This window comes from Ursus arctos, unplaced genomic scaffold (assembly GCF_023065955.2).
Source record: "Ursus arctos isolate Adak ecotype North America unplaced genomic scaffold, UrsArc2.0 scaffold_33, whole genome shotgun sequence".
Taxonomy (NCBI): domain Eukaryota; kingdom Metazoa; phylum Chordata; class Mammalia; order Carnivora; family Ursidae; genus Ursus; species Ursus arctos.
Window position 1 is genome coordinate 1,022,787 of NW_026623019.1, and position 140,665 is coordinate 1,163,451.

The 140,665-nt window shown below is 52.8% G+C and overlaps 2 protein-coding genes across 3 annotated transcripts in view; both read left to right on the top strand.

Moving 5' to 3' along the window:
• Positions 1 to 2,198: 2,198 nt before the first annotated feature.
• FAM120A (family with sequence similarity 120A) lies at positions 2,199 to 96,595 on the top strand. Of its 2 annotated transcripts, none has more exons than XM_048218331.2 (18): positions 2,199 to 2,698; positions 18,543 to 18,789; positions 21,780 to 21,862; positions 37,317 to 37,445; positions 38,116 to 38,212; positions 49,745 to 49,842; positions 50,082 to 50,362; positions 58,738 to 58,825; positions 60,989 to 61,216; positions 63,554 to 63,728; positions 72,855 to 73,104; positions 77,977 to 78,091; positions 83,020 to 83,229; positions 84,663 to 84,846; positions 85,365 to 85,499; positions 87,503 to 87,644; positions 88,272 to 88,368; positions 94,694 to 96,595. In XM_048218331.2, the coding sequence occupies exons 1-18, from the start codon at positions 2,225 to 2,227 to the stop codon at positions 95,003 to 95,005; spliced, it is 3,345 nt and encodes a 1,114-aa protein (XP_048074288.1). In that variant the 5' UTR covers positions 2,199 to 2,224; the 3' UTR covers positions 95,006 to 96,595. The 2 variants fall into 2 exon arrangements, with proteins under 2 accessions (XP_048074288.1, XP_044247171.2); XM_044391236.3 differs by having other exon boundaries at positions 2,200 to 2,698; positions 85,365 to 85,502.
• An 8,642-nt stretch (positions 96,596 to 105,237) lies between these two features.
• PHF2 (PHD finger protein 2) overlaps positions 105,238 to 140,665 on the top strand; it is a 69,927-nt gene continuing 34,499 nt past the window's right edge. Inside the window, 2 exon segments of the mRNA XM_048218362.2 lie at positions 105,238 to 105,384; positions 136,758 to 136,843. Of these exon segments, the coding sequence (XP_048074319.2) occupies positions 105,287 to 105,384; positions 136,758 to 136,843 (184 nt within the window). The 5' untranslated portion in view covers positions 105,238 to 105,286.

Consider the following 140,665-nt stretch of genomic DNA (forward strand, 5'->3'; position numbering starts at 1 on the left):
AGCACACAAATTATCTCATTTAATCCTATAACAATCTGGGAGGTAAGTACTATTAACGTCCTCATTGTACAAATGATAAAACCCACGGTTTGAAAAGACAGTAATTTTCACAAGGGCACAGAGCTGGGAGGAGACAGATTTGGCAGTCTGACTCCAGACCCTGAGTACTCCACATTGTCTTAGGGTGAAAATTTACTCCCTGAATCCCAGATACTGGCACTAGGGCATTTACAAAATTAAAAACAAGCATGTTTAGAATAAAAACAGCACATGGTGAACATAAATATATGGAACGCGATGCTATAAATCACAATACAATGAGCGTTGTTCTTCTTAACCTTGTAAGCCTGCAGTGGGTTCCAGAGGAAATGTGGATGTTTCTGGGGTGTCAGCATCTAATGCGGCGTTAAGTGGCTGATTGCACTTCTGAGTAACACATAATCCTGGCTTCACTCCTAATTTTGTGCATGGGTAAGTGGCTTAACTCGCTACAGTCTGTTTTTTAAAAAATTAAACACACTTATCAAAATACCAAGAACATTTTACTTATGTATCACACTGGCTTGTATTTGAGGTGACGATACAAGAAAAGACATGAAAAAAATCCAACTTGCCTTTTCAGGGACAGAGAGTATGGGGGCTTCTTGGAGCCGGCACGGGCGCGGGCTCCATCTGCTCCGCACCTGCTGTCTGGGCCGCTCCTCTACGGAGCTTTCTTGAGAAAAAGAACAGATGGGAGGGCTGGAGGTAAGTAAAAATGCCACTTGCAAACTCTTAAGAGTTCTGGGTTTCTAAATGCTTCGTTCCGCAAGACATTAATCCGTGTTTTTTAAACGTCTTATTGAAGCGTAATGTACGTATGGCGTTAACGTCCTTTTAAAAGCAACTGCCGCAAGGTCCCCGACGCAGCGAGGGCTGAAGCCGCTGTCCTTGGGGCGGCCGCCCGCCCGGGAGAGCGGACAGGGCGGCTCGCGGTCGGAGCCGACTAGAAAGGAGGCATTTCGGGCGCTGCAAGGAGCGCACGGTCCCTCCCGTGGTGCCGGGAGCCCGACAGGCCGGCCGGTGCGGCGGCGCGTGGGGGTCGCAGGCCTGTCTGTGCCAGCAGGCCCCGCTTCGGGGGCAGCCCGCCGGCCCACGCCGCTCTCCGCCGGCCCGGGGCCGGGGCCGCCCCCCTCAGCTGCCCACAGCGGGGACCCCGGCCCTGGCACGGCCGCGGTCTGGGGGGGCTGTGTCCCCAGCGAACCAACGTGCCATCACCACTCCGAGAGCACGTGCTCGTCTCGGAACCGGGTACCTACCCGAGGACGCGCGGCAGTGCGGACCGGTGCCGTCGGCTGCCCCTCCTTCCCAGACGCACCCCGACTTCCGAGCTCCTGACCAGCCTGCCCCCCTTTCCCTCTGCGGCCTGACCCGTCCGGGCGGTGGGACCCCAGGGACGGGGTCTCCTCGGGGTGACGGGACTGCGGACGGGGACGGGTCTCCTCGGGGTGGCGGGACCCGCGGACGGGGACGGGGTCTCCTCGGGGTGGCGGGACCCGCGGACGGGGACGGGGTCTCCTCGGGGTGACGGGACCCGCGGACGGGGACGAGCACGGATTTCCTCAGCCTGACCGGCTCCCGGGGACAGGTCTCCTCGGGGTGACGGGACCCACGGACGGGGACGAGCACGGATTCTCCTCAGCCCGACCGGCTTCCGGAGACCGGGTCTCCTCAGGATGACGGGACGCGGGGACGGGTCTCCTCAGGATGACGGGACGCGGGAACGAGGACGAGGTCTCCCTGAGCTGACGGGACCCGCGGCCGCCCCCGCCGCGCCCCCCACCCCCCGGCACCCCCTCCCTCGGGCGGGCCGCGCTGCCTCTCCCGGCGGGTGGCCCTCCCCGCCTCGGCCGGGATCCTGGCTGGGAGCGGGCCCCGCAGGCCGCGGCGCCGCCTCTTCCGCCTTCCGCCGGCCCGCGTGCGTCAGCCTGCGCCGCCCCGCCCCGCCGCCGCCGCCGCCCGCGCGAGGCCGCCTCAGCCTGGCCCGGGCCTCGAGCGGCGCACGGCGCAGGTCCCTCCCGCCATGGCCCTGGGAGGCGGCAGCACATGGCGGCCGCAGCGGCCATGAGCGCGCCCGCGGCCCGCCCCGGCCCCCCCTAGAGCCCGCCGCCGCCCCGGCCGCGCCACGGCCCCGCCGCCCCCGGCCCCGCCGCCCCGCCGCCCCGCGCCCGCCGCCGCCGCCGCCATGGGCGTGCAGGGCTTCCAGGACTACATCGAGAAGCACTGCCCGAGCGCCGTGGTGCCGGTGGAGCTGCAGAAGCTGGCCCGGGGCAGCCTGGTGGGCGGCGGGCGGCAGCGGCCCCCGCACACGCCGCTGCGCCTGCTGGTGGACGCCGACAACTGCCTGCACCGCCTCTACGGCGGCTTCTACACCGACTGGGTGAGCGGCGGCCAGTGGAACCACATGCTCGGCTACCTGGCCGCGCTGGCCAAGGCCTGCTTCGGCGGCAACATCGAGCTCTTCGTCTTCTTCAACGGCGCGCTCGAGAAGGCGCGGCTGCACGAGTGGGTCAAGCGGCAGGGCAACGAGCGCCAGACGGCGCAGCAGATCGTCAGCCATGTCCAGAACAAGGGCACCCCGCCGCCCAAGGTCTGGTTCCTGCCGCCCGTCTGCATGGCGCACTGCATCCGCCTGGCGCTCATCCGCTTCCACGTCAAGGTGCGGCCGGCGGGGGCCGGGGCCGGGGTTGCGGTGGGCGCGGGCTGGGGCCGGGGGTCAGAGGGCGCGGGGCCCGGGGGCGCCGGGGCGGGGGCCGCAAGATGGACGCGCGGCCTGGAGCCCCGGCCGGCCTGGAGCCCCGGGCGCGCACCGGGCCGGCCCCGGGCGTGCAGAGCGCGGCGCCCCCGCCCCGGCATCGCGGGGGTGCCCTGCTTCTCCGAGGCGGGCAGGTCGTCGGCCTGAACTTGCACCGGATACTCCTTGCCCGTGTGGCAGTGCTCGCACAGCAACAGGTTTCCGTGCGAGCGAGTGGGCTGCATGGCGACGGGAAGGGGTCCCGAGCGGGGATGATGGAAACTGCGTGCCGCTGTCACCGCGTCCCCGCCGGGGGACGAGCTGCCCAAGGCCTGCCCGGCTGGCCCCCTTTTGAGAACACAGAGCTGTTCCAGGTTCCGTTTAAGATGACAGTGTTTAGAGGCATTGTCGGATTTTTGTGTGCGTTAGAATTCACAGAATTGCAAGATTTGACATGATGGAATTTTGTTGGTTCTGGGACTTGCGGTCTTGGGTTTTGTGTGTCTGCTGTGAAAGGTGTAGCTCGGAGTCAGGGCCAAGGGAATGTGAATCCGAGTTTCCAGGATTGATGTCTCTGCACAGGGAGGACTGGGCCACTTTGGGTCGTGCACCCAGGTAATCAGAGCTCCTGCTGCCGGCCGCTCTGCTGTCCCTTTGGCAGAGGGCTCCTCGCTGAACCGGGGCCAAGGACAGCTTCAGGACCCAGCAGCCACTGCAGAGATAACATACAAATCAATGACCCTCGACTTGAGTTTTGATTGCTTCCTTTTTCATTGCTTTTTGTTAAAAATTTAGGGGGCTGGTTTGGTTTTCTGGCTCTTGTCACTGTGTCTTCCAACTTGTTTGCCCTTCCTTTATTTCTGCTTGAAAGTGCTTGAGCCCAAAGTTTGTGAAATTCACTCTTCCTGCCTGCCTGAGCTGAGATGGTGGTGGGTAAGCCTAAAGTGATAGCGGAAGTCCCACCCCAATCCTGTTGCAATTGGTGACAGGGCTTCTAAGTCTGCGGGTCGTGGCGGCTGGGAGAGCGGGGATTGGTCTGTGGGCCTGGCACAGACACAGTAAGCGTCCCCTGGGAGTTTGGGTGAGAGCCTGGGGCTGATGGCATTTTCTGCCCTGGAGCCCGGGCTCTCAGGGAAGTAGCGGTGTCGATTCCCAGTGTCTATCCACCTCCAGAATGTTTTGAAAAGGTATTCAGAGATGGAAACTAGAACTGAAAAGACAGGATGAGCTTTCTAGTCAAACGACTTTCAAAGGAGCACTAAATATTATGAAGGTTTAGGTTCAGTGTGTACACAGGCTCTGTATCTTTTGAAAGAACTGCTGAATTCTTTTCTAACTATAAAGAAGTGTCTTTATGTTTATCTCTGCGCCTTTGTGAATGTGTGGTTTACCTACTAGGGGCTCAGAATTTTGACCAATGTGTGAGTGTTTGGAAACTAGATTTAAGATGATTTCTCCCGGGGGCGCCTGGGTGGCACAGTGGTTAAGCGTCTGCCGCCGGCTCAGGGCGTGATCCTGGCGTTGTGGGATCGAGCCCCACGTCAGGCTCCTCCGCTGTGAGCCTGCTTCTTCCTCTCCCACTCCCCCTGCCTGTGTTCCCTCTCTTGCTGGCTGTCTCTATCTCTGTCGAATAAATGGATAAAATCTTAAAAAAAAAAAAAAAAAAAGATGATTTCTCCCACTTAGGTTTCCAGACACAAAGTGATTTTCTTTCTATGACTATTTTGCTTTAAGTAAGCTTTTACCTCCTGGTATAGAAGCATAGCAGAGTGCTGGTTGCACCGATTAATACAGTAATGGCTCAGTTACCTAGTGTTCACTTAACCTGGCTGCCTCACCTTTTTGGAAGACGTCTAAGAACTGTAGCTACTAGAAATTTCTCAGCAGTCAAATGAGAGGTCAGAAGTTTTGGTACAGTGACCCAAAAAGAAAAAACAAAAGCTTTCTTTTTCCTCACTGGAGAATCAGATCCTCTCCTTCTTAGATTTGGTTCTGAGAAGCTTGGTAATGCATTTCTAAACTCAGTGTGAGAAAGGGGTGCAGAAGAAAGTCGGCCAGAGGCAGGAGTGCCATTAATAGCAAGAAGTGACACTTTGTAAGGGAGAAGATTAAAAAAAAAAAAAAAAAGCTGTAAAACCAGACATAATTCTGGGGCCTATGAGGAAGAATCAGGAAGACAATCCTATGTGCTAGAGTAGCCCCGAAGGGTGGCACAGTGTTTATTCTATAAGGATGATTTTGAGTCAGAAGAATTTATGTTCAGTGTTCCCTAAGGGAAAGAGGCAGTGTGTACTATTTTTAAAAGATGTCCATTAAAACGGTTAAGTAAGTTAAAACCATGATAATATATCACCGTATGCTGGTTAGAATGGCTAAAGCAAGGACTCCAGCAATACCAAGTGCTGGCAAGACTGCTGAGCAGTTGGAAGCGTGTCACGTGGCTGGTGGACATGCAGGCTGGCCACAGCGTTTGCTATGCATTTACCATGTGCTCTGGCCGTGCTGCTCCTGGGATAATTACCTAATGAAACTTTTGTTCACACAGAGACCGTACTTGAGTGTTCATAGCAGTTGTATTCGTAACAGCCAGAACTGGAAACAGCCAAAGTATCCTTCAGTAGGTGACTAAACACACAGGTCTGTCCATACTGTGCTGTCCTACTCCTCAGGAACGGGGAGGAAGTATTGGTACAGGCAGCGAGTGCGATGAATCTCTAAGGCTTCATGTTGAGCGAAAGAAACCAGGCTCAGAGGTGTGATTCTCTTTCTGTGAGATTCTTGTGACCAGGTCAGTGGTTGCAGGGGTCAGGGAAGGGCACAGGGATGGAGCTTTTGGGGTGATGGAGCTTTTGGGGTGATGGAACAGTTGTGTACTCTGTGGGGTGGTGGTGGGAATGCTTTTTTAAAACCTTAGAACTACACACACATCGGAAGTAAATAAAAGTTAAATTTACTGTGTGATAATCAGTAGTTTTTTTCCTACAGTATTATGTAAAATTGACAAAGGAATTGACAGAATTAACGTGAAATGTCACTGTATGTCAGGTTGGGTCCATGAGGCATGTGTCGTAAAAATCTGCCATCTTGTTGGCTTTCTTTAGGCTTCTGTTAACTGGCAGAAAGGCTTACTTTCCTGTTAGCTTTGCTTAGAGAAATCTTTTTTGACTTAGAAGAGTATGCCTTTGGTAGAGTAATAATTGTAATTTTTTTTGGTACAGTAATAATTATATTTCTTTAACTATTAGAAGTTGGCCTGTGAATCGGCTAATTTTGTTCAGGTCACTGAACTGCTTGGCCTGAGCTTGGCCTTTGCCAGTTACTGGGAGTGTTTCCTCTTGTGTGCTTTGAGTCATCACAACCTTTGAAACTTCAGGGAGGGACTGATATTTATTTAAAAATCTTCGTGGCATTAAATCTCTGGAGCTTTCCTAAATATTCCTGCCACAAGACTTGAGTCGGTGTGTGTGTGTATAATGAAGACCTTCAGATCTCACCTGAGTCAGTGCTCTGGCATATTTACTTAGGTCTGACAAAATAAAGCCGTGCTCCTGCTTTACGTCAGTGGAAGTCTGTGAGATTTGCCTGTGGCTTGAGATTTTGGGATGATGATTTGTACCTGATGGTGCAGGGACTGACTTGTCGGGTGCCTGTCCTTGCTGGGCCCTTTCACGGTATTGTCTCATTTGGCCGGCACCGGGTTTTGTTACCCATTTTGTATGGGATGAGACAGGATTGCTGAGTAGGCAACATCTGGGGACAAGTAACCAGTAACCTTCTCAAGAGGGAAGTACTGAGCTGAGGGCAAAGTTCAGTTGCTTTGTGTAAGAATGCCTCAGGGGTGTGCGTACCTGCACTTCACTCCCAGGTCGGATCCGATAGCACAGGGCCTCTGCTGTGTTTTCCAGTTGCAGTGGGAGGGGCTCGGTTTCTATCGGGGAGAGGCCGAAAACTAGTAGTTACACCTTGTTCTCTAAGACCTTGAATTGACCAGGGAATACTTAGGTTCGAAATTGACCACATTATAACCAAAACCAGCCATCCATTTAAAATAGTTATTTTAAAATATTTATTTTCTTGCAGTGTACCAATTTTGGACTGGCTTATCTCAGCCTAATGTCTTCAGGGTTCATCCACGTTGTCACATTGTGTCAGTTTCCCTCCTTTTTTAAGGCTGCATAATACTCCACGAACCACATTTGGTTTATCTATCCATCTGTCCATGGATGCTTGCATTGCTTCCCCCTTTGTCTGTTGTGACTAATGAATCATGCTGCTATGAACTTGGGTGTGGTCTCTTTGAGCCCCAGCTATAGTTCTTTTGGCGGTGCCCAGAAGTGAAATTGGTGGATCATATGGTAATTCCATGTTTAATTTCTTGAGGAATTGCCATACTGTTTTCTGTAGCTGCTGCCTACATATGTTTTGTATTATACATTACACAGTATATTATATACGATCACAATATGGTTTTAATTTTTAACATTAATGTGATCACACAATACATTATTTGGCAATTTGCTTTTTTAAATAAGGATATTAAAAAATCTTTTTATGTTTATAGAATTCTAATTCTTTTTAAGGCCTGCATAGTGTTCCGTAGTGTACCCCACCTCCTGCTAATGGTGCACACACAAACTTGGTAGATCCAAGAGTGTGCATGCTTTAAAAACCTTACAGGACTGTAGAGCCAGCATTACCAGACTTCATGGTTTTCAAGAAAGCCAGAAATCCAGATTTTTATTTGAAATTATCCCATTTAAAAAATACTCTTTAAGCCAAACCAAATCGGCTGTGGGTTGGATTCTGCTCTTGAGCCCCCAATTTGTGATTTCAGCACTGATTTCTATAACACTCATCACCTTGTCTAAATCTCCTCTCTTTTCTTGAAGTTGGACTGATCAAAGCCAGCCTTTCTCCTTTGTCTGCCTTGTTGAACCCTTTTCCATGATCAGAGCGCTTCTGTTTCCTGGAGCTACTGAAATAAGACTTCCCATAATTGCCACTGTTCTCCACTACGTGTTCTTCCTTCTCGTGATCCCAGCATCACCTCTTTGAGGTTACTGCTGTCCACGTGTGCACACAGCCTCTGACCAGTTCCACAGCCTGCCCGCAGAGACTGGACGGGCTGCTGGTGTTGTGTGTTTGACACCGTGTCTGCTGACCCCCCATTTAGCACACAGCTGACCACTCAGCAACCCCCTCCCGCCTCCTGTCCCTCACACTGAGTGACCATTGTGTTTGTGCTTTAGCCACCCTAGAGCGGGACCCTGTAATTAGTGGGAAACTTCACCGTTAAGACTTCAAATGCTGTCTTCCCTCTATAGCCCAACCCCTTTTGAGCTCATCTTCATTCTCTGTTTCCATTCCATCCTCTGAGCACTTGGGCTCCTCTGATTTTGCTTGTAACCCTCACTAGTTTGAGCCTCATCGTCCACTTCAAGGTTACACTCGCTGGCCCCCCTAGAGTTGTCATGTTGCCACCCCCTACCCCCTTTCATGACCCAGCCTGCTGGTCCCTCTGCAAGCCTGGTAGTCTCTCAGGTGCCCTTCCTCACTCCAGTATACCATGTGAACTCACCAAGAGGAGCCAGTAGGCCTAACAAGTGATTGTGCAAACCTGTTGGTGGTTGTGAAACCAAATTGGGTATTTACCAGCATTTAGAAAAAATGATATAGAATAATCAAATAGAGCAAAAAGTACACTGCTAGGCTTACAGCAAGGGTACCATTTGATTCACCGGTGTCTGAGTGTGGGCAGCTGTCAGAGTTGGATCTGCATCTGGCCGGCCCCACACCTGCTGCCTCACTGGTGGACATCATCCTGCACAGCTTGTCGGCGCAGCCTGCGGGCTCCTCAGGTTAGTCATTCCTGCCAACAGCTTGAACAAAACCGTTAATCCAGACTCTGTGCTGGGGCGCTGGGGCTCAGACCCTCCTGATCTGAGCTCCTTCCACCTGCCCACATGGCTCATGGTTCCTCTGCTGTACTTTGTCAGTGCTTCAGCCGTTCTACTCCCTGCTTCCACAGGAAACGTCCAGCTTCCCCACTCTGTTTGTGTTGCTCCTTCTTGTCTAACTACCCACTTCTGCTGGTCAGAATTTTGCTCATACTTTAAAGTCCTTCTCAGGTGCCACCTTCCTTTCCTTCATGGAGCCTCTTTTATTTATTTATTTATTTATTTAAGATATTATTGATTTATTTGAGAGAGAGAGAGAACACTAGCAGGGAGAGGGGCAGGGGAAGAAGGAGAAGCAGGCTCCCCACTGAGCAGGGAGCCCAACGTGGGGCTCCATCCCAGGACCCTGAGATCATGACCTGAGCCAAAGGCAGACATTTAACTGACTGAGCCACTCTGGCGCCCCACATGGAGCCTCTTCTCATAATCCCACAATGGACCAGGGATACACACAGTGCTCCCGTGCGTCAGTGCTTCCTGTGTTCCACTCTGCTACAGTCACCTGTGTGTGCAGCCCCAGCTAACTGGGAGCTGCTTGAGGCTGAGGACTCAGTTTACTCCTCTTGCATATGTGTAGTATAGGTGCTGAACTTTTTATTTATTTTATTTATTTATTTATTTATTTTTAAAGATTTTATTTATTTGACAGAGAGAGAGGCAATGAGAGAGGGAACACAAGCAGGGGGAGTGGGAGAGGGAGAAGCAGGCTTCCTGCTGAGCAGGGAGCCCGATGTGGGGCTGGATCCCAGGACCCTGGGATCATGACCTGAGCCGAAGGCAGATGCTTAACGACTGAGCCACCCAGGTGCCCCGGTGCTGAACTTTTTAATCAGGTATTTGCTTTGTTCTATTTATATAGACAGACACATTTAATTATTTTCTTGCAACACCTGGATTAATGGCCATTATGTAAGATTTATTTTCTCACCTTAAATTCCTGATACTCTCTTTTCTGACTGGTTCCCAGTGATGATTCATCCTCCCTTTAGCAAAAATTGAGTGCCTGTTATTGGCCAGGCATGGAGGAGTAAATGTAACAGGAAAGAACGGAATCCTCCAAGGAACTCAGTCTAGTGAAGGCAGGGGGCTTGTTCACTGAAGACGTGGCAAGTGTTGCCATCTTGAAATAAATTAGATCAATCTGAGATTCAACCCTGTAAATTCTGAAACTTAAATTTTGATGTATTGTGTGTTGGAATTAGATTTTTTTTTTTATTAAAGATTTTATTTATTTATTTGACAGAGATAGAGACAGCCAGCGAGAGAGGGAACACAAGCAGGGGGAGTGGGAGAGGAAGAAGCAGGCTCATAGCGGAGGAGCCTGATGTGGGGCTCGATCCCATAACGCCGGGATCACGCCCTGAGCCGAAGGCAGACGCTTAACTGCTGTGCCACCCAGGCGCCCCTGGAATTAGATTTCTAACAAGGACAGGATTGGTCGGAATTAGCTAAAGTATGAGGAGATTAATATAGTAGGCTAACTAGACACTGAGGACAAATAATACGGTTTTTCCTTCTCTCCTTTTGTCACTTTTTAATTTCTAAAGTTTAATTTGCATTTTTGTTATGATATCCACTCATTTATTTTTTATTTTTAAAGATTTATGTATTTATTTTATAGAGAGACCATGGATGTGGGGAGGGGCAGAGGGAGAAGGAGAGAATCTCGTGCAGACTCCCCGATGAGCGTGGAGCCCATCACAGGGCTCGATCCCATGACCCTGACATCATGGCCTGAGCTGAAACCAAGAGTTGGACACTCAAATGACTGTACCACTCAGGCGCCCCTTTCATTTATTTTTTGAGTGGAGAAAGAAAATGGTTTTATTATTGAATAAACAATGGCGTTAAGGCAATCTGTTAAAGAGATTGCAAAGAAAAAGAAGTCTCAGCTGTTGTATAAGCGGGCAGCCACAGTCCGTGCTAGTGATGCACGCTAACGTCGTCGTCCGAAAGAAAAGGAAAACCTCTGTCTTTTCACAAGTAGGAAGTTACCTCTTGGAGCCAAGTGCTTAGGCTTCCTAAGAAGACAGGGAGATGGGACACAATGCTCTTTTTATTCTTATGTATTCTTAATTTTGTTTTTTAAATTGTGGTGAACTATATATAACAAAAACTTTACTGTTTTAACCATTGGTAAGTGTACAGTACAGTGGCATTAAGTACATTCACGCTGTTGTGCAACCATCCCCACTGTCTGTTTCCAGGACTTTCACATCTTCCCAGACTGCAACTCTGTCCCCACTAAACACTAACCCGTCCTGCCCCTGGCACCCACTACCTACTCTGTTGCAGAATTTCACTGCTGTAGGGACCTCATGTAAGTGGAGTCATGCAGTATTCGTCCTTTTGTGACCAGCTTGTTTCACTTAGTATAGTGTTCAAGGTTCATCCATGTTGTGTAGCAGGTGTCAGGATTTTATTCTTTTTCAAGGCCGAGTAATATTCTATGGTGTCTGTACACCACATTTTTTTTTTATCCATTCATCTTTTGATGGTTTCTTCTACCTTTAGGCTGTTGTGAATAATATTTACTGTGAAAATGGGTGTAGAAATACCTGTTTGATTTTCTGCTTTCAGTTCTTTTGGTATATACCTGGAAGTAGAATTGCTGGATCATAGAGTAGTTCTCTGGGTAATTTTTTGAGGAATGGTCATACTGTTTTCCACAGCAGCTGCGCCCTTTTAAATTCCCACCAGCAATGTATGAGGCTCCCAGTTTCTTCACATCCTCGCCAACACCTGTTCATATATGTTTTTTAAATTTTTTTGATAGTAGCCATTCTTATGGGTATTGAATGGTATCTCATTGTGGTTTTAATTTGCATTTCCTTTATGATTAATGAAGTCGAGAATCTTTCCATGTTCCACTCCCTTATTTTAAAAGAAATTATTTTTCCTTGCTTTTACGACCACTGTAACCAGCTCTTACAGAATAGGCAAGAGATGTGTAAGGTAAGAAGCTATTTAGCTCTGATTCCAGATTTCCTGAAGGGGGGAGAGACTTAGTTTTTAGAGATGTCGCTAAAATATGTCATAACTTTAAATTGCCCTTTTAAAGTCAAGAACAACAATAAAAATCTTCCACCAAATTGGAGTTGACATTTAGGTCCTCATTCCTCTGTTGGACTTGAGCAGGAGTGAGTAGCCTGAGTAGTCTCACCCACCCAGGACGGGGCAACTAGAGTTCAAGATCAAGGCGTCATTTTTTAGAAAACAAAAGAATTTAGGTCGACTCCTATCCTCTTATGTTCAGGTTAACTTACATCTTTTAAATCTCATAGGTGGCTGGAGGGTGTGTCACATTATTCCCTGAGCTGGTGTAAAACCGTTCTAAAGAAAAACCTCGCACAGTACTTTTTTTCCCTGATGTTGGAAAATCTATTTATGACAACTCATAGTGTTTCAGGTCCCATATGTTTGAAAAGTATGAAGAAGCAGATCCTTTCTCATGCAGCTTTCTTAAAGACAAATGGTAGCCGACTTTTATCAGCATTTATTATTGCTGAAGGACTGAACTGTTCACGTGCAGTAGCTTGTTGACCGTCACATTTGCCCTGTGAGGTAGGGATGGCGTCATTTTTGCGGATGAGGAAGTGGAAGAGCAGAAAGTGTTAAAGTGGGCAGTGGGGTTCACCCACCTGGCGCCAGAAACAGAAATCTTCCTGTGCTAGTGCCTTGTCCCTAGAGATGAGGAGTAACAGTTGACCTTGTCATCTGACAGGACTGTCCCCATAGCATTTGTCAGCATTGAGCTTGGGGAATTTTTGGTCACTATTCCTTGTGAAAATACTGCTTTTTCAGTGACACAAATGTGTGAAATGAGATTCAGCGGGGGTCCAGAGGCCGGTACGCAGTAGCATACAGTCACCAAATCTCCGTACAGTGTCCCAGCTGCCGAGGCTCTTCCACCCCGATGCTCCGTGTTTCTGGGACCCGGTGGGTGTGGAGGCAGGCGAGGTGCTTCGTGCTTCCTGGTCTGGTCGCTGCTCCTGCAGCCAGGAGCCAGAGGCAGTGCTTGAGCTGTGTGTGTGGGGGCTCTCGGGCGCACCCCTGCAAGTGCTGAGTAGTGGCAGCCACAGCAAGTCTGCGAAGGCCCTGCGCCTTTATGCTGGCTGTGGTCTTAGGGTACCAGTCTGGGGTTTTCCTTACTGGGGCAGTGCAGAATTCCAGGGTTGGCTCACTCTGGGGGAGGGAGGCTTTACCCCTCCACCACTGCTTGTAGGAAGGTAGGTCTCAGGGCTTCATGTTTTTAGCTTGAAATAATCATGCCAATATCATATGTCATAGTTTTTCCTCACTTCTAAAATTAGAATTAACCAGGTGTACCAATTTCGTTGTATTGCACCCAGTTTGCACCCGGAGCTGAGGCCAGGGAATCAGAGAAGCAGGGTGCTGTCCTTGGGCAGGTTAGGTGGGAGGTGGGCCCTGGAGCAGACGGCTCAGAGAGAAGATGCTCAAAAGAGGAGGACAGCCAGTGCCTGTCAGATCCTGCTTCCCTGAAGCTTAACTCTGACATTTAATTTTTATCATTAATTAAATAATTGCCTTTCAAGCCCTATTTTGAAGTAGCCGAGACCCTTTTCCTGTCCCTAGCTGGACCTTGCACTGACCCAGGCCCAGCACGGGCTCCGTGGTGCTCATCTTGAGGCGTTGCCCCGGGCCCTCTGGCCAGCGGACTTGGTTCATTTGTTTGCAGGTCTTTAGTGACCCAGTCTCACCTGTGGTGGGCTCTCCTATTTCCCGAAGCCCCACAATCTGCAGAGAGATGTGTTTTCACATAACAGGATCTTAGACTGTGCTGTTCATGCCTGTTAATGCTGTGTTCACCTGGTGAAGTAGCTTAAAATAGTCTTCCAGCTGGTGTCTTGTAGACTGTTGACTTTTTTCTTTTTAAAATAAACTTCTTACTGTGGAATAATTTTAGGTGTATAGGAAAGTTGCCAAGATGGTACAGAGGGTTCCCAAATATCTTTCACTCTGCTTCTGTGCATGGTAACAGCTTGTGAGCGAGCACAGTTATCAACACTAAGCAGCTCGCGTTGGTGCGGTACCGTGAGCCTCACTGTGTTCTTCATTCAGGTCTCATCCCTCCTTCCACCGGGGTTCTTTTAGGCTCCGGGCCCCGGTCTGGGTTGCCCTGTGGCCTTCAGGTGTCTCATCTCCCCAGGCGCCTCTGGACCAGGACATCTCCTCAGCCTCTGCTGCTTTGGTGACCTTGGCACTTTGGATTACTGAGCAGGTATTTTGTAGGGGATCCTCCAATTTGGACTGCCTGATGTTTTCTCGTGTTTCTGGGGAGAATGCCCCCGAGGTGCAGTGCCTTTTGTCACACCCTACCATGGTGGAGTCTGCTGGCATCTGCTCTATCCCGTTGCTGGTTTGCTTCTTCGGATGTGGTCCTTTAGGCTAGCCCCCGTTAGGGGGGACGGTGAGGGTGAGCATCAGCTTCTGGGAGGGATTTCACATTATTGTTGGAATTCTTATGTAGGGCAAACTATGTTTATGTAATCATTTGTTGGGACTAATATGGGCTCGTGTATTTTATACTTTGGGTGATAAACTAATATGATGTTCTTTATTTTGTTGCATAAATTGTTCCAGCTTTGCCCATTGGGAGTTTTGGGTGGGTTCCTGTGTCCTGACACACAGCTCTTTCATTTTGTGATCACCTCCTTCCTTTCTGGCACTATGCTCCAGGACTGTCTTGGATTTTCCTGCGCTGGCATCACCCATTTTTCTCAAGGGCCCTGGTTCCATTTTATGGAGAACAGAATTTAGAAACCACATTGGGGTGTGGGTGTTCTCACTACTGGGGTGTCGCTGCTTTTCAGCTATCTGTTGACAGTGGGGAGGTACACTTCACCTCTAGTGATTTCTGTGTCTGTCTGTGTTGTCACCTATACATCAGTTCATAGGACATCTCCATGGCTAAGCCGGCACCGTAGGGTTGTGCCAGCCTTCTCCCTTTGCCCATGTGTAACCCCATTCTCTGATGGTGACACTCCTGGTGCGTCCACCTGGCGTTCATGATGTGGTCTCACACTGTCAGCTGCACCCCTGCACCCTTGAGATACACGTTACCAGGAGAGGTCAGCGTCTGTGCGGTGCCTGTCCTCAGGAGTCCGAGCGTCCACTCAAAACATTGTTCTCAGCAGTTACCTAGGGCAGCAGCCCCACCCCGCTCAGAGAGGTCATGTCAGACTTTTCTAGTACAATTCTGTACCTTAGCCAATCTGCATTCATTCCTGGCCCCTCAGATGTCCTGGCTGATTTGTTTTTAATTTGCATACATTGAAGTTTGTTCTCCGTGTGAGACGTGCAGTTGTATGAGTTTGGACAGTGCATAGAGTCATGTGTGTCCACCACCTAGACCCTGAGCTCTGAACTCTGGCCTCAGGGTTTTGTGGTACTGCCCCAGCACACTTCCATTACCTGCCCGCCCAGGGAGGATCATGTCTCTGTTACCTTGTGGTTTTAAAGCCATGTTGTTGCCTTTCCTCAGGTAAAGGTGAGAGAGACTACCAGAAATTTGGAAGTTGAAGGAAACTTAAAGACCCATGAATTTTACATTCCTGGCTGGGCAGGGGGGCGTCGAGCCAGAACTGGGACCTAGGTGTTCTGGTTCTGTCCCCGTTGCTGGCACTCAGGGTGCCTGAGGTGGGAAAGATGAGCAAGAAGGGGGGGGGGCGAGTCAGCCCACCTTGCCTCTAGGCTTGAAGTCCGTGCTTAAGGGCTTGGTTCCTCCATCTTTTGTTTTAGGGTGTTAATTCTAGTGGGCAGCTATTTGTTTAACGCTGGGTGTGCTTTGAGGGAGGATTAAGGTATTAATCGTTTGCAAATTAGTGTTGGAGTGAATTAGGAAGAGCTCATTCACTTTGCTTTTTAATGCCAACTGAAACCAGATGTTGTGAAAGAACAGGGAACTGTGTTTGGGATGGCGGAAGGAGGTGATGGTGGAGAGCCCCAAGTCCGTCCTCTGGGAGGCCCTCTGTCTACTGACTTCTGCTGGATAGAGTAGATCATATCTGTCTGTGCAGGTAGCTTAAAGACTCCTGGGGCCCCGTAATGGGGCCCCCAGCGTTTTTCTTTCTTTTGGCATTTACCGTGTGCCAGATGCCAGACTAGACCCTTGGTTGGCAGATGAGTAAGTGCGTGCCTTGTCATCCTTGGGGAAGGAAGAGCATCTGTCCCCAATGTGGTGACACTGAGGTGGCCAGTGTGGGTGTGGGTGTGGCTTATCCTAGTGCTGCTTCAGCTTTTTTTTTTTTTTTTTAAGATTTTATTTATTTATTTGACAGAGAGAGACAGCCAGCGAGAGAGGGAACACAGCAGAGGGAGTGGGAGAGGAAGAAGCAGGCTCCCAGCGGAGGAGCCTGATATGGGGCTTGATCCCAGGACCCTGGGATCACGCCCTGAGCCGAAGGCAGACGCTTAATGATTGTGCCACCCAGGTGCCCCTGCTTCAGCTTTTTTATTAATTTTTTTTCTCTTAAGGGAATTTTCGTTAAGCATAATTGCACCGTCCTGACCCAGCTGTTGGTGTTTGCTTCGTCCCTTCCAGTGTTTTCCGCAGACGCGGCTTTGTGTGGCTGTGTGTACAGGGGATTGATTCTGAACAGTTTGCTTCATGTTCTGTTGAAAGCTTTCCCCGTGTTTCTGCAGAACACTGCGGGCTGCTGTGTTTACCCAGCTCCTGGGTGTTAGCTTACGTTCCCCCCCCTGGAGTCTGCTCTGACCCTTCTGGTGCTCCCAGCACTGTTACCTGTGTCCTGGTTTCTTAGGCTCCATTTCCTGGAGTGAGATCACTGGGTCAAAGAGCACGAACGCCTTACAGTTCTGGAAGTATAGGACACTGAAGCCTTCCTTGAGAACAGCCAAATGAGACCCCATCCCTGCTTCCTCTGAGTTTACCACCACCACCTCCGTGCTGTGCTCCTCTTGGGCCAGGGCACCTGCTCTTCCTCATGGGTGATTGTGCAGGGCTGGCCCCGGTCCCCTTCCCGGGTGACTGGCGTGGGGGTGCTCAGGGAGGATGACGACCCCGGCCTCAGCATCCTGGGAGAGTGGTTTAATAAACTCTCTCACAAAATCTACATATTGAGTGTACAGTGTGCAGCTCCTGCACTTAATTCTGCCCCATTTCCACAGGATGCCTGGCTCTGGAGCATGTGGCCACGCTTCCTTTTCTGGGACTCCTTGGAGGGGTGGGGGGTGAGGGCTGGTCCCTCACAATCTCTCATTTTAGGGCTTCTGGGGAGATTGTGCAGATTTATGATTAAGGATGTCTGGACGACAGCCAGGGGTTGCTGGTGATTTAGAAATGCTTTAAGACATGGCTGTCATTCTAAAGTCTGCGTCCTGAAGTGGTGAGAGGCGGGGGGCTTGGGCTGGGAGAGATGGAACTAGCCTCATTTCAGAATTATTTTAAGCTATACTTTTCTATTTTAGTGAAGGTACAGTGTTTTTAGATTAAGGGATGGGAGTGCATTCTTCTGTTCTAAAAAATAGAAATAAATTGACTAAATGTTTATGTTTTTCTTATGAAGTAAAATGTTTTTATAAAAATATCCAGAGAATGTAGAAAGTTACTTTTCCTTTAAATATGCGTCTTTAAAAGGTTTGCCTTGCATCTAAGTGAGATTTCATTATAACTAACTTTCCAACAAAATATGGTGACCACTTGTCCTGTGAAATCAGTGAGAAATGGGAGCAACTCCTCAGTGTGCCCAGGAGGTGACCCCTGAACACTTGTACTAACTGTTTGGATGTGATTTAGTTTTGATTTTAATTCAACATAGCCACACATTGGGCAGTATAGTTCTAGATGCTTATGTTTAAGGGCATATGTTTTTCAGCTTTAGGGCTCTTTGGGGAGTTAACTGTCCATGTTAGCTGAGTCACCTGATTTAGTTTAAAATCCTGTTTTCTCAAATACGTTATCTGTTGTAGAAACAAAAAATCTGCCAGATTTCAGTTGGTTGAATGAGTTTGGGAAACAGCAGGAGAATAATTGATTGTCTTTGACTTTATATGTTTTAGGAAAGTGTTTTTCAAACACCTCTTGGTATGTTTCTGGGAGTAGAGAGATTCCCAGAGCCTTTTACTTTTCTACGGGTTGTCGGCTGCCCTTCCTCAGGATGCTACGGTCCCTGGGGATACCTGCGGCGGACCACTCACCGGGGGAGAGCCGGGATGAGGAAAGAAACTGCGGCTTGTAGTCTTCATCACTAAGCGGGCAATGAGTTTCGGCCTGGTTCCCATGGTGGTCCTGAGCCTCACCCTTACTACTGTCCCCGTATGCTAAGTGCTTTAGCTTGTGTAATAGCTAGTAGTAGGTCTGTGGTGAATGCTAACGCTTGGCTTTTGTGTGAAAAAAAATCCTTTTGATTATTTTACCTATTTGACATATCTCTACTTTGAAGAAATTATTTGGTTTTACCGGGGTAGCTGGCTTCTGTGTCCTGCTTTGACACTTGTTTATTTTCCTCTTCTGTCCCTGTTTCCTCTCCTTCTTTTCCCTCAGAGTACTGTTACGGGGATCAGCTGGCATTGTGTATTTTTAAGCAGGGTGATCTTTGAATTTGACAAGAAATGGGCAGTTAATTTGCAGTCTAGATGGGATTATAGTCACTGACCAGGAGATGGCTCCCTCACAGCTTGCTGGGTGTGTGCCACACCCTTTTTATGGTTCTTTGATTCTTTGGCTCTTTTGGGTGTCCTGTGTCTAGGGTTTGCAGATTCTGCACAGACGAGTCTGCTGGGCACTGTGGCGGGCTGGCTCTGACCACATGCTCCTCTCGCTTGCACAGGTGGCGCAGAGCATCGAGGACCATCATCAGGAAGTGATCGGTTTCTGCAGAGAAAACGGCTTCCACGGCTTGGTTGCCTACGACTCTGACTACGCGCTGTGCAACATCCCTTACTACTTCAGTGCCCACGCCCTCAAACTGAGCCGGAACGGGAAAAGTCTCACCACGAGCCAGTATCTGATGCACGAGGTCGCCAAGCAGCTGGACCTGAACCCAAACCGCTTCCCTATCTTTGCCGCTCTGCTAGGTAGGTGGGCAGTGTGAGAACTGCTTCGCTTGATAGGGTTCTGTGCTGGGAACACACTGGTATTTTTAAATGTCAGTGCTGGAGTGTTGTGCAGTGTCTCTGTCCTCAGTGATGGTCCTTACTCAGTATTGTTTTTTGATGTCGCTGATAATGTACTTCTTTTGTTCATAAGTATTCATTTATGTGTTGTTCTGTCTGGGGCGGAAAACTAATTTTTGAATAACTTCACTAATATTTTGGGGAAAATGATATTTTAAAATCACGAATGTTAAGCACATCCTCACTATGAAAATTAGGCATTGAACCCTTTGTCATAAATCATGTTCATTAGAGAAGAGAATGTGTTTTGAACTCAGCTGTGTCTTGGGTTCTTGCGTGTTGGGGACACTCGCTGCTTTGAAAGAAAAACAACAAATGTAAGCTACCTTAGCTCACCTCCAATACCTACATTTTAGATCTCTTTAGAAACTCCCCTGGAGGAATTCCTCATGCTGGATACCTAGAAAAGATGAAATCTTGTTTTGATTGAAGTTTTACATATTAATTCGTTTCATGTAAAAATGACTTTCCAATAGTTACATATTCATCTATCACTTTTGTTTGCGTTTTGCAGTTTCTTCTTTCTTTTCTGTCCGTTCCTGGTCTTGTGCTTGTAACATGTACCTTTAAAGCTGCTTGGACACGCAGCTGTAGTGGCTGGTTTTGTAAGAACTGTGCCCACAGCATGAATGGGCATTCTCCACGCCGGGCCCTCCTGGGATTGCAGCCCAGGGGCTGCAGTGGAGGGTGCGTGGCTGTTAGGGACACGCAGGCCCTGTTTGAACGCTCCGTGGTCTCTAGATAAGTGAGATCTTATTTTCTTCTCCATTTGTCTTCTCTCAAGTGTGTAGGACGGCAGTCATATTATGGGCCGTGTTTAGAAATTTCTACTTACCAGATTTTATAAACATTCCAAAAAGTTTTACACAGTTAGAAATTACACTGAGGAAGCCACAATATATTGTGTTGTATTTGGTGATAGCATTTCACACTGTGTAACCACCAATCAATAAACAGTTCTGATTTTGCAAATTATCCTTGTTTGACTCTCATCTCAACTATGTATGTATGATTCGGCACGTGGCTGTTTTCTGTCCATTTTCTCAGGGAACTCTTATGACTTGGGACCAATTTTCTAAATATACTTTTATATTTTCAAATATTAACATATAAAAGGTATTTTCTCTGATGTTAAAAGTGATTATGTAAATGGGGATATTAGGAAAAGTTTTACTATTTACTTAAATGTTACACAAAATAACTTTGGCATATTAATTAACCTTAAATGAACTGGAAATTTATATGCTTGCAGAATATTGGGATTCCCTAGCTAATTTGAGATACGGAGGATATTTGTTCATTATATTTGAGAAACGTTGAATATATTTCTTAGGAGATAGTGCAAACTCTGTACTCTTCTAGCTAAATTATCTTGTGAAGTTTTGAAATGAATGAAAAACAATAGTAACATTTTGAATAGTAATGAATTTAGGGCTTGAAATTTCTTTTAAAAATTTAGACAAGTTACAGGTAAAGTCTTAATTGGGTGAGCATTTTTATTTTAGATTTTGTACAAAGTTTCAGTGTCTTCAAATGAGAAAGATTATTTTCCTTTTCCTTTTTGTAATGGGTAGTGTAGCTATATGAGTTATTTTGTTTTAGAGAGGTTGGGTAGAATATTCAATTAAGTATGTGACCCACATTTTAACAGACTATTACTGATGTTGGAATTGGCTTCATATTTTTTCAGATAGAAGCTTCCAAAAACATCTAAGATGCATCATACTTCACAGTAAAGTTCTTTGCAGTCTGTGAACCCAGCAAGGCAGTGCAAAGCTCAGTAAGACAGTGAGGACGTAACTTTGCTCCTCCGGACATCATGGCAGTTCAGCGCTCATGTGTCGAGTACTTGCATGTTTAGAGTATTAAGATTAATTAATTAGTTACTAAGAACTCACTTTTTTTAAAAGATTTTATTTATTTGAGAGAGGGCACACACAAGCAGGGAGTGGGACAGAGGGAGAGGCAGAAGCAGACTCCCCACTGAGCAAGGAGCCCGATGTGGGGCTCGATCCCAGGACCCCGAGATCATGACCTGAGCCGAAGCAGATGCTTAACTGACTGAGCCACCCAGGCGCCCAGAACTCACCTTGTTTTGCTTTCTCTTAGTAGCTAATTAATGAATCTGCCTTTTCAGTGTGGAGGGGACTAAACCATGATACAAAAATCACAGAATTATTCAGAAAGTTGACACTTTTAAATTGCATCAAGAGAACTAACACACTAATGATTTTGTTATGTTGGCATCTAAGCGCTACAGTGAAGGGAGAGTGTCCAAAATATAGTTTCTCACCTGAATGCAGTTCTTATTTTTGATGCAGCCCTGGTGATAGGGTGTCCAGCTGAGTGGCATTCCTGGTGCTGGTGTGGTCTGTGCTTTGTCATCTGTGAGTGATGGTGGAAGTGACGGGAGGAGGTGTGACTCATGTCACAAGTCACGTAACCTTGCTTAGATTCTGGAAGTGCTTGGTCTGCCTCTGCTGTGAAACCTGGTTGACTGCAGTTTGAAGCCTAGGGTCTCTTGAGCAAATGAGAGCTTGTATCCCGATATCCCAGCATTGTCAGACTGACCTTAACACTGCCCAGCGAAGTCACTACAGTTTTACGCAGTTTGTTTGGTTGGAATGCTGTTGGAGCTGTCCTGGAAATTCGGGTTGTACTGAGGCAGCTGCAAGAGGTCTGCCAGCTGTATGTGGCTTTATATGAAAAGATGAAGAAGTATTTTCAGTTTTTTGTGGAAGTTTTATGTGGTATGTAAAGGAGGCGTTCCTTAGTTACTGCAAAGTCTAAAACGAGGCCCCTAGGTAACCTGCGGATGATGACGTGCAGTGTCATCTGCTCCCCCGTGTCACTGACGCGATGTTTCTCACCGTGCCGTGTCTGTGTTGCAGGGAATCACATTCTGCCTGACGAAGACCTGGCTTCCTTCCACTGGAGCTTACTTGGGCCAGAGCATCCACTAGCCTCGCTGAAGGTACAAGTTTATTTCATCTCCAGCGTCGGTGACCATCAACTGTTGAATTTGCTGTTTCTTTAATAATGTGAACGGTGTTCCATTATTGTAGAAGGAAATAGCTGCAGAGTTAGTGATACCACGCTTCCCCTAGCTTCAGGATCAGCACTGCTTTGAAAAACCTGCAAACCTGCCTTATCTTGTTCCCAGCACTTAGGCTTTAGGGAGATACGGGAATGTCCTTAAAAGTTTCCTTAGAGGAATTCATGCTGTGTTCCTAGGTAGGTGGAAATCTTTTAGCTGAAGGTTTTTTATATTGTTTTACAAATATTAATATTTTCAGTAGGTAATATAGTCAGCTGTTACTTGGTTCATATCTTAGCATAGTTTGATAAATTTCATGTCCTATAATTTTCTAAAATTTTAAAAGTCTAATTAATAATTAAGATTTTAGTGTTTGGGTGATGGAGGGGACCCAACTAAGTTCATTAGAGAAATGTTCCCTTTGTATTGTTTTCTTAACACTTTATATTTTTTATCTTTCTTGCCTTTCCGTTGTGAAAGTGAGGAGCGTCGGAAACACGCAGTTTTCTAAAGTGGGAGGGCTGTGGGGACGCCTGGTGTATACTGGCCAGCAGCCTCCTGGGACTCTGAGTCCCCTTTGCTGTGACCGTAGTCACTCTTGGGGAGCAGTTGGAAGTCTGTTGGGCAGTGTGGGGCTCAGTTCCTGTAGCAAAGGGGCTGCTCAGGACGGTCCCCAGAGGCACTTCTGTGAAATTCGGTCTCCTGTCAGATTGACCCTCCCGCTGTAAACCGTCTTCTGTGGTGGTTAGTTTCAAAGTGGATTTTGTGTGTAACTTGGGGTGGACTTTGGAGAAACTGGATCATTCAAATGCATCTCTTTCCTGCCTCTTTCCTCTGGCTCCTTGCCCCCTGGATCCCTCCTTTCTGGTATGCTGGCCTTCGGGATGCTTTCCTGGTCGTTCTGACAGTTCTCAAGCCTTCTCCTCTTGTTAGAAACTACTTGTTTTCTTTGCGTTTTTTGCCCTTGGAGGAGAGAAGCCGTCTTCCTGCTGTTGGCCGTAGCGTCATTCCCGTGTCCTCATGGATGAAGTGCTGCAGTCGTGGTCCCGGTGGTCCTGCTGCTGACGTGCAGCCTGAGGGCAGGTGTGCGTGGGTTAGCTGCGGTGCTCATCACATTTGCCTGGCCGTGAGCTTTTGTAGGTGGAGATGAAGGGAAGGCTTACAAGGTTCAGGCAGTTTGGGTAGCAGAGGAGAGGCTCCCGGGACCCCAGACCACACGTGCATTTCAGCCGAGCTGGCCTTGGTCACCCATCAGATGTTAGACAGCAGTGCTGTTGGTGGCGTTAGTGGGGAACCAGCTCAATCTCCTGGCAGGTCACTAACATCATTAGCATGTGCTTTTCCTAACTTTGTTTTAAGAAAGATATTAAGTATGTGAAAAGTTGAAATAGACAGTGTCCATCCGTGTATCTACTTGGTTCTACAGTTAACATTTTGCCATAAAGCATATTTATATCTGTCTTTGTTTTTTAACTCCGCTATTTGGAAGTAAATTGCAGACATCCTAACACTTCACCTGTGAAAACTTCAGTGTATATCACAACCCCCTAAAAATAAGGCTAATCTCTTTCTTGCTCATATTACTATTAGCATACCAACTGTGTCAGCAGTAGTCCCTAACATCCTGTAAAGTCAAGTTCATATTCACATTTTTCTCTTGTTCCTGCAAGTCATTTATGGTGTGTGTGTGTGTTTTTTTTTTTTTTTTTAATCAGGATCCAGTTGGGTTTTTTGTATTGTCATCATGCGTATTGTAAATATCAGCTGGGGGTTTTTTTGGTACGATGGAGAAGCAATCTGCAATAATTTTTCAATGACTTGGTAAGTTCTAGGTGTTTCAAAGTCATGTTCTAAAATGAAAGTGCATCTGACTTTGAGCTCAGATATTGCACAGTGTTTATGTTTTGGCCTTTTATGCACATGTCCTGTGCGCATAGCATCATTTCAGCATTGTGGCAGATGTGGGGAAGTTGGACGTGATGGTGTCCTTTCTCATGAACATCCCTGCTGTGTTGCATTGTTCCTATTCTGTCTGCTTCACCCTGCTCATAAAAGTAACCACATATCTTGAAAATTTGGTTTGTTGTTGTATGCGAGACTTTCTTGTGATTTTTAACAGTTTGTGGTATACACAGCTTTCACAGGCATCTGATTCATGTTTCCAAGTTCAGGTGTTCCTGGCCCTTTCTTGTCCTACTGTGTTGCGTTTTGCCAAAGTCACTCCCACTGGATTGCTGTTTCCAGAAGGTGGGTGTTCTGTGAACTCCTTACTTGAGGAGCCCAGAGCACCCCTTATCATGGAGCACCATTGTCTCCACCCTTTCTGCGTGGACCTTCTTGCTCCAGGTGTTCTAGGAGAGCGTGTCTGGACAGGGCCGGTGGGTGCAGAGCAGCACAGACAGCCAGATCAAGGTTGATACCTGCGGACAGCGGGCCGGGAGGGGCAGACTCCATGTGCCACGCCGTTAATCAGGGTTGTGCTCGCTGGGGTGGGAGGGCGGTGCTGGACACACTTAGAGCCTAGAATCTCGCAAGGGTGGCAGGGAAGAGGAGGCAAGGCAGCCAGGCAGGGGTTGAGCTTTGTAGTTCTTCAGTTTGTGTGTGAGGCAGGGGTTGAGCTTTCTAGTTCTTCAGTTTGTGTGTGAGGCAGGGGTTGAGCTTTCTAGTTCTTCAGTTTGTGTGTGAAGAAGTGCTGGTAAGGTGGCATCAAATGTCTTCGGTTTGATTTGGAAGGAAAGAATATTTCATTTGTGTTCAGGACAGCAGGCAGCCATGTTATGTGACGGAAAATTCTAGAACTAGGAGCGGGGCCTTTGGGGCTTAGAATGGTCAGTCCTGGTGGAAGCACCTCCTGGCCATAAGCACATGCTCAGTGAGCTCCTTTTTTTTAATGCGCTTTTTGGGTTTTTATTGTTCTGTGACTTTGAGTCCTAGTAAGTGGTGGAATTTTTTATTTTGGTAAGTGTTAAGTTTTAATTTTAAAAATGTTTTTAAGTTGGACCATTAGTTACAAGTCTTTGTATTCATCTTAATGGTTTTTGTGTTCCAAACTTGATGTTCAGTTTCACGCATTTGGAGTTTTTATCCCCATCAGTTGTTCTGAGCACCAAATGTCTCCTGCCACGGGGCGCCTTGTCCACCTCTTGCTTGGGCATGCCCCCTAGCCCATCTGTGCCGGCCTTTCCTGTCCGCAGACCTCCCGCACACGCTAGTCTCCCACATGGTTGGTGGGTTTCTGTTCTGTGCTCCATACTGCGCCCCTGTTATGAGCAGAGTGCCAGAGCCCCCGAGCCCCACTCCCTGGGTGGCTGTTGGAACACCCCCAAAGCACCCTGGCTTCTGCCTGTTCTCAGATCTCCTTCCAGGCTAGCCGGTGCACACCTCCCTTTCTGATTCAAATTTCCTTGTGTTTGTAACCCCACCTACCTTTAACCAGTAGTACCTTTCACTGAGGTGGCTGGACACCAGGACGATCTGTCAGTTCACATCAGGAAGACCTGGTTTTAAATTTTACCTAGAATTTTCCTCAAAGTTATCTCTAACTTTATATTTTTTGTGTGTTATTGTCTGCCACCAAAAGTCACTGAGTAATCCTTTGTACTAGGGTCTTTAGGGACAGGGTGCTGCAGTCGGTCAACCCCAGGGAGGAGGGAGTCTGGTTCTGGAAGATGGCCTGGCAGGGTCTCCAGGATCATAGGGTGGACAGAAGGGCCGTCTGTGTCTCACCATGCAGCACACACGAATGCAGCACTCCTGAGGCTGGGGCACAGCTGGGCTCTTGGCAGGCCCCCGGGATGAAGTGTGGTTCGGCAGTTCTCCCCATCCTGGCTTCCTTGATGAAGCGCCGTGAGGCCAGGTGTCTGGCCAGCCCGAGCCTTCTCGGTGTGGCGCCTGGCCCCGTGTGGGTTTCACGCCGTGCGTGGAGCAGCAGCATTTCAGGTCTAGTGAGGTTTTATGGTGCAGCTGACATACTGTGCAACCTTATTGGAACAAGGTTGGTGATCAGGTCCTTTCTGAAATCAGTTTTGAAAGTTGCGTATAAATTGTACATAAACAGAAGGATGGGCTCGTTTACTCTGAATTACACCTTGAGAGGCATTGCTGGGGTTGGCAGTTGGGCGTGGTGGGCCTTTGAGAGAAGGAGTGCCTGCTTGTATCTTCGCAGTTATTGAAGTTAACTCACCAAGAAGTCATCCTAGGGTTTTGTAAGCGCCGAGAGGCACTTCGTTGGTTCTGGAGAAATCACATCAGACGCCTAAAAGTTGAAAGCATCAACCATTGTGCGGTGTGGAGGTAGGAGCTGCTTGCAGCCCCGTTCCAGGGGGATGGCCACTCTTGGCAGCCTGATACTAGGTCTTCCAGGATTTACAAGCATATTCCTGCTCACGTCATGGTCGTCTGCACGGGCACCACACACACGTGACCGCCGTGTGTGCACACACCCTGCACACACCCCCCGCAACCCACGCGTGCACACACACCCTGCACACATACCCTGTGACCTCCATGTGCACACAGCGCACACCCTGTGCCCCCCAGTGACCTCTGCACAGTAAGCACTACGAGGCGGCTCAACCAGAGACATCTCCCTTCTTAGACCAGCCAAGTGTGGGACCAAAAAAGTATATGATAAAGCTGGGATTTGCTGGGCAGTTAATCCAAAAGTGCCACTTGCTTAGAAAGCTTGTGTTTCTTTTTGTAACAGCTTTATTGAGTTATAATTCACATGTCGTAAAATCCATCTTTTCAAGGTATACAGTTCAGTGATTTTTAGCTTTCACAGAGTTGTGCAGCCATCACCAACCGCTGTCTAATTCTGGAATATTTTCATCACCCCAAAAGAAACCCAGTGCTGTTGGCAGTCACTCCCCGCTTTTCTGCCTCCCTGCCTGTGGCAGCCACTGGTCCACGTCTGTCTCTGGACGTGCCTCTTCTGGACACTTGATACAAGGAGGCTTCCATGTCCTTATGTGTCTGGCTTCTCTCACCGAGCGTGATTGCACGGTTCATCCACGCGGGAGCAGCTGCCAGTGCTCACTCCTGTTTCTGGCGGGAGGACACTGTTTGCCCGGGGGTGGACTCATCAGCTGGCGGACATTCAGGTTATGCCTACTGTTTGGCTGCCATGGGCATCGTGCCCACGTCTGTGTGGACACACTTTCCTTTCTCAGGTGTGTGCCTGGGGCCAGAGTTGCTGGTCCTGCTCGCCTTCTTGAGGAGCGACCAGGAGGCTTCCCGTGGCGGCTGCTCTGTTCACACTCCCAGCAGCAAGTGTGTGAGGGTTCCGATTTCCCACATCCTCGCCAACACTTGCCGTTGTCTGTTGTATTTTCAGCCGTCCCAGTGGGTGTGAGGTGGTTGTGATTTGCATCTCTCTGGTGAGTAATGGTGTTGAGCACCTTTCCCTGCGCTTGCTGACCATTCGTTTACCTTCTTTGGAGAAATGTCTGTTCAAGTCCTTTGTCCATTTTTAAATGGGGGGGTTTGTCTTTTTATTATTGAGTCGTAAGGGCTTCTTTTGGTTTTTGTGTTTTTGTTTGTTTCGTGTTCTGGATTCTGTCTCTTAGCAGACATGTGGTCTGCAAATACTCTCCCCCATTCTGTGGGCTGTGCTTTTCCTTTTCTGATCTGGCTCTTTGGTAACTCTTTGAAGATTCAGGCCATCTAAATACCACCTCTCACTGCTCCTAGTGGCTGTACTCAGTCACTTTTTGTCACTTGGGAAAGCCTTGGGGACCTTGCCAGTATTCCCTTTTACCTTCCAGAGCCCACGTGAGCTCAGCGCACTGGGGCTGCCAGACGGCTTGGCTGCACGTCCTACACCTCCTGTCAGGTCTGTGGTCGGCCCTGCTGGACCACGGCCTCCTGGGCCCAGAGGCCTGCCCTGGATCTCCTCCCAGAAGAGCTCCATCTCCCTCGTAAACTTCACTACCCCTCACCCTCTGTCACCACCACCTTCTGCCGGTGCTAGTTCTTAGTGTGGACACTTGCTGCTGGGCCTCCTGCGGCTCTCTGCTCACCTCCTCTCGGTGTCTCCCTTCCAGGGCGCCCTCTCAAGCTGGTTATGTCAGTGCCACCTGCTTCGGGCTCCATGTCCACCCCCTGCCCAGCAACCCTCCTCCCTCGATGGTGCTGTACCGTCTCTTCTTGAGCACTGCCCTCCTGAGCAGACGGTGAATTTAGAGTTGTGGTTGAAGAAGGACCTAAATAAATGGAAAGAAGCACTGTGTTCATGGATTAAAAGACTTGCTTAGATTTTATTACCTCTGTCAGAACCCTAGCAAACTTTTCTTTTTTGGAAGTAATTGAAAACTGATTTTAAAATTCATGTGGAACTGCAAAGGACCTAGAATAACAACAAAAATGTTGAGAAGGAAGACAACAGAGTTGGAAGGCTTCATGTCTCACTGTGAAGCTGTGAGAATCTGCTGAGTGCAGTCCTGATGCAGGGTGGTTGTCTAGGTCCGTGGAGGGCAGCGGAGGGCAGCGAGGCCCAGCACACGTGGCCAGGTACTCGTGTCAGAGGCCCCAAGGTAACGAAATGGGGAAGGGACAGTTTACAGTAATTGGATATCCATGTGCAAAAATGAAAAGAATATAAAAAATCAAGTCTGAAAGAAACATAAGGAATCTTTACGACCTTGATTGAGGCAAAGATTTCTTTGTGAAAAGAAGGAAAAGCAAGCAGCCGAGGGAGAGGGTCAGAGTATGTCTCTGATAACAGACCCGTGTCCAGAATTTGTAAAGGACAGTTGTATCTTACTAGATACAACCCAGCAATAAAGGATGGGGGACAGTTTGAACAGGCACTTTCCGGAATGTTCAGTAGGCACGCAGAGGCCCTCCGCATCATTAGGGAATGCCAGTCACAGTTGGGGGAGGTGGCGGGACAGCACAGGCGGCCGTTCTTCAGGTGGCTGCCAGGGGAGCACGGCTGAGTGGCCACCTGGACAGCAGCCCGGCAGCTTCTTACAACGTTGAACACACACCTCCCTTGTGACCCGCACTCCCACCCGGCGGCAGTCTCCACAAGTGAAGCTGGGTGTTCACGCACACTTAAGCCTGAGCATCCGCGTGGCTTTACGTGGGGCCTCAGAACGACCCCTTTGCCGGTCAGTGAATGATGGGTGGAATAGAGTCACACGGGGAGGCCCTGGGAGTGGGGAAGGAGACCGCCTCTGTGTAGACCCCAGAAAAGGTAGAACTTGAGAGAGGGCGCCTCGTGCACCTGCTGCCTGGGGCTGGCTGGGAAGGGGCGCAGGGGACCGGGGGGCGTCTTGGGCTGTATTCCCCGTGGTGGTGCTGGCTCCGCTAACGTGTGCCTTCCTCAGAATTCAGTGGACTGTGGGCCTGAGGTTGACAGGTTTTACTGGAGATAAAATGCCTCTGTAAAGCAGATTTAAACATTAGGGTCCCCATCATGAACTGCGCTGCCCATGTCTACAGGTAAAATCCCCCCTCCTGAACGTGTCGTGAACATTCATCGCTGTCTTCCAGGTTCTCCTGTTCGCACACTCCTCCCACTTACAGACCCTTCATCCTAGTGCTAGGGCTGCTGCTGCGCCCGTGGCCCCCTCCAGGCTGCATGTTCTCCCCGGCCAGGCCCATTGCCACTGCCTTTTTCCGGTCTGAGACTGGTCTGTGCTGTGTTCTTGAGCTGAACTGTTGTCACCGGACATATCTGGGGCCCTGCACACCCAGTCCCATTGCCCCTGTGCTCTCATGGCTCTCAGTTTGTAAATGTGCTCCAGTCTTTCCCACGTTATCCCAGCCCCTCAGCTCCCCTACAAATCTCTGGGGGGTGGCCTCTAGTAATGTGCCCAGCAGCTTAACCCTTCAGTGAATTTGGGCTGCCACAGTGGGCCTTTGTCCAAGGCCGCTGAGGACTTGGTTGATGTCTGTGATGTGATGAATGGTTTTCATCTCCCTGGAGTGTGAAACACTCAATGCTCAGCCACCCTGTTCTCCTCACCTCTGCAAACCCCTGCTTTGCTTCCTGGACCGCAGCCTGGTTCTGTGTTCCTCATGTGCTGGATCCTCTCCCTGACTCCTCTGTGTGAGCGGGTTTCCTCTGCGTGTGTGTGTGTGTGTGTGTGTGTGTGTGTGTGTGTATGTGTGTGTGTTCCCTATGGTCCATCTGCATCTTGCTGTGGCCTCAAGCTTTCTGGCACATCTCATCTGCTCTTAGGGTTTCAGCTGCCATCACTGTGTTGACCACTCTCCAGTGTAGTTCAACCACGAGAACCCTCCCTGACTGCAGGGTGTAGCCCACCGTCTGCCAAGGCATCTCCACCAGGACGCTCCACCCGCACACCATATAAGGTGTTAGTACTTGTCCGAGTGGGTTTATCCCCTGTATCTGTTTCTCTGAGAGTGATACCAGCTGTCTCTGTTGACCGTCTAGGGTGCAGCTTGGGGGTCTCTTTCCCCCATCTGGTCTGACCCTTCCTGACCCCATCCTTTCCTTCCTGACTGCCTGTGGTGGCAGTGCTCAGGTGTGTGCCCGAGCCCTCGGCCACCATGCCTGTCCTCCCTGCGTCTGACAAGGCCCGAACTCATACCTCTCCTGTGGACAGTTTTCCTGTGGCTCCCTTCATCAACAACATGAATTTGGATTTCATGGACCTGTTAGAAAAAATGGTTGGGAAGGCTACTGTAGTGTTGCCAACTCTTACCTATTTAGGAATACCAAAAGGAAAAGGAGCTCGCCCTCTGCCATCAGTTCATAGAAAGGACAGCTCAACCCTAGAAGAGGTGTCACTTAGAAGGTAGGATACCCGAGTGTGGTCTGCCTTGGGGAGGTGGCCACGCTGCTCACCTGGGTGCTCCTTCGAGTGAGTGAGCCCCTTAGTGGGCCCGTCTGTCCCCTCGGGACACGCAGAGTGCACCGCAGGGTGGTGGCGTGAGGGTAAAATGCAGCGATGCTCCTCTGTGTGGTCCTCTGAGGGGCCATCCTGGGTCAGCACTTTGTCTCCAACAAGAGTGTAAGCCTCTAACGTCCTGTGTTCGTGCACAAGTGAATGAGTGTCAGCAAAGTGGCTTTCTGGTTTCCTTCCCTGACGCTGCCAGGATTCAGACTTCCCGCCGTCACACTCTGTGGCTTTCCTAATGGTGATGGAGGGGTCAGGTTCTGCTTCAGCAGAGCTGTTGTGTGGAACTTGTGTTTTGCTCACCCGTGTTCCGGTGAGCACCTGGGAGGCCGTGTGGGAGCAGCAGCACCAAGCCCCAGAAAGCCCCAGAATCCTGGTTTTGTGTTGTGTTTGTTCAATTAGCCAGAAGTCCTGTAGGGATCCATGTGGATCTCAGAGCTCAAGCCAGATGCACTGACGACCGGCCTGGGGGGGACTGAGGGCCATGACAGTCGCACTGTCCCAGTTGTTGACATGAGGGTGGTGCGTGTTCTGACTTGCTTACAGCCTTGCGCTGAGCAGTTAGACGAGAGGATAATGAACTTGCAGAAACGTACATGATGGATGGAGAGCATTTATGCAAAGTTGGGGCACAAGCTGGGAGAGATTGTGAAGGGTTTTTTGTTCTTTTTGATCTTGTTTTCTTATTTCAGACTAAACAAAATAGTAGCACTGCAATCTCCATGTAAAAACTTCATATAAAACTTTTTGACTATGTTGATATTATTGTTTAATCAGTAGCAGCATACTATAAGATTTTCAAAAGCAAGATAAGATACCATCGAACTTTGACATACTTACGATGACATAATTATCAGCAGAATTAAAATATAACTATAGTGTTTTTCAAACAAAACAAACATGAATCTGTTTTACTTTGCATTTTATTTTTAACTTTGATTCATTTTGAAGCATTTGGATCTCTAACATTTATATTTCCTAAGTATTTTTGTAAAGAAAGTACTTCAAGTCAAACTGTATTGTGTACCGTAAACTAATGTGCCGTGAAGTCAGACATGGTCCGGCTCCTTGCACCCGTCTTCCCTTTCAGTGTCAGCTTTATAAATGATGTCACTGAAGTCAGTGTGCAGCTCCTTTATGCAGGTGGGGGTGGGGTGGATGGCGAGTCATGCCCTGCAGCAGCCTCGCCGGGTCACATCCCCACACAGTTGCTGCTGTAGGGATCCCATTTGTGTCTTCCTGTTTCCTGAACATGTGAGGATTTCAAATTCCTGTCAACACGAGGAATAAGACTTAAGTGGCCCCAGATGATCTATTCTGTATGAAGAAAATGCACAGGAGAAAGATTATTTAAAGGCAAGTGAAACTTCACCGTGGGCTCCCTTCCCCAGGCTTCAAACACCGCCTGGCTGATGTCAGACTACACACGCGTGCATCTAAGCGCAGTTTAATCGACTCTCGACTGCTTCCCTGTGTGTGTGCAGGGGCTAAATTTTCATGTCAGGAAACTGGTGTATATAAATGTGTTTAGCCAAATTGTGTGTCAGATGCTGATGCTCTTTTCCTAAAGATGCAACACAAAAAATCTTTAAAAGGCGGGGTGGGGGGCTTGTGACCGCCTGGCTCAGTCAGTTAAGCGTCTGCCTTCGGCTTAGGTCATGATCCCAGGGTCCTGGGATCGAGTCCTGCATCCGGCTCCCTGTTTGGCGGGGAGCCTGCTTCTCCCTCCACCCCTCCGCCTGCTCATGAGCTGTCTCTCTCTCAAACAAAATCTTAAAAAAAAAAAAAAAAAAAAAAAGGAACACAGATGCACTTGCCGGGTGCTGTTCATGGAGTGGCAGTCGCCGAACGCTCTTCTCAGGCACTGGCCTGAGGATTAAAGGAGGAGGGAACTGAAGTGAAGACAAATTCTCAGAATATCCGTTCTTTAAAAAGGAGGTAAAAAGTTATACAACACAAAAATATGGTATATAGATTTGGAGAATGCCCATTTATTTGTCTTAAGCTCACAAAAACGTTGAGAATGGGGTTGACACCACTTAGAACTGGAGCAGGATCTGTTTGGAAGTGGAACACGGGCCAGTGCTTTGACCTCACGAAAGAGATGGCTTACTGCACTGCCAGCTTTGCCTGGTCCCCGTGGCTGTGCCCTGTGTCCATGTGGGATGCCCCGGGTCTTCGAGGCCGGCTCGCTGGATGCTCCCCCGCCAGGATGGCGTCGCCTCGGGAAGGGAGTTGCTGTTTCAGTAGAAACATTTTATTCTGTCATGTGAGTGTTAAGACCCTGTCAAATTATCCTTTTTCGTGGCATGTTTCAGAAAGCTTTAGAAGAGCATTTGATGTAATCTATGTACTGTCTGGGAGAGAATCTTGGATTTTAGTGGAATCCTTTGCTGCTGTGGCAGAATGGATTTAATTTAACAGTTGAAATGTCATGTGGTAACTGCATTGTGCCGTTTAATTTAATTTGCGGGAAAGTCTTTGATTTTTGAAATGTAACCAAGATGAGGCGACAGAATCTTGTAAGTGGTGGAATGCTAGAACCTGACAGCTACCAGTTGATTCTCTGGCAGGACCTTCGCTATTTCACCTTTAGGGGTGGGAAGAGATTGTCTCCTTGGGGAGACAGATGCTAACTTGTGTTGTGGCCCTTGAATTGCTAGTGTATGGATGGGAATGGGGGCCCTAAAGAGTGGGAGCGCGTTGCTGGCTGCGGCGGCTGGTGCTGGCTGTGCTGGGGCATGCATGGCGAGGGCTTCTGTGGACCTGGTCACATCCCTGCAGAGTGGGTGTGTGCCGTGCTCAGACCACTGAGTTCACCACAGCTCCAGCACTAGGCCAGGGTTCAGAAGAAAATACAAGGTAGAGGTTGTCAAGAGAGGCACACGGAACGGGACTCTCATGGCTGGCAAAATGGGGGGGTGCCTGCTGGCTTGCGGGTCTGAGGGGTCCTAGAGGGGAAGCCAGGGGATGCATGAAGGGCCAGCGTGGGGGCTGCCTGGCTGAGTGCCTTCCACACCCACCACCTGTCCACGACCCACAGGAGATGGCAGCACGTGGCCTTCAGGAGGCAGTGGGACCTTAGGGAAAGATGAGGCTCAGTGCAGATGGCCTTGTCCGAGGGTACGCCTGCCAGCTCCCACCAAGCACTGTCTGTCTGTCACCAGTTGTCCTGTCTGCAAGCAGGGGAGCTGCACACTCTGGGAGGTCCTTTCCAGTTCCAAATGGTGTCTTTTTGCTTGCAAAGTGAGTAACGATTACTGCAGTTGCTACAAAGTGCTGTAAAAAGGCAGATGATAATAAACATTTGGTTTTTAATTAAACAGAATTTACTTTCTATCCTTGGAGACAAAAAGTACATGTTTCCAACTTTAATTTAGATATATTGCAATTTATTTAAATTTTGGGTTTTTTTCCCTAATGTTAAGCTTTGGGCTAAAATAAAAGTACAACCGCTCTAAGAAAAAAAGAGGAGAAATGGGACTTTCGTAAAAATATCTTGAAGTCTGTCTCCAACGAGCGAATGCTTCATTTGTGTGGTTTGAGTGTTAATTTTGTTTTTATGAGTGGCCAGGGATGGATTGCTCTAAGTCTGCTGTAGTTGCTGCTGTGTGCTCGTTGAGAGAGTCTTCAGGAGGATTTCGCACTTTTTGAGGGACAGCAAGTCAGCGTTTTGTACCAGCCGAAAGTCGGCCGAAAACACCTGCGGTAGTGTGCGTGTGCGGGCGTGTGTGGATGGAGAGCCGTGAGCCGTGTTCAAGGTGGCCGGAGTCTTCAGCGACTGTTTTCTTTCTCTGTTGCATCGGCGTGCTCAGCACCGTTTCCTAGCCCGCAGGAATGCGCGATTCCTCCTCAGTGTGACACGGCAAGGTTTTTAAAGAAAGTACAAATTAAAAGTTGTCAGGAATGTCAGAAGTTTAATAAAAGGTTGTTTGCAAATATAGCCGTATTTGAATGTACTAGGAGTATTGCTCATAAAAGGAATTCTGTGGTGAATTGTTTCGAAACGTGTATAATCTTTTGTTGAGTGTTTTGAGGTTATAACAGTGCCGTCTGAGTTGGACAGATTTGTGTGCTGCTTTCTTCCTGAGTTAAAGCCTCTTGTTTGCACCGAGGCCCACCGCGTGCGCCCCGAGCTGTGCCTGCTCTCATGCTGTCCCCTGGGCCTGGCCACTGCCCCCGGGTGCTGCCCCAAGGTGGTTTGGGGAGCTTGATTCTGAATGAAGCTGCAGGGCCAGGGGTGGCTGGTGTGAGGGAGTCCGGGCCGTGGGGACCTCTGTGCTACTGGAGGCGGTGGGGCGGGGGGCGCGGACAGGAGCCTTCACTGGCTGTTTACTTTAAGGCTCGTTCAGCACAGCAGTCTTGGGGGCGGGAGCGCAGCAAGGATGTCCACAGGAACAAAAGTGACAGATGGTCATTTTCACTCGAGGCGGGACAGACCGTGAGTGGCTCCCTGTCATCTGCAGAGTCCCAGTGACAGGGTATGCACCCCAGGAGAGGTGGCCTGTGCCACCTTGTTAGCTCCCCACCCCTGGAGTCAGCCCTTTTCAAATTTGGCCATTTTTATATCCTGTAGGTTCTGTTCTCACCATGTTGTCATCGATCTGTTTTGTATCTAAAATCCTCATACAATAGCCAGCCTTGCCTGTATGGTATGAAAACCACGAGGGCCTCGTAGGTTTTCAGGGTGCTAGGGGCAAACCTGGTCGGCTAGGCCCACACTGCCAAGGCCAGGAGTCGAGGCCCTGGGCCCTCGGCCACAGCTGTCCCTGACCCTGTCCTTGTTTTGTGAGGATGGCGCAGGGGTTTCTGTTCCGACTCCTCCCTCCTGGGCTGCCACCAGCTGGCCCTGTTCCTGCCCGGCCCTGGGACCAGACACCCCAGAAGGGGGAGCACAGATGGGACTTGCGTTCCTCCCAGACTGGCTGGCACGTGCTTTTCGCCAGGCTTCGTCCCGTGGAACATGTGTGTACCCGTGGGCTTTTGTCTTCCCGGGGGGTTGGGTTTCTAGGACTGAGCTTGTGATGTGTGTGCGTAGACGTGTGCGTGGCTGTCCAGAGGCCTCGTGTTGGGGTGTCCCTTCACGAGCACTAATGTCCGGCACGTGGGGGCTGAGAACCGCGACTCGGACGTGAGGAACGGTGCTTCAAGAAAACCTGTTGTTCCTGTGAAGAGAGAGTGAATGTCGTCTGTGCATCTGAAAATGTTCTCGATAGTGACTTGAAAGTATAAATGTCTGTTTTCTGGTGGGCTCTTCCACTTCCTGTGCTCAGGCTTAGGTTTTCTGGTTTTTTCCTTTTGTCTTTCTCTGTCTTTGTGCATGTGTGTGTATGTCTTAAAAACTCAGATTTATCATCTTACCGTTCTGAAGGTCACATTCCTTCTGGAAGCTCTGGAAAGGTGTTTCCTGCCTCTTCCAGGTTTGGGGGCCGCCACACTCCATGGCTTGTGGCCCTTCCTCACTCCTCATCCCCGAAGCCAGCTCTCCTGCTCCCCGTCCGCCCTGGAGGACCCTGTGGCGACACTGCCCACCTGGACAGTCACGAGCTGGCGGACAGGAGCACACAGCTCTGGAGGCACGGGGCGTTTGGGGGTCTGTGCCCTGTTTTTTATCTTTGTGATCTTTGTGTCTATATGGGAAATAAAGAGTATTTCTGGCTGTCGTTTGACTTTTTTTTAATTGCTAGAAACAAACTTAGTGCCCGGTTCATCTTTGTTTCTAAGAGAAGGGCAAAACTATAGTTACAGCTGAAATCGTATCTTTTTTTCATAGTTTTTTAGTTTTTATGAAAGAACATAAAACCATTTAAAAAAAATCTGTTTATTGGGGCGCCTGGGTGGCACAGCGGTTAAGCGTCTGCCTTCGGCTCAGGGCGTGATCCCGGCGTTATGGGATCGAGCCCCACATCGGGCTCCTCCACTATGAGCCTGCTTCTTCCTCTCCCACTCCCCCTGCTTGTGTTCCCTCTCTCGCTGGCTGTCTCTGTCTCTTTCGAATAAATAAAATCTTTAAAAAAAAAAAAATCTGTTTACTTACCTTCTTGTGGGATCAGCTATTCTGGGACAATGAAATATTCTGAGATTTATTCTGTGTATCTTTCACAAGACATGACTGTCAGCATCGGCAGTCAGGGACCCTACTTTCTCCCCATTCAGAGCCAACTTGGCTTTCTTGGTGCTCTGGCACCTGGGCTGCATTCGGCCGGCACGGCCTCTGGTTGGCTGGCATAGGAAGAACAGAAGTGTCTGCAGCCCATGGCTTCTCGCGCCGTGTTTGGTGCTGTGGGGTACGGGGTATTGGGCCCAGGATCGACGGTGAGCAGGTTGCAGAAGTAATGTGGGACTGGCCAGGCGCTCCCTGACCTAGCTCGGTGGAAGTGGCTGAGTTGTACTTGCTGAGCTTGGCTTGAGCCTCAGCACCAGAGTCTTGGGACCAAGACTCACAGGGGGTCATGATGGGGCCTGAAGCCTCTGGGCCCTGCCTTGGGACTCATGTACTGACCTGTGCACTTGTTTCTCAGGTCCGGGCCCACCAGCTAGTCTTGCCGCCATGCGATGTGGTGATTAAGGCTGTGGCCGACTACGTCCGCAACATCCAGGACCCCTCGGACTTGGATGCCGTAGCTAAAGATGTGTTCCAGCATTCTCAGGTACAGTGCAGGCTCGGAACACTCTGCACAGCGGGGGTGGGTATGGCAGGGGCCCCTCAGCCGGCTCCCAGCCTCCCTTGCGGCTGCACCGGGAGCGCTCGAGGTAGATACCTGGGAGGTCTGCTGCTCCTACGTTCTCCATCATGATCGATAACGTTTCTCCTGAGAAGACAGACCTATCACGTGGGCTGAGTGGAACTGTGAACATGACTTGTCCATCCCTTCAGGTGATGGTCAGGGATTTCTTCTTCCTTTTTTTGGAAAGTAGGGCATGTGAGCGGGCCGGGGTTAAGAGAGGACATGAGGTTGGTGTGACCTCCCATGTCTCTCTAGAAAGCTGAAACTGCTGTCCTGCTTGCTGGAGACGGGACAGAAACCACCCCCCCCTCCCCCCCAGGCAGCACCAGGGACGTGGCCCGGAGAAGCCCGGGACTCCTGAGGGCTGCATTGCAGACCCGGGTCTCCTGATGGGGTGCCAGTCTGTGTTACCCATGTCACTCTGAGAGGATTAGAGTCTGATTTGTTGATTTTCCTGGAAGATTTTAATGTACTCTCAACTCTTCTCTAACTTGAAAAGCTGTAGATGATACATGTGCTGAATTGTGAAAGTATGTTCATGCACAGGACCAGCGGCATGCGATTTACAAAGGTTTTCCTGCGTTTATTTCAGTCTAGAACAGATGACAAAGTTATTCGATTTAAGAGAGCAATTGGATATTACTCAGCGACTAGTAAGCCTATGGCATTTCACCCAGCACATTACTTAGGTAAGTAAATCCAAGCCTCTGTGATGGATGCTGACCGTGCAGTCACCAGAGAGATTGAAGCATGGGCCCAGTAGTCCTGTAGGTTTATTCATCCGAAGTGAGGTTTCCGCAGCTGTCACGAGTGTGTGGAGCCGCGCCTCCTGGGCAGATGCCTCAGTGGCCCCTAACCTTTCAGGTTTGTTTGTTCTTGAGGAGCAGGACAAACAGACCTTCTGGGAGTTGGGGGTGGGCCAGGAGGCGTCCACGGGGTGCTCTGCTGGGAGGCCTCTGGACCTGCAGACGCCTTCGTAAATCCACTTCAGAAAAGCAGATGGGTGTCTTCTCTTTTGCTGCCTGTTGTTTGTTTGTTTGTTTGTTTGTTTGCAAAAGACCAAATTTAACTCCAAGATTTGAAATTGGGGAGTAAAAGTAATTATAAGCCGTTTGCTTGAAGCCTGCCTGGTGGTGCTCTCATGGGAGGCTGTGAAGCCCGGAGCCTACATGCCAGACTTCTCCCTGAGTCCGACTGCCTCTCTTTGGGTCCAGAGCTGTGAAGCTCTGAGAGATCGTTCTTTGCTTCCATGTTCCTGGTATGGTTAGGGAACGCCACTGCGTACTGGTTTCAGAAGATTAGTCCCAGGTTTGAAATGTCCCAGGCAGTTGTCCGTTACGTGGTACGTTCGTCAGCTCACTCAAGCGTAGAGCTGCAGTTTGCGTGGGGGGCCCACAGGTCACAGAGGAGTGCTGGCTCCTGTCTCTGTGGCTGCCCAGTGCCCCAGAAGGGTGGGGCTATAGGCTCCTCCACTGGCCTGTCTGCTGGGACCCACAGTCAGGGCTTCTGACAGGGTGGAGCTCATCTTCCTACAGCTCTGGCCCCCACAGCCATCATGCTGTTTAAACTACTTGGCATGTGCAGACCCATCATGCTTGGGACAAACTCTCAGCTGTGCCCCTGCTTTCCCCATGGCTTGGTCCTGCAGCCTTGGCCCTGCGTTGTCTAGGTGGTTCTGGCTCCCGCCAGGGATGTGCCATGCCGGCTCCTGTCTTGGGGCCTTAGTGCCTTGCAGCCAAGAGTGATCCCTGACCTCCTGTGCCTGGGACACTCCAGTTTCTGAGATACTGGCTTCACTGTCACCTGTCTGAGGCCATCGGCTACCAGCCGTCATGTCTCAGCACCTTGCTTTAATTCTCTGCACACTGCCTCCCACCCCTCCCCCAGGAATGTTGGGTCTGGGGCAGCCAGGGCCCCATCTGCCACCCTCACCTTCATGCCCCCGTGGGAAAGTATTTGACTAAGTGACTTGATTCAGGAAAAGCTGTTGAACTGGGACAATGAGAGGATTGTGATTTGGGGTCACTGTGCTGGACAGAGGGAGATGTGGCAGGGCAGGTCACGTGGGTTGCTTTATTCCTGTGGCAGGGGCACCCAGTGGACGCTGTTGCGAGAGGTGTCAGGCAAGGTCTGATGCCGGGGGTGAACATCCTGACCCCACGGTCTCCGGCCTCAGGCTTCCTGGTTATGGAGATGGGTGTATGTGACATGCTCTGTGAGCACTTATCACAGGGTAGACACTGTCTTTGTTCTCAGAGGGAGAGTGGCTGGGAAAGGCAAAGAATGGTCTACAGCTACAGAGCCGGGGGGCGGGGGGGAGCTCCCAGAAGGGCATCTTTGCCCTTTGTGTGTCTGAGGTGACACCCGGTCCTCGTGTGACATGGTAGTTGAAACAGTCACTGTAGTGCACTGGGGACTAGAACGTTTACTCAGGAGGAGGTAAGCAGGAAGGTCAGGGTGGAAAAGGGTATGAGGGAGCGTTTGGCGTTGGTCTGAGCTGTTAACAGGGTTGACGATATGTCGAAGAAGCAAGATGGGCTTTAAATTCGCTTTTAAATTTGAGCTGCCTTTTTTTTTTGTTAAGATTTTATTTATGTATTTGGGAGAGCGAGAGAGCGTGCACAAGCAGGAGGGAGGGGCAGAGGGACAAGCAGACTCCCCACTGAGCAGGGAGCCTGACACGGGGCTTGATCCCAGGACCCCGAGATCATGACCTGAGCCGAAGGCAGATGCTTAACCTACTGAGCCACCCAGGCCCCCTAAATTTGAGCTTCTTAAAAACTCATAATGTTGTGCAAAGTGCTCTTGTGTTTTTACGTTGTCAAAAAATACATGAGGAAATTATTTTATGGATGAAGGTGATGCTCCTGGAATTTAGTTTCACTTCCTATCCATGGGTTTTAGGAAATGGTGGTGGGTTGGGGAAGAATTTGTGGTGTTTGGGGCTGTATTTTTTTAAGCAGGTCCATGTGGGTGACAACTACCATGTGTTACGTTAAAGCCTTCTCTGCAGGGTCTCCTGGTGCTGCTGACTGTGGTGGAGACCTGAGCTGGGGGGCAGAGTTTGGGGCAGCTGAAAGTGCAGGCCGGCAGCTGTGTGGCCTAGAATGTGGGGTGACTGGGGACAGAGGTTGGGGCAAGACTGGGAGGAAGGTATAATTCAAGTTATAGATACACAATTTGGAGCCCGCAGAAACGGATTCATGTAAAATCACTTTTGTTGTTTTCCTGACAAGTATAAAGAAACAAAGCAATGTGGAGATGGTGCCATCCCTCTTGCCTGTACATGCTGTTAGGCCTCCACTGTGGTGCTGAGCGGGGAATGGAGAGCCTAGAAGGAGCAACATGGGATTGGGGATAGGCTTTCTTGGCATCCCACGTGAGAACCCAAGACACATTTCCCGTAAAAAGGTTTTTGTGAGCAGTAGGTAGGTCCTTAGTGGTCTTTTCTGACCTTGGTCCGTTATGTTATTCTCTGGGAAGATGCATTCCGAATTTTGACAGCCAGTGTTAGAACATAACTTTCTCGTTCACTAGAAATTGTCTGTATGAATCATTTTAGAAACTGGAATATGTGCAGTTGTAAAGACATTTAAAGCATCATACTAGCCCCTTGAAGGCTATTGGGAGTAAAAATGGGGAGAGTTGACTCTAACCTGGGGTTTCTAAACCTGCCTGGAGTTGAGGTTCTAGGCCAGAGCTGTTACATCAGGATCTTCACTGGGCCTCGGGAATCTGTGTCTTCCAGAGGAACAGCTTCCTGGCCTGGCTCTGGTCAGGTGGACCGGCACTGGGCGGGCTGCCGTGTTGGTACATCTTCTGAGCCCGTGCGCCTCTGCTCTCCGCACCGATGCAGAGGGTGTGGAATTGACAGCAGGACCTGCACACTGGCCTGCCGGTTGCCCCGCGGCTCTGGGAGGCCTGCTCTGCACAGCGTGTGAAAAATGGATTCCAGTCCATACTGTCTTTGCATAGTGGACCCCCAAAAACGATCTGTTTTTGGATGGGTTTTTAAAATCAGTTACAGGTCAGATTAGTATTCATTTTGTAAGCATTTATTGTGTCGGAAGCACCTTGTTGGGACCGGGGACCTAGAGATGGTTATGAATTTGTGCTTTCTGTCCCAGCACATAATGTCTCCCACGTTCACAGAGTCCCCAGTCTGAATGTAGGCGCACATAAGACCAGTCAGAATGGAAAGGTATTAGCGGTGTGTGACTGCCAGAGGCCCACCTCAGGTCTGTGAATAGAGGCGGGAGGCTTAAGCTCACCCTGGTGTACTTGTAAAAAGCTGCATAAGTGAAACCGAGGCCCAGTGAATGTGAAGATGCTTACCCTCTGTCTTCCTGGCCTCTTCAGTGAAGAGTAGCTGAGCTCCCACTGCACGCATGTCAGAAGGGCCAACATTCAGAATGCTGACAACACCAGATGCTGGTGAGGATGCCGGGCAGCAGGAGCGTGCGGTCTCCGCTGCGGGGAACCGCAGACCAGCACCGCCACTGCGGAAGACAGCGTGATGGTGTCTCAGAAAACGCAACACACTCTTTCCATGTGGTCCATCATTGCCGAAACTTGGAAGCATCCGAGACGTCCTTCAGTGGGTGATGGACAAATGAACTGTGGTCCGTCCAGATGAGGAACTGTTACTCAGTGCTAAAAAAATGGGTTATCAAGTCACGAAGACCTTGGATACATTCACTGGGAGAAGCCACCGTTCCAGGCTCTATACTGTAGGATTCCAGCTGTGGACGTTCTGGAAAAGGCACAGCTGTGGAGCCAGTGGAAAGGCAGTGGAGGGATGAATATAGGCAGAGCACAGAAGATTTTTAGGGCTGTGAAACTATTTTGTGTGACACTGTGTGGTGGATATGTGTCCTTATAAATTCGTCCAGACCCACAGAGTGAGCACCGAAAGGAACCCTGACGGGAGCTGTGGGCTCTAGTTCATAATCGTCACGTGTCCTCATTAGACCATCCGCTGCAATACATAGCATACGAGTGCAGGGCCCGCTTTCTGCTTAGGTTTTCCATAGACCTGAAGCTGCTCGGAAAACAACATCTATTAATTAACAAAACCAGAAACCACTTTGATGTGTTTGGCCCATGCAAGCGCTTGCCGGGTTCCGGACAGTGTGGTGGAGCAGACGTGTAGTCCTGGACCTCGCACATGAATGAGACGCGGACTCGTACGGCTCATGAGCAGGCAGTTCCAGGAGGACTGGGAGACTGAGCTGCTACTGATTAAGTCAGGGCTCAATTCTGCTTGACTGTATTAATGTTTGAGCTGAGGCTTGAAGGTAGAGCAGGAGTTTAGTGAGATGATGACAGGGAGGAAGTCTGTTCCACGCGGAGGAGACCCCGAGGTGGCGGCACTGGGTGTGGAAGGAGCGGAAGGCAGTGGCTGGAGCCCAGGATGCAGGGAAAGGGGGGGTGCCCATGCGTCTGTGGGCAGTGGGCAGTGGGCACCGGGCACCATCCAAACACAGCCTGAGGCTTCAGACTTCCTCTAGGGGCTGTGAAAGTTCATTGAAGGATTTATATAGTGTTAAAAGTTGTTACTTTCTAACTGTTGCACACCCAATGTGCGTGGAACATGACCAATAGCCTGTGTACAGTTCATGAAACCAGTCTCAGTGGAACATGACCAGTAGCCCTTACCCCGCCTCCCCATCAGTTTCCCCTGTCAGCCAGCTCCCTGAATTCTGTGTCAGTGGTCCCCTTTCCTTTATCATGCCTGTACCCCAAGTGCTAATTGGAGATGTGGAAGTAGGTAGGCTTCCCTGGGGGGGGTTTCTGTGTATGGAGTGGCTCGGGTCAGGGAGAGGAGGTAGAGCCAGGAGCCAGGTCGCCCAGGCAGGACCGTGCGGATGCAGAGGGTGATGGCAGGTTCATGTGTGCCAAGGAGTGTGGCAGGAACGTTTGTCATCAGAGGTGAGGAGGGGCCTTCTGTGGCTCCTGTGGCTCCCAGGTGCATGTGGCTGCACGGTCCTTAGCAAGGTGCAGGGACTCTGAGGAGAAACAGTTCCTAGCGCTGCAGCTGCTGCTGGCCCGACAGGCACTGAACAGGGTGGGATGGCGGGGGGGGTGGCAGCCTACCTCGTGGCTTTCGTAAAGGGAAGGGCTTGAAACGGGAGGGCATTGACTGGGCTTGCACTGTCAGAAGTGGGGGTCTGGAGGCTCCTGGCACATGTGGGGACTTCGGCAGGGCAGTCAGAGAGAGAGCTCGGAGGGTTTCACAACGCGCTGGGCCCCAGAGCATGGAGGCCAGGGGAGGAGCCTGCAGGAGCAGAGCTGTACATGGGGTTGCGTGGGGATGGGAGCCGCCCCCAGGAAGCCAGGACCAGACTGACAGCGACCACAGGAAGGGGCCCCTGGGTGCCTGCATCCTCACTGGTCCCCTTCTGTCAGACCCGGTCATAGGAGAGTATATCTGACTGCTGTCTCCCCTGGAAGGAGTAGGACCCTGTTGTTGGCATTCTGGACCCAGCTCCTGGGGCCATGGCTCAGGAGGGCGCAGGTGTAAACTCGAGGAGAGATGAGGGCTGGTCGGTGGGCCCTGATTCTGGGCTGTGGCTGTGCTGGCAGGCGTCCCTTTCTGGTGACTGAAGGGGAGGACCTGTGGCCACACGGCCCACTTAGCTCGTGTCACCAGACTGTCCCATCGACTGTTGCTGGGCCTTTTGGGTTAACAGTCTCTTTGGGAATACGGCTCTGCCTCCCCACAGCGTGCCTCCCAGCCTGTCAGGGCATGGTCAGCAGATGTCACCCCAGAAGTAGAGACAGTCTGGGAAGAAGGACGTAGCTCCTGCAAGGCTGCGTCAGCTGATGAGGCAGGCAGTCCTTCTCCAGGAAAGCAGGGTCGCCCAGGAAGGACCGTGCGGACGCAGAGGGTGATGGCAGGTTCGTGTGTGCCAAGGAGTGAGTGCAAGTGAGGACCCAGCGCTGCCTGTGCTGCTCCGTCCTGCCCTGTCCGGTGCTACCTCCGCGGGAGCACAGCGGGACGGGGGCACACGCTGCAGACAACCTGCCCACTCCCACTCGGCCGCGCACGGCTGAGGCTCGTCACATCCTCGCCCTCTCGTGGTTTCCTCAGGCCCGCGGTGTAGGTGCTGCGTCGTCCTGGCTGCGCCTGTGCTCACGTCTGGGGTGTTTCCGGTGTTTGGCTCTTACAGTGATAGCTTTATGTATTTTCGGTGTCATGAGATATTCCACGTTATGCTGCTGTCGTACATTACTAGTAAGTTCTTGAAATTTGGCATTTAAAGTTGATGTGGTGTTCAGCGTTACAGTTCTGCTCACTAAAGCCACCATTTCCATGGTTTTTGCTTAAGCTTTTTTATTGTGGAAAAACTAAACGTAACTGTCAGTACAGGGGGCAGTGTCACGAGTGACCCTCGGAACAGGGTCAGCAAATGGTGATGTTTGTTTCACGTCTTTTTTTAAAGAAATATATTAGGCTTTTCTGGTCACATCTGTCCCCTCGCACGGATTTCTGTGTCTTCTTACCTCGTATGTGTGGAATAATCAATTGGTGGTGGTCTCACTTTTCATCAGAGGCGTGTCGTACGTGTTATTCTGCCTTTTCTGCTTTTGGAGATATGTTTGTGTGTCTGTCTGTTCCCATTTTTATCTGAAGCTGGTGCACATGGTAGAGATGTCAGCCCCCAGGGTCCGACAGCGTCAGCTCTGCCGGAGAGAAGCCACGGCACTCTCATGTGGAGCAGAAAGTCAGCCTCATCTCCCTCCCTCTCGATTCCCAAGCATCATCCTCAGGCTCGACATCTGTTCCCATGACCTTTCATTCAGATTTTTGTGAGTTTATTTTAGTCCTTGTACTATGAAGTGATACAGTCTGTCTGGTCTCATGGCTTTTTGAAAGGTCATTAAAAAAAACAAACAAACCTGGACAACAGTCATTTTGGGGGAACTTGGCAGCCATTCGACAAGGTGTGTCTTTGAGAGATGACCAGCTCATCATCAGCTCTGTCACGGTTCCTCAGGGTATGGTGACAGAAGGGCACGGCCACCTCGGTTGGCAGGGACTGTCCCTGCAGGTTGTGCATTTCTGAAGTTCACAGCGGACAGAGACTGGTTTGTTCTCTTGGGCTCATGAAGCCATGTGGGCAGCCAAGTGAGGCGTTGGCGCTCCTTCCTGCTCCCCATCTCCACCAGCCCGTGTGCACGGCATCCTTTGCTGTGGAACACCGCTGTTCCAGCTCCGAGTGAGTGAGCGGGGAGCGGGGCGGATTTGGATACAACTCGGGATGCATCCGTCACTGTGAGACTGCTGCTCTTGAAGACTTAGGCGCGACGTGGGCTTGAGTGACGCTGGACTGTGAGGTCCACGTGCGCTGCCCAGACTTCGTGGTGGCAGAGGCATTGGGGGAGCAGCCGGCTGGCTCCTGACCATGGGATGCTCTGTGCCCGCAGCCCCATAATCAGGAAGGCTGCCCGCGACGTGGTGCGCTGCTGTAGTTCCCGCAGTTCTTGCTCCTGCTGGCCTGAGTGTGCTTCCCCGGGGTCCATGGTTCGTTCAGGTGCCTACGTGCTTGATTCTCAGCCCTGCACTTGGCCTGCCGATGCTTCTCTCCAGATGGCGGTCTCTGGCTCCTCTCGGGGGGCCCGACTGTATGTCCCAACTTGGAGCCCCTGGGAGCTGCTGTTCCTGGAAAGCGACTGGGTTCAGCCCCTCAGAGTTGGCCGACTTCCTCTCTTCTTGCCTTTGCCCTCATGGTCTCTGGCCCGTGGCCTGCCTCCCGGAAGCTACTCATCTGGAAGACCATGGAAATAGGTTACACAAAATTCTTCATGTGGCTTTCTGTCTTAACTTCTGTAGAATATCAGTGCTGAGTAAATACATCCATTTCAATACGGTTAACATCATTGGAAAATTTGATCTTTTTTTGTAGGTGTTGAAGATTAGTATTGGTGGTAGGGAACATATCGACTTATTCTTTGAATCTGAATCATCAAAGCTATCTTTTTTGTACAACACTTGAAAATCACGCATCCATCGGCATTAGAGAATTTTAAGAGTTTGTAACTTTTTTGCTCGTTTGTTTTGGTTGGCCTCACGTCTCTGCAGCGACATGCCTGTTGGTAGATGAGTCTGTCCTCAGCGGGCCAGGGTGTGGGTAGGCCGACTGGTTCTCAGCAGAACTTCTTGGTCAACACCATTCTTTGTTAAGATGTGTCCTCTCTTCAGGGAACAGCTGAGCAGCTCCACGGGGGCACAGTGGGTAACTGGGACAGTGGGTGCTGGGCAGTGTCTCGCCCGCAGCACCGCTCACAGCATAGCTGTCAGGCTGCCGTGCGTGTGCTTTTCTCATCATTCACAAGAAGTCTTTGAAAATTTTTTTAATTGTGAAAATATTTTTCATACAGTAATTAAACAGTTTCCACTTGTCTGTCTCCGTCTCGTAATCTGCTGACAACAGCCTTTCTCTCTTAGTAGAGTGTCTGCGAAAGGAGGAGGGTGACAAGCTGGTGGTGTTAATCTTCACGTGTGACCCGGGGTCAGTCCCAAGAAAGATGGTCTTGTCACACAGCAGACAGTGCTCTGCTCAGTGGCTCGAGGGTGTTAACAATCAGAACTGGTACACAGGGAGGCACGGGGCATCCAGAGACAGGTCTGGCTCATTGGGCCATCCTCCAGCCTTCACAGAAGTGTAGACAGATTAATTCACTTACTGGACTAGGTTCTGATAGATTAGTAACTAGCTTTGTAGGTTCTCAAAGGTTTACTTGAGGTCAGTGATTACAATGTGATTTAGAAAATGTTCTTACTTTAGAAATCTTTGCTTTTAAATTATAGTCTATTTTTTAATGTTTTTTTTATTATATTATGTTAGTCACCATACAGTACATCCCCGGTTTCCGATGTAAAGTTCGATGATCATTAGTTGCGTATAACACCCAGTGCACCATGCAATACGTGCCCTCCTTACTACCCATCACCAGCCTATCCCGTTCCCCCACCCCCTCCCCTCTGAGGCCCTCAGTTTGTTTCTCATACTCCATAGTCTCTAGTTTATTTTTTGTTTTTAAGGAAAGTTTGTGCTTTTCAGGAAGTTTGTAGCACATAATGGCCAAAAACAGACAAAAGGATCCCCTTCCCTTGAATGCTGCTAATTGGAGCGGCTGACTTTCTGTGGGGTTACTCAGAATCTGTTACGTGGGGCGGGTCAGCCACAAGAGGTTGTAAACTGCACTTCTCACGGTGACTTAAATTGTAGTGTTAGAGCTTGAATGCAGTTCGTAGTGTTCTGGCCACAGTTCAGAATCTCCTGAGAAGGAGCTTAACCGGTAACAGTGTCTTACATCTCAGACTCGGAGGTTCTGATCTCCTAGGTCAGAACTGTTTGATCAGGAGTGTTTCCCTATGTGTTTGCATGTGCATACATGTGTGTATGTATGTGGGGTGTGTTTATGTGTATGTGTGGTGAACATGTGTGCGTGTATATTTGGGGTGAATGCACACACGTGTACAATAAATGTGCATGTGTGTATGTGGGTGAGTGCATGTATGAGGTGAACATGTGCGCGTGGGGGTGAGTTTGTAGGTGCGGGGAATGTGCGTGTGTGTCATGAATGCATGCCTGTAAACATGCACGTGTATGTGGTAAATGAGCATGTGTGTATGTGGGGTGAGTGGTGAATGTAGTGAACGTGTGTTTATATGCATGTGTATGTGTGGTCAGTGTGCATGTGTGTGAGTGTATATTGTAGGTGTGTGGTGAGCATGCATGTGTATGTGGGGTGAGCATGCAAATGCACGTGCATATGTGCCAGTGTCATCATTCCCAGCTGCTAACCCCATGGTTGTGGAAGTCATGTCCTCAGCTTCTTCTCGGTGCAGGCCGTGTGCCAGGCACTTGGAGACAGGCTCTTGCAGTGGGCTGTGGCTTCCAGGCACATGGGTCCTCGTTGGGTGGGGAGAAGTGAGCCACAGCCCCTCCGTCCTGGCTCCACCAGGTGGCTCTGGGAGCTCAGGTTACATGTGAGTGGGAATTTTCTTTCAGAGAATGAGGGGGGGGGTTGGGTTTTGGGGTGCTTTATTATTATTTTTATTTAAATGTGTTTATCTTGGCAAGTTGGTGGGGTGAGAGGTGGTGGTTTGTGGGCTCCTTGTTTGGCCTCGTGTCACCCAGATTCTGAAGTTGGAGGAACACCCTTCTTGGTTAAAGGATGTTGGTGTTCAGGGGTCTCTAGACTTGCTTTTGTTCAGTTTCTCAAAGAAGCCTAAGGAGATCATGTAGCTCAGTGGCCCCCGTGTCTGCTCTCTGTTCCCACCATCTGGGTCCTGGGAACATTGGGGCTCAGGTGCCCAGGCCTGGCCTTAGGGCCTCACCTCGCAGGTGCCCCATACCTGACTGTTCAGTGGGGGAGCAAAGCCGCAAAGGATCTCCTTCCCATTTTTATTGCATTAGTAACTAGTTCGTGGTATTTGGAAGTGTTCTGATGTTGAGGCTACAGTCCTCATCACCACGTGTCGGTCACCACATGTCGTGCCAGGTGATGGCACCAAGGTCTTGGGCGTGCAGGTTTACGGGTCCTCGGGCTGAGCTGATGGCTCTGCGTTCCGTCTTAGCACTTAGCCTGGTCCTGACGTGTGTCCACAGCTGCTTCTTCACCACACACTTCTGTTCCAGCCTCCTCTCCACACGGGGGCAGCGGAGCCAGTGCAGTGTGCGTCAGAGCAGGTTTCTAGAGTTACGTTCTAAGAGCACAGAATTCCAGGTTGCTGGCCCCATAACACACATTAGTACGTGCAACCCCATTGTGGTTTTGCTTAGCAGTGGAAAACCGAAAGGTACCAGCAGTAACTTCCACATTTCACTGTTTCTATTTAATAGCCAAGAACTGAATTTTAGTCTCAATAGGAAGATTCATGGCCTCACTTACGTGAGGGGAATTGTCTGTTTCTGCTTTGTCCCTTCAGCGCCTTTAGTCTTGGGGCTTTGAGAGGCCGGCAGGGGCAGAGAGAGGGTGACCCAGATGCCTATAAGTTAAAATCTTAGCTCCACTCTATAAAGTTGATCACCATAAAATGAAATATTTTTTTCATGTGAACCATGAATTTCTGAAGGTGGGGATTGGTGGTGTATTGTAACCTGAGTGGGGGGACAGGGCAGGTGGGGGCATGTGCTAGCCACTGTGGTGTCCCGGGGCATGTCCTCTGCTAACCGGTGTACCGCTTTCTTTCCTTGTCGACGAAACAGCCAGACCAAATCCGTTTGGAATGCCTGGGATCGTGCCACCGTATGTCCCCCCCCAGATGCTCAACATTCCGCAGACCCCTCTGCAAGCAAAACCTGTGGTAAGACCGTCCACTCCCTCCCGCAGCTGGTCTGCCTGCCTCGGGGGCGCTGGCCTTGACAGCTCCATGCTGTATCTGATTTTAGCGGAAGCTGAAATAATTTCTTCAGCTGTTGAGCTGACATGTGAAGCAAGTGCTGGTGTTTCTTAAGTTAAAACGTAGCCAAGACCAGGCAGTGCTAATGGCAGCCAGGCCCTGCAGGCCGCCAGTGCATGCATGACCTCTGCCCTCTGTTCCAGGCCCCACAGGTGCCCAGCCCAGGTGCTGCGGGGCAGGGTCCACACCCGTACAGCCTCGCTGAGCCGGCACTCACTTTGGAAACGAGTGGAAAGAGTCTGACAGAGCACAGCACCTATAGCAACATTCCTCACGAAGGAAAGCATACCCCACTGTACGAACGGTCGTCCCCGATCCACCCAGCTCCGGGCGGCAGCCCCAACCACGTGGATTCAGCGTACTTTCCAGGGTCTTCGACATCGTCGTCTTCCGACAACGATGAAGGCGGTGGAGCAGCTGCAAAGTGAGTGGGGCGAGGTGTAGCTGGTACTTCCCTCATTTGTATTGGCTGCACGAGGCCCGTCGGGTGGCTCGGTCTTCTGGGAAGCCACCTTCCATCCTCCCAAGGCCGAGAGTTATGTGCAGAGGTGTCATTTGTTGTAGGAAGGTGACGTCACTGTGCATAGACTAGGGCTTCTTGGAGATGGAGGAGTGGAGGTTAGATGCCTCCTCAGGGCTTCCCAGGCTGAAAATCCTCACTGTTCCAGCTGCAGCCTTGGGCCGCTTCTCTGCTGGGGTGGAGTTTTGGGAAAATCGGTTTGTGTGACCCTTAGAGGTGGTGAAGTTATCTGGTCAAGTGCTCCTGACCCTTACTCTCCACTGGGCTGTGAGACCGCAGTTCCACCCCTGGAAAGCATTTTAAGGTAGACGCTGGTGGCTTTCAGTCTTGGCTTCTGGATCGAGGGCAACTCTGAATTTCCGTCTCTCCTGAATTGAGTCTAGCAGCTCAGCAGCTTGTAGACTGTTTCTGAAATCGAGCCGTTCACCTGACCAGAGCCAGAGAAAGCTGCAATCCAGGTTGGAACTTTTGCCGGAGAGGAGTATTTTAAATGTGTGTCCCTGAGTAAATGAATTTTCAAATACATAATTTGTTAGAATCTGAACAAGAAAGACTTAAATGCACTGTTTTCCTCCTCCTCTCAAATACCGTTATGTTTTAAGAAACCTGATTCACAAACAGGAAAGAAATGGTGGAAAGCAAGGGCCTACCGTACTGCTGCGTCTCTCCCTCATTGCTCTCCGGCTGGTGGCTGGATGGCCGGGGTCCCTTGGCGCTCCATCGATGGAGATGGTTTCTCGTCTTCTGCAAATTCTCACTGGGGGTGAAGCCTGAGGCCAGATGTTCCCTCTCCTCATCTGTGGAGTGGGTGCCGAGTGTCTGCTGACCTCGGGTGGCAGTTACGGAGGGCTTTCCTGCCATGCACGGACTGTGTGCTCCGTGGAGTAGCAGAGCATAACTCTGTGTATAAATGCTTATCGCGGTCTCACAATTCTAAAATCCCGAGGTGAATAACAAATTGTACCTTTGTATTTACGCTTCCGAGTTAATCTTCTGGAAAGGGAGTATAGTGAAGATCTACTGAGTGTGACTCTCTGGGCTGGGGCCCGGTCTCATGTGTGTGCAAACGAGAACAGCTGGTTATGTCTCAGAAGCTCTTCCCTCTGGAATTCAAAGGCACTGAGTGTTCTCGGTTAAAAATCGCCCTTGGGCCAGCGTGATGAAGATGTTTGTGTAGCACACATTTGGTCTAGTGAGAGATGCTCTTCCCAGACACCTGGGAACAAGGCAAAAGCCAAGGGGGTATGCTGTGTGCCCAGGCCCTGAGCTGCCTGCGGGGCTCCCCCACCTAGCTTGGCCAGCTGCCCTGTGGGGGTGGTAATTGCTGAGGGCCCCTTGCTTCTCTTGTGTGCCCTCCGCTCTGCCCTGTTCCCAAAGGCTCAGACCTCGTCGCCTCTCTGGCTCTGCCCCGTCTTGGCATTTTCACGGGGCTCTCTGGAGTTCCTGCTGGAAGGTGGGCTCACATGTGGGGTGACGTGAAGTGTAGTGAAGAGGGCCGAGCACCCCCAGCCTCGAATCCAGACATTGGGTAGCCTTGTGGGCCTATCAACACTTTAGTGTTCTCGAATCCCCATTTATCATGATCAACAGATGTGTTAAAACAGAGGAGGGAGGGAAGGGAGAGGCTTTGGGGCCTTATGCCAGGCAGAGTAGGACCTGGGGTCAGCCCTCGTGACATCCCGGGCCCGTGTTCCTGGGTTTCCCGGTTGAGGACTCCAGCCTGCCGAGGGTGCCGTGGGTGTGCACTTGCCGTGTGCAGGACAGAGTGTCACCCTGCTGGCTCAAAAACTCATTTGGAGCAGAAGTCGTGACCTGCTTTACCTTTGGTTTGGACTTAAATCGGGAGCTCTGGACCTACATCTGCTCTCAGGATGGTCTTGAGGGAAGGAAGTGCACTGAGCCAGGTGCCACCTGAGTGCTTGCCATGCACCGTGAGTGCGGGAGCAGGCAGCACAGACCAGGCGTGGGGTCAGGCTGGGGTGGCCTGTGATGGTGGCATGTTTTTAAAGGATGGTGCTGGTAGGTGGCAGGACCACTACTGAATGAAAGTGAATTGACCTGTCCCCTCCCCCAAAGCATCCTACAAATGGAAAAGTCAAGTATTTTAAGTAGCAAAGAACGTAAACGTGCAGTTCACAGAAGAAACACAGATGGTCAGAAAGCATAAAAGAATGTTCACCCTCACTTAAAAAAAAAAATGTTAAAACGTAACAGAGTACATTTTTATGAAACATAAAGTTGGCAAATGTATATTTTTAAAGATGAAGTTCAGTAGATGCAAGATTTTGGCTTTCCTGGCATGTTCCCCGGGGCGCAGCTCCCTGCCCCGAGGTGAGCGTGAGATGTGCTCTGTGCCCTGAACGCGGACAGTGGGGAGAGCTGTCTCCAGAGTCCTGAGGCGGGAACGTGCCTCCTGGCTGCCGCGGAGTTTCACATGGTGGCACATGCACCGCACACTTGCGTGTGTGAGATGCCGGGCGTGCCCGGAGGCCTGCCCCAACCACCCCCCCACCCTGCCCGGCCGCGCTTTAACGCCTTAGCGGCATCTTGGCCCTGGAGCTGCACTGGTAGTCCGGGGCTGTTGCTCTCACGGGTCCCCGATGACTCTGCCGCTCTGAGTCCTGGAGCTGCAGAGGCTGCTGTGCAGGCTGTGGTGTCGGGCATCTCCACCGGGCATGGCCACCGGTGAGGCTGTCCTGGCTTTGCCGCCACCTCTGGCTGCGGACTCGCAGCTTTCTCTTGCTGTGGCCCTGCGTCTGTGGGAGGACGGAGGCTGGTGCCTACAGCGGTTATGCCAGACCCCTGACCATCATTTTCAAGTGACGAAAGAAGTGTACTGCTTTCCATCTGCGTACTTTCTCTCCTGCTTTCTTAGGGTATCGTTAGCATGTACTTTAGCTCTGTTCTTTGTGCAAATCTTTACAAAAACTAATGCACTTGTGTTCCTTCCTTCCTGGCCTTTGTCACATCTTCGTAATCCTATTTGGTTGAATTTGGAAGTACAGTTGAATCCTTGTGGAGTGTTAATCTTACCCTATTTTCATAGATTCTTCTGTCGGGTGCGAACATGAACGTAATTTCTGTGTGCTTTGTGGGGTCGTGGTGTGAATTGCTGTTTCGTGTTCCTGTGCACATGGGTGCGGCACCAGGTCAAAGCAGCATCTGTTGGGTGAGCTTTGCCAGCCTGCTGTGGACCCCATGGGACCGGATCTGGGCTGTGGAAGATACCCGTCGGTGCCTGGGGCCCTGTGCACCAGTGTGGGGACTCGGGACGCAGCCTCCCGTGGCAGGTCATGCCTGGTTGTGTGGCCTGGAGCCCGCTGGGCCGGGTGTGGATGCGAAGTGTCTGGGTTGTTTGTGAACTACAGCAGCCAAAGCATAAGCACAGTAAGCAGTAGACAGTGTCCCTGTGGTGTCAGAGCACCGAGTCCACGTCAGTGAGACGCCAGAGGATCCAGTGACCCCTGGGATGTGCTTCCAGTGCACTTTTTGCCACGAAGTGGTAGTGCCGTTGGGCTGTTCGTCTTCTACCCTGTGTCCTCTGAGGCTCCTCTCCCAAAGACAGCGAGAACCACGTCTTCCCCTGCCCTATGGCTCCCGGCCCTGGACAGGCTGAATATGGCTGCAGGTTCTTCCTTCAGAGCCTTACGTGCTGTGTTGTGCCAGACAAGCAGCTGCTTCACAGGGTAGCGTACCTTCTGTCTCCTCATAAAAACCATTCTGAGGTACCTTTCTGTGTCGGTAAAATTTAATAATCCTCTGTGCCATCGCAGAAGGGGGTCTGCCTGTGTCCTGGACGTGCGAAGACCTGGATTGGCATTTTGTGTGGAGCTCGTCTGCCTCTGTTGGGTGTCTGAGCCCTCCCTCATGGGCCGAGGGGTGTGAGGAGTCCTGGCACATGCGTGAGGGGCTCACATGGACGCCAGCCCCATCACTGCTGCGTAGGAATTGAATCACCACTTCCTCTGTTCCCAGCTTCCTGTGAGAAAACCTGAACGTGTGACATTAGCTTAAATCGGAGCATGAGGAGACTGTGCCTGCAGCAGTGTCGTGGGTACGACTCCCAGCTCTCCCGTCCCGGAGCTCCGCCTTCCGTGCTCTGTGGTGGGCGCCTCTGGCCTCAGGCCTCCTCAGAGCTCTGCAGGTCTGGGGCAGGGACAGGTGCGCGTCCAGGCTCCTTCCACCCCGAGCCGGCGAGCACACAGACATGAAAATGTACTACGCACCTTGTCACAGGCCAGTTGCACTTGGTGACCACATCTGTGACTTCCCGTGCACACTGGATGTTTCTACTGGGCATTTGATCTACCTTTCTCTCCTGTTTTGTTGCTTCCCATCTGGTTTCATTTGCCTTTGCTCTTTCTTTGCCGTTGACAAGTCAGCTCGTGGTCAGTGCCCCATCAGGGCAGCCTGTAACGGTGCAGTGGGGGCACCTCACCCATGGTGCACACGCACCCCAGCACCCCCACCCTGTCGACTAGACCTGCTTGTAGGAGGGAGCGCAGTGGGAAGGGCACTTTGCTGTCTCCCACCAGCTTTGGTGCACAGTAGCCCCAAGTGTCCCGCCACAAAGGGAAGCCCACAGAGCCCGGTGGTGTGGTGCTGGCCCTTGTCCTTGCCACCGTGCTAGGTATGTTGGCGACCTGCTGTAGTTCCGCGCAGCCCCTCTGCCATACGTGGGTCTCTTCTCCCTGAGCCTGACTCTTGTCAGCAGGACTTGGCATGAGCATGCAGGCTTCCTGTGGCCTGTGTGCATCCCAGCAGGTCTCTCCAGAGCGGTGACGTTCTGAGCAGTTGTGGGGAGTGAAACCCAATTGCATGTTCTTCAAAGCAAGCCATCTGTCCAATGCCAGTGGCTTGTTTCAAGTTGTAAAGTGACTTGGGACCTTAGAGAAACTGTCTGTTGTCAAGATGCTTTTCAGGCAGAATTTCAGGTTTTATAGTATGATTATTAGGAGGCTGTGAGGTCGTCTAGATTATGACATTACTATTAGCTTGGTAACGATCCGTACATAACAAAACCAGTGTTTGTAATGTAGGTTCTGTGCGATCTTTGGTGGGCACGATCTCCCCGCCCGCCACTCTGCCCAGGCGCTCGCTGGTGTGGGCCCATCGTGAGGTTCGTGTGCTTACAGGGCTGCATGGGTAACAAATCCCCGAGTTGAGCTTTGTGATGCATGGAGGGGAAGTCAGGTTTATGCCGTCCTCACCATATACCTTTAGACTGCAGTTATGTGATTCATTCCTTTAGCCACTGGGCTCCTGCTCGGCGGTGGCTGCGAGTGCTTATTTTCATGGAATGTATAATTGAGTGATGAAGATGGACAGTAATTCAGTGCCAGTATGACACATGCCACAAGGGAAACACCCGTGAGAATCGCAGAGACGGGGTGGGTAGGGAAGCCTGCACTAAGATGACGTTGCTGCTGTGGCCTGCAGATCGAGGTGTCACACACGAGAACTTGTCCGTCACGAAGAGGGGCTGGAAGTCCACAGGAGTGCGAGGTCCCTCTGCCTCACCAAGGACTTGTATCCAGAACATGGGACTTCCTAGAAGTCTGTGAGAAGAACATTTTGCACATTTTCTGCAATGGAGAAAGCATGCGGATTATTTGTACAGGCAAATCTCTCTTCGAGAGACGATGTCACACATGGAGAGGTCTCATCTCCATCATCATCAGGGAAACGCAGACCAGACCACATGGGGGTCACCACATCCTGAGAAAGGCTGAGGTGGGCTCCACAGGAGACCCAGTGTGTCAAGGGCGGGAGCTCCCGGGGTCTCCTGTGGCCTGGGCTGTAGACCTGACGGCGGCGTGCTCTCCCTGGAACGTGTCCACAGTGAGGCTGAACCAGCAGGGCGGGCAGGAGGATGGTTGAGCCCAAACCACTGGGCACAGGAGGTGCACAGTTGCACAGTTCCATTTCCATGGCTCTCAAAGCCCAGGAAAGGCCATGTTTGCTGTTAGAAGTGTAGCAGCCATTGTCCTCGGGGAGGAAGTCTGGAGCGGGGCAAGGAGGGGCCTCCTGGCACATCAGCCCCATCTCAGTTCGGCTGCTCACGTGTGCGCTCAGATTGTGGACATCCATTGAGCTGTTCACTTGTAACTCGTGCATTTTTTTTTTATAGGTATGTTATACCTAATTGTTTAAAATTGTAATTAATAGATGTTTTATTTCTTTATAAAACTTGTAAGCATTTAAGTAATTTGTTACAAAGTTTCAGTAAATAAAGGTCACTGACTTTTTAGTGAAAAAGTACGTAAGCATCTGTTTGTGCCACGTTCTCGACCACTTCAGTGCTGCCAACCTTTCCTTCCCAGGGCTTGGAATGCACACGCTGTACCACGTGTGTGGTGGGACCGTCCCCTCTGTCTCTGCTCCAGTGTCAGGCTCGCCGGCTTGCGTCCCGAGCCCTGCCTTTGCCTTGAGTTTAAACAGAATGATCGTCGGGCTCTTGGACCCCTTCTCATCACTAGGGCTCCTTCTGGTTTTGCAGAGCTGTGGGCTGAGAGGGCACAGAAGAGGAGCAGACTTGGACAGAGCAGTGCTGTCTGTGTCCTCGCTGATGACCAGGAACCTGGACTCCGGGCACCTGTGTGGATGCCCCGTCCCATGGCTGGGATTGAGGAGCCCAGCAGGCTCTGAGAGGAACAACACAGGGCGTGACTCTTGGTTTACGACAGGCAGTCTGCTCCTCGGCTCTCCTGTTTGCATTTTTTTGTTTTATTTTGGTTTGTTTTGTTTTGGTAACAACTGAAATGAAATCAGTTGGAAGATAGGAAAACTAGTGGGTCTTTTTTTTTTTTTTTTTTTAAGATTTATTTATTTGCTTGAGAGAGAGAGACTGAGAACGCCCCCATGAGCAGCAAGGAGGGGCAGAGGGACAAGCAGACACCCTGCTGACTCCCTGCTGACCGCAGAGCCGATGCAGGGCTTGATCCCAGGACCCTGAGGTCATGACTTGAGCCAAAATCAAAAGTCGGATGCTTAACTGACTGAGCTGCCCAAGCGTCCCTGGAGAATTAGTGGGTCTTAACGAATCTCCATCTGTCCCGTGGGGTCAGTTAGAAAGGCAAGTCAAGTAACAGTGCTCTTCCCTGGCAGGCCTTGTGGCCAGCACTGGTTTTAGAAGCTGGTTTTGGTGTGGGGCAGGATGACGGAAGGCTCCCATCTGTGGGGCTGTGCCTCAGGCGTCTTCAGGTTCCAGCTCCCTCCAGGATCGCGCTTTGGGACCACAGTAAACTTCCTTTTGTGTTGTGGTTTATGGTAACGAGTGAAAAAAATATATGTAAGATATGCCCTGTGTCCCACATTTACTGCATTCTGTCCCATTTTAAAATGCCTTAAAAAATGCTGGTTAGGGGTGCCTGGGTGGCTCAGTTGGGTAAGCATCTGTCTTTGCCTCAGGTCATGATCCTGGGATCCTGAGATCGAATCCCACATTGGTTTCCTGGCTCAACGGGGAGTCTGCTTGTCCCTCTGCCCCTCCCCCTGCTTATGCTCTCTCTCCCCCTGCTCCCCCCGCCCCAAATAAATAAATAAAAATCTTTAAAGAATACTGGTTAAGCCCACTGAATTGTTTTCCTGAGCTGCTAACTTAGGTCACAACCTATAGTGTTTTCAAGCTGCTGATTGATACAGCTCATTCTGGCCTGTGAGCCCCTCCGCGCTCTTCCCCATTCCTTTCCACAGCCTACTTGTTACTGCTTTGTCACTTGAAGCCATTCCCCAAATAAGATTATGCTGTCCGTCTGTCTTCTGAACTCACCTCTGCCTTGCCTGATGAGTCACCCTCGCCTGCGCTCCTGCGGCCTCTCCGAGAATAGGCCAGGCGCCCTACCATGTGTAGTCTCTCGGCACCTCGTAGCTTGCATGTCTGTATGAATTATGAGTAACACTTGATCCACATAACATTTAGTCCTCCCCTGCCTGATAGCTGTCAGTTCAGTGGGATTGTTTTATCCTGTTTTCTCCATGACGACTGAGCCTCCTCCAAGGCAAGGCTGTACTGGTCCCCTCTGTGGCCATCCCTGGTCCTCTTTGGGCCCTGTGCTGGGTGAGGTGCTCCATGTTTTCTCTTCTGGAGAGTGGTGTCACTGCCCAACTGAGCAGGCAGAAAGGGTTCCCAGCACAGGGCTCTTTCTGGAGGTGGTTTGTTGGGGGAGGCGAGGTCCGTAAAGCTGAGTCTGTGGGCTCGGTACAGGCTGCCCTGTCATGGCTAGTGTGGTGGGAAGCAGATGCTCATCACTAACCGTCTTCCTGTTGTTTATGTTCAGCCATATCAGTGGGAACAAAATTGGCTGGGAGAAGACGGGAAGCCACTCAGAGCCGCAAGCACGGGGAGACCCAGGAGACCAAACAAAGGTAGTAGTCGGCTTTTATTCCTTCAGATCTTGACTCTTTGAGCATGTCATCTTAGGGATTTGTTTAAAGCAAAGTGCTGTTTTTTTAAAGCACATCGTGAGTAACAGACACCGGCAGGGAGCGTGGGAAGGCAAGGTTTGTCACACACTTTGGGGGTGGGAGGTGAAGGGGTCATATATTGGTGGGGGGTGGGTCACAGACATTAGTGCAGGGGAGGGGGTCCCAGACATAGGGGAAGAGGGGTCCCAGACATGGGGAAGGGGGCTTCCAGACATGGGGAAGGGGGCTTCCAGACATGGGGAAGGGGGTCCCGGATGCATGTGGGAGGAGAAAGTGACAGGCTGGGTGGGGCCTATGGGAGAGCCTCCCATCTGCTGGCACACACTCTTGTCAAGACTTAGAGCCTTGCAGAGCCCTCATCTGTCCTGCAGAGTTTTGTGGGGATTGAATGAGGAATCACTTCAAACGTATACATTAAAAATGAAAATAAAGTACATCCCATTCTTCCTTTTATCTGCCTCTGCCTATTACTGGTGATCTCTAGCAATACCTTTCAACTGCAGAGCCATGCCTGTCCCCACATGCAGTCCCTTAGGGTGCACCATATCTCTAGCTGGAAGAGGGCTTGTTTGTACACAAGGTGACACCGTGTCGGAAATTTGTTTAAGACTCTGGAATACTCTCGCTGTTGAAGGGTCATCCTATTAATAAGCAACAGGAATGCTTTGTGGATGCCTGTTACTTGCAAGGTACCTTCCAAAATTTTCAGCTGCTTGTATCTACATTCTATGAATGGAGAGTATAGAAAACACTTGTGGATTATCCTTGAGGTTTTTTTTTTTTTTTTAATCGTTTTTTTTTTAAAGATTTTATTTATTTATTCGACAGAGATAGAGACAGCCAGCTAGAGAGGGAACACAAGCAGGGGGAGTGGGAGAGGAAGAAGCAGGCTCATAGCGGAGGAGCCTGATGTGGGGCTCGATCCTGGAATGCCGGGATCACGCCCTGAGCCGAAGGCAGGCGCTTAACCGCTGTGCCACCCAGGCGCCCCCCTTTTTTTTTTTTTAATATTTTATTTATTTATTTGACAGAGAGAGAGAGAGAGACAGCCAGCGAGAGAGGGAACACAACCAGGGGGAGTGGGAGAGGAAGAAGCAGGCTCCCAGCGGAAGAGCCCGATGTGGGGCTCGATCCCAGAACGCCAGGATCACGCCCTGAGCCAAAGGCAGACGCTTAATGACTGAGCCACCCAGGCGTCCCTATCCTTGAGGTTTTTTTAAGACCAGTTTTGGTACTTTGTGTTTTAAAGAATAAAATTAAGCACTTAAGTACTGTAAAGAATATGTTTTGTTTCGGAGAAATATATATTCCTTAGATTGGCACGAAATCAAGCAATAAGCAGTTATTATTTCCAGCGTTTATCATGAGAAGGAATAAAACTGTTTATTATGCAAATAATTGATCTCTGTAAACACTTCGGACTTCGCTAAAATTCATAAAGAAAAAGTGAAGGGTGTGTCTCTGCCTTCCGTCTCCCCAGCATGCTTCCTGCAGCCTGCCTTCCCTGAGCCTCATGTGGGGGCCACTCCTCCCTCTGCAGCTCGTACACATTCTATGTTTTGGTGGTTGGTTGTTACAGGATGGGTATTTTTCACTTAATGCTAGCTTACATACGTATATCTGTCTCATTATATATAGATCTGACTCATCAGTTTTAATGGAATTAGCTTGTTTTTTGCTTTAATTTTTGGTAAGCAGTTCCCTGTGTATACTTAATTTGGGACTTTAGGATAACCAGAGAGAATGTCTGAGTTTGGGTCTCTGTTTATTCTCTAAACGCCAGCTGTGGTGGTGAGGAGTAGGCGTGAGCCCCTGTGCTGTGAGTTCCTGGGCAGTGACACAGCCTCTCTGAGCATCCCCTCCCATTTCCATACAGCGAGCAGGGGGGACACGGTGACTCATGGGGGTCAGCAAACACAGAATGCCACTCCCAGCTTCAGGAGCCCATGGGAGTAGTCGTGGTGGGGTCACCCATCCCCACACAGGCTCAGGGCGCCACTCCCGCTCCCTCTCTTTGGGGAGGGGTCCTTTGCATAGGACACACAGTGAAAGGAGTGGAAATGTGACCTGACCCATTCTCCCCTCTCACATGTGGCTCTGCAGACGGAAGGCTCGTCCACTGCCTCCTCAGGCAGCCAGCTTGCTGAAGGAAAGGGGAGCCAGATGGGCACCGTGCAGCCGATCCCGTGCCTCCTATCCATGCCCACCCGCAACCACATGGACATCACCACACCGCCCTTGCCCCCAGTGGCGCCTGAGGTACTGAGAGTGGCGGAGCACCGGCACAAGAAGGGGCTGATGTACCCCTACATCTTCCACGTCCTGACGAAGGTATGGGTGGCCGCTTTCTGTCTGACCAGGCACCTGAAACGGAGTGCATTTCCCCCTTCCTAAGGGTTGAGAGAAAAGGCGAAAATGCGTACCTGTAAATGCACTGAGAGAAGGACGTGGGAAAGTCTCATTTTCCCCTTCAGTTTGATAGAATATAGTTTTGAGACTTCTAATTAATGGCACGTCATGTTATTTTTCTGACTTGAGATTATATTTTTCTAATTTTAAAATTTCCTGTACCATGTTTATGCCATACTGTCAGGTTTAATTAGCTGTCACATGCACTGCCTGTCTTCTCTGTCATCTGTCCTAGAGCGCCCCTGTGGAGTGGCGGACAGCGCTCCGCGTCCTCGGACTTGTCGAGTGCAGCTTTCATAGCCCTTCAGCAGAAAATCGAGCACAGGACTGTGTGACATGCTAACAGTCAGAAAACGCGATTTTGTGTTTGCACAGTGTCAGGATTTCACTTTATTAGTGTCTTACCAAATGTATGCTTCAGTAGACATCCAGTGTGGCATCGTTTTTGAATCTTGGTGTCTCGAATGGATCTCTGTGTCCATTTAAATTTTCTCAGTGACTTGTAGTCTTTCTGTTGATGTTTAAGGCCCTAGACCCATGACTTAACATGTAACCTCGGTGACCAGATTTCTCGTGTGGACGGGTTTATTGCCATCATGTATTTTTAACGTGTTTTCATCAGTGTCTGTACCACCACAGATAATCAGACATTTTTCTCCCTGTTTTCTGCAATCCATCTATGGTTTGTAAGGTGGGGTCAGTAAGTGCACAAGCCCCCCGCTGTCCCACAGCACCCTGAGCCGGACTGCGACCGTTAGTTGGCTAACCTGAGCATCGCTCCCTCGTGTCAGTCCAAGGGCACCAAGAGTTTTATGTTTAAACCGCAGTCTCCTCCAAGTGTCATGCACTATGTGATATGGGTCTGCACGTATGGTATCACTTTTCAGATTACGGTTGTGAGGTAAACATTTTATTTTTCAGGGGCAACGCATGTTGTAAGGGTAAGTGGAAAGTTCCTCTCGCGGGAGAAGGATTTGCTGAGTTTAAAGGGACCCAGGTTCGGGGGAGATTGCGTCCTTTCCCCGTGGGGTTGTGTGGGCTGTGAGGTCCCGGACCCCTGCGCTTCTGCCCTGCTCGGGGGCGGGCTGAGCGACAGACGGCCTGTCCTCCTTCACCACTCCCTCATCTCAAGGGCAGATATTGATAAAGTGACTATGGTTGAGAAAAGTAAATGATTATCTCTTCAGACTTTAAAATGCCACCTACCATTTTTCTGTATGTCAGGAAAAGCTTATGTCAGGCATGGTGTTTGCTGTGAGCTACATGGCTCTGGTATTAAATTGTCAGGCCGACATGTCTGCAGTGACGCGAGGCTTGACACTCAACACAGGCAGCCGGCTGAGCCAGGGACCTGGAGAGAGTGCCCACCGCACTCTCTCTCATATAAATCTATGTGAAGAATGAACAAATGCCATGGAATTATTGAAAGAGTAGGTAGTGATAAATTTAACAGACACTGAAGGTCATATGTATACTCTTATGTCATGAATATTCCTAAATAAAGTTCCCTGCAAAATCTCTCGAGATGTACCTTGATGCCATAGAATGTCCGAGACGGGGCCACAGAGGTCTTGCCACCGCCTCAGGTGTGGACACACAGCCCCTTGGCTTGTGCCGTATTGACCGCGGGATGTGAGCAGAGTGGGGCTTCCTTCGAGGGCCGTCCCAGCGGCTGTGCATGCCCCTCATTCAGGAGGCACGGCTCCCGAGTCCTGGCACGTGCCGAAACTGTGCAGAATGAGGGACGCTGCAGGGCGTGCTCTTTGGGAGACCATTTACGCACGTGCTAATGTTTTATGGAAGAGCTTGGTAAAGACAATTTGACCATTTTATTTTCAGGATACTCATTTCTTGGATTTCACATAGGTCATTAAAAAGTATGAATTTTATTACATATGACCATCCTGACTCATAAGTAAAATTTGCAAGTTCTCAGCATTTTCTATTCTATTTGTTGTCTGCTGTTATCTGTCCAGATTGTTTCAAAGACTTCGGGGTCGTCTATGTGGTTTCCTTATGCTCTTGGTTCGAGATTAAGATGAAACCATGTAGATTTTATTTTGACTCTTTGAGCATATGTTTTGACAACCCACTAAATGAACTCTCCTTAGCGCCCCGCTGCACCCAAGTGGTTAAGCAATTGATCTGGAATAGAATTGCAATGTCAATAACTGGAGATAATGCAGTATATTTCTTTGAGTTTGTTGTAAATTCAACATGAAAAATGTGCAATATTATTCTGCTTTCTTCCATGCAAAGGGTGAAATCAAAATTGCTGTTTCTATTGAAGATGAAGCCAGCAAAGACCTGCCTCCCGCCGCCCTGCTCTATAGGCCAGTTCGCCAGTATGTTTACGGAGTGCTGTTTAGCTTGGCAGAAAGCAGAAAGAAAACTGAGAGACTTGCTTTTAGAAAGAACAGACTTCCACCAGAATGTATGTACTGTGAAATCCATTGTTTGTTTTCCTCAGTACCTCGTAACCTCTTGTGCATTTTCCAAAGCCTTAGAGGATCATGACTGAGTCTGCCCCGAGTGTCCCCACGCGAGACGGTGGGCTTCACGGGGCCCTTAGGACAGGAGGACCAGCCACAGGCTGTGTTCCTCAGTAATGTTCCAGTCATGCTGTGCATTTGGTAAAATGTGTGCACTTTAAACTGGATGTTGATCTGGAAACGGTCCGGACGGGCACCCTCTCCTGTGGCAAGTGCGTCCCAGGCAGGGCGACGGCGGCATCTGCTCCGGTGTCTGCGAGCGCGTCTGCGCTGCAGATTCCGTGTTCCTTGGGAGGCCCTCACTGCGTGTGGCTCCTTCTGTGCGGGTGGCGTGTGCCTGTGCACAGCCCGCAGCAGACAGGGCCTGGTCACCGTCCCCCTCGAGGACTCCAGCCGATCGACCCTGGGGTGGAGGGGAAGTGGAAAGACAGAAGGTGCTGTGTGACATGTCGGCAAAAGCTGAGGTCAGAGCATGCATTTTCCATCTTCCAATGGGCCAGTGTAATATTTGGGGAGAACCGTGTCTTTTTGTTTTAGGTTATTTTATTTACTAATGTAGGAAATGTAAAAGTCACTGTATATTTATTAGGAAATACAGAAAAGTTTCCCAAAACATACAGTCTAAAATAAGAATATCCTGAACCGTGAACATTATAGATTACCAGATCATCCCCTGAACTAAGACCGTTGAGGGACAGATCCCCTGGGTGTGCGGCGGGTCAGTGCAGGCTTGGTGACGTGCCGCAGCTGAGCTGTGCTCAGGGATGCATGTGACAGTGGGTCTTACCTTTGGACTCTGAACCGGAGAGATTCTGGCAATTCTAAAAGCTTGTTGCATAGGTTCTGATGTTTTCTGTTTCTGATTACTATGCCGAAGTGTGGTTCGGTAAGCCTTCCAGATGCAGCGCCTGTTGGTGCCCTGACTTGAGGGTGGCCACCTCTAGCTGATGCGTCTGCTGCCTCGACTGGGGCTGGAGGCCACGCGGGAAACACTGAGCGTTATCAGTGGACTCTGCAAGGCCGGGACGTTCCTGGTGGACACATCCTCTTTCTCACTTTGTACAGGGTCGGCCAGTCTTCTGCACCGGTCGGCCCGGGCCCTGCAGCCGCGACCTCCCTTCCAGGGTCATGGCCCCTTGCTTCGGCCTTGGCCTAGACTGCCAGGTGCTGCAGAGCGCTGGGCAGCTCCACTTCCTGCCGTGTCCTCGGCTCCAGAGCAGCATTTTGGCTTTTGTGGTGAAAGCTGTTCTTTTTCTCATTTGGTTATGTTCCAGAAGTCATTATCTTATTTAGCACACTCCCAGGGGTTTTCCAGGATGGGTGCCCTCTGCAGTGTCCACAGGTTTGTAGAACAGTCTGGATGGGCTGCTGTGATCTGTGCGCACCCCCAGTGGTGGGCAGCGTGCGCTCCTCCCATCTACTGAGTTCTGCGTCACAGGTGAACTGTGGGTGCCAGGGACGGCAGGAAGTAAGAGCTGGTCTCTGCCCTGCTGTAGGCGTGTAGTACAGCCCTGTAGCACACAGCATGCTCACCCCCTTGTTGCTTGTTCCGTACCTGGGTGGTGCGGGTGTCCGGCTGGCCCCTGAGCAGGCAGTAGGGGACGCAGGAGGCACAGGACGGCGCTCACTGCATAAACCAGCACCCTCTGTGCATAAGCAAGAGAGCAGTGCACTGTGGTGCAGGGCTGGGCATGCACGCACACCGCGTTGGGGGGCTTGGCGCTCGCCGAGAGAGGACAGGTGGGAGGGTGTAGGGACAGGATGGTGAAGAAAAAGAGAAGAATGGTACAGATGGGCTCTGAAGCTCTTGTGTATGGGGGTGTGTTGACTGGCTGAATTTCTTATATATATATATAATATGTTTTTTTTTTTTTTAAAGATCTATTTATTTTGAGAGACAGAGCTGGGGAGGTTGGGCAGAGGGAGAGAGAATCTTGAGCAGACTCCGCAGGAAGCATCGAGCCTGATGTGGGGCTCGATCTCACGATTCTGAGATCATGACCTGAGCTGAAACCAAGAGTCAGACGCTTCACCGACTGAGCCCTCCAGGCGCCCCCGGCTAAGTTTCTGGGGGAGGTTGGTGATGAGCGCATTGCAGTCTTTCTGCTCAGGTGATGAAAGAAAGTGGGTTCTGACTTCTCTGTCAGTCACAGGGGAACCACTGAAGGATTGGGAAGGGTGGGACATTTCAGTTCAGGAGGGTGGGCTGGGTAGGGACAGGTGGCTGAACTGAGGCAGTGGGAAAGGAGCTGTGAACTAGCCCTGGGAATCAGTGGCAGCTAGAGAAGTATATGATTCATGTACATTACAGATAACGGTGAACCTCTAGGTAGAAAGATGTGTCCATTGGACCTCTGAGTCTACAGGTTAAGAGACCGTCGTTAGCTCTGTAATGAGTGGCTTTAGAACCCAGGTCTGTTTGCTCTTTCTGGGGACCTGATACACTTGAATTTGTTTCAGGTGTTGGTTGTCTTAATGGAGGGAAAACAGCCTTAGAAAAGGTGCTCAGGTCAGTAAAGCGTGCTCTTATTTGCTGATCACCATGCTAACTGGAGTGCCAGCTCTCCACAGCGAGGAGTTTGTCCTTATGAGCTCTCGTGAGCCTTGAGCCTGAACGCTGGCAGCTGAGAGCAAACCTTGTGCAAGAGACGAACGTGCGTGTGCTGGTGACCTTACACCTCTCGTTAATGGTGCATTATGATTGTTCCCTGAGGACTGCTCCCTGAGGCCCGCTCTTAGATCCCAGCTGACTCAGCGCTGGTGCGGTGATGCCCCTGCCGTGGGCTTCCCGCCTGAAATACGTCGTAGGTGATGGCGCCTTTTGGTGTTCTTAGGGAGGAAGCCCTTGAGGTTGTGGATGAGGTGAGGACGGCGATGCCGGTCATGCTGGAAGTAGTTGCTCAGGAGTCCAAGTTGAAAGTTGAGTCTGTTGAAACCTTGCTTTACCCTGGCCACTCTTAGACCATATGTGGCTGAAATGAAGTCAGTGGCACTTTGCAGGAGATTTCATAGAGTGCTGACCGTGCACCATGAGGTCTTTGGGGCAGGTTTGTTTCTCAGATGCCCGCTGGCCCCGCTCTCCACTCCGTGGGTCCCAGGTGAGCCCGTCCTCTGTAGCAGGTGAGGAGGCTCCTGGTCCAGCATGGTGCCAGTGTGCTGTGTGTACAGACACAGGTTCGACGCGTTCACTGTGACAGCAGGAGGCTCCCCAGGGGGGCTTTGTTGTCAGAGCCAGTCAGAGGACACATGGAAGTCTAAGATATTGAATACTGTTTAAAAATATTGAACTCTTACCACATTTAAGACACATATCCATTTGGAAATGTAGTCTCTTTCTGTCTTTTTTTTAAGTAGGCTCCATGCCCAGCGTGAAGCTTATTGCAGGGCCTTGAACTCATGACCCTGAGACCAAGGCCTGAGCTGAGATCAAGAGTCAGACGCTTAACTGACTGAGCCACCCAGGCACCCCGGAAATGTAGTCTCTCTCTCTCTTTTTTTTTAATCTTTTTAAGATTTTATTTATTTATATGACAGAGATAGAGACAGCCAGCGAGAGAGGGAACACAAGCAGGGGGAGTGGGGGAGGAAGAAGCAGGCTCCCAGTGGAGGAGCCTGATGTGGGGCTCGATCCCAGAACTCCGGGATCATGCCCTGAGCCGAAGGCAGACGCTTAACGACTGAGCTACCCAGGCGCCCCCGGAAATGTAGTCTCTTGATCAAGACATAGGATAAAGCATTTCATAATCTATAATGAGTGCTCTAGTTCACATGTGATTTAGCAGAGTTTCATTTTTAAAGTCCTATGATTAAAGCAGGATATCCACCCTCAGATCCTTAAAAACTCTAGCCTGTGAAAGTCATACTGAATTAGATGCTGGCAGTTTATTTTCTGTGTGTCCGTCCCTGAGTTCGTTGTTTTGCTGTTAGGAAATTCATCAGAAGCTTGTTTATTAGGACAGTAAGCTGCTGCAAGTCACCAGATGGGTCTCCAGGCCCCTCGAGGGGCCACGTGGAAGATCGCGGACCTGGCACAAATGATTTGCCCCGTGTTCTGGATGGGGACAGTGGCAGTTGTTTTGGGGTGAGGTGGGTCCAAGGATCTGCATTTGAGGCTTCTGGCACTTGGGTAGGGACAGTTGCCTGGCTGGAGGCTTGGAGCATGAAGCTCCCGCCCTGCTGCCCCTGGGGTGCCCCTCGGCTGTCCCTCACCCCGCTAGGGAGATCAGGAGGGGCAGGAAGAAAGGGGGTCTGGTTCCAAAAAGACTGCAGGGTAACAAGACTCCTCGGCCACAGTAGAGGAGGTAAAACTCCAGGAAGTAAAGCGCAGTGATGGGCACATTTTCAAATATTGTCCCCTGATGAAAGTTGGCCTCTGTTTTCTTCAACAAGACTCCCCAGGACCTTAAAATTAAGTAAGAGAAACAGGCTTGTAGAAAGTGAAGGGATATAAGATACAGACACAAGAGATGAAAGTCCCGACTTTCTAAATAGGAAAAGCCAAAGGGAACATGGATTTCTTCGTGGTCCAATTTGCTTTCGCTTTAGAAATTTTGTTTGTGCCGAGTAATTAGTTCTGCTGATTAAAAAGAGGTAAAATTGATTCACTGTGGATTGTATTATAAAACAATATATGATCAATATTAGTGCGTTATTTTAATATGTGTGAAATTTGGTTATCATACCCATTTCCCCTGTGGTTTTGTGAAGGCTGTTTATATTTATCTGAATTTCCTTCCTCTACAAAGCTTTCTAGGAGTAGCATTAGCGACTGCCTTTTCCTCACCAACCTGTGAGCAGCTGAGCCCAAGGGGCAGCTGCACGGGCAGGAGGCTCCACGTGGCAGAGTTGGTGGCCCTCGTTCAGAGCCGTTTTTGTCGTAGGTTCTTGATCGCCTGCGTTCTGACACAGCAGCAGCGGTGTGCACAGGGAGAGTGAAGCGGGCATTGTTGTGGGCGTGTGAGGAGCACTGTGCTCCACAGCCTGTGGGGCCTTGCGCCGCCGCGAGTCCTAGAGGGCGCCCACCCGTGTTCGCACAAGGGAGTGGAGCCAGCTGGACCCCACCACCTCATGTGTTGGCTTCCTGTGGGAAGGAAGACACAGCTGCCCTCGTGCCCAGTTTTCTGCGGAGATACAAAAGAACCAGATTTTGTTTTTACTTATTTGTGTGGCTTTGTTGTTTTTCTATACCGTGAGGCTCGGCAAGTGCAGTGGTCCTCCCCCCTACACGCACACACACGCATCCCTGCCCACAGACCACAGGCCCCGTTGGCCACAGTCGTGGGAGCGGCTTGTCTCCATCAACCTCAGCCATACCCGTGATGCGTGCATGCTGCCCTTGCACACACAGCCTGTAGCGGGCACGGCTAGTGCTCACGAGGCGCCAGCCCCAGGCTGAGGCATTCTTCATCACATGGCTCTGTCGGCAGCCACCACTGGTTGGTTGGAGTTGGCTTACAAAATGAAACATTTTCATTATTCCTGGTCTGGGATGGATCCCAGTCAGCGTTAAAACAGATTTGCAAGGTAGCTGGCTGCCATGGGTTTGCATGTGACGGCAAAGACGATGACTCCCGTCTGAGGGAAACACTGGGTTCTCAGCGACAGCTTAAGCGTAATCGTGTAGTCGGTCCCAGCTTGTATTTTGAAGAGGTAGGTACTTTGCGTAAAGAAGGTGCATTATAAACGTAGCCTCTACTAGTACAGAAAACCAGCACCCTGGAGTTGTTGTTGCAGATGTCAGTGTTGCTGTGGCAGAGGGAGCGGAGACAGTCTCCTGTTCAGTGTTTGCGAGTCTGCTTGAAAGGGTGGAAAAGCTGTAGTGAATGTTTGCTGATGGCACGGCTGGGTCCGCCGACCTCTGGGCATGAGGTCGTGTCTTACAACATGGGGTCGTCACGGCCATGCTTACCGATCACAGTGCTCTTGTCTGAGTGCCAGATGTGTGTGCTCAGGGGCTGTAATACCCTGGCTTCCCTGTGTGTGATCCTCATGTAACCAGTGCTTTTCGCAAACACAGGAGCCCAGAGGATGTGCTGTTAGCTCCTCGGCTTCTGTTTGTCCCTGTGAGTGGAGTGACAGAGCCTGAGCCCTCCGTCCCGGGCAGGGGCGTGTATGTGTACACAGGGGCTGCCACGTGTCACCCTGGAAACTGACATCCCTGGGATCCTTTATTAGCACTAGGCTTTAATGAGTTAACTGTGGTCCACCTCACACGCTTGTAGCCTGTAGCCACGTTACAGGCGGGAGGCGCCTGTTTCCTTTTCAAGATTGTGCTAGAGTGAGTCCTCGGCTCCTTTCCGTGGTGCCTGGTCCCTAGGCTGGGCCTCAGGGTTTGAGAACACCCTGGGTGTGGCGTGGTATGTGGGGGTTGGCCCCTGAGCCTCCCCTGCCTCCCCCGCTCCCCACCCCTGCCTGGTATATAGAAGATGCTCAGTAAATACCTATGAGGTGATTGGCTATAGGCTCCACCACCATTAAGTGGTGGTGTGTGAAAAGATTTCCAGAAGCAGATACACACATGTTAAAGATTGAGCAAGTCAGGAGCAGGTTTGCTCTCGGAACAAACTTTTGTGTTCCTGCACTTGGATTTTCTAAATTAGATCTGAGCTGTTCATGGGTAATGGAGATAGGCAACAGAAATACTTAGAAGGACAGAGGGAGTGACGCACAGGACCCTCCTTCACCGGGAGTACAGCGCCTGCCCTCCTTGCTCCTGGTGGGTGCAGAGTGTATCCCCAGCCATATCTCCAGGCAGTTCCCGGCAGCCTCTGCCAGCCAGAAGGATATGTGCTCAGCAGCTCACCCAGAAATTGGGGCACATGTGGGACCCTTCAAGCCTTCCGTGTGCACAGCCGTCTGGGGAGCCCCAGAGGGGGTGGGGACAGGCAGGCGTGAGAGGCTGCCTCCATCCTCCCCACCTACCCCCCCTTCCTTGTGGGGCCTGGATCTCAAGAACAAGAGTGAGCTACCCAAAGCTGTTTCTAGATGAAAGCAGGACACGATAAAGTAGAATGACCGTGGCAGGTGTTAGAGGACGGCGGGGACAGAGGTGGAGATGGACTTAGTGGGAATGCCTCCCGGAGAGAGCTCAGATCAGAGACCTGGTGCTGGGCAGCCACCTTGTGTGAGCATGCGTGCACGTGTGAGCATGTGTGGTGGGGAGAAAGTGAGATAACCCAGATCAGCTAATCCTACAACCGGAGATAAAATCTAATCAGTGCCTTTAAACCTTTGCCACCAAAATGAGTATGTTACAAAATAGATCTGTGCGTTTTGGCTTTTTTTGGCACGGAAAGGAAATTTGTGGTTTAACCAGTAGGCACCCAGCAGCCTCTGGTTAAGGGCTTGTTTTGTGACCAGCCTTGGCCTGTTTATCAGGGGCTGACGACTGCCAGCCTCTGATACTAGTTGGGCCTTGTGGTGGTGACGGCTGCCCGGTGTGCGTGCCACGTGTGCTGAGGCTTGGCAGGCGTGGGGCTAGATTGTGAGTCCAAGGACAGGGACTGCGTGGGTGCGTGTCTGGCGTCTCAAAATATGGTTGAATATAAAGACGCATGTATTTATATATACATGTGTATCTGTTTGCACTTGATGGACTTTAAGTGTTTTACGTGTTTTAGATTTTTCTTTAGTATTTAAACATTAAGATACTCAAATGTGAATGAAAGGGATTTTCCTGGTGACAAAACAGTAACTTTTTTGTAAGAAGACAATCTTGGGGAGCTGTCTTGACCTGGACCCTGCTCCAGCAGCCTGCTCCTGGGGGTGGGGGTCCCAGGGCTCCACAGCAGCTCCCCTTTCCCTGCCTTGTGTGGGGCTGGGTGTGCGGAGCTGGCTGTCCCGTTGCTGACGCCCTGTGTGTCCGGGTGTCTGGCCTCCCACGTTCTCCAGGACCCTGTGCAGGCGGGACGGGGTGGAGCTGCAGGTGGTCCATTGGTCATTCCACCAGTCAGGGTTTGGGCCTTCAGTCTCCCGTCTGCCTTGGGTGGTACTTTCGGGAAAGTGAGCCCATCTGGGGTGCGTCGTTTGGGTAGAGGGGCCTGGTGGAAGAGGACAGTGGAGTCCCAGTGCCATCCTGGTTCTGGGTGGGTCACACTGGCCGCTTGCTGGGACCCACTTCTGCTACGGTGGTCTTGGGCCCAAATGGGCTTTCGTGGCCTAGTAGATGCACACCCGGAGCCCAGCATCGGCCTGGCCCCTCAGTGCAGCAAGGAGACACTGGAACTCGGTCCCTGTGGCGTGCCATGTCTTCACTGTAACTCCCATCATACTGGATTCAGACTTATGTGGGAAAAGGTGCTTGTTTGCGCTTTAAGAATTAACGGACTTGAATAGCGGTAAGACAACTATGGAGAAGAGGCCACTATTTTGTATTAGATCAGCTTAGACCTTCTTGCCTTTTTGGAGGTGAAATGGGGAATTTTATGCTTTGTCTTCAGTCTTCCTGGATAGAATTACTGTGTGCTGACATCACCGGGATTTCAAAACACTGAATCTTGCCTCCGTTTGCTGCCTTACTGGGCTTTTGGGGTCTCACTGCAGGGAGCTTATTCTTACTAATCTTTAAAAACACAGTTTAACAGGTGTGTCTGTTAAAGGGGACCTTCAGGCAAAGTGGCACCAAGTGCATGTTATTTCTCAAATCTGATTAGTGAAAGTGTCTATGTAGAAAAAGATTAGTTATCTAAATTGGAGTTCCTTTGGATTTCCATGATAATCACATACTTCTGTAAATTTTACCAGTTATTATTAAAACTTAACGGACTTAATAAATTTTTTCCAACATCCTTGATTTATACGTCTTAGTTATATGGGGAAATCAAGTCATGATTCGATGGAGGAGAAACGTATTGGTGGCCTGAATGGAAATCTGGTTGAGCCACGAAAGTGTGTAGGGGACAGAGCGTTCTAGACCTGAGAACTGGTGGCCGCTGGCTTGCTGATGAGAGCATGCGTTGGGGTGTGAGCGGTGGCGTCTTCAGACTGTGGTGATTGGGGGTTGGATTTGTTTCGGCTTCCGGTGGCTAAGTTGGGCGTAAATGGTTCTCCTCTGCTCTTCCCTCCTCCAGTTCCGCCCGTGATCATTAAGGAGTGGGCAGCTTACAAAGGGAAGTCTCCGCAGACACCGGAGCTGGTGGAAGCGCTTGCCTTCAGGGAGTGGACCTGCCCCAATCTGAAGCGGCTGTGGCTGGGGAAGGCGGTGGAGGACAAGAACCGCAGGATGAGGGCCTTCCTGGCCTGCATGAGGTCAGACACGCCAGCCATGCTCAACCCAGCCAGCGTGCCCACCCACCTCACGGTGCTGTGCTGCGTCCTACGGTAGGTGCGTCGGGCGCCCCCAGGTGCGTCCATGTGAGACACGCATGGGCCGTGTCATCCCATATCATGTCTGTGATGACAACACAGTGTGTGTTTGAATCAGTCCTGCACGGCATGTTCATGTAATGGGTCCATTTGGTGAATGTGTAACGCGTGTAACTGATTTTAAACATGAAATCACACTGTGATAAACATGTCACAATGATTTTAAACGTGCTTTATCCTTTAAACATTAGAGATTTTGAAGGCTATACACGTTACGTTATGTGTTATTTGGAGTTCTGTAGGGAAAATGCACCTCTTTTAGCCGTGTGTGCATTGGTACGGACTTGTTGTCTGTCTGGGTCTTAGGTTATAAGCTGCTGTACCCTTGTTTGTCTGGTTGCTCAGATTGTTTAGCTCGGGCCGCATGGGCTCATTTAGTGGGTCCTCGTGTCCTTTCTCCCCCAGCATGTCCTTCCTTTCTGGTACCACAAGATGCCGAGGCTCGTCTTGTATCTTCCCTGCTTCACCCTGGACCCTGCCCTCTCCAGGGGGCTGGCTCCTGCCCTTGAAGAGGGATTGGAAACCCGGATCTGGGTGCTGCCTGCTGCCGTGCCCTCAGCTGACAGGCCCCGAATGCCTGTGTGGACAGTGTTGGTGTTGGCATGCATACCTGAATTAGGTTCATAAGTTTTTCGAGGGGTTTTTTTTTTTTTTGAACCAATTTCCAACTTAGGAAAAAGTTGCAAGTACAGTACAAAAGAGTTTTTTTTGTTTAAGAGTTGATTTTTTTAAATTAAAGTATAATTAATATATGTTATTAGTTTCAGGTGTACAGCATGTTGACTCAACAGTCGTGCACATCATCAGTGCTCACCACACACACATAGACTCCTAAATACAGAGAAGAAACTGGTGGTTGCAGAGCGGGAGGTGATGGGGCCTGGGCAAAATAGAGCCTTTTTTTAACCCACATACTGGAGTATGGTTTTCAAACAAACAAGGACATTTTCTGATATAAGCACAATATAGTCATCAGAATCAATCAATATCATGCCTTATTTCTGTCTAAACTTCAGGGTCCGTTTAAGACCCTCTTTTTATGTCTGGAGGTAAAGTCCTGTTGGTTTTTCCGCCAAACTCTGGAAGGTGTGGCCACTCCTCTGTTACTGTGGTCTTGCGTGGGCTGCGTGCCTGCGTCCTGACCATGAGGCAGGGCGGGTGTCCCCAGGGCTTCTCCAGTGGGGCTGCTGTGTCCCCTTTGTAGCTAGGACATGTTTCGTGGGAGGCTGTTCGTGTAAACACTCTGTTCCTCATCAGACTTCCATGGGCTCACAGCTTCTGCCTTCTTCAGTGGCCCCTAGGCCACTCCTGCCATCACTAAATGTGGTGTTCTGTTGTCACTGTCTGGGGCCGAGTCAGGCTGGCCTATGTGTTCTCTTGACAGGTCTCCATCATCCTGGGAGCGCCTCCCTTCTTCTCTTTCTCTAGGCAGCCCTGCTTCCTTGGCGTAGAGATGGTCAGGTCTCCTGGGGTGTTTCTGTTGGGCAGGTGCCCCATGCCTTTGGACCCTGCCCACGTGGCGGCCTCTGAGCCTGGTGCCAGAGCCTGGGGGCCCAACCCTGTGTGTCCCTCCTCCCCGGCCCCCGACTCCCCTGTTTCTTACCCTTGGCTGACAACAGGACAGAGCTTTAGTCAAGTGTTCATTTCCTGACGTTTCTTAAATTCATGACAGCTTTAAGGTCAGTGACGCATGTAGAAGCCTCTCCTTCACCAAATTGAGGTTGACTGACACGAGTGTATTGAGGATTGGTTTGTGGGAGAGACTAGATCTTTGTTTTGAATCTTCTGTTTTCCTCGAATGGAAAATTCATTTATGGACCTGTTTTTATCAGTAAATACATATATATATATAGCCAAACGTTAGAGATGAAGATTTTGGTGCTCTAAGGTCAAATTAGCAAGAAGAAATTTAGTTGAATGTATTTCTCTCTTCCAAGTTTAAATCAGTGTGTGGCCTTTACCCCAGCGGACGGCTGACTGTCCGCCAACCTGGAGAGAGGACACCACCTGCCGTACCCAAGGCCACCCTCCTCACCTGGTCTCCTCCCTCGTCCTTACGGTCCCTCCTTGGCCGTCACCCCCGGCCTTTGTAAAGTCTTCCAGATTTCAGGAATGTGCTGGTCCCCATTTTTAAGACAATCTTTATGGGGTTTTTTTGTAGTTGTTTATAGAAAATATACACATTTTAGAACTCGGGAAGATTAGTAAATGTGACTGGCCACATCACAAGAGGCTTGCCAGCACTCTGGTGGGAGGCAGGTGACCTGCTTGTCTGCGGAGATGGGCAGATACCTGGGGTTTCTTGCGTGGAGAGCCTCTCATGGTTTCAGGTCTTGAGGAGGTGGAGCTGGTTGAGGAGACGAAGTCAGGGAGAGGTGAGGGACTGCAGTTCATAGGACAAGTCCCCGAGGGCTTCAGGGCCAGGACACCAGTAAACAGTCTGGTCCATTTCCACTAAGAGAGTCTGTTCTACCTTCTGTATTTTGGGCTTGGGGACAGGCAGGTGACTGGCACACTGCACGGCCCCCTTTGGCTCCATGGCATGACCTCGGGTTGTGGGGGTGGGCTGAGTCTGAGGCCTCACATTTTGGAGGGCGTGGTGCGTGGAAGGTCCAGGAGGAGGGGTGAGGGTTGATGTGTGCCTCTGAGGCCCTGGGGTCGGCCCGGGAGGGGAGGCTGTGCGGCCCTGTGGGTGCCCAGCAGACGACTGTTACTGGACAGAACCGGTTCCGGCCTCAGGTTCGGCTGCTCACCTCTTGAAAATCAAAACTCGAGAGACAAGTGAGAGTGGTCAAGAAGAGGTCGCTGTATTCAGGAAGCTGGAAACCGGGAAGAGGGTGGACTAAAGTCTGGAAGGCCACCATCCTCGTCCAGGCCAAGCGGGAGGGTCTTAGAAGGGGACAGTGCAGGGAATGGGGAGGGGGCCGTGAGCAGGAGACACGGTGCCCATGTGGTCGGCTCTATGTCCACGGAACCCTGACAGACTTGCTGGCATCCGTGGCAGGTGTTTTCAAATGTGGTCGGGCGTTATCTCCTGGGTCTTTGCTGCCAACAGAACTAGCTTGTGCCCAAGATGCGTTTTTCCTCATTCATCATTTTAAAAGGAACATGGGGAGGGGTGCTGGGGAGGCGTTCGTGTCCCTTGGGCACACAGGGTGACAGAGTGGGGTGGCCACACAACACTGAGCAGGCCTTAGGCCGGTGCCGTCCACGTGCGTGTGCTCGAGACGGCGGACCTCCTGTTCTGCACATTTCATCACTACGTTTAGGGAACTTTGAATACAGGTGTAGCCAGATGTGCACAGAGCACAGTGCTTGCCACAGCCACTGTTGTCGTGCCTTTGTACACACTTGCTGTGTCTCGCATCGAGCCCTGACGCAGACCGTCGTCCCGCAGGCATGTGGCGTTTGTCACTGCCGACATCGACACTTCAAGGACTGAAACTTCACCTCTATTAAACACATCCAGCTGAACCTGAACACCGTACAGATGCAGCATCTACTGCTCATGTGCCTTGAAATTACCCTCGCTTGACCTTGACTTCCTCCTCGCACCACGTGATGTTCCTGCGAAGCGTGTAAGCTCTGCCCTGTGTCCCTGTCTCTGAGGTGGGGCAGGGCGGCCCCTGCTTTGGGGTTGCTGGGGCCGCGGGGCCTGAAGGTGGTGTGTGCTCGTGTAGACTGGTGCCTGGCACCTAGCAAGAACTTACGGGGTTCTCTTGGGGTTTTATTGAAAACACATGTCCTGATCTGCTGGACAGAACCTCCTGCTTTGCCTGTCGATGCACATTCCTGCGAGTAAATATTGATCGTTACCAAATTGCGTTCCACGCCACCTTGCTCCTGCGTTTGTCGACTTAGGTTTTAAGCTCTGAGAGAACTTCCTCAGCAGACAGGACTGGAAAGAGCCTTGTGTGGCACGCCACGGCTCTCTCTGCTCTTCTCGAGCTGCCCGTCAGAGGTCACAGGAGTCTGTCACCCCAGGTTATCTTTAGCGATCAGCGGCAACTTGACTGGGTCGTCCTTCAGGTTTGCCGAGTGCGGGGCTGGGTTGGGCTCTCGGGGAGACACAGGCCGGGGCCGTGGCGGCTGTGGCGGCCGTGCCTTGGCTCGGTGCCCCGGGGTTGTCACAGAGGCAGGGCATGTGGCAAGGTGAGTAAGGAGGAAGACCGTGGACACCTGGCGGTTCCCAAGCAGCTGGCACGGATGGTTGTTTCAGATTTAAAAATCAATTTCAGCCCTGGCTGCTCACACCAGGGCTGCCCCTGGGAGGTCAGCGTGTCCAAGGCTTGTGGGCACCGGTTCAGGAGGCCATGGCGTCAGTTCGGGTCCCGTGGGCCCCTTCCTGTCCCCTCCCCTGGCGCTTTCCTGCTGGTGCGGGAGCCTCTTCTCTGCACGTCTCACGCAACACTCGCTCTTCATCAGGAGTTGTGTCTTTTTTATTTGGACTAGAGTCTGCCTCCCTGGTATCCAGTCTTGAATTGAAATAAATAAATCTGTAAATTGGTGCTTAAAATGTCTTTTCAGGCTTTGAATACCTTACCAGAGTGAGTTGTATCAGAAATCACTGAGCAGCTGCTTTGCAGCCTGGCAAATGTGGTGTGCTATTCTAATCACTCTGAAAGCAAACATTGTGTTGAGCCCAGGTGATGAGACATGCATTCGTAGCTGGTGTCATGCAGCGCGCATAGAGACACTGGGGGAGAACTCTCGGTGCCCCCCGCCCAGCACGTGTCATCTGAGTGTCCTTAAAACCTGGATGCCAGGTTGTGCGTGTGACTGGTGACCGCTCCATCCTGACAGCAGACCCTCTCTGTCCACCTGTAGGTATATGGTGCAGTGGCCTGGAGCACGGATCCTGCGTCGCCAGGAGCTGGATGCCTTCCTGGCTCAGGCGCTGTCCCCCAAACTCTATGAGCCTGACCAGCTGCAGGAGCTCAAGGTAATGGACAAGCCTCATTCCTTGTGTTGGGAAGCGTTGCTTCGGAGTTCTGTCATGAGGGCTGACCTCACTGGGCAGGGCCGCTCAAAGCGCTAGGCTAGAAAACCGAGCCGCGGACTTGGGAGCCTTCAGGGCAAAGGCAGTATCCTTCCCGGTGACAGAAATGGTCAAGTCTACTTCTGTCCGATAGAGGTTTTCCCTTGTTACCAGGGGGCATTTACTCTTATTTTCACATCAGGAAGTAAACTTACTTTTGTTTCAGGTGGGGACCCTGAACCCCCGGGGGGGGGCTTGGTCTTCAGGATTTTCTCACATCTGGCCAGGATTCTTTTCTCATTTCGTTCTGTTGTTCCTAATAACAGCATTCGTTTTCTCTAAAAAATAGTCTTGGCCCTCCTCGATTATAAACCCCTTTAAAAAGCCACTTGAAGAACGGTGTTACACCATCATCCCTGTGCCCCTTTTACTTAGCATTTAACATCGTATTCCTTTTAATTTTTCCTTCCAGTAACTCCTTTTGTTCTTTATTGTTTTGGCAACGTTAATTTTCTCCAAGTGGTCCCCTGATTTTTCAGGGTGCTTATCTTTTCAGTGCACTTGGGTTAGTCGCTGTGTTCGCACGGCTGTACTTGCTTTCTGTAATGTCTGTACTAAACTTTAGAAAGTTTAAGACTTTCCAGAGTTAGCTAGATCATTGGATCTGCCTTTTCTTTTTAATGTACAGGTTTTTTTTTTCCTTTGACATAGTTTTTGTTTTGTTTTTTATTTTGTTTTTTTAATATTTGATTTGTAATCAAATAATCTCTTTTGACAAATTGCCTTCACTTTTAGATCTTTTTGCCATTCTTTACGAAGGCATTCTTTCCCTGCAGGGGTGCTCGAGGCTCACTTTATAGATTTCAGTATTCCACAGCTGGGGCCCAGTCAATGTCTGGTTCCCCTGAATTATTGAGTTCAATTCAGTAATTTGGTGTTGAGTGGCCCTCGACTGTGCAGAGCCCAGGTCATGTGTGGTCGCCCTAGGCTTCTGATGACTTCAACACAAGATGTAAATAAGACAACAAAACTTAGAACCCACCCCAAATTATACTCTTTACTTTGCAGATCAAGCTTTTCTGTTTGTTAGACAGAAATTATTTTCATTTGTAATGTTTTTGAATTTAAGTTTTCGTTCTAGAGTGTTTGGCTGGGTGTCCCCAGAAGGCTGGCCCTCAGGGCAGGCTCTCGCTCCCGTGCCCCCAGCTGGTGGTGCCAGCAGCTCTGTCTTGTCCCCAGCCTGTGCTCAGGGGTGTTGTGAATACTTTGACTAGCGTGTGGTACCATCCCTCTACCTCTACTTCCTGTTTCTCTTATTTAGATTATTACATCAGTATTGACATCCCAGTTCTGAAAATCAGACCGCCAGGTATCAGGTATGCCCACCAAGCCTTATTCACCATCAAGTTGCTTTTCCTCAAAGTTCATCTTCTCTCCCATATCCTTTTCATTTTGGATCAACATACAGGGTGTAACTTTTGAAAGACAGCCACACCCTAAGCTTTCATTTTGGTTCTTTTGAGGTCTTAGTGCTTTCATGGTTTTCTCCTGATCCTTCATCTGAAGCCAGGTGTTTCTAGGGCTGTGTTTAGAAAGAGCTATTTACGTGCAGTGACTTGAGGCCCGCCACTGTCCCTTCGGCTCTTTCTGGTCTGGAGGTCTGCCTTCCCTTCCAGGACGGCCTGCACCGCTGGCACTTCATCCATAAGCAGCCCAGATTCCGTAGAGCTAGAAGGGGGAAACAGCATTCACTGGGGGGAAAAGGTAGTTTTTTGTTTTTTTTTAAGATTGAGGATTCTCTCAGCTATCAGATTGAGAACTGATAAGAATAATGATTATTTAAATGCTACAGAAATCCCTAGGCAGAGCTGAGAGTCAAAATTCAGTGATAGAAAAGTAAATTTTTAAACTGCTTTTTCATTTAACCATTAAAATTTTTTGTATATCGAAAGCAAGGACGATGCTTTTCCATGAAACACCATTTCACTGTTTGGGATATAGTCAACTCTTGATTTTGGTGGTTGTCTTAGGGGACTCTGTCCAGTTTGTGGATTGCTCAGACCCTATTTTTCTTCTCCCATTTTTGTCCATTCTATGCTTTTTAGAATTAAGAGGAGAAGAAAAGAAAAAGACCCAATTCTGACTTTGGCCTCTCATTGGCTTTTGTGATGGGAGGTTTAGTGGGTGGGGAAAGATGTTGAAAGCATTAATTTAGAATGAGTTTGTAAGAGTGCCATCTTGTCTGTGCGCTCTTTCTGCCCGCCGTGACCGGGAACAGTTGGGTGTCTGGCATGGCTCCTTGCAGACGTGACAGGGATCAACGGCCCTTGTTTTCCCTGCTGTATTTTTTAGACACTTCTCCTAGGCTACCGCATGAAGGTAGTGGTGAGGGTCAATCAGCACTGACCCTGTGTTTGGAGGAAGGCGGAGGAAGGGTCGGGAGAGGGACGTTTGTACAGGCTCGTTTTTGTCTGGTTTCTTTCTCCCCTGCTCTTGGTGTCCCTATAATTGCTTTAAATTCTTGTGACAGTTTCACCTACTCAGTGCAGAATATGAAGATGGAGGAGGAGGCACTCTAAGACTGTGTCAGGCCCCTGTGGTACCTGAAAGAGTCAGGGTGCGAGCAGGTGAACATGGCCAGTCAAGCAAGGGTGGGGGGAGGTCTGCAGCCCAGCAGGGAGATGCCAGCGAGCAGCCTCACTGGCATGTGGTTCTTCAGGTAATTGCGCAGAGATTGAATTCCATATTTATATTTCCTGTAAAGTCAGAGAATTGTGTCACTTTCTCTGGTTGAGGAACTCTGGATACTGCTAACGATTTTCTCTTCCTGGGTGTGAGAGAGTGAGGCTGGGATGCGACTGTCACAGCCACTCCTGCGAGCAGGGGCTCAGAGGCCGGTGCTGCCGGAGACCGGTGTTAGGACCCGGAGCACTCTGTGACCCCGTGTCCCCCTCTGTGAAGTGGAGTGCTAGGAGCAGTGTGTGTATCGCACAGCGGTCGAGACGTAAATGAGAACACGCACGGGAAAATGCGCACAGCGGCACCCGATACATATGTGTCATGGTCCCTGGAGGTGTTACATAGCGTTATCTGTATAATTAGCATATAGGGAAAGAAATATACAACACTGTGTGAAGTAATTTAGAAAATTGTTTGGATGAGGCAAGATCTACACAGCAGTTGAGATTTTATTTACATTATTTAGACTGCTTTTATTTTGAGAATTTTTTCTGTGAAATTATGGTAGTTGTTATTAGTAAAACTAAATGACTCGACAGTCATTTTTGAAACCCATATAAACCGTTTAGAATAAGTCTGTTTAGAATAAGTAGATATGTGTGTGAGTGAGGCTGACTTCCCCACGCCTCCCGTCAACTCCCCAGGAGAGGGCTCCATGTCTGCCCGCCTGGGCTGCGGGGGCTCAGTCCTCCATGTGAGGGTTGGCGTGTGCACGTGGCCACCACTGGGAACCAGGCGCTGGCGGCCGCTTCCCCGGAAGGCTCTGCTGGGCTACGGGACAACACTGGGTGACAGAGCAGCCTCTGCACCTCCCCTGGCTTCCCCTTGGCCCGCTCGCTTCGAGGCCACGTTCCCGATGTCAGCTTTTCAGGAGGAGATGTACCCTGTCTCAGAGGAGAAGGGACTTTCCACTTCAAGTGAATTCTTTCTCCATTTTGTTCCTCTTTCCCTGTTTTCTGCTCATAAATATAAAAATGCACCCAGTCCCAACACGCAGCCCTGCTTGCCCTCAGCTGAGCACAGTGTCCCTCCCAGTGAGGCTGGGGTCTCAGGGAAGCGGCACCCAAAGCAGGGACTGGCGGGGGCTGGGCTGCGGGCACAGATAGGCTTCTCCAGGTTTGGAAAAATCAAAAAAACAGAGGTTGGAAAACAGTGGTAACTGATTATGGGAATGTTGGCACCGAGCACAAAACAGCAGACGCTCATAAATTTATCAGTATCTGGCACGGGAATGACCTTTTTCCTTTTTAATGGAAAGCCAGGGCATCCGCCACATGTAGGCATTGCTTAGGTGGGAGCCCTGTAAAGACTGCATTCTTGGGACACCATCACCTTAGAAACTAAGGATGCAGGGCAGGAAGACAGAAGCCAGGCAGTGAGAACTCGGCTCTGGATAATCCACAAACCAGGTCCTTCGTAGACAGACAATCAAGAGTTGACTGTATCTGTCAGTGTTCCTTGCCCAGCACGCCAGGCGCGAGCAGAGAGGTCTGTGCGTGCACACAGGAGGGCGGGAGCACCAGCCGGGGGAGCCAGGAGAGATAGTCTGCATGGTCCAGACATAGTGTTTTTGTTGTTGTGTTCTCCATTTATAAGCTATCCATTCCTCCCGAAACATTTGACAGTCTCATTAATGAGTTGCTATCTAAAACATTAACATATAAAATGGTGTAAACATGAAGTACAGGTTTTAGATTGAAATTATACTGAATACTTTTTTAATATAATAACTTGACAAATGCAGAATCTTACTAGAATGTTCCTTGTTATAATCTTTCTGTTCCTACGTCACCAGTGTGTACAATCTGCAGTGTGACTTGTTTTCACACGTGGATTGTGGACTTGCCACGTGCTAAGGAGACTGCTGACAATCTGATACCATGTTGTGCCCGCTGCCGCGCACCGTCCTGTGCGTGTACGACACTCTGCAGATTCCAAATTGAAATTAGTATGTTTATAAAGCAGCCTCTTAAATTTAAACTACTAAGTGACATAAAAAGTCTTTGTGTTCAGATAGGACAGCGCTAGGGTCAATGTGAGGTGGTAGTAGGTGTGCTTAGGGGGCGTTTGGTGGAGGGGTGTCCACGTTAACCGTGGAGAAGCGGGTACTGTAGTGCGCTTACTCCATGGAAATCACTTTTTTCCATTTAAAGATTGAGAACCTCGACCCCCGAGGCATTCAGCTGTCAGCTCTCTTCATGAGTGGTGTGGACATGGCCCTGTTTGCAAACGACGCGTGTGGCCAGCCGGTGCCCTGGGAGCACTGCTGTCCTTGGATGTATTTTGATGGGAAACTCTTCCAGTCCAAACTCCTCAAAGCAAGCCGGGAAAAGACCCCACTCATCGACCTCTGTGATGGTCAGGTCAGTTGCAGGAACGTCGGCGGGGGGCAGGGAGGAGCAGCCGGCTGCCTCGAACCAGGGTGAAGGAATGCGCACTGGCTGAGGAGCCCGGGCCCAGCCCCACGTGTGCCCAAGTGCCTGTGCAGGCCACAGGTGCCGAGCTCTGGGGGCACACGCGACATGCTGCACTCACCTGAGCACTAAGTCACCAGACACTGAACTTTGCTCCTGGTGGGGGACACATGGGGCTGGGTTCCTGCCGGCCTCTGGCCACATCTCTGTCAGCAGCTCAGTACGCGGCCTTGTTTTACGTGTGTTTCTGTTGCAAGACATCCGATGAACATATGTTGTCACTTCCTCCCATTGTCCTCGAGGCTGGCAGCACTGTAACAGCCTGAAACAAGCACACGTGACACACGCACTTACTCCACAAGGCACATCTCACAGCCTGGTACTTAGGGACACGAGCCAGCACTCGGCATGATGATCGGGCCCGTTTCAAACAGCAGAATCACCCACAGAAACACGAAAGCGTGGCACTAAGTAGACAGTGAACAGGACACTTGTTTACAGTGTAGAACCTGAAACAGGACAGCAGAGCCTCGGTGGTATCTCACCCCTCACCCCGCCCTGCACGGCTCTGCTGACAGCCGCGAGAATGCCACGAGCACTGATTTGGGGTTACACGTACATTTCAGCAATAGGGGAACCCACAAACGTGGAACTCATGAATAGGGAGGGACCATGCTTGTGTGAAAGCCTGGTTTAAGCATAAGGTGAAGTCAGCCGTCAGGCGATCTTGCCCCATTGCATGAGAGACGCTCACGTTTGCTTCAGGCTTCTAACTACGTATTCTCCCCGAGCTGCCCTGGCTCTCAAGTCAGGCTCAGTGTAAAGACAGATTCACGGGGTTTTTCACTTGCTCAGATCGGTGAATCGGTTGCTCTATGTATTTATGTATTTATTAACAAAAGCCACTCCAGGTGAATGTTGAAGGTGTTTTTTTCACGGTGAATTTGACGCACACGAGCGGGTGGTGTTGCTGTCTGTGCACTGCACAGCACATGCCAGGCCAAGCACTCAGTCCGCGGCACTGTCTGTGCTGCAGTGTGACCCGTTTGGACTCAGCTGTTGGTTTCCAGAACCAAAACTACACTTTCGATTAAGAACCCCTGTAGTAAAAGGTTCTCACCTGGAAATAAGCCAAGAAAGCCGGGGTTTAAGTTGTTGCTTGTCTATGGGATCAAGGTCATGGGAGCGAGAGGGGTCTGTTCCTTGTTTGTATTTTTGGTCTTGCTTGCTTTCCGTACAAAGTGTGGCTACGCGTGTGTGACTGTGACTTGCAGGAAAGTGTGCAGACGCGTCCTGCCAGTTGGCGAGTCTCACTTTTCCCTGTCCCAATTCGAGTGAAGCCTTGTGAACCAAGTTTTCACGTGCCGGCACTTGACTTGCAGGCCGAGCAAGCTGCCAAGGTGGAAAAGATGCGACAGAGCATCCTGGAAGGGCTGAACCTCTCCCGGCAGAGCCACCCACTTCCCTTCCCACCGCCCGCAGCGCTGCCTTTCTACCCTGCCTCCGTGTACCCCCGGCACTTTGGGCCCGTCCCCCCGGCTCAGGGCCGAGGGCGGGGCTTTGCAGGTGAGTGTGTAGGCGCTGTCGGGAGGGACCACCGGTGTGTGGGGGACAGGTGCTCGCACTACGTGCACCACGTGTAGCCCTTGTGGTGGTCTGTGTCTTGCTGTGCTGGGCCTTGTAATTAATCGTCAGGCTTATGGTGAAGTTTGCAGCACCAGCTCTTCAGGATAGACAAGCGCAGACTCAGCTCCCGAAGCCATGTTGGGGAAGGGAGTGAGGGAAATACAGAAGCTATTGCAGAGACCAGGTTTTACGGTCGGTCGGCTCACGCCTGGGGGGGCCAGAGGAGTCTTCTCTGCCAAGGCCACCCGACCCCCGGGCCAGTGGCTGAGCCCCCGTGGTTGACACTTCAGGGTTGTTCCAGTGCTGGCCAGAGGGGCTGGGGGACCCCTCCCTGGCAGCTGATGGTGTGGGAGCAGCAGCTGAAGGAGACGGGGTCACTCTGCCCAGAGGCCCACCGGCGGCTCCCCCCGAACCCACTCCTCATGGCTTCTCCGTCTTTCTCCACCCGGGTCCCACAGGAGTCTGTGGCTTTGGAGGCCCCTATGGGGAGACTGTAGCGACAGGCGCTTACCGTGCCTTCCGAGTGGCAACGGCAGCGGGACACTGCGGAGCCTTCTCTGGCGGTGACAGCAGCAGGACTAGCAAGTCGCAGGGTGGTAATTATGCCATGCCTTCTCCTAGAGCTTCGCTGCCCCGCCTGGCCCCCCTCTGCTGTCCTGGCCCAACACCGCATCCTTTCTGCTAGGCCCGCTCCCAGCCCTGTCCGTCCCCAGGTCTCTGCCTTGCAGTGGGGCCGTCGGGTGTCCATGCGGCCCTCGGCCAGCCCCAACATCGCCGCCTGTGGCTGCCTGATGGTGCCTGTTTGCGGGCTGCTCCCCCTGCAAGACAGGACTAGCTGGCGTAGAAGGGTCTGAGGCCGCAGCAGAGCTCCTGGCACAAAAACTTTCCATGGACTGTTTCATAGGAAACATTTTTAAAGAAAGCTCTAATACCACATATATAAATGAGTTTATTTTAAATTCCCTTTGCTTCTCTTCTTGTATGTGTTAGTCTTACAAGAGAGAAAAAAGTCTTAACATTTAGTTTTGAAATAACGTCTTGTGATTTTGCTGTAATTAGAGCCTGTGACTCGTAGCTTTGTCACATGTCCTGTATTTCGGGACTGCAGAGTTAGACCCGGCCGTCCCATCCACATTACAGGGCTCTTCAGATACATTTTCGTGTAACTTGAGGATAGGCAAGTCTTCCTCTCCTGCCCAGGAATGTTTTTCCAGCTCAGCTCCTTGGGGCTGGAGGGAGACCTCTTCCGGAGCAGTAAAGACTCATAGGCCAGCGCAGCCTCCCCCAACCCCCGCAAGGGGCTCTGGGGCCATTTTCTCCCCCTTGCAGGCCCTGCATGCCCCTCTCCTGCCTCCCACCGGCGCTTTTCTTCCTGCCCACGCAAAGTGCAGTGACGCGTGTTCTCTGCTTCACCATTGACTTCAGCTCCTTGTACCTCTTGTCTGGACGCTCACATCAGCGTGCAGTTGGGTTACACCTCTGGGTGGGGTGGTGGCTGTGGACACTGTGGGGTCAGAAGCAGTTTCTTAAGCTGAAATGGCAAGAGGAACCTGCTTCATTACTTCCCCCAAACTGTGTCTGGAGCCCAGCTCTGCGCTGCCCAGTGGAGTCAGCGCCCGCCATTGTGGCTCTCGAGCATTTGGGCGGTGCTCGTCCAAGCTGAGCTGGGCCCTAAACACAAGATGCACATCCAGTATGGAAAACAGAATACGAAATATCTAATTAATAGTTTTTATATTGATTACGTATTACTATTTTGGATATATTGGGTCGAATAAAACATATTATCAAAACCTATTTCATCCGTTTTTACAAGTCTTCAGTGTGGCTATTAGGAATGTGAGGCTTGTCCTAGATCTGGTTGTCGGGCAGAGCTGTCTGGCAGCTAATTGTCATGTTGAAAACCTGAATGATGGAGAGTGTGTTAGAATCCATTCCATCTGCCAGGAAATAAGCTTGAAGTTCTTTTCTGTTTGTTTTTTATCAGAAGTTATGCTATCAGTTAATTATTTGAGAGTTTTCTTAGTTAAGTCAGAAAACCTTAGAAAATGTGGGCTCTACGTAGCTAATAGAAGTTAGTGAATACAAGGGATATTTGTGACCCCACGTGAGGGAATTCTAATTTAACAATACAATGAGAAATAACAGCCACATTTACTGGTTAACTTCTGTAATGTTTGGTGAAGGCAGGACACTCAGAAGCAGTTACCCAAAGAGAAAACATTTCTGAGTTTGCAGGTGGTCCGCCTTGGTGGTGGAGGCCGCGTGCCGTGAGCACCCAGTGGCAACACTTTATTGAACCTGTTTCCATCTAAAAGCCATGCAGTCTACATTTGTATCTCGTTTCAGTTACGAGTTCAGTGAATAGCCAAGACATTTGCTTACTCTCAGGTTTATTTTTAACAACAGTTAAAACCATTAAAATCAAATGTGCGCATAGATACTTTATGTAATAAATAAAAAGTCTTCACAAAACAAGGGAAGAGGGCTTTATGTGAAATATAGACCACAGTTGAAAAGAAATTACTTGCTTGTTTCTTTTTGCTATTTTTAATTGTGTGATTGTCAAGATTTGTTTTGTCTATGTTTTATGCAGGAATCCAGCCTATACCTTCTCAGGGAGGGAAGCTAGAAATAGCTGGCACTGTGGTCGGCCACTGGGCTGGGAGCAGACGGGGCCGTGGGGGCCGCGGGCCTTTCCCCCTACAGGTAGTTTCTGTTGGAGGACCAGCAAGAGGGTAAGTTCTGAAAATGTATTTGTATTAATAAGAAAACAGCCCCTTCTTTCAATTATGACTTTACTAGGAACATTTTTTTTTTTTAATATTTTATTTATTTATTTGACAGAGAGAGCCAGCGAGAGAGGGAACACAGGCAGGGGGAATGGGAGAGGAAGAAGCAGGCTCCTAGCGGAGGAGCCTGATGTGGGGGCTCGATCCCAGAATGCCAGGATCACGCCCTGAGCCAAAGGCAGACGCTTAACCACTGTGTCACCCAGGCGCCCCTACTAGGATATCACTAGATACATTCTTTGATGTCACTGTTTGTGGTTACATAGGATTTTGTCATATAGAGTATTATGTAGTTATTTCAACCATTATTAAATAATTATCTACACTTTATTCAGTTAACTGTTTTTCAGTATTTAAAAAAAGTATCACTTTTGAAGTGTACTGTTTTTCAAATTGAATGTACTGGATATGGACCAAAACAAGAAGATTGACTTCTTGTAATGTTGGAATAAATCTGTGGTGTGACCATGATTTAATAGACGGTGGTACCATGTGAGATCGACATCATTTTAAATGTTTCAGCTCTCCAACAGATTCGAGCCTGTGTGCTTCTGTCCTCTTTTATCCATTCAGGCGTCCAAGGGGAGTGATTTCTACCCCGGTGATCAGAACGTTTGGAAGAGGCGGACGGTACTACGGCAGAGGCTATAAAAACCAGGGTGTGATTCAGGTAATCCACAGCTCAGGGCGGCACCGTGGCTCTCCGAGGGCCCGGTCTTCCGGGTTCGTCCTTTGGTGCCTGTGTCCAGACGGGGGTGCTGGGGTGTTTCTGCCACGTGCATCTGCCACAGTGGTAGTGCGAGGTGCTTGCTGGCTGTGACTCCTCAGCCCAGTTGGGCTGGCGGTGGGGTCGGTGCTGAAGAGTATGGTCTCCTGGTCACAGCTGCACGGAGAATGTTCCAGGGCTGTTAGTGGCGTTTTTGTCCTAAAACATTCTTCAGGTAAATAGCAGTTAGGGTTTAAGGCGAAAACTGGTATCTTTTTCTTCTCCTGGACCGTCTCGACTAGCTCTTCCCCTGAAAGGCTCAGCCTGTGAGGGGACAGAGTCGTGTAGCTGTCTCCGTGAAAGAGCTGGAGTTTCCTTCCGCTTTGGGTATTACCACTTTAGAACCTGGATCCCGATGAATTTCCGCTTGAGAAGGATCTTTTAGAAATGGCAGTGAGCCTACTTCTGGAGCTACGACATTGAATCGAAGTGTGCGTTTCTGTCCGTGCTACACGTGCAAACCTCAAGACTGTCCTGTGACTCATGTACTCATAACCCACACACGGAAATTTAATTGGCCAAGAGAGACTAAAATGCCTGCCTTTACCAGCTGACCTCAGCATCTTAAAAACTTGTTTTTGTTTTTTTTTTTTTAAAGATTTATTTTATTTTAGAGAGAGAGTGGGGGGGGGCAGAGGGAGAGAGAGAATCTCAAGCCGACTCCCTTCTGAGCACGGAGCCCAATGCAGGGCTCGACCGCAGGACCTGAGCCAAAACCAAGAGTCAGACACTCAACCGACTGTACCACCAGGTGCCCCAGAAACTTCTGTTTTGATGAAACACATCTAGCAAGTCAGGTACAAAGGCAGCCCCCTCCCTAGAAGCGGGGCCCAGGCAGCCCCTCTGCAGTGTAGCATCCCTGGGGTGGGGGGTATGCTCCGCTCACTTTGGCCCCCCAGCCCCACCCCAACCTTCCTCTGCCTTCAGAGATGCCCAGCTGAGCAGAAGACACTCAGACTCTGAACAGGTTTACGAGAGGGAGGGGAGCCCGCCCTTGCTGTGCTCCAGCCCAGAGCCTGTCCTGTGCAGACCGCCCTCGTGGTGCTGTCGGCCCTACTGGTTATGGGGCCTTCGGTATGAAGTGCAGACAGCCGTGTGGCGTGGCCTCTTCCTCGTCTCCGTGGCGTGCTCGTATTCTTCAGAGACCCTGGATCTGCTGGCTTCCCTCCCTCCCCGCCTGTTTCCTTCACTTTGTGGAAGGACGGACAGTGCCGCTCATCGTCCAGTCTTCCTGCCTCTGGCCAGGCATGTGCTGAAGGGGCGGCCCCCTGTGACCCAGCCGCCTCTTTCTGGCGTCCTGGTAGTGGGTCTGGGTGCCATGCCCGTCTTGGGTCTGTCCCACTGACAAGACTGAGGTTGACCTGTGTGCTTCTGTCAGGGGCACACGAGTCTTCGTGGTAGGACCTGTTGTACTGATGTGCCCCTGACCGGATCCATTCATGCACTGGAAATTGCAGAAGGAAGATACTCTTGTTCCATCATTTCTTTTCGTTATTTACTGGTATATTTTTATAAAGAGATGATTCTTCCCCTTGCCTCCTATTTGGTACCTATGACAGCCCCTGCAGGACAGAAACTTTGCCCGCCCCGGCCGTGGGCTCTTTGTGTGGCGTCTGGTCTGTGGCGGCTTCCTTTGCGGGCATTGCCTGGCCCAGCAGAACCACCACATTTCTCTTAGTTCCTTGGGGTCCCCAGGACCACAGTCTCGGTGCCCGTGGACCCTGACACCTCACTGTTCCTCATGTTCTGTGCACACAGCTGCGCACACAGTCCTGTTTCCTCGTGCAGAAATAGACACGTGACATGCCTGTTTTTTAATGTATTTTTTTAAGATAACAGTCCTCATGAATTCACACTGATGTTTCTAATTTAAACCGAGGGCTTTTACTTATAGGACTTCTGTTGAATCTCTCATGTTATGTCTACATGTGGATCTCTTCCTTTCCTCACCCCAAATCACTGTTTCTGGGCTTTTCCTGTGAATAGAGCTAGAGCAAGTACGGGTACACGCATGTATCTTGCACACAGACACGCACACTGCCCACGCTGCCACGCACTCCGGTGTGCAGTGTGCACACAGACACACACGTGTATGCTGCTGCTTTTCTTCAGTGAAATACCTCAGGAGTTTATATTGACTCTTCTGATTCAAATTTAAGACTTTGGGACTTTGACCTAAATTTTGCTGTTGGTATCTATGTGTCTTTTCTTGCACCCTGAGAACCCAGGGGTGATTAAGTTAGAGTGCTCCCGGACTTGTCATTGGCTTCGTCGCAGCTGCTCGCACAGTGGCTCAGTCCCCCAGCTCTCACATTTCTGACGGTAGCTGTGCTGTTACCGATTGTGTTGTCCCAACCCACAGCCTTGACCTGCTACCCCACCCATGCCTCATTTGCCTGGCTCCTGTGGATGCGTGTCCTCTGCCCGCCCACGGTGTCCCTCTAGGCTCTCCTCAGCGGACCCCAGGAAGGACCTAATGGGAACGAGGGGATGTTTGAAAGCCCTTTGCTTTCCTAACAGTCGAAAGTGGTGGTTCTTCCCCGCCTCAGGTGTCTCATGCACGTTCTTTCATTTTCTTCTGTCATAAAACTTTGCGTCAAGGACTGAAAGTAAAAGAATTGTCTTTCCCTTGGAAGTCATTTGTGGTTTTGGCCCAGATGCCCAGATTGTTCTCGTTTCTCTGCCAAGGTGTAGTGATACACCCCACTGCTGGTCGTTCGGGGTTGGTGCACTCCGCACACAATTGTACTCTTCCAAAATGCAGCCTCAGATCTTGTCTTACATCAGAAAGTTTTCTTGGATTACTGGTTTTTCATTTCTGTTGTTTTTCCTTGCCTGGTTCTCATCTCTGGCGCTCCTGTTGAGCTCGTCCTGTGTCTGTCGCCAGCATTTGGCATGTTCTCCACTCCCTTTGAGGTCTTCTTTTGCGGTGGAGCTCACTAACTGTGCAGTTCACCTGCTTCAGGTGGACAGTGGAGTCTGTTCTTACTGTCATGCAGCAGCACTGCTAATTCCAGAACATTCACCACCCCAAGGAGAAACCCCTTACTCCGGAGTGGCCACCTCCCAGCCCCTGACAGCCACGGATCTGCTTTCCATGTCTGTGGCCTTGCTCTGTGTGCGTGTCCTGTAGGTGCCCTGTTGTGGCAGGCACCAGCACGTCATTGCCTCGTGTTGCTGCGTGATGCCCCACTGTGGAGACGGGGCACATTTGTCTGTCCGTTTATCAGTTGATGGACATTTAGGCTGTTTTCACTTTTTTGGCTATTATGAGTAATGCTGCTGTGAGCATCTGTGTATCGGTTCGGGTTTTCCCCAGCTTTATTGAGATGTAATCAGCATATACCATTGCGTTAGTCCCAGGTGTACCACGTAACGATTCGATACTCCTGTATATTGCAGAGTGGTCGCCACAGTAAGTCTAGTTAATCTGCATCACCTCGAAGAGTTACAACAATGTATTTTCTCGTGATGGGAACTTTTGAGATCTCTCTTAGCAGCTTTCAGGCATGCAGTAGAGTGTTGTTCACTGCAGGCATTGCCTTCAGGTGTTTGTGCGGACACACGTTTCATTCCTCTGGGAGTGAATTCCCGGGTCCGGTGGTCGTTCTGCGTTCACGCGCTTGAGGAACTGCCAGGCGCTGCACGGCGGCTGCATGCTTTTCCATTCCCGCCAGCCGTGCGTGAGGCCTGGGTTTCTCCTCGCCCTCGCCAGCTCCTCTTGTTGTTTGTCTTTGAGTTTAGCTGTCGGGCTGGGTATCTCGTTGTGGTTTGATTTGCGTTTCCCTCCCTTTGTTTCTTTCCGATTTTAAGCTTTCCTTCCTTTTCGCCATCTTCGTGTGTAACGATGTTCATTTGCTGTCCTGTTTCCCCAGTCGGGTCTTATTTCGGAGCAGTCTTTGTTTCTCCATTTCCCACCGCGCCTCCAGGCTTTCCTTCGTCTGCTCTGTGCCTCTCCTCTGTGCCCTCTGGCCTCTTCTGCTGCCCGCAGGGGCACGGTTCCTTCCCCGGTCTTCCTGTTGCTCATTTTAGGTGACATCAGTGTTGTTGCGCCTCGAGAAGCACAGATGATGAAGGGCAGCTGGCCTCCAGAGGGTTTCTGGCCCATCTCTCTCGTTCGTGTTGCTGCTGCCCAGGCGGGTCGAGTGTCAGTGGGGCAGAGGAGGCAGTGCTGCCCTGTGCTCGGGGTGCCCTTCGTGGGGGGAGGGTGCCTCATAGTAGCCAAGGCTTAGGGGAAGAATCGGCTGTAGAGAGAGGGAATGTCTGTTTCTGAACAGGCATAGTCATGACTGCTTTCGGGCTCCCTCCCCTGGCATGCTCTGTACCTGCCTCCATGGTCTCCAGAGAGCGACTGTGGGGAGTTCCCAGTAAGCCAGTTCCCTGGCGGGGCCTGTGGGCGTCCTTGAGGTGGCGGCCGCACCAGCCCCAGCGACGCTGCTGAAGGTGTTTGTGTAGTGCAAGCGGACTCTTCCCCCAGAGAGTGAGGGCTCGGAGGTTTGAGCGCATGTACTTGGAAATCTTTGATGTTCTTTTTTTCCCCGCTTCGCCCTCTTGTACTTTTGTATTAATTATCTTTCTCAAGTTTCCAACAAAATGACAGTAGTATTGACTTACGGAAAAGTTCACATTCATGTTTCTGAACTCTGGGATTGAACACTAAAGTGAGAAGACCCGTGGGAATTGAGCCCACAGGGGAACCAAGCCAGGAACCACTGGTGTGTGAGAGAGTGTGCCAGAGGCGAGGGCGATGGGCACCTCCAGCCCCACTTGGCTGAGCAGGAAGGGCCTTTATTGTCAACCAGGTGGACACCTTGGTTTTCAGAGTAGGGAAGACTGGAGACCAGACACACTGCCGTCTGGGGTTGAAAGGGAAGGAACTAGACCTGGAAGATCTGTAGGCGGCTTTCTGGTCCTGGGTCTCAGTTTCTTCACTGAAAAATGACCGTTTGAAGGCAAAGAACGTTAATGTTTTCTTCAGCAATGAGTCTGCCTCTGACCGTGGTTCTCAGCCCTGGTGATATTGCCCCCTAAGGGCTATTGGCTTTTTTCAGGGACACTGTTGATCACCACAGCTCAGCCTGCAAGTACTTCTGGCTTCTAATGGGCAGAGGCCAGTGATGCCCACCACTTTGCAGCACACAAGACAGCCCATGACAGAAAGAGCAGGTCCAAAATGTCATGGTGCCAGGCTGAGAAATCCACGGTCTAAGATGTAAGCACCTGGAAGATCGTGGGCTGTTTTCCTTGTCTTTTACCGAGAGGTCTTGTCTTTCAGGACATGAGCTGTGAATCACTCTAAAAGTTCATATTTTTTCCAGAATTACTTTTAAATCTGTTAAGAGGAGCAGAGAGACCCGTTCTGAAGAGATAAGTCACAAGCATATGGAGCAATTGTCAGCTTAGACTTATTTCTTGTTGGGCTGTCCAGAGAGAACTTAGGTTTGCCTCTTCCTTCCCAGTAGAAATGGGCCTCCCACAGACCGTGACAGGCAGACGTGTGAGTTGGTTAACATGTAGGGAAGTTGTAGTCTGAAATTTCAGAGGGATTTATTGAGGGGTGGTGTTAAGGTAGAACTGGTGCTATCCAGAAGGATTAGGTAGAGCTCCTCAAGTGGGGTCTCCTGCATGGTCAGGATATTAACTACAGAGGAGTGCAGGGAAGGGGCCCCAGGACGAACCTGCTGGGACAAGCTTCTGCCAGCGGCAGGCCATTCAGAAGCAAGACAGAGTGTGTTAGAGTGTAGACTACAGAGGCCACAGACGAGAGAGAGCATGGAGTGTGGACAGTGTAGACTGTAGAGTGTGTAGGGTGTGCAGACTACGCGAGTACAGACGGGAGAGTGTGCAGGCGTATCGAGCAGATAAGGAGTATATGCACTCTGGCACTCAGGTGCTAGAGAACGTAGGCTCAAGTGTAGAGGACATAGAGCACGTGGGCTATAAAGCTGTACAGCGTATGGACTATAAAGTATATACACAGATTGTGGGGGACGTGGACCGGAGTGTATGGAGAGGAGAGACTGCGCAGGTGCACAGGGAGTACCGACAGTACGGACTGTACAGTCCACAGAGTATGTAAGAGCAGAGAGGACACACCGTGAGGAGCACAGCCAGCCGTGGATTCTGCTGTTCAATTGGAAGCGAGCGGTGTCAGGCCTGGGTAGGCGTTCCTTCTCTCCCACTGTTTATCCAGGCTGCTTTATTGCTTGTTGTCCTTCATTTTGACCAGGGCAAGCCTCCTTATGCTGCTTCCGCAGAAGAAGTGGCCAAAGAGCTGAAGTCCAGATCCGGGGAATCCAAGTCATCCGCCGTGTCTTCAGATGGGTCCCTGGCTGAAAACGGAGCAGTGGCTGAGGAGAAGCCTGCTCCCCAGATGAACGGGAGCGCGGGCGACGCCAGGGCCCCCAGCCACTCGGAAAGTGCCTTGAACAATGACTCTAAGACGTGCAATACAAATCCTCACTTAAATGCACTAAGTACAGACAGTGCTTGCCGCAGAGCTGATGCTCTGGAGGCCGCTGTCTTAAAGAAAGAAGAGTAAACTTATTTTTATAGAGGGTGAAGGATGCTGGAAGGGTAGGATTCAGGAATATCTGGAGAGAAAGAGAGCCTACAGTTATGTACATTTTTTCCTTTCCGTAAGAGAAAAATGAGGACTTTGGAAATTCGGATCCCTCTTTGATATCAGAGATTTAAACAACACATTTTTAGTTTTAACCAGTTGTAGTCAAAATGCTACAATAAAACAAAAAGAGAGAAAGAAAATGAAGAGCATTTGACTCCCACACTTAAAATGAAGTACACACAAAGTTTAAACTGGTTATGACAAAAGCCTATAGTTGTGTTTCTTGAACTATAAAGAAAACAAATTTTGGCAGTCTTTAAGTATATATAGCTTAAAATATCATTTTTAGCATTTGGCACCATATGTATGCCATTATTTTTGATTTTGCATTACTGTTCACAAGAAAGCTTTGTCTAAGGCTTTGATTTTATGATTATGAAAGAAATAAGGCACACCACGGTTTTTCTTTCTTACTTAAATCTCATCACTGTTGATGTGGTTCTTTTGTGTTAAAAAAAAAGTGCAACTATCAAAACTAAAAAATTATAGAGTAATATTGCCGTTCTGCTGATTTTAAATATGCAGTACATCATACTTACTTTACAAGCAAGTTAAATGGAGATAAAGTTGAAATCATAGAAGATGCAAATGACCTTTCAAAATCAACACAATGTGTTCTGAAACTTTTCGTGACTTAATACCATGCATCTGTGATCAATGAACTATGTGGTTTTGATCGGACGTAGACCATTAGTGCTACTACTTGAGCTAACCTTCTGCATGGTTCATAATTTTTAAAGTGTGTAGTTAATATTATGCATGTTATTGTCCTTCCATTCTTACCAGTATGTGCCCATTTGCAAAACAAAATGCTAATAATCAGTAATAGTCCTATAAAAGATGTTAACTCTGTTTAGTCATTGACTGATCTTGCTCTAACCTTAAAATTTTGTGATTATTGACCTCTGTTGCATTTATTCTAAAAACCCCCCCAAAATTATCTAGCTGTTTCAAATATCAACATTACCCTGGTGTATTCACTGCTGTATGCATTATTGTTCTTTGTTGCTGTTTTATGCCTTCATATTAGCAAAATATGAAATTCTGTGAAAAACAAAAAAAATCCCTTTGATCTTAAAAAAAAAAAACAAAAAAAACAACCCCCCCTTCTGTAGCAGGAAACAAATTGCTTGTTCTCGAGAACTTTCCCATCAAGAATTTAGTAGAAGCAGGTATACTTATATCATTTTGATGTTTTTGTTACTGTTTCCAAACAATGTACTTTGAAATCAGAATCACTTCTTATTCGTTTTCATATAATTCTCCTGATGCTCTTCATCACACATTAGTGATCAGAAATGAGATGTAATTCCCCAATCCCTGCCCGCGAGACCTGAGTAGGATCTTACTGTAAGTTGAAGGGAGTTCTGCCCTAACTCATGGATTGTGCAAGAATGAACTGCTGTTGGGTCTGACTGATTGTAGGTGGGTTGTGGCGTGCTGTACCGAAGGCTATTGAATGCAACTTACAATGCTTAATAAAAATCTTTATTCTTTTAGTATAAACACGGCGTGGCTTCCAGATTCGGCCCGGGACTGCGGCGGGGGCGCCCGGGGCTCGGGGAGGGTGGGGGACTCGGCGGGGTCCGTGGCGGCCTCGAGCCCCGCTGACCACACGCACACCCGGCCCAGTCCTCGGACAGCTCCTCGGACCGCACGCGCTCGGAGACCAAGCAGAGCGCACTGAGTGCTGCTGCACGTCAGCCTTCATCGGGGCTCCCTCCGCCGGCCCTGCCCACCTGCCGCTGTGGCGTCTGTTTTCTGGGTCGCGCAGCCGGCAGCGCTGGGGACAAGCCTGCCGCGGGGCTCCCGGGACGCGGGCCACACCCCCCGGAATTTCCAGTCGGAGGACCTGCGCGCTTCCGGCCTGTGCGTAGGGGCGGGGCCTGAGCCGCTTCCGGCCTGGTCTCGGGTCAGCGCAGGGCGGGGCCGCGAGTACTTCCGGCCTGTGCTCGAGGCGGGACCATGGGCGCTTCCGGCCTATGCCTGGGGCGGGGCCGCGAGCACTTCCGGCCTATGCTCGGGACGGCGCGGGGCCGAGAGCTCTTCCGGCCTGTGCTCGGGGCGGGGCGGGGCCCTGAGGGCTTCCGGCCTGTGCACGAGACGGCGCGGGGTCGTGAGCGCTTCCGGCTTGTGCGCGGGGCGGGGCAGCCCTCGCCCCACCCGCGCGGGCGCTGCGCGCGCACCGTCCCCGCCCCGCGGCCTGCCGGGCGGAGCGCCACCGCGGCCTCTGGTGCGGTTGTGGGTGAGCGGGGCCTGCGAGGGCGCAGAGTCCCATGGCCCGGCCGCTGCTCCGAGGCAGGGCAAACGCTCGTGCTGACCATTTCTTGTTTCCCTTTGTAAAAAGAGCTTTTGTTATCTTGTTTGTTTCAAAAGTAACACGTTTATTGTAGTAACTTCAGAGTGCAGCTAGACAGAAAGGAACGGAGAAACCACTCGTGATGCGCGCCGCCGGCGCACCTGCATCCGTCCTCCTCCGCAGCGCACAGACGTCTGCGGGACTTAGAGCGGACTCCAGGCCCCGCGCACCTTGGTGACGGGTCTGCGACCGCGCCCAGCATCACTGCCCAGCATTGCACCTGGCACCGCGGAGCCCAGCTTTGCGCCCAGCACCCTCTGGGGTCTTCCCACCACCGCACCCTGCTGGGACCCAGGCCCCACACAGCGGCTGTACCAGTGCTCCAGACACCTTCATGGCACTTAGGTTTCGGGGTGCGGTACAGGTGTGTGTACATGAGGCCCTATCAGATAAGAACACAAGGAATGGGACACAGGGCTACGGGCGTGTGGCAGGGAGGGCCGCGAGGGCTGGGGACGACGGTGGTCTGCAGAGCAACGTCGGGCTCAGGTCCAGGGCAGGCAGCAGTGGATAGAGAGAACCCACAGAGGAGGGGAGAAGCGGTTGCACAGGGTTCTTGGGTGCTGTTGGCACCTGGGAGATGGGGAGCAGTCTCCAGGTGGGCGCACACACCCTGTGGGGATTAGCCTCTCACTGGAAGGAAGGCCCTGGGAAGGGTGTGTTGGTCCTCAGGGCTGACCAGCCCGGCTCTTGGCCAGTGGGACAGGAAAATGGGTTTCTGGTTTTCACCTGCATTGCTTCAGTTGTCTGTGAGGGTGACATTTCCATTTGTACGCTAATGTGCCCTCAGTTTGTCCATGATCCAGTCAACCAGTTGTTAATATCCTGGCTTTTTGGATTCTAAAAACCGAGGCCAGGGCAAACATTTTAAGAACTAATTCACCATTTGCACCTCATGCGTGTTAGCACCTGCAAGTACAAAGGGAGTTGCAGACACCCCTCCTTGCCATCTGTCTCTTCCTGGCTCCTGACAGGGGCCCTCTCAGCACCCTCTGTGGGCCGGCACAAGGACGCCAGCTCTCTCCTTGCGTGGTCCCCTCAGAAGCAGCTCTCTCCTCTGGTGATCTTATTCTGCCGTGAGTTCTTTGGACAATGGCAGATTTACTGCCCCTTCCCCTTTGCTCCTTACTCCCCACTTGGTGGAGTGAGCCTTGCAGAGGTTGCTTTGCGCTTGCCACAAGGGCCCCTGGCTCCTGCTGGCTGGGCCTCCACTCTCTCCTCACAGCTTCCCCAGCACAGTCACGGGCCCCACGGACCTGCACACGGGCCAGAGCAGGTCTGTACCAGGCGCTTCACCCTGTGCAGTATGCTGGACTCTGCAGGTGACATCGTGGGCACTCCAGGAGGGAGAACCTGGGGGCTGGGTGGAAATCACCCAGGCAGAGCGCTAGGCGGTTCAGGACAGTGCCTGGGATGGCCTCGGCCCACTGTGCCCAGCAGGCACCAGCAGCTCATGAAGAAAACCGCTGGTGGCACCCAGCAGACCTACCCAGGCCTCATCACAATGCGTCCACTCCTGGCGTTTGTACAGATCCATCTCTTCAGACCTGCCTGGCCCAGGTGTGGGTTATGTAAGTGTCACCTGGGGCTGGTTTTCCCAGAGCAGCCCGTTTGCCCTGTTCTGGTGTTTTATTAACAGCACCCTTTTGGATGGTAAATTAGATAGTCACTGGGCTGAGGGGCTTTTGTCTACAAACTCACTGCTTCCAACCATCACAGGGCCATCCTAGAGATGGTCAACAAGAAGGGCACTCTCTACGTAACAGGAAAACGCAGAAGGTTTCCAAAGTCCCCATGGGTCACTGTTCATTTCAGTGGGTTCTGGATCAGATCAGTTTGGTCCAGGTCTCCCAAGGTCCCGCTCTTAGAACTCTCTAGGCATTCAGCAGATGGCGTCCTGTGTTATAAAAGCACACATCCAACCGCAAACTAGTACCTCCCTTCTGACTTCTCCCACCCGCCAGACTGTTACTGTCGGTCATCTGCTCTGGCACATGAGCTCCTCAGCAGTGGGACGTGTCTGCCTGGTTCATGGCCATAAGACCTGTGCTCGTTGCGCGCTGACACACGGACAGCCTGGATGGAAACGGCAAACTCCTCGACACACACAACCCACCAAAGCAGAATTATGAAGAAACAGGACGTCTCACAGACCTGCAGCTATTACAGAGACTGAATCAGTAACCAAAAGCCTCCCAACAAAGAAAAGCTTCACTGGTGTATTCTACCATGGATTTAGAGAAAAAGTAATACCAATCCTTGAATTCTTCCCAAATGTTGAGGAGGAGGGATCAGTTCCTAACATTTCCTCCGAAGCCAGCATTGCCTTGATACCAAAGCCAGACAAAGACTCTACAAGAAAAGAGAACTACGAAAACAACCGTCATAAACCTTGATGCAAAATTCTCAGCAAAATACTGGGAGACTGCATAGTCCCGCAAGTTAGGAAGATGGTACCCCACGGCCAAGTGGGATTAGCTCCTGGAATGCAAGGATGGTTCAGCCTCAAACTCAATCCAGGGGAGATACCACACGAACAGAACGAAGCGGGGAAAGCCCACAGGATCATCTCAACCGTGGCAGAGAAAGCACTCCATAAAATTCAACACACCTTCATGATAAAAATACTCAACAAACAAAGAATAGAAAAACTTTTTCAGCATAGTAAGGCCACATATAAAAAGTCCAAAGCAAACATCATACTCAATGATGAAAAAGTTAAAAAAAAAAAAAAAAGCATTTCCCCTAAGATCAGAAATGAGAAAGATGCCACTTTTACCACTTCTATTCAGCATAGTATTGGGAGTTCTAGCTAGAGCAATTGGGCATGCATGAAAACAAACAAACAGCATCTAAATTGGACAGAAAGAAGTAAAATTATCTCTGTTTATCAGTGGCACGCTTTTATGTAAACTCATCAACTCAGGGACTTGTAAGATTCCACAAAATACTGTTAGAAGTAATAAATTCAGGGGCGCCTGGGTGGCGCAGTCGTTAAGCGTCTGCCTTCGGATCAGGGCGTGATCCCGGCGTTGTGGGATCGAGCCCCACATCAGGCTCCTCTGCTATGAGCCTGCTTCTTCCTCTCCCGCTCCCCTGCTTGTGTTCCCTCTCTCACTGGCTGCCTCTATCCTGTCGAATAAATAAATAAATAAATAAATCTTTTAAAAAAAAAAAGAATAATAAATTCAGCAAAGTTGCAGAATACTAAATCAACATGCAAAAATCAGTTTTGTTCCCACACACTAAGAAAAAACAATCCCAAAAGGAAATTAGGAACACAATTCCATTTACAACAACATAAAAATAAATACTTAGAAATACACTTCAGCGAGGGGACAAAAGACTTGTGAGCTGAAAATTATAAAACATCAGTGAAAGCAATAAGACACAAATAAATGGAAACACCTCCCATGTTCATGAATCAGAATATTAACATTGCTAAGATGGCACTACTACCCAAAATGACCTACACATTCAATGCAATCCCTGCCAAAATTATCATAGCCCTTTTTGCAGAAATGGAGAAGCCAATCATCAAATTCATGTAGAGTTGTAAGGGGCCTAGAAGAACTGAAATGATCCTGAAAAAAGTGCAAAGTTGGAGGGCTCACACTCCCTGATTTTAACACTTACTACAAAGCCACAGAAATCAACACAGTGTGGCATAAGCCTAGACATGCAGACCAATGAAAGACACTAAAAAGCCCGGAAATAAACCCTTGCCCACATGGTCAAATGATTTTGACAAGGGTGCCGTGACCATTTAATGGGGAAAGAACGGTGTTTTCAACACATGGCGTTGGGAAAATTGCATCTCTACATGTGAAAGCAGGACACTGACCCCTACTAACACCAAATACAAAAATTAACTAAAAATGGATCAAAAGCCTAAACCTAAAACATAGGATGAAAACTTCATGACACTGGATTTGGTAATGGTTTCTTGGATATGACATCAAAATGCACAGGCAACCAAAGAAGAAAAAAGAGTTGAACTGGATTTCCTCAAAATTCAAAAAGTTTGTGCGTCAAAGGACACAATTGGTCAACAAAGTGCAACGACAACTGACAGAACGTGAGAAAACATTTGCAAATCATTTATCTGGTAAGAGATCAATATCCAGAATATATAAAGAACACCTATAAGTCAACAACAACAACAAAAAAACCAGCCCAAATCAAAAATGAGGAAAGGACTCAAATGGACATTTCTCCAAAGAAAATATATAGATGGCCGATAAGCACATGAGAAGATGCCCGACATCATTCATTACTCATTAGGGAAATGCAAACCAAACCCACGATGATGACGGAGTTTCAATGGAAACAAATTTTTGCCTTCAAAAACTAGCATTATATTGAACTGTATGTTGAGGAAATCAAAATAAAAACCTTTACTTCAAAAACAACAACAACCACCCACAGTGCGATACCACTTTCCCCTCATTAGGACAGCGACAACGAACACACACATATCCAACCGGAAAACAACAAGTGTTGGCGAGGATATGGTAAAATTGGAACCCTTACGCACTGCTGGTGGGAATGCAAACTGGTGCAGCCACTCTGGAAAACAGTGTGGAGGTTTCTCAAAACGTTAGAAATAGAGCTACCCTATGATTCACCGATCCCACTTGTGGGTTTACACACAAAAGTAAAAGCAGGGACACGGACAGATATTTGCACACCCACATTCCTAGCAGCATTACTCACAACAGCCAAGAGGTGGGAACAACTCAAGAGTCTTTCAACAATGAATGGACAAATCAAATGTGGGTGATACATAGGATGGAATAGTGTTCAGTCTTAAACAGGAAAGGAATCCTGACACTTGCTACAACATGGGTGAACCTGGAGGACACCGTGACATGTGAAGTAAGCCAGTCACATCGCAAGGCCACTGCCCTGCTTCCTGGGTCCTTGAGTCTGGCCCTGTGCACTTCCCCTCTCTGCATGGCCTCTGAGCCCAGGTCACTTCAGGGGGCCCTTGGTCCCCACCCACCCCTCCCACCAGCCCGTCTCCCCAGGGCACTGTGGGGCATGTGTCACCGTCCACCTTACAGCAAGACGAGCTACAACAGGGCACGCAGCAGGTGCTCAATGCACATCTAAGTAGAAGAGGAGAGGGAGGAGGACTCAGAGAAAAGGTGGGCTTTCTGGAGGCTGACAACAGGGACAGTTTGGGACCCATATGGATGCTTACTTTAGTCTGTAGTCGGCCCGCAGCCCCGAAGGAGCTTCGAGTAAGAGGAAAGCATCTCTGTGGACACTTCCAAATGCGGTGGACAGGTGCAGACGGGGAGGGCAGGGTGGCCAGAACGGCCTCAGGCCCCGGGGAAATCCGGGCTCCTGGCCTGCCCCTCCCTCCCGGGCTGACTCCTCCAGGAGGGACCGAGCTGCTTCCAGCCTCAGAGCTCTGGAGAATGGCACCCATCTGTGTACCTGTCTGTGGAGCGGGGGTGGGGGGGGGCGCTGGGGGCGGCCCAGGGCTGATGCTGAGTGCTTCGCAGGCAGTGGGGGGAGCGCTGCTGGAGCCCTTGCGGAATTAAGCAAGCCCCTGGTGAGCCTTTGATAAATGCTGGTGACGCGTCCTTGTTTGTAAACAAGGAGATGGAAGTGTGGGAGGAGGGCTGCCCGGTCCAGAAGGCCTCCCCTGTGCCACAGGGGCCTTGCCGGACCACGAAGGGGTAGAGGTGGACACTGCTGGTGTGAGTACCACAGCACTGCTGCAGGGGACGGTCACTGAGCGGTGCCCAGGCCAGCGCCCTGGGCCTCCCTGCAGACTCAGCACAGCTCCTCTGCACTAACTCGCGCCAGGGTGTTAATGGTGGACAGTGCTTCCCAGAGCCGTGGGCACCAGTTCCGGGGAGGACTCCGGAGGGGAGGGTGACAGCTGCAGTTCAGGTAGGAAGGCGCCGAGGTGCTGCACATGCTGGCCAGCACAGCGGGGGGGGATGGGAGCTTATCCCTCCCTCTGTCGCCCAGAGCCTTTTCACTCCTCGTGCTGGTGCCTCCCAGCTAAGGCCCTGCCACGGGCACTGCCAGGCTGTGGTCCAGGGGTCATCTGCTGGGGGACGGTTTTGGCTCAAGAGGAGGGAGCACCTCCGCTGAGCTGCCTGCAATGGGACAGGTGGCCCTGAGAGGCTTCAGGCCTCAGGTGAGCACCTGCCTGTCAGGGCTGCCGCTGTGGGTGGCCTGGAGCAGGCTTTCCGTCCAGGCTGGAACGGTGCTTGGGCGGCAGCATCCCCAGGAAGAGGGGGCAGAGCGCTGCAACACATGCAGGCTTCCTACTGCACATCAGGAGCCGCTGTGCTCAGGCACCCTCAGAGGAGCACGGATGCGGCTGGGAGGAAGGAGCCCTCAGAGCCCGCCCCCCACCACTGACCCTGACCCTGACCACAAGCTGAGGCTGCAGGGTCCAGAGCAAGGCAACAGCACCTCTCGCCCACCCCTCTAGCCCCTGCTGTCCTATAGCCACAATCTTGACGTGAACAGGAGACCTGGGGGCTCTGACCGGGGATGGGGGCGGGGCTCTAATTCCACATAATCACTCCTTATAGAGCTGACCTGTGCCAGTGCGCTCCTGGCGCCCCTCTGGGGGCTGAGCATCAGGACAGTCAAGGATCCTGTGTGGGAGGGCCGGCTGTACCCAGCCGGAAAAGGGGCAGGGAGGAAAAGCAGAAAGCCCCGATTGCCCCCTGTCCCTCTGCTGGGTAGGAAGAGAGCTGGAGCCAAGTAGCTGTTCCTTGGCCGTCTGAACGGGAAGGACATACTGAGGGTCTCGCCCCACATCCAGGGGTCTCCAGGGCCTGTCTACCCCTGTGCCCTCAGCCCACCTTCTTTCCTAGTGGCTCCCCCACCTTCCCTGCACCCCCCCCCCCAATTCCCCAGCCCACCTTGCCCTGGCTTGGTTCCTCATCCATCCTCCCCCACAGGGGGTCTCCTTGGCCCACTTACTCCTGGCAGGGGTCCTGGTCGCCTTCTCCCCTGTGGGTCCCCCAGCCCACCTTCTCCCCCAAGGAATCCCCCTGCCCACCTTCTCCCTGGAAAGTCCCCCAGACCACCTTCTTCTCCTCCAGAGGGGTGTCCGGCCCATCTTCTCCCCCAGGGGGGTCGCCGTGCCCTCCTCCCCGGGCCCACATTCCCAGAGAGGGGTCCTCCAGCCCACCTTCTCCCTCACAGGTGTCCCCCGGCCCTCCTTCTCCCCGAGAGGGGTCCCCCGGTCCTCCTCCCCCACAGGTGTCCCCCGGCCCTCCTTCTCCCCCAGTGGGGTCCCCCGGCCCTCCTCCTCCCCTGCCCACCTTCTCCCAGGCAGGCCCCCCGGCCCACCTTCTCCTCCAGAGGGGTCCCCCGGCCCACCTTCTCCCCCGCAGGTCCCCCGGCCCGCCTTCTCCCCGCGGTCCCCGGCCCGCCTTCTCCCCGCGGTCCCCGGCCCGCCTTCCCTCGGCGGGAGCGGCGGCCCAGGCCGGCGGGCGGAGGCGGCGCCACCCGGGGCGCTGACGTAGAGGCCGCTCGGCGGCCGGGGGTCCCTTCGGTGGGGCCGCGGCTCCCCGCCCGCCGCCCCCGCGCGTCCATTCCCTTTTGTGTCCCGCGCGCGGCCCGGCCCCGCGCACACTCGCGCCCTGCGCCCCGGGGCCGGCGGGCGGCTCCCGGCGCGGCCCTGCTCCGCGCGCCCCGCTTTGTGTGGACGCGCCGGCCGGGTGCGCGCGGGCTGTCGTGCGCCCCCGGCCCCGTCCCGGCCCCGGCCCGGCGCGGCCCCCCGCCCGGCCCGCCCGGCCCGCCCGGCCCGACCCGGAGCGCAGCGCGGGCCGAGGGCGGGCGGGCGGCGCGCGAACATGGCGACGGTGCCCGTGTACTGCGTGTGCCGGCTCCCCTACGACGTTACCCGCTTCATGATCGAGTGCGACGCCTGCAAGGACTGGTTCCACGGCAGGTGAGCGCGCGGCCCGCCGGCCCCGGCCCCGGCCCCGGCCGTCCCCCGGCCGCCCCGCGGCTCCCTCCCCCCCCAGCCCTGCCCCGGCCCCGGCCCCGGTGCGCGCCCGCCGCAGGCCCCCGCCGCCGCCGCCGCCGCCGCCGCCGCCCGCCGCCCGCCGGCCGCGCGCCCTTTTGTGCCCGGGGCGGGGGCCGGGGCCGGGGCGGGCGCCCCTCGCGCGGCGCACAAAGCGGGCCCGGGGGCCGCGCCGGGAAGTTGGGGCGCCGCGGGCCGGGCGGCTGACAGCGGGGGCCGCGGGGAGGCCGGCTCCAGGCCCAGGCCCGGCCCGCCGCCTCCCCCGCGAAGTTGCAGGAACTTTCCCCGCGCGGGCCCCGGAGAGGCGCGAGCGGCGGCCCGGACGCCGGCGGGCCCGGCCAGGGGGGCGGCCGGCGCGCCCACCCTCCGTCGCGGCCCCCGAGCCCCGGGACGCGGGCCGGGCCGGGTGGGGTGGGGGGACCCCGGCCGGTTACCCCCCGCACCCCGCCTCCCCCCTCCGCCCCGCGGGGGTGGGTGACAGAACGGCGTCGGTGGGGGTGGGGGTGTCGTGGCTCCGCCGCCTCCTCCCCGGCCGGCATGGTGCCCCATTCCCCCCTTCTCTGCCCCAGACGGGGACGCCCCGGGTTTGACTTGACCTTATGCGCTCTGGGGGCCGTGGGGTGGGGGGAGGTAGAGCTGGGCTTTGGCCCGTGGCTGTGACCTGGCCCTGTGCCTAGTTTTCAAAGCGAGGCCCCTTCCCACCCAGAAGTAAATGGGGAGGAGGAAGAGGAGGTGCCCGCGGTGCCCAAACTGCTCCAACAGGTTCTCACGTGTTTGGGCCTGGGCAGGACGGGGGCCAGGGGCTGGCAGGGGGCTGGCCGGGCTGTGTGCCCTCCGTGGCTGCCGCCTCGGACCCAGCGCCAGCAGGGCTGGGGGGCGTGGGGCAGTGTGTGCTGGTGGGTGGTCCTGGAGTCCCCAGAGGAGAACGTCCCACTCATTTGAAGGGTGGATGGGCCGTGGCCCTGCCAGTTCCCATGTTGGGGACCCAGGCAGCCAGCTGTGACAGGAACTGCTCAGCTGGGTCAGCGCCAGGCGGGGGTCCCAGCTCAGTGCCTGTGACAGGGACCCCGTGAGGAGGGGGTGGGACTGCTCCGGGCAGGGACTGAAATCCCCTGGGCCTGCCGGCTGCCTTCCTGCCAGTGGATGCCCAGGGCTGCAGAGCCCCTGGCACGCCTGAACACGGGCTCCCCAGAACAGTGCTCATTCACACCCACCAGCTGGCACCTCCTCGAAGTTCATGGCCGGACCAAGGGGGAGAGCTGCCATCTGATCCTTCAGGGCTGTGCAGTTCCAGAGATGCTGGGAAGCTGTCCCTGAGCACCCTGCCTGGGGGCGTCCTCCCCCACTCCCCCACCCCACCCGGGGCCTGCTGAGCAACCTGGGTGCCCAGGTTCGGGGAAGGCCTGGGAGGACCTTGGGCTGCCCAGGGGCCCCCTCCACTGGGTTGGGAAGGCAGGTGAGGTCTGAGCTAGACTTTGAGATTGGGCGTGGGGGGGAACCCAGCAGTGAAGGGCAGGCAGGGGAGAAGGGCTGAGGGCTGGCGTGCCTGGTGGGTGGCATTTGCTGGATTGGCCAGGACAGAGTTGGGAAGAGGTACGAATAGTCCTTATTTCTCACTTCTCAGTGGGGGTCTTTGATTTGATCCAAGGTAGGCACAGGTCATTTCATCAGGACAGATTCATTTCCATCCACGTGGGGTGGCCCTGGGGTCTGCAAAGGGCTGTGCTTTTCCCCCTCCTGTGGGCACATTTTTGTGCATCTAATCAAGGGCCCCTTGCAGGAGTGAGCCCTGAGGCTGTAGCTTTCCCAGGTGGCTCAGGGCAGGTACGGAGATGGGGCTCGCAGGGTGAGGGGTCGGGCTTGGGCCCTGTGAGGCCCTCACAGCCCTGGGCACCCTCCCTCCCTGCCCCTGCATGGACCCCTCTTCTGTAATGGGAAGGTGTGTAATGTGATGACCCTTGTGCTGCCCCATCTCCAGGTACTTCCGGCTGACCCAGGCTTTCTAGATCCACGTCCCGCCTCTACTTTTGTTTACTTTGTGTTCAACAGCTTGACTATTTTATTGTGTTTTGTTTTATTTTATTTATCGTCTTTTATATTTTAGAGAGAGGGAGGGGGTGGGGGGACTCCTAAGCAGGCTCCATGCCCAGCACAGAGCCCAACACGGGGCTTGAACTCATGACCTGAGCCAAAATCAAGAGTCGGACGCTTAACCGACTAAGCCACCCTGGCGCCTCTCGACTCATTTTTTTAAAGTTTATAAACTTTATAACTTTTTATTTTAGAGAATTTTGGAGTTAAAGAGTTACAGAAATGGTTCGGTGTCCCAATATGCGTCACCTTGCCCCCTTTGAAGTTAGCAGCTCACCAGATCATGCTATAAACATGGAAACTGAGGCAGAAATATGGGGGCAGGGCTGTTAACCAAACCGCAGGCCCCAGCAGGTTCTTTAGCCAGGTTTTCCCTGTGCTGCCCTTTTTCTGTTCCAGGACCCCACGGTGCATTTCAGTCTCCTGAATATTTCTTTTAGAAGGAAACTTCGTATCATTCCCTGAAATAGCACATTAGTGTAACTCGCCATAGACGGTACCTGTAAAAATAAACATAACTGTTAAAATAACAGGCTCGGTCTTGTCCCACCTGTGATCCGTCATGTCTCTCCAGGGCACCTTCTTTTGGGAGGACTGGGAAGGGTCTCTGCGGTTACCCACACTCACAGTGGCCTAGTCTTTGCGGGGAAGACTCCAGCAGTGTCCCCAGGCCAGGGTGTGGTTGGGGCAGTCCCATTCTAGGGGCAGAGCCTGCTCCCAGGGTGCATTTGCCTCTTCAGGAAGCCCCAGGCACCCTGAGCAGCAGTCCTGGCATTCCCCACGGAGGTCTGTCTGCTGAGCTGGGCTGGAAGCATGGTCAGCCAGGAAGGTAGGAGCCCATGTGGCCCTCATCTCCTGGGGCTGGGGCACCTTGTCAGCCCAGCCTGCCTTCACCGGCACCGACTGTGGCATTGCCTGGGGAGCTGGCTTTGACTCGGGGAGGGATGGAGTTTGTGGCCAGCCACCTTCCAAACTGTCTTGTCTGTGTCTGGTAGGCGGTGTGGCACCCATGGGTACCAGGGACCTTCCTCCTGCTGGGTGGGCCAGGCACTGGGTGGCCTGTGTCTTCCACCAGACCCCCTGTGTCCTGCATCCCGGCCTGCAGTGAGGCGTGTGGCTGCCGGAGCCGGTCGCTGTAGGGAATGAGCCAGCGTCTCACCTTGTCACCACCCTGGTGTGAAGAGTCCCTGTTTCTGGTTAATGGGAATGATTCTGTTAAAGTATCAGACATCCCAAAGCTTCCTGGTCCACTTCAGTCGCCTGTTCTGTCAATTCCAAGGGGCTTTGGAGGCATAGTTGGTAAAATTGATTTTAAGTAACTCGGCAGCTGGAGGTGCTGTGTGAGTCCTTCGGCGACAGAAGTTTCACTGACTTCGTGGTAAATGTTTCTGGATGCGTGTTCCGTGTGGGGTGCAGAGGTCCCTGTGCTCACAAGGCAGATCTGTCCCCTCTCGTGGGGTTTCTTCGAGCAGGGTCAGACTTGCACACGAAGAGCTCCGTGCCAGCCTGGGGGGCCCTGTCCCAGTCCTGAGCAAGACCCCTGGGGGCGTGGGGCAAGGAGGCCGCATCAGCGATGGCCTGCGCTACGTTTCGTCCAGGAGGGGGAGCCATGTTGGGTGTCTGAGCCCAGGAGTGGATGGGGAATTTGATAGGGTTCCTCTGGCTGTCGTGGAGACACTGGGGGACGAGGGCGGGGCTGGGAGCCGGTCCCCAGGTGAGCGATGGTGGGCTCGGTGGGGTGGGGCTGGGGTGCATTCTGGCGTGGATCTCTGATTCTGGCTTGTCCGTCTGTCTGGACTCCTCCTCACAGGGGGTGCTCCCCTTCCTAGGACTGGTTGGCGTTTGTGGGCTCTTGCCATGCCCCTCATCCCACCCGGCTATAAGCTTCTTGGGGCAGAGCCGCATCGGGGTCCTCGGCCCCCACAGGTGCCCGCTGACTCTGAGCAGAGCTCCAGGCTGGCGCTGTGGGCCCAGGGAGTATGTGTGTTTGGAGGGAAAGGAGGGCCCACTAAGGCAACGGTTGTAGCTTCCGCAAGCTGGCTGTCAGGTCCTCGAACCAGGGATTCCAGAATATGGGAGGAGATGGAATCGAGGTATGTTTGATGGGTTTGCCGGGAAGATGATTAATCGTCTTTGAACAAGGAATTCTCAGTGTCTGAGTTTAAGAAGCTCTGAGCAGGTGGGGGTGATGTCCTGCCAGCGTCTAGAGGGCAGAGCGGAGGCCCCTGACTCGGTCCTTAGACTTGGAGTCGGGCTCACTGTGATCGTCAGACTGTTTGCTTTTATTGGAAGTAGTAGCTGGAAGCGTGCTTGGTGTGAGCCTCTGCCCCGCAGCTGGCCTTAGTCGGGGTCGCTTGGGCTCCGGCCCGGCTGCAGATGGCCTGAGACTGGGCGAAGCCCCCACCTCGGCACCCTGTCCTCTGGGGCCATCCCCTCGCCTCTGTGCTCGTGGCGCCTGGCCACATGGCAGGGCTTTATCCCAAAAGAATGAGGGGATCGAGGGTAAGTGTCTGCCAGGAAATGGGGGCGCTGGGAGAATCCAGCTCCTAAAATTCCTGGTGTGGGAAGAGCAAAGCCCTCAGTTGGCTTCTAACTGGCCCATGTGGCTGCAGCCCCCCCCCCCCCCCACTTGGGCCGCTCTCTGGCATCAGGCTTCGTTCTCCTCGTTGGTTCTCGCAGTGGCCCAGCTGGTCATGGGGCCGGCCACCTCGTCCTCTCACTCCAAGCAGAGAGGGGGCCTCGGCTCCTCGCGCGGGACAGGTGCACGTGTTCAGCTTGGGTTCCTCTGGCCCAAGGGCCTGAACAAACACTAGCACCGACAACCCCGTTTGCGTCCATGGTTTTGCAGACGGAAGGAAACTCAGGGAGTCACTCACGGCGCCTGGTGGGCAAGCTGGGCTCTTCGTGGCAGCCCCTGAGTCCCAGGTGTGCCTGGCGCCCCACTGGGCCCGCTCACAGCCGCGTCTCTGCCCCTCTCCCCCTCGCTCCTCAGCTCTTTGGCTTGGTGTGGGAGACCCTAACCCTGGTGTACAGTCTGTCCACTTCCCCCCCGTGTGCGCAGTCATCTGAGAAAAAACATGGGATTGCAGCCAGTGACTGGCTTTGAGCGCAGAACATAAGGCCTGAAGGTCCTCGCGGTGTTTGTCTGGGCGAGTGGAGAAACCAGCCTTTTATCTTTTTTTTTTTTTTGTAAATGGGACTAAAATTCACACATTGTGACCCTGAGTATTTTAAAGTGCGTGGCTTATGGTATCTGGTGCGTTCAGAACATTGCGCAGCCATCGCCTCTGTCCGGTTCCCAAACGTTTTCATCACGCCAGAAGAAAACTCCGAACCCTTAAATCAGCAGCACGCCCCCTGCCCCCGCCGCGCCTCCACAGCCCTGGACGGCCGTCCACGTGTCTGCTCTGTCCAGTGGATTTCACTGTTCTGGACGCTTCCTACAAATGGCCCTACAGTATGGAACCTGTGTGCGGCTCCTACCACGGTTCCTCCGTGTCGTGACAGGTGTCTCACGGATGCTGTTACAGCTGAGCAGTACTCCGTCGGGCCGACAGACCGTGTTTGTTTATCGCCTGTTGATGGACGTTGGGGTTTTCCCGCCCATGTCAGCGGTGCTGCCGCGAACACTCACGTACAAATATTTGTTGGGAGACCTCTTTTCATTTCTTGGGGGAATGACTGTGTCCTGTGGTTATTGTGTGTTTCACTGTTGAAGTGACCACAGCTGGTTTCCACAGCGGTGCACCGTCCCGCATTCCCACCGCCGACGTGGGAGCCGCCTGATACTGCTTCATCTTTGCTAACACCTGTTCTTTCCCACTTTTTAAACCACATGCCTCCGGTGTCTGTGAAGTACAGTCCCATTATCGTTTTGATACCCATTTTCCTAATGGCCGATGATGTCGAGTGCGGTTTCATGGGCTCGTCGTCCCTCTGTTTGCCTTCGTGGGAGACACGTCTGTTGAAACACTTGGCCCATATTTAAATTGGGTTATTTGTCTTTTTATGTTGAATTGTGAGAGTGTTTTATATGTTTCGGACACTTATTAGATACATGATTTGCCAGTATTTTCCCCTTCTGGGAGCTGTCTTTTCACTTTGTGGTGGTGTCTGTGGACGCACCAAAGTTTAATCTTGGTGACGTCCAACTTAGGTTTTTTCTCCTGTTGCCTGTGCTCTTGGTGTTGTATCTAAGAATCCAGTGTCAAGTCCAAGGTCATGAAGATTTCTTCTAAGAGTTTTAGAATTTTAGCTCTTCTATTTGGTTTTTGAGTTAATTAATTTTTATATTATTTGAGGTAGGGATCACCGGCATTTGTTTGCAAGTGGACATCCAGTTGTCCCAGTACCTCTTGCTTAAAAGACCATTCTTTTCCTGTTCAAAGTCTCAGTAGCCTTGTTGAAAACCATTTGACCTCATGCACGGGTATTTCTTTCTGGACCCTGTTCCATTCCGTGGTCCGTGTGTCTTTCGTTACACCAGAGCTGTGTTGGTGACAGCAGCTTTTTGGTAGGTTTTGAAAATGGGAGGTGCGAGACCTCCAGCTTTGTTCTTTTTAAAGTACTGTTTCAGCTTTTGAGGACTCCTTGCAATTCTGTAGGAATTTAAGGATTGGCCTCCGTTTCTTGGGAAGGGGCTGTGGGGGTGACGTCTGACCGATATTACGTGTTCTGGTCCCTCAGCGCGGGGTGCCTCTCCATTTACTTAGATTTAGGTCTTGGTTTCTTTCAGCGGCAGTTTGTAAACCCTTCGTCCTGTCGTTAAGCTATTGCTACATGTTTGACTCCTTTGGGTGCAACGGTAAAGGGGGTCATTTCTGTAACTTACTTTTTGGATCATTCATTTCTGGTACTTTTACTCCTTTTTAAAGAAATCACCTTGTAGCGACCGAATGTTCAGAGCGAGGCATGTGCAGGGCATAGGGGTCATGGCTGTGCTGGGGCACGCACACCCATGGACGTTTTGTGCCCGTGTGTCCACACACATGGGGTGGGGAGTGCTGTCCTTTATATCGTGTTTGTTCGGCCTCACCCCTGTCACATCCTGGCATTTTCCGTACACTTGTGTGGGAGGGCCCCATGCAGGTCTCCACCTCCTTTAGCCTCCCCTTTGAGGAAGCCGCGGTGGGGTGGGTCGAGGCCCGCTGCTGGGTCCACGCTGCACGCGGCCTTGCTGACCTTCCCAGTGCCCCGAGAGTGGCGGTGATGGGCAGTGCTGATTGGGAGCGGAGCCAACTGAGGTGTGAGAGATCAGCTCACTGAGGCTGACGCCACATGGGCTGGACAGCAGCGTTGTGCCCCCAGAGACAGGGTGCTGCGCAGGACCCCAGAAGGTGGGCAGGCCTCAGGGACATGAGCCTGCAGCATGGCTCAGCACTGCTCCCTGGGCTGAGTGGGGCACAGGACAGTGATTGAGCCCCTGTGACAGTAGCCTGGGCTGTTGACTGAACCCTGAGTTTATGCTGGGCTGTCCAGCATCCCCAGGAAGCTTTGGCCATGGTCTCTGGCTGTGTGCACTGGGACTGGGTCTTCCAAGTGGGGTACCGTTTTCTGCTTCCCACGGAGACACAAGGTGGCCCTCATTCCTTCTTGTGCCTAACATAGCATGGGCAAGTGTGAGCATTGCGAAGGTGCCTGGGTTCCCTGGGGCCAGTCTGCAGCTCGGATCCCCCACCCCGCTCTGGCCGGCAGTCCAGACCAGAGGGCACCTCGCCTGGTGACGTGAACGCTGATACTTGGAGCTCTTCTTGTCACTTGCCTGCTTTGGCCCTCTTTTTGCTTCCCCTTGGACACCCCGTTGAGGCATAGTGTGGGTTTGGATCTCAGGAAGCTGGGCTGAGCCGGAGGGCCTCGAGAAAGTGCTTCCAGGGAATGGTAGCACACCCCTGGCAGACTCAGGGCCCTTTGTGTCCAGGCCCCACTCACCGTCTTCCTGGGCTGACCTGCCAGCAGCTGGAGTGAGGACATGGATTCGGGGGTTCAGGTCCCATGTCCCTGCAGGAGTGACTGAGGCCAGGGGTCCTGCAGTGTGACACTTGGCATCCTGGAAAGATCCAGAAACTGTAGCCTGATGTAGTCTGCCTCCTGGATGAACAGGGCTGGGGAGGACGCGGGGAGGCTTCCTGAGAGCTCCCAGACCTTTGGGGAGGGGGCAACACGGGGCCGCTTTGGAGCCTCATGTCAGAGTCTGGAAGCTCCAGGGCTGGTTGCCATTGGTGTTTGGAGTCTCTTTCCCGACCGTCTGGCACCCTGCGCCGACCTGCGCAGCTGTTTTGGAGTGAGACTTGTGACAACAGGGACACCCGGGAGGTGAGGGCATTTCCTGCCACTGGTCTGCACCCAGTCCCGGGCACTTCCTGGCTGCGGTCCCTTGTTCTCCCAGCGACTCCCGAGGGCACTGGACCCGGGTCTGCGCAGGGGAATCTGGCTGGGAGAGGTCACCTAGCCCCCTCTCTGACCCAGCCGGTGAAAGCCATGCCGATTTTGTGCTACTGGCAGCGAGGACCCCCCCGGGTCTCGGACACCGGCGGTGATGGGCGTTGGCGTGGCTCCTCGCCTGCCAAGTGAGGCAGCCGTCGGGTCATGAGTGGGCACCTCCGGCTCCAGGCTCTGTTCTAGGCCCTGCAGGCAGTGTTGGGCACCCTCGTGCTGGGGCGGCTGGGCGCTGGTCAGAGGCCACTCAGAGTACCCTGTGTGTGGGGGGGGAGAGGGGTGGGGAGGCGCCCTGGGATGTGAGCCAGGGGTGGGAGTTCCCATTTTGTTCTCCACTCAGTGGGATCAGGACAGGGCGGGATGTTCTCTAGTGTCCATCAAGGGAACCAGATTCCGCCCTAGTGCTGCAGGCTGTGTAGAGACCAGGGGTGGGGGAGCGCTGGTGGGGAGGGAGAGTTGGGGGGAGCCCTGGGGCGAAGGGGGGAGAGATGGCGGGTGAGGTCCTGGGGGAAGATAGGGAGCCTTGGGGGAGGGAGGGGACCCTGGGGGAAGAATGGGGGAGGGGTGGTGACCCTTTGATACCAGTCTGGATGCTCGTGGGACAGGCCCCAGCCTGGCGCCGTGCTCTCCAGCACAGCCCCCACCCCACCACGGCCTGGGACCCCCCCTTGCCTGCCCCCCTCCCCAGCCGTCTGTGCTGCCTGCTTGCAGTGCTGGCATCAGGCGCGTGCGTGTGTGTGTTTTGGGCCCAGGCCTGGGATGTGGAGTGGACGTGTGAGTGACCTGCCCTGGGCTGGGGTGCGTGAGGCATGCCTACGGGCGGTGCCGTATCTTGGCAGCTGGCTGCGGGACTAGGGCTCCGAGGGCCCTTCACCTGGCTCCTGCCTTGAAGGACAGCGGCTTTGTGCCTGACCTTGGCCAGCGGGTGAATGCTGTGTGTCCTCCTCTCTCCCTCCCCAGACTGTAAAACTTCTGGGGGGCCCTGACAGCAGTGCCATCAGTGACTAGCAGGGTTCACTTCCGGGGGCCCCTCTGGCTGGCAGTCTGGGCTGGGGTGCCTGCCCTGCCCACCCCGTGTTCTCCTGCTTCTCCCAGCACGTTCTCCCTCCTCCAGGACCACACGCTCCTCCACACTGGTCATGGGCGTTGGGGGATGGGGTGGGGGCGCCCTGTGGTCCCCGCCTCGAGTGTTGGATGAAGGCTTGGAGCGGGAGGCCAGCAGAGCTGGGGTGGGGTCAGGCTGAGAAAAGACTGAATACTTGAAACTGACCCCAGACAGGACGCATCCGGAGAAGTAGTGTGTGTGTGGGGGCAGGGTTCGCTGGCCAGGGCTCTGAGCACACGGGGCGGGCGCTGCTCCTCGAGCCGAGTGTGGAGCACTCCGGCCTCTGTCCCCATCCCGGGGTGCCTGCCTCTAGGTGTGGGGACACGCTGGGGGCACAGGCGTGTCCCGGGGGTCTGGCGGGAGCCGCTGAACTTCATCAGGTGGGAATCAGAGCTTCTGACTTTTATTTATTTACTGTGATAAAGGAGTAACTGCTTTTATTCATTTAAAAATGGTCGAGGGGATGAATTTGCAGATGCGACACTAGCACATGGTGTTTTAAAACGGAGAGTGTGTCGTGAAAAGCTTGCCCTCCCTGGAAGCAGCCTGGTCCCAGCTTCTTGAGCACATGAGAGGGACTCCTGTTGGGCAGCCCGCCCCGCCACCCCCGCCCCCTCACTCCGCAGGCGCTCTGGCCACCGGCCACGCGGGCTCGTCCTGTCTGCTGGCCTCCCGGTTGACGTTCAGCTTGCGTCTCACCTTGAGCTCCCCCAGCTTTGCTCAGGGCATGTCCTGGGGTCTATGGTCATCTGCCCATGTGCAACCGTGCCTGTCGGACAAGTTCCATGGCGGAAGGGCGCCGGTCGAAGCGTACAGACGACATTGCAGGTTGTAAAACAGGCAGGTGGACGGTGCAGACTCCCGCACTCAGTGGCCCCCGTTTCCTGAGCCTTTTTGTCATGGTCAGTTCAGTCTGGAAGGCGGTGCGCCTCGCTCTGGTGTGGAGGGTGTGCTTGTCGTGTCTGCGCCGAGCGTCTTCCCCCACCGTCCCATCCGGCTGCAGCTGCCGGTTCTGGAGTCGTTCCTGCCTGCGACAGTGGGGTTTCCTAAGTGGCCCCGTGCTTTCCGATGAAGCCAGAGAAAGCAGGACCTGAGAAGTGAAATGAGAGGCAGCCTTCCCCAGATGGACACGGCGTTCCCGTCCCTCCCACCTCCTGCTCCACGGCCAGAGACCCCCAGACCTCCAGGGCTGGCAGGGGTTGAAAGCTTGACTGTTTACTAAATATCCCTTCTTCCTTCCTTTTGAGGCCTGTTGTGAGGTGAGGCCTTATTTGCTTTTTTTTTTTTTCCTTGTAAACGTTTTAATTTAGATTTGTTTTAGGTTTACAGAAAAATTGCAGACATGGTAGTTTGTGCGTACCCGGCTCAGTTTCCCTGTCAGCACCACGTGTCACCACCACGCCCTGGTCATAGCTCCCTCAGCAGCCACTCCCTGTCCCCGTCCTCCCCACCTGCCCACCGTCCAGCCTCCTCCACGTCCTGGTGCCAGGCTGGCTTCTCACACCCACCCCTCTGCGTCGTGATCCTGACACTGAAGACCCTTTGTGGTTTGTGCACCATCGAGGAGCTGTGCCTCTGACCCTTGTGTGCTCCCCCACAAACCTTCACACGCTCCAGCTGTGCCCTCGCCCCGACGTGGGCGGCCTGATGGTGGCGAGTCCTGGAGCACGGATGAGGGTGCGCTGCACTTGGCCCTGATTACACCGGCTACCACGTAGGGTCGTGATGCTTCCCTTCAAGGATTCTTCCAGATCCCAAACTTGTGTTGTTTATTAGATTTCAATCTGCTGTTCGGAAAAGAAGGATGTAATTAGACTGGTCTTTGGAACATCCTCGGAAGAGCCGACAAGAGCGTGGCCTGGGCCCCAGCCTGCGCCCGAGGCGGGTGGCGCTGCCCCAGAGTAGGGTGTGTGAGCCGCCCGGGGAGCGCCAGCCCCAAGGCCCCTCGCTCCTACGGGAGGGGGAGGCTGCACAGCCGTCTGCCCCTCTCTCAGCCGGCGCTGTTTCCAGGCCTTGGGCTGTCCTCGCAGAAGGGCTAGAACCCCCATGGTTGGTGCGGACCTTGGGGAAGGGCCCCTGAGTCCCAAGCGGCACATGTCTAAGTGCGGGCGGCCCTGAGCCCCACTCAGGACACCTCCCGTGTGGCGGGCATCTGTCTGCAGTGGGCTGCTGTGGCCACTGGGCCTGAGGTGGTGGGCAGGAGGAGGCAGCCGGATGCCTGTCTGGGTTATCTGCCCAGGCCCCCTCCGCAGGCCCTTTGTGTGACCCAGGGGCCTGGCCGGCTCCCAGAGGCCCCTTTGGAAGCACGGTGAGGAGCCAGTATTGCCAGCAGCTCCCGGAGCTGGCGGCCGCCAGAGGCCTGAGGGGGAGGGGAGGCAGCGCCAGGCCGCCTGTCCCCTTGCCTGGGCTTCCCTCCTGACACTTAGGGGTTCGGGGATTTGGGTTCATTCTTAGAGTCCTGTGAGGTCCCGGTTGTGCCGGAGGGCGCTGTCCCTGAGGGCGTGCGGCCAGCACCCGCATCCATGCCCCGCCCGTTCGAGGAGGAAGAGCCTCCCGCACGTGCCCCCCGCGGCACCTGGCGCCTGCCCTTCCGTCCTCACTCGGCAGGAGAACCCTTCAGGGCCTTCCCGGAAGCATGCTGTGGGCGGTGCCGTCGCCACGAGGCGTGAGTGCGCGCCTGCTTCCGCGCTTGCCGGCGTCCTTCCGTGCGAGGTACGTGGGTGCAGCGCGCCCTGCGCCGTGATGGCCGCGGTCTGTGTGTCTCCTCCCGCCGTTGGACCGCTGCGTGAGCCCGGCGGGGTCCCCGAGTTACAGACGCACACGATGCTCGGTGTTCCCAGCGCAGCCCTGGGCGGGCGGTGGCTGAGTGCGGTACCTCTGGTGCGCCGTCCCTGCCCCGGGCCCCACACCCCACAGTCGTGGCCACTGGGGTGCCGGGGCAAAGCCTTTCGGGGTTCCACATCCCAGTCTCTGCTTTTCTTGTCACAGATGGTTAAAAACCAATGGCAAAGAACAGATTCTAGAATGTTGCCGCGGGCAGCCCCTCCCGGCACACCAGTGTCTGCTCCTTGGGGTGCAGCAGGCCTGGGACCAAGCCGCCTGTCCCTCACACCTTCCAGGCTGACGTCGCAGGGGCATGGTGGGGACTGAGGACCGGGCCGCCCCTCCCGTGCTCTGGAGTCCTGTTCTGTTAATGGGACCTCCACTGCTTTTGCTCTTGGGTCCCAGCCCCTGTGGGTCTCCGAGGGCTTGAGGGGACAGAGGGCTGCAATTCCCAGAGCTCCCGACAGAGGCGTCGGCTCCGCATCTGCACCAGGTTGGTTTCCCTAGAAACTGCTCCTCCGCGACTCTCTGAAACCTGCTTCTGATTCTTAAAGGGACCGTGCCCTTTATCTGGAACATCTGTTGAAAATCCACTGGAGCAGGTTTCAGAAATGCAGAGAGACGTTTTGAACGTTGATGGAAGCTCTGAAGGACCCCAGACCATCGGGCGAGCAGGTCGGGGGATGGTGAAGTGGACCGAGGCGTATGCACAGGAAGCGGTGTGTTCACGGGAAAGTGTTTCCACTGTGACATTCGACATTCGAGGGAAGGAAAGCGCGAGTCAGAGTTGGTGTGCATTAATTAAAACACACCTGAAGGAAGTATGCCCACGTGTAAACAGGGTTGAGAGGAGGTGGGCTTCCTCTGGTCGTCCAGCACGGGGCCCCCCAGCACAGGGCCTGCCTCGAGGCTGGCTCTGCTGGGCCGCCACATGGCTTGTCTGGTGCTCAGGTGTCCGCCCATGCCGACCCAGGTGGCTTCTCAAGGACCTGCCGCAGGTGCACTCTGTGGGTGTTTGGGTGGCTTGGCCACCGCGGAGCCCAGGAGAGGGCACAGGGCAGCGGTCCCGTGCAGGGGCTTGGGGTCACCTCCAGGTGACACAGGAGGGCATGCCCCTGAGAGGCTGCATCTGGTGCCGTCCTGTTGGCCTCGCCCTGCCCCCACAGCACCGGGGTGGCTCCGCTTTCCCGGGTGTTTGCCCCTGTGCCCTCGGGAGCTGGGTTTACTGTGCGTGTTCTTTGTAAGTGTTGTACTGTAGCCTGTTGGCCCCTCAGCGTGGGCCTCGGTGAGCCGACCCGGCCGGACACCCTCTGTTGTCGTGGGTCCCTGGAGTGGGATCCGCTGGGAGGGGGTGGAGCAGTGAAGACAGCTGTCCCCGCGCCCTTCAGGGGCTCCCAAGGAGGGCCTGGTCTTTCTGTCCGGGCCTTCACCTCCCGGTGCCAGTGACGGGCAGGGGTCAGGCAGCGCTGGCCTGGCTGGTGACGGCGGTGCACCCCCAGAGCAGGCCCCTCCTAGTAGCGTACCCCAGTGGGACCCAGGCTGGTTCACACTAATTGCAAGTGAGTAAGTGGTGGTGAGGCGAGGAGAGGGGCTCTGGGGGCGGGAAGCTGTGGGGTTCACAGCCCAGCAATGGAGCACTGTGTTCCCTGTTTGAGGGCAGCTGATGGTCGACCCGCACCTCCCCTTACCTGCTCTGCACCAAGGTGTGCTCCGCAGCAGCCGGGCTGGGGGCCCACCCTTCACACCAACAGAGGGTCCCGTGTTTCTTTCCGGGTGTTGATGTGGTAAAGGGGAAAGTAGCCACCTACAGACATACAAGTCCATGTTTGGGATTGCTTGGCCCTTCTCAGGGGCAGCTGTGTGGTGGCAGGAGGGTCTGCCTGGCCCTGAGAGGGCGCAGAGGTCGGGGCCGTGCCCAGGGAGTCCAGCAGGCGGGGAGGGCCTGAGCAAGGCTCGCATGCTGCTTCTGGGGGTGGGGGGAGGGAGGGAACTGCGCGTCCCTGGCGTCCAGGCGCTGGGCTCTCCCGTGAGGGGATGCACCAAGTGCGTCTCCAGCCACCTCTTTCGGGCGTCCTGCCCATCCTGCACGTCCAGGAGTAGAGCTGTTGGGCGTCCTCTCCGGCTGTGTGTGCATTCTGGAAGACTCTGGTCCGCCCTCTGATCCGAAGTATTAAACAAATGTGTCTAATTTGTTGCTTAAAGTGTTCATGGAGTTTTAGATTCTAGTGTCGTTCATTTCCAGAAGTTCTTGTGTTTGCAGGTTTGTCTGACCATTTCTTCCGCTGAGTGTGAGTGCCCCCCGCCCCTGTGGTCCTTTAAAAGGACTTTGTGTTCTCTGTGAGTTGGCTCTGTGACTGATGAGGGCTAGTCCTGCTTTCCCTCATCTCCTGAGTTTGGAAATTTGAGCTGGGGGAGTGCCCTCTGTGGCACCTGCCCCTCAGTGTCACTTCCCGCCCCTGGCGCCCCTCCCGCCTGCCTCGGCAGTCCCGCCCCAGCGCAGTGCTCATAGCCAGCCTGTGCGGCCGCCGGCCTGGGCAGGCCTGGCCTGGCCTGGCTTCCGCGCCTGCCGGCCAAGGCCTTTCCGGGGGCTGGCCCGTGGCAGCAGTGGCGGAGGCAGAGGGACTGAGGAGACTTCCATCAGTTGACCCTCCTGTAGCCTTCTGAGGAATGAGGCCCAGCAGCACTCCCCCACCCCTGGGCTGCCCTGGGCCCGGCCTGCAGGACGCACAGCCACAGACATGTCCCCAGGTTGCAATCCTTTCCCATTTTCCCCTGGCCTCAGATTTCCAGGGCATGCTGCCCAGGAGTCCCTCCATGGCTGGTAGCCCCCCTCAGGTCATCTGTGTGGGGCACTGGGGGCCCCAGAAGCACCGCAAAACATTGTCCTACTGTCTTGGGAGTGTGTGTTTGGGACAGAGTCTCAGCAGACAGGGTTTGGGTCAGAGGCTCCTTGCGTGGCTGTCGTCCCACGATGTTGCCGCTTAGGGGCGGCTGTAGCGCTGGGACAGACAGGTGGGGCCCTGGGGAGACAGAGCCTTCTAGTTGCCCCAGAGCCTGGGCTTCTTCATCAAGAAGGGAACCCCTAGGTAGTCTGGACTGGTGGGGGCACAGATGTGGGAAGGGTGCTGAGGAGTGGATGTGGATGCCCAGGTCTGCTGCCTCCCACAGAGGCCCCTGGGCTGCAGAAGCGGCTGGCCTGGCTGATGGCACTGGTGCCCTGGGTCACATGGCACAGGTGGGGCACAGCCCAGCTCTGCATATCTGCCCCCCCACCCCAGGGCCTGTCAGTGCTTGGCTGGCCAGCGAAGGGAAGAGACAGTTGGCTCCTAGCTGGGATGGGCATTTCCAGCTACAGAGCACAGGGTGTTCACAGGCAGTGGACACAGTCTGTCCTGTAGCGGTTTTTAAGGGGCCATGGCCACCCCCCTAGAATGCTGCTGATGCTGGATTCCTCCTGTCCACACAGCTGGGGTCGTGGACTGTCACTTCGGCTTCCCTGGCCAGCCCTCACCTGAGCTTCTGGGGACCATGCCTGCCCCTGTAATCTGCAGACTCAAGTGGCAACCCGTAGCCAGAGTTGGGGCTTGCAGGGGTGCTTCCTGAGTCCCTGCCAGTCTGTCCTGGGGCAGGACCCTGCACCTTTGTCCAGCCCACCCTTACCTGCACACCTGCACAGAGAAGGAAGCCTTCCTCGCCCTCAGGCTGGCCTTCTCCAGGAGCCTGTCCTGGTCCTGCAGGAACGCCTCTCAGGCGGCCTCCCCGGGGCCCGGGTATTTTCTGTTTTGCAAAGTTATTAATTATTGATTCAATTTCTTTTATAGATGTAGACTAATTAGATTATTTATTTCTCCTTGTGTGAGTTTTCAGTAGATTGAATCCTTCAAGGAATAGATTTTTTTCATCTAGGTTATTAAATGTGTGGGCATAGAGTTGTTCATAATATTCCTTTACTGTGCTTTTAATGTTTGTGGGATCTGTAGTGATGGCCCCTCTTGCATTTCTGATATTAGTAATTTATGTCTTCTCTCTCTTTCTGTTAACTTGGATAGAGGCATATCAGTGTACTGATTTTTTCAAAGAATCATCTTGTGCTTTCCTTGACTTTTCTCTATTTATTTGCTGTCTTCAATTTCATTGATTTCTGCTCTCATTTTCATTATGTGGTCTGCTTACTTTGGATTTTCTTTTCTTTTTCTAGTTTCCTCAGGTGGAAGCGGAGATGATTGGTTTTAGATGTTCTTTTGTAACATACGCATTCGACACTATGAATCACACTCTAAGCGCTACTTTCATTGCACCCACAAATCTTGATAAGTATTTCATTTCCATGTAGTTAGAAATACTTTAAAATTTTTCCTCAAACTTCTTTGAGTCTACGTTATTTAGAAGTGCATGATTTCATTTTTCCCCCTTTTCTAGCATATCAATAAGACTTCTTTTTTAACTTTTTTTTTTTTTTTTTTTTTTAGCAGTTGCCCTTGCATTTGCAACATATGTCCTTATGGCTAAGCCTGGCCCACTTGCAAGTATGCTGTTAAAGATTGTGCAGGCTCCTCGAAGCATTCCCAGATCCTTCCTCTGTCCTTGTGCAAGTGCTGCCGTCTATGTCATTTATTTCTAAGCCATAATCAAGTACATTGTTGCTACTTTGTTTTGCACAAACTATTCTCTATCAGTAACAATATGAAAAATAAAATATGTTGTATTTCCTTAATTTATGCTTCTCTAGCACTCTTCTTTTCTTTAGAATATCCAAATTTGTGACCTATATTCTCTCCTTCACTCTGAAGGTAGTTCTTTAACATTTTTTCCAAGGCTGTCCTACTGGTGATAAATTCCCTCAGTTGTTTGTCTGAGAAAGTCTTTGTTACTTTTTCACTTCTGAAGGATAATTTTTTAGGATACAAAATTCTAGGTTGGTATTTTTTTTTCTTTCAAATCTATAAATGTTTCACTCTGCTCTTCCTATTTGCATAATTTCTAAGGAGAAGTTTGCTATAATTTTTACTCTTGCTCTTCTGTAGATAAGGTATTTTCCCTCCACGGCTCTTTTTATTTTCAAGATTTTGTCTTCATTTCTGATTTTCTGCAGTTTGAATATGATTTGCTAAAGTGTATATTTGTTTGACATTTATCCTGCTTTCTGTTCTTTGAGCTTCCTGGATCTGGGTTTGAGGTCTGTCATTAATTTTGGAAAATGCTCAGCCATTATGATTTCAGATCTGTCCTCGTTTCCTCTCTCCTTTGTCTCTTCAGGCCTTGCTGTCACGTGTACGTTACTCCTTTGTAGTTGTCCCACGGACCTTGGATATTCTGTTCCATGTTTTCCTTCCTTTCTCTGCTTTGCTCTCCAGTTTTGGGATTTTCTGTTGACCTATCTTCAAGCTCACAGATTCTGTTTTTTAGAGATTTATTTAGTTATTTGAGAGAGAGAGAGAGAGAGAGAGACCAAGTGTGAGTGGGGGGGGGGGCAGAGAGAGACAGAAAATCTCCAGCAGACTCCCCACTGAGTGCGGACCTTGATGCAGGGCTCAACCCCATGACCCTGAGATCATGACCTGAGCTGAAACCAAGAGTCAGACTCTTAACTGACTGAGCCACCCAGGTGCCCCACCTTGGCCTTGCCCAGTCCAGTGATGAGCCCCTCGAAGGCATTTTTGTGTTGCTGTGTTTTTGATTTCTGGATTTCCTCTTGTTTCCTTCTTTGAGTTTCCATCTTTCAGTTTACGCTGTTCATCTGTTCTCACACGCAGTCCACCTTTTCCATTAAAGCCCTCAGCATATTTATCTGGGTTCTTTTAGATTTCTGATCTGATCATTCTGAGATCTCTGCTATACCTGGGCTCTTTTGCTTTTCCTGTCTCTTCAGACCTGTGTTTTTATCTTGTATGCCTTGTAATTTTTTTGTTGCAAAAAAACTATTTTAAAGGCAAGAAAACTGTCCCCCTTTTATGTCACTGTCTAGAAGTGCTCACTTACAACTTCTGTACAGGTGTGCCCCTCTCCTGGGTGATTGGTATGCTGTTTCCTCATATTACAGTGTAAAACATTTGGGGGCATAACAATCTATTAGGTGGGTACTGACCTAACAGCTCCCCTGTTGTTGGATACTTTGGTTTGTGAGTTTTTTTTTGTCTCTGCTGCTCCCAGGGGGCTGCTGGTCAGGTTTTCTCGCTGTAGTTTCTGGACAGGGATGCTGAGGGAGGCCCCCAGGGGCAGTGCCCGGACCAGCCTCCTCCCCCTGCCCACTCATCTTGATGCTGCTGAGGCCTGGGGGGGCCCAGGACACCAGTGGTTGCACACCAGTTCTGCTCTTGCTTCTTCATTCAGATGTCCCAGAGAGGCAAGGCCCGGAATCTCCTAGGACAGATGTGGTCCCCAGGCTGCTGGTCTGCCTCTTGGTCAGGGTGTGTGCAGACCCTGTGTTAGCTGGGGAGGAGGGCTGCCACTGAGGACATCACCACTGAGGCCTGGCCATGGAGAGGAGACTGGTGAGGCCAGGTAGTGGAGGGAGCCTCAGGCGGGCAAGGCGGGGACATGCTGCTCAGGTGACTCCTGGGGGAAGAGGGGCAGAGGTTGCAAACCGCCAGCCAGCGTGCTGTTGGGCTTATGATGTTGGTCCATGTAGGGTTATCAGAAACAGTTCCGTTGGCTGTGATACAGAAAAATCCGGAGGTTTCACCTAGACATGTGCATTTCCCAATTGTCTTGAAAAGTCAGGGGATCTGACAGTGCTCCATGTGCGTCCACAAGTTGCCCTGTGGGCCTGTGCTGCCCTTGGGTCACCACGCTCTCGTCTCTGCTCCTTGCTGGGCTGAGTGGGGGCTGCCCCTCTGTCCCCACACCCATGCTCTGGCCCCGTGCACAGTCAGGGCCTATTTGGCAGGGTGTTCTGGATGACCCCCGGGTCCCTGCTATGGGGAGACGTGGTTGGTCTCTTGTGGCCTGCTCACGTGGAGACCTGTGATTGCCAGGGCTTCTCATGCCTCCTTCCTCCCTCGGGGCCCCAGAACAGCACCGACCATGGTTTGTAGAAGGTGTGAACCTGGGCTCGGTGGGCCTACTGTCCATGCTTGGCCTCAGTGTCTCCATCTCACAGGTGAGAGGGCTGGACTCGAGGGAGTTTTGCCAAGTCCCTTTCGTCTCTGACACCGCGGGAGCCTTAACTTCTTGCCCACTTAAAGCTGCTCTCAGAAAGTTGTGGCCGCTCACCACGAGCGTGGGTCAGCCCTGTGTTTGATCCGCGTTCTCTACAGATACATTTGTTAGAGTCAGAAGAGTACCTTTTAAAAGTCTGTTTGTATATATAAAAAAAATTTAAGCAGCTTTGCTTTGAATCAAATCAGTGTATTGTGATTACAGTTCTTTAAACATTATGAAGGGGGATAATAATATGCACACATAGGGAAAAAATTAACATCAAAAACTTGTCTCCAGTGACAAGTTGTCCCCTCCCTGCTAACCACCAATCCTTGAGAGAGATGGTCAGTGGGGTCAGGTTTCTGAGTCTTCCCAGAACATTCTGGCCACAGAGGAGCATGTGTGTGCGTTTCCAGCAAATACCCAACAAAAAACAGGTGTGTACCATGCACCTTTACTGCAGCTCATGTCGTTCGCTGAGCAGCATATCCTGGCGGTGGTCCCGGGTCAGCAAGGGTAGAGTCTGTACTTCTGGGCATTAAAGATACGTACCTAGGTTTTCCATGATGGACACCTGGTTGCTGCTGCCGTAAGCGCCCCGTTGACACCCGCGCCCGTGTCCCCGGGCGTTTTGGGGGCAGAATCACAGTCAAGGGAAGGCATACTTTCTGTGTCAGCAGCTCCCACCTTAGAGGCCGTGCCAGCGTGTTCTGCTGAGGACACGGGAGGGTGCTTGTCCGTGTGTCAGGCTGCCCGGCCGACGGGCGGAGCCCTTCTCACACTGGGTCGCACCTCTTACTACAAATGCTGCTGCATCTCCTTCCATGTTTAAAAGTAATTTATGTGTTTTCTGTAAAGTGTCTACTTAAAGTCATGACTTAAATCACTGGTCAGGCACAGTTTTGTGTCTCCCCCCCAGTCTTCCTACTGTTTACTGTATCCTTGACGCACAGTTCCCGTGTGGACTGAGGTTTCTGTGAGGCACACAGGATGCCGCAGAAGCAGTCCGTGGTTTGAGTACTTCGTATTTTTCACTCCTGGTGCTGCTCTTCCTTGTTAGGAATGTTTGGATCCTTGCATTCATGAGGCTGGTGGCAGGGCACCCTCGGAGAGCCGTGGAGAGCTGTCCCAGTTGGCTGCATCTCTGCGGAGCGTGACAAGGGCCAGGTTCCCTTCGGGCCCAGAGGCAGCCCTGAGGTGACCGTGGTTGATTAGAGCCACGAGCCTGTGTGACCTGCTTACTTCCCTCCACCAGACACCTCACTAAACTAAACCTGCAGGTGTGGTTTTGAGCTTTTAAATGCTTTAGGAGTAAGGTTGAAGAAGGCAGCCCTTAGGAGTGCATTGTTTCAGTTAAGTCCACATGACGGACTTGGGCCCTTGGGTGATGATGGACGATGGTTATGATGGTGAAGATGAAGGTGATGGTGACAGTGATGAGGGTGACGATGATGATGGTGATGATGGTGACAGTGACGATGGTGATGGTGACGGTGGTGGTAGTGAGGATGATGGTGGTGACGAGGATGGTGGTGATGGTGACAATGAGAGTGATGGTGACAGTGTTGATGGTGACGATGATGGTGGTGATGGAGGTGATGATGGTGATGGTGACGAGGATGGTGGTGATGATGGCGATGATGGTGGTGATGATGACGTTGGTGATCACGGTGATGGTGACAATGGTGGTGACGATAATGGTGATGAGGATGGTGGTGGTGGTGGTGATGATGGTGATGGTGACGAGGGTGGTGGTGACGGTGATGGTGACGAGGATGGTGGTGATGATGGCGACAATGGTGATCATGGTGATGGTGATGATGGTGGTGATAATGGTGACGAGGATGGTGGCGGTGGTGGTGATGATAATGGTGATGAGGATGGTGGTGGTGGTGGTGATGATGGTGATGGTGATGAGGGTAGTGGTGATGATGGTGATGACGATGGTGATGATAGTGATGGTGGTGATGGTGATGAGGATGTGGTGATGATGGTGATGGTGACGATGGTAGTGATGATGGTGACAATGAGAGTTGATGGTGACAATGATGGTGGTGATGATGGCTACGGTGACAAGGATGGTGGTGATGGTGGTGATGGTGACGAGGATGGTGGTGATGATGGTGGTGATGATGGTGATGATAGTGATGGTGGTGATGGTGATGATGGTGATCATGATGATGGTGATGGTGGTGACGATGGTGATAATGATGATGGTGGTGATGGTGACAATGGTGATCATGATGATGGTGATGGTGGTGACGAGGATGGTGGTGATGATGGTAGTGATGATGGTGGTGATGGTGACGATGGTGATCATGATGGTGATGGTGGTGACGAGGATGGTGGTGATGATGGTGATGACAATGGTGGTGATAGTGATGGTGGTGATGGTGATGAGGATGTGGTGATGATGCTGATGATGACGATGGTAGTGATGATGGTGACAATGAGAGTTGATGGTGACGAGGATGGTGGTGATGGTGGTGATGATGGTAGTGATGATGGTGATGATGGTGACGATGGTGATCATGATGATGGTGATGGTGGTGACGAGGATGGTGGTGATGATGGTGATGACAATGGTGGTGATAGTGATGGTGGTGATGACGATGGTGACAAGGATGGTGGTGATGATGGTGATGATGAGGGTAATGGCGACAGTGGCTATGACAGGCAGGAAGCTGTCCTCATGAGACCGTCCTGTGTGCCAGACACAGTGCTGTGGTTATATTCGCAGCCCCTCTGGAACTCACCTGTCCTGCAGGCAAGGCTGGGAGAACAGTTGCTTTTTGTGTTTCAGAGCCTGTTTCCGTCTCTTCTGAGCACACAGTTCCTCCCTGTAGTCCTGGTTATCTGTGGGTGTGGAACAGTCACCCCAAAGCCTAGTGGCTTCTGACACTGATCACATCGTTTTTTCCCATGGATCTGTATGTTGGACTTAGCAGACAGACTTCACCTGGGTCCCCGCAGCCCCGTCATTGCTCTGTGGCCAGATCCTCACGAGGGCCAGGTTGGAGCTACACAGTCTGTGTGACCCTCAGGGATCCCAGGGCATTGAGTCCCCAAACTGGCCACCCTCCAGGAGGGAGTGAGGCCCAGGCCACGGCAGGTGTCCCATCACCCTGTGCACGTGTGCAGGGGGGCAGGCTCTCCTGGCTGGGCCAGGCCTGCCGTCCCCTCCGTTTTCTTTCCAGTCCTCTTTGTGACTCGTTCTCTGGGCAACTGGCTGCATCAGGTGTCTGGTCCTCTCTATACCCCACCCCTTCACTGTGCCTCCTCTGCTCCCCCTGCACGTGGGTCCTCCGCCGACTGGAAGCTGCAGAGGCTCCAGGGAGTGGTGTGCCCATCCCCACCCACTCTCACCTCTTCCCTCAGGCCTCTCTGGGCCTCACTTCCCTTTGCATGTGGGGCCTGAGGCTCTCAGGGTGGAATCAGCAAACTGGTTGGACAGTGGCTGCTCAGTGGAATCCTGAGTGGGCCCACACATGTCACCCATGCCTGTGTTCGGGAAGGACTGCCCCCTGTGTGTGACCTGGGGCATGTCGCTTCCCACACTGTGGTTTTTCCCGTCACGTGGAGAAGCTCACGTGGCTCCTGGGCCAGTGTCTGGTACTCAGGGATTGAGCTGTTGCTGGCACAGTTAGGGTCTCAGGGCCCATCTTGAGTCTGACACATGGCCAGTGACTGCATTGAAGCTGAGTGAGGACCGGGTTGTCCCCATGTGTCCCCATGGCTGCACCATGTGGAAATGTGTCCGCGACCAGTTTCTGGGCCTCCTCCAGAGACCAGCAGGCAGGAATGGGGGGAGTGGGGCAGCCCTGAAGCAGGGGTTGAGGTTGGCGAGGGAGAGGGCAGGAAGGGGGAGGGAAATCACCATGGCCAGTGACTGGCGAGGAGGGCACCCCCACCATGCCTTCCGTGCTCCCTGGCCACTCAGACTTGTATGCAGGCGTCGGACTGCCCCGCCTCCCCTGTTTCCTCCTGCCAGCCCAGCCTCTCCCCTGTGGCAGGCTCCCCGCAGGGTGGATAGCTCCGGAGGCCTTCTCCATGGGGCACCAGGACCTGGGAAAGATGGGAGAAGGTGAGCTGGGCGGGGGGCACTTGGAAGCCATTCTGACCTTCGGAAGAAAGCAGGACTTTGCTGCCTTTTAGGAAAGGAAGACACTCTCCTTTCCGGTGGCTTAGGAAGGCACAGAGGAGAGGAAGGAGAGAACAGGCTGCTGTCGGCTGGAACCGGCGTGGCGCTGCCCCGGGTGGGCTGTGAGCACGGCTGCGGCGTTAGTGTGCCGGGCCTTAAGTGTCGAAACGCACACACGTCTACGAACCGAGACTTAATGGCCGTGGGACATTCTGCTGGGAGAGAGCAGCAGGGCTGGGGTGTCTGACCTTCTGGCGGGAGGGTTCGCTGCTCCTGATTTTGCTGTCTCGAGTAATCATGGACAACTCACCTTGCACACTAATCTTGTGTGCGTTCCTACTTTTTGCCTTGGAATCCATGTGGGGTGTGGAATTCCTGCCCCAAAGAATAGCTCGAGGCACACAGGGCAGTACCTCAGGAGAAGCCATCCAGCGTGGGTCCTGCAGCCCCACCCCGCCCCCGCCCCCGAGTCCTGGCTGTGTGACCGGTGGGGTCCGCTGCCACCACTGAGCTCCTGGGAGCCTCGGAGGGCAGGCCCTGCCCGTCCCTCCCCTCTGCAATTGAAAGGGGCCACTTTCTTTTTAATTTTTTTCTGAGGTTCCTCCTATAATTAAAAAAATAAATAACTGTCAGAACAGGGTTATAGAAGTTGTGGTTTATGTTAAATCAACACTCTTGACAATAATAATAATAGGAAAAGCTATGATGCAGTTTGATTGTGGATTCAGGACATACTTCACAAACGCGAACAGTGAGGTGTAGGCTGTCCAGGCTGGGCGGGAGCCTGGGCCCTGGGAAAGCTCTGTGGGCAGGGTCCTGCCCCTGGGGTTCCGGAGAGCCCTGCCTGGCTGGAGGGCAGAGCAGGGATTCCCACGGGATGACCTTGGAAAAGCCATTTCCTCTGTGGGCCCCCAGCCCTTGTTTCCACAGGGGCCTGGCAGCCCCGAGGGTGGATGTGGGTTCTGCCCAGGGAGCCGGGAGCTGGGAGCCCAGGCCTCCCCTGGCGGACAGGCTGTGGTGGCGCCTGTGACCCGCATGTGCTGCCTCTACAAGTGTCAGCGGTCCTCCCACCCCTTCAGGTCCCTCGTGCTTGGCCAGTTTCTTCAGTGTTTTGTGCCCCCCACTCCACCTGCTGTCTCTCTACTTACTGGGCTCACGGCACTTACATTAGCTGTAACCTTTGTGGGGTTGACTCAGTGCTGGATGCCAGGTCACTGGGGGCTCAGATCAAACCAGTCCCCAGTCTCACTGGTCATGTGCTCCTGAAAACGTGACCTCCCTCCACAGGTCTCACCGCTGGCTTCCAAGCCAGTGGTCGAAGGAGCTCAGAGAGGAGCACAGGCACACATGCACACATGCACGTACACACTCATGCACATGTACACCATCATGCACATGCATGCACACACGCACACGCTCATGTACGCACCCCACACGCAGGCACACGCTCACGCACGCACCCCACTAGCAGGCACACACGCACGCGCACACCCCACACGCAGGCACACGTGCATACGCACACGCACACGCTCATGCACGCACCCCACACGCAGGCACACGCTCACGCACCCCACACGCAGGCACACGCGCATGCACACACGCACACGCTCACGCACGCACCCCACACGCAGGCACACGCGCATGCACTCACCCCACACGCAGGCACATGCACATGCACACACGCACACGCTCACGCACGCACCCCACATGCAGGCACACGCGCAGGCACACACGCACGCACACAAGATGTACACATGCACACACGCACACATGCACAGTTTTGTTGTGGGTTCTCCACCAGGAGGATGCATACCTTGTTCTCTAGTGTGTGTTTTCCACTCTGGGATCCATGTAAGCACTTCAAGATGAACTTCGTTCTTTTAAAGGTGGCCTAGCAGCACCCTGGCCACACTGAGCACTGAGCACCGTGTGTGCCTGAGATGACATGGTGACAGCTCCACGTCCCTGACTCTCACTGCTTTCGTGGCTGCATACCCGGGTGGCTGGCTCCTGCTGTGGCCCGTGGTGTGTGGGGCTTGGGTCCGTGTCCAGGATGCACTCTGAGCATCTCAGCCCACTGACGGCCACGGTGGGCTCCCCCCCACATGGGTCACCAGCCTGGCTGGTGGCCTCCACTCCTTTAGGCGTGAGGCCTGGGTCCGTGTTCCCTGCTGCACACCCTCTCCCTCTGCGGTCATGGCACGGCCACCCTGGGGCCCCAGGGGCCTGCACATTGTGGAAAGTCAGTCACTCACTGATCCTGTCTTCTGGGGCCCCGGGAAGCTGGGCTGTCCTCAGGAGGAAGGGCAGGGTCAGCAGGGTCTGAGGCCACATCTCAGGTGTCCTCTGCAGCCTGTGCTCCCACCTGCTGCCCCCCCCCCCCAGCTGGGGTGGCCTCCCGCGGGGGCTGCTGGGGCTGGGTGGCCTGGGTTGGCCCCCGAGGCGCCTGCCCTCCGTGGGGCTGCTGCTCTCACCAGAGTCGAACAAACGCTGCCATTGTCTGGCTGCTGTGTCCCTGCTGCTGAGGCTTGTTCTGTGATAGAACTGACCTCTCGGATGGCTCTCATCCTCCCCCTTGGCCCTGCGGTGCCCCTCCCGCTGCTGCCCTTCTCCCTCCGCCCCAGTTCCCTGCTCTGCTCACCCTCCTCCTTCTGCCCTTCCTTTTCCTCCCCCCTTTCCCTCCCCCTCTCTCCTTGTCCCCTCCTCCCCTGCCTCCTCCTCCCCTCTCCCCTCCTCCCCTCCTTCCACCTCCCCTTGTTGGTCCTCCCCTCCCTCCCCCCTCGCTCCCCCTTCTGTCCCTCCTCCTCCCCTCCCTACCCCCCCTTCCCCTCCTCTCGCTCCCCCTCCCCTGCTCCCCCTTCCTCTCCCTCCCTCCCCCCTCGCTCCCCCTGCCCTTGCTGCCCCTTCCCCTTCCTCCCCCTCCCCTCCCTCTTTGCCCTCTTCCTGCTCCCCCAGGCACTATAGCTCCTCTCACTCAGTTCCCAGCCGTCAGTCATAGTCTCTGCAAGGCCAGCCTCCCGGTCTCTGGTCTCCGGTCTCCGGTCTTCGTCTCTGTCTTTGTGGTATTCACCTTATACGAATGTGGTGCTATAGGGACAGGACGGGGCAGGGACCGTAGGTTGCGCTTGGCTCTCAGCAGATCAGCGCCCCTTGTCCTGGATCTGTCCCTGGACCTCAGCCAGTAATTCTGAACCCCTGCTTGGGCCTGGAGTGTGGGGCGACTCTAGGGCCTGCTCCCCATGGCCGCCTTTGATGGAGAGGGCTGAGTCAGGTGTTTCTCTGGGCCCTCCCGAGGCTCTGCCGCTCAGCCCGCAGCACGCACAGCCACAGGGGCAAGGACAGGCAAGGCCTCAGGTGCCCTCCTGAGACACGGGAAGGTGAGCCCCACGTCTGTCCCTCTGTCTGGAGCAGTCCTTGGGGGCCCAGCTCTTGTCCTGACCCAGTAGTGATCTCCACAGGGAGGGGACCTCCAGATGGGCAAGACTGGTGCTTGGGCTCAGGTGGCCCTTCCCGGGGCTCCTCGGGGCACGGTGTGGCGCCCACGCTCAGGCACGCGCGCATTGGGGATTTTCTCTGACCACCTGCCCATTAAGTCGCGGGAGGGGCAGCTGAGCCAGGTCACGTTCCTGAGACCCAGCGGTCTCTTTTTGTCTTTAAGATACTGCTTGCTGACCCCTGGGGCTGCGAATGGGGAGATCGTTGGGCATTTCTGTGCTCACAGTGGAGCGCGGAGGGTGCGCGCCCAGGGTGGGGGCCGCCGCGAGTCTCCTCCAGACTCCGGGTCTTTGCTCCCGGCTTTAGGGCAGGGAAAATGTTTATGACTTTCCGTAGCTGTTGTTCTCTTAGATTTTTGGGTGATTTCCCAAGTAATTTCTCGGGAGGCACTGGGAAAGCCTTAACCTTGGGACAATAACATAAGTGAGCTTTTGCAGTAAAAGGCCCTCCCCATGCAGGTGGAGGGGACCGCTGTGGCTGAGTGCCCCCCCACGAAGTTCACTCTGACTGTGGGGTCCTTGGACCCTGGGACACGAGGAATTAGGAGGTGTGTCCTCGCACACAGCACAGCCAGGGGGCTGCCTGCAGGACCTTGCTTCCCACAGTCAGGTGGCCCTTGTCAGGGCTGCAGGTGCAGGCAGTCAGGGCCGGCGTGCTGTCACACGCCGGTCGTGGGGAGCTGCTGGCATCAGGCCCCAGGTGGCCCTTCCAGGTGAGCGGCAGCCCTGAGGTGCCGTGGGCATAAAGAGGGACCCACGCCCCCACCTCTCTCTCTCCCTCTTAGCCTGGTCTCCCTGCACAAAGCAGCAAGTGGCCAGTCCATCTCGGCTCCAGTGAGACCTGCGTGCCCACGTGCTGGTGTACAGAAGGGGCCCCCAGGGCTGTGGGGAGGGGTGTTGGCGTGCACGCCTTGTGACCCTGAGCCTCAGCTTCCCCAGCTGTCATGCGGGTTCATGTATGGGCCTTCCAGAGCATGACGGAGCCTCCAGACATGTGGGACCAGCAGGTGGTGTTTGGGTGGGGGGCAGTTCAGGCATATTGATTTCCCTCCCTTCGCCGGGCCTGGAACTCGTTCCCTCTGCGCTCCACTGCGCACCTGACCCCTGACCTGTTGAAAGGGCTGCAGTCTGTGGGGCTGAGCTTGGTATTCTGACCTCAGACATCCTGTGTGCTGGGTCGGCTCCTTGTGTGTCCCCAGGATCCCTGGGGCCACAGGCAGGAGTATGTGTGGATGTGGGTGTGGACACAGGGTGAATGTGGGGTGTGGACGTGGGGTGTAGACACAGCGTATGGACCTGGAGTGTGAACACGGGGTATGGACGTGGGGTGTGGATTCTGGGTCCAGTTTCTAGACCCAGTGGGTCCTGAATGCCTGCAGGGCTCTGCCTCTCGCTCACAATGCATGGCTCCTGGTGGGTGTGGGCGATGGGGGCTCACCCCAGTGTGGTCTCTGATGGATAAGCAAACTGAGGCCAGCTGGTCCAGGGCTCAGGGTGCAGGGCCCTGAGGAGTCAGGCGGGTGCACCAGCCTGGGGGAAGGGGCTGGGTGAGTGGCTCCTCCTCCTTGTGGGTGGGGGTTTGAGGACACCCGAGGGAGCTGGCTGCTGGTGGAGACGGAAAGGAGGAAGGGACGCGGGGGCTCTCGTGGGCAGGGTGGGCTGCGGAGACAGACCGGTGGTGATCTGGCCGTTAGCTGTCCTCACTGTGCCTCCCACCTGCAGTGTTCGCCGTTCACCGTGTCTGGTTTGGTGAATTAACGTAATGTGGTTCTAGCTCCCCTTTCTGCGTGGTTAGTGGGGTGGGGCTTCTTTCTCTGTGGCCCTGGGCCCGTTTGGGCTCTGCCCTGTTCTTCTGGGGGTGGGGGGATGCCCTTCATGCACGGTTCCTGGCAAGAGGGTTGCAACACTCCTGTACTTGCTGTAAGTGTTTTCCGAAGTTAGCACATCCACGTTGGCTGTCGGATGGGAGCCCTGTTTCAGTCCGTCACGTTCTCTCTGATTTCCTTTGCAATTCTTTGCTTGTTTAGAAAGTCACTTGGCATCGTGAGAGCAGGTGAGTTCGCCCTCACAGCTTGCTGCTGCTGGCTTTGCCTTTTACACCCCACTCTTCAGACTGCCTGCACTTCGGTTCGGTGTTTGTTCTGAGATGAACAGTGAACTGCATATTTCTGAAAACGTATGCCAGAGGCTTTTGGGCTCCGGCTTGCTCCTGGGACCGTGGCACGTGGCAGCCGTGGCAGACAATGTTCCATCGAGGGGCCCCAGAGCTGCGGTGGCTGACCCTGGCCGGGGGACCAGGGGACACAGTGAGGAGGCGCGTGGGGTCTGGGCACACGTCTCACCTCGTACGACTGGCGAGTGGCGATCCCGTTACTACAGGGTTGTTGCAGGAGGATACACGTCGGGTCCCTGATGCTGCCGCAGGCAGAATGAGCCCTGGGCCAGCCTTAGTGAGGACGAGTCAGTGGTGGTGGGGACGGGTGCCCCACATCTTTTGATTGAGAGAGAATTCACATACCGTCAAACTAACCATCTTAAAGTGAGCCTTCAATGGCATTTATCTTCACAGTGTTGTGCAAACATGGCCTCTATCCGGTTCCAAAACATTTTACCCCGAAAGGGGACCTCGTGCCCACTGAGCAGTCACTGCCTGTTCCCCTCCCCCAGCCTGGGCACCGGCAGTGGCTCCTCCGTCTGTGCATTTCGCGGGAATGGAATCCTGCAGCTGTGACGTGTGTGTCTGGGCTCCATGGTGTTGTAGCGGGCGTCGGCACCCTTTCCTGTGAAGGCTGGGACCGTTCCGTTGCATGGGGGTGCCACAGCCACGGTCGGTTTGTCCGTCCGTCCGCTGGTGGGCGTTGGGTGGCTTCCGTCTTCTGGTTACTGTAGCCGATGTTGCCCGAGCTCTTGTCTGAAGGATTTGTCCGAGGCCCTGCTCTGCGTTCTTTGGGGCACATGCCCGGGAGTGGGATTGCTGGATCATAGAGTAAGTCTCTGCTTAACTTTCTGAGGAGCCGTCTATTTCCATAGAAACTGTCCGCTTTTACATTCTCACCGGCGGTGGAAGAGGGCTCTCGTTTCCCACGTCCCGGCCAGCACCTGCAATCTTCCTGGTGTTTTTTCTTGTAAACATTGTAGCCATTCTGGTGGGCGTGGGGGTCTCTCGCGGGTTTGAATGTGCGTTCCAGCGACGTCCACACGACGAAGAATGTGGAGCGTCTCTCGTGAGCTTGCTGGCTGTTTGTCCCTCATCCTGGGAGCAGCATCCTGTTGGAGTCCTTCGCCCCTTTGAAAGCTGGTTTGTGCGTCTTTCTGTTGTCGGGCCGTGAAGCCGCGCGTGTCCTCTGGACGCTGGGCCCTCATCAGAAACGTGATGTGCAAATACTCTCTCTCATTCTCCATGTTGTCTTTTCACTGTCTTCCCAGCGTCCTTCAGTGAACAAAAGGTTTACGTTTCGATGATCTATAATTTAATTTTTCGTTTGTTGCTTGTGTTTTGGGTGTCCTATCTGGGAATCCATGACCAAATCCAGGCTCACGAAGATGTACTCCTCTGTTCTCTTCTTAGCACCTTAGCATCAGGCCTTATATTTAGGTTGTTAATCCATTTTTAGTTAATTTTTGTATATAGTGTGAGGTGGGGATTCAACTTTATTCTTTGGATATCCAGGTGGCAGTCCCTCGAGGGGTCCGCAGGGGCCCGACCCGTAGCTCCCAGCTGCCCCTGGTGTTGTGGTGGGGGCAGCCCCCCTCTGAGACCCTCTTGGCCTCCCCAGCTCTGTGGCGACAGGACAGTGGTGGCTCTCATGCAGGCAGGCCTGCGGGAAGGCCTGTCCCTCTGCATAGCCTGCTCGTGCGCGGCAGGGCCTTCCTAGCCCCTCCCTCTGTCCCTGGTCCTCACGTCCCCTCCTGTCCCTGTGGGCCACTGTCCCGGCTCATGTTCTACCCCACCTGCGTGCATGCTGCCCCCCGCCACCCCGAGAGGTGACTGGGAGCTGCCCTGGCTTCTGCGGGGGAGGACCCCAAGGAGTTGCTGACCGCTGGCAACATCTGTGCTTCCTCGTTTCAGCTGTGTGGGAGTGGAAGAGGAGGAGGCCCCAGACATCGACATATACCACTGCCCGAACTGCGAGAAAACCCACGGGAAGTCTACCCGTAAGTACAGGGCCATGCTGCCACCCCGAGCTCCGACTCGCCCTGGACTGGCTTGCTGGGTGAAATGCCCGGGTAGTTGCACCCAGGTGCCTGGGGACGTACTGGCCTTGCTTACTGCCCCTGTGGACTTGTCACTGCCGCTCCCCTGGTTGGCTCCTGCCCAGGGGTGTGGCTCAGGCCACTTGCCTGTGCAGAGACTCCACAGACTTTCGGAGGCCTGGGCAGGGGCCTCACATTCCAGCACCTGTAGGGGCCAGGCCCATCCGAGATGGGGACACCGTGCTGCGGCTGTCCAGGAGGCTGCCCAGCCCTGCCCACTGCCCGTCGCCACGCAGGGTCTGGGAGTGCCCATGTGGGGGATCTGCTGTCCCTTTTCTGGCACCACCTGCAGGGAGAGTCCCTTGGGGGTGTGACGCATCCTTGGGGGGCTCCTTGGGAACAGGCTCATCCAATGTGCTTCCATGGGGGGCTCATGACCCTGCTAAGAGGTGAGTTCTGAGGCTGAGCCCACGTGGGGGGGTGTGCCCTGGTCTGCAGGTACCTTGGGTGGGAGGCTGGCCTGGGGACAAGACAGATGGCGTGGGGGTGTTAGTGTGGCCTCTGGTTTCTGGCCTGGGTCGAGGGGCTTGGGCACTCATAAAAGGTGCAGTCTGGACGCTGACCATGCCTTGGTGGCCAATCACAGCCCTGTCATCCTGAGCCCTGGGTTGGCTGGAGGAGTGTGTGTGTGTGTTTGGGGCGGACCACCGCTGGCCGCAGGCCACCGGGAGGCCTGTCACTCTCCTTCAAAGGGAGCCTCCCTCCTGGTGTCCGTTCACAAGGCAGAGGCTGGACCCCTATAGCTCCTGTGGGGTGAGTCCTGTGGATCCAGTGGGGGTCAATGGGGGGTGCCAGCACCCCTGTTCTGTGGACTGAGGCTGGCTGTGCCCCCGCCACTCGGGAAGCTGGGTGAGGCAGGTGGGCTGTCACCTCTCGTTCTCGGCCTCCCTTTGTGCCTGGCCCGTGTGCCGTCGTCGCTAGCTGACCGGGAGGCTGCTCTGGTTCGGCTCTCATCCACCAGCCCCCAGCATGCAGTCATCACGCAGTAAAGCACCGCCAAGTTCATGAGACCAGCAGGAAGGTTCCTGGGCTCTTCACTGACCTCCTACCCGCAGGGGCCAGCAGTGCTGGTGCTCAGAATGAGTCTGCTCCGATTACCCGAAGATCACTCCGGTCCCTGCCGTACAGCAGATACTCATGGATGCCGATCTCCATGACACCTTACGAGCCACAGGGAAAGCTCAGGGCTGGCAGGGGTGAACAGGGCTGGGGCTGGGGTCGCACCCTGCAGCCCCGGGGCAGGGCCAGGGACAGAATGGGACTGGAGGTAGGAGACCCCGCCTGTCCCCACAACAGAGCTGAGCGTCCTGATGGAGGGTGGGGCAGCTACTGTGGTCTGGGCTCTTGCATGAATTTGGGCTCAGGTTGGGCTACAGTGGGGTGCTGAGGTGGGCGTCGGTGTTCACACACAGTGTGACTTCTCCAACACAGCTGCACGTCCCGGAAGCACCTTTCCCTGACCATGAGCTAACCCACTGTTGGGGCACACGTGCCTGCTGACTGAGACCCTGCCCCTGTGCTGGGGTCCCCGCTGCCCCGTATTGCTTCTCAAAGCCCAGTGCAGGCGACCCTTCCTGGTGCTTGTGGCCAGCCACCTCAGGGCATACGGGGACTGCAGCCTGGTGGGAGCCGGCAGCCCCTCCCTGGCTGTGCGTGTGTGTGCGAGTGTGTGTTACGTGTGTGTGCATGAGTGTGTGCACAGAGGTTTGTGTGTACATCCATGTGTAGACACGTGCGTGTGCACAATGTGGACACGTGTGCATGAGTGTCTATGTGTACAGACACGTGTGCGTGAGCTTGGACATGTCCTTGCCTGTGCATCTGTGTGTATAGACACGTGCGCGTGCACAAGCGTGGACACGTGTCCGTGAGTATCCGCGTGTGCACAGGTTGGTGCTCGTGTGTGTGCGTGTGTGTGCGTGTGCACATGTGCTTCATAAACCCTGTGAATTAGGCTTTCCTTGCTGTTCCTGGAGGCTGCGTGCCCGTCGGGGGCTAGTGTTTCCCACCAGCATGCGCGCCCACAGTTGTGTGCTGCTTGGGCCTTGAAGTGGGTCTGTGTCACTGTGGCACACTGGTCAGTTTGCTGCTTCTGCTCCAGTGAGACACTCCACGGTGAGGACCCTCACGGTCTCATGTCCCCAGGGGACCCTCAAGCCTGTGGGCTGCTCTGAGGGCCCCGCATGGGTTTGTGGTGGGCACGCTGAGATGAGGACAGGGGCCCACAGGTTCGTCCGATTCTCACGGAGGTGGGGCCTGGGGGTCCCCAGGGAACTTGGCAAGGAGTCCCCACCGATGGGAAGGTCACAGGCTCGGCTGGCACAGCCCTGAGACCAGTTCTGACCCCAGCGTGCCTGCGTCAGCGGCTGCTTCCCTGACGGCCCACATCTCTCCTCCCCGAGGCCCATGTAGCTGTGGTGCCCCGAGGGCGACTGCATGGGGGGGGGGCGCCTGTCACCCCCATGCCCCAGTCTCCTGCTGGCAAGGTCTCCAAGGTGCCTTGTCAGGGGACGCACAGGCAAGGGGACACTTAGCCTTGGGGCTCAGGGTATCCTGGGCCCCGGGGAGGGAAGGAGCCCACCATCCAGGGCTGCACAGGGAGCCCCGTGACGCTCACCCTGCCTCCCTGTCTGTCCTCGAGGTGTTCACAAGGCCCCATCCCGAGTGAGGGCCCAAGAAGGCCACCAGCCGGGGACAGCACCTGCTTCTCAGGCCCAGCTCCTGGCAGGCACGTGGGGGTGCTGCTGCTTTCCACACTGCCCTTTACACCTGCATTCCCGTCCCCCGGCTTCCCTCCGAGACTCGGTTTCCCCACACGGCCTTCTGGGCCAGGGCCCTCCTGCTGGGCATCTGCGTCCTTGGGCCTCTGCACACCTTCCATAAGGAGACCTTGGGAGGTGGGGCGAGGGGCAGATGCAGGGGCAGGCATTGGAGGACCTTGGGGGCCCACGTGGGGTCCTCTGCTGTCCCCCAGACTGCACAGGAATCCTGTTTCTCCACTGGTCTCCCTACCTGCGGTGTCACTCATGGCTGCCAGCGTGCGGCCTGGGCTTCCCCTTCCTCCTCTTCCTCCTCCTCAAGACCCTGGACGTGCTGGACCCCTCGTAAGCGGGGCCCCCCAAGAGCCAGGCTCGCCTCCCACTGGGGGCAGGCAGGGAGACCCCGCCTGGTGTGGGCAGCCGGTTGCCGAGGCCCATGACGCTCCTGTGGCCGTGAGCAGCTACCCTCCAGCCCCAGGCCTTCAGTGGGGCGCTCCTTGTAGACTCCAGAGCCCCCGCGTGTGGGGTCGGGGTCATGTCCAAAGGCAGCCGCAGGCCCAGCAGAAGGGATGATGACATGGAGACTGGTTTCAGAGTCAGGGTGACCTGGGCCATCGTCAGGGTGGTGTCCCCAGGCCCTGCCTTGGCCTGGGGCGCTCCCCTAAGCCTGCTGGGCTCTTAGGGGAGCAGGGACGACTCCCAGGCCACCTGTGGCTTTGGCGACCTCCGTGCAGAGCTGGGCTGCTCAGCGGGCACTGAGGGGCCAGTGCAGTGCCCAGGAGACCTGCCATTCACAAACATTACCCCCCCATGCCCCCTGGTGCCGGGCTGTGCCAAGTGCAGTGGGTGCAAGGGGAGAGCCCAGGGGTCCGGAGCAGGACTGAGCCCTGTGACCAAGGTCCTGCAGCCCAAGCAGCCTCGCCAAGAGGAGGGGCCGTGTTTGCGCAGTGTACCTCCCAAGAGC

Excerpts from the sequence above, each read along its gene's own strand:
- FAM120A (XM_044391236.3), top strand. The coding sequence starts at position 2,225 with ATGGGCGTGCAGGGCTTCCAGGACTACATCGAGAAGCACTGCCCGAGC. Across the intron at positions 49,843-50,081 it reads CTCTGCAAGCAAAACCTGTG|GCCCCACAGGTGCCCAGCCC; the intron begins GTAAGACCGTCC and ends CCTCTGTTCCAG. Across the intron at positions 88,369-94,693 it reads AAAACCAGGGTGTGATTCAG|GGCAAGCCTCCTTATGCTGC; the intron begins GTAATCCACAGC and ends CATTTTGACCAG.